The sequence below is a fragment of the Cyprinus carpio genome, chromosome B12 (genome assembly GCF_018340385.1).
Source record: "Cyprinus carpio isolate SPL01 chromosome B12, ASM1834038v1, whole genome shotgun sequence".
Lineage (NCBI taxonomy): Eukaryota > Metazoa > Chordata > Actinopteri > Cypriniformes > Cyprinidae > Cyprinus > Cyprinus carpio.
Window position 1 is genome coordinate 14,094,828 of NC_056608.1, and position 144,179 is coordinate 14,239,006.

Genomic DNA, 144,179 nt, shown 5'->3' on the forward strand with positions numbered 1-144,179 from the left:
AGAGGAGAGAATGCAACCCGACCCTTGTCCTCCCCGTTTCTGCGAAAGAGACGGAGAGCCTTAATGATGAACTGACAACATATTATAGTATCACAGAGACGAGGAGAAGGCAATCTCAAAACTGGGTACAGCAATAAGAGGTGAGTGACCTGGGACCTTTTCTACAAACTTACAAAACAGTCAATACAGAAAGGTATTTTGAGCCACAAGGGCTAGAGCTGAGCATTACAGAGGCTCTGAAGGTAAATGAATAGGATGGATTTTTCTTTTTTTCTAAATGTCAAAAGTCACTAGCAGAAGACAGAAGAAGATTTTTTTTTTTTAAATTGCAGTGTTTATGTGCCTTGACTGCAATAAAGAAACAAGGTAAGTTATTTCTTTTCTTACCTTGTTTGAGCTGGATGACAAGACCAGATGAACCAGATGTCACTTGAACACTGTTATTCCATTGTGGCTAACACAAGACCACAAGAACCTTACTGTGAACTTCTAAATGTTGGCAAGGCGCAGATGTCTGGGTATATTTATAGCACAGTACAGTGTCTTTAAGGCAGACTCCAACCGCACTGAACTCCTGCAGGTCCCTACACATTTACCCACTGACCTGAAGAGACCAGAATAGGGGACTGAAAAGACATGGAACGCAGGTTGATACAGAATTGGTAAGAAGTGCATTACATAATACTGGTTCGATATAGCTAGTGCATTAGATTGAGAGGTTACATCATTTTTTCACCTACCTCCCATCTTTCATCTCCTCCTCAATCGATGCAGCCTTTTAGTTATTAAAAAGATCTGCTGCGGATAAACTGAACCCAATAATAATTTTACCTGATTTCAACAGAACTCACTGCATGACAACCTGACTCTTCCTTCAGTCTTAGAGTCATGCAAGATCCCTTTCCTCAATGCCTAATCAAAAATGTAGCACAATATCATCTTAACTGCTCTAGCAATTTTTTTTTTTTTTTTTTTTTAAACATGTTAGCACAATGCTTAGCAGTGTAATGCTAATACACTGCCAGGCAAGGGCTAACTAAAAACAAAAAAGATGTATTTTGGGGGTTTCCAATACCACAAATGAGATATATTTTATTTATAAATCCTGGTAGAAGCAACCTGGGGCCTGTTCCATAATACAAATTGACCAAATAAGCCAGGCTTATTTCAGTTAGTCTGTCTTATTTTGAACCAAATCAACTGACAATCAGTCAAACTAACTGAAAAAAAACTGGCTTATTTGGTAAACTTGTTTTATGAAACTGGCCCAAGGTGTCAATAAAAAGGGAATAAAAAAGGAAATCAAGGAAAACAGATTACACATACAACACTTTTATTTTTGAATATTAAGACAATGAAGCATAAGCCAAGAGCACCAAGAGTGACAGGTACTGGTGAAAGAGGGGCATGCTGAGCTGCAACCCTCTGCCCCCCAAAAACAGCAAACTGTAACCCAAAGTCAAACCAAATAGTACAACAGAGCAACTTAGTAACAGCCTGGGAGTAGGGACCATTAACTGTACATTAGAGAAAATGAAGGAAAGATAAGAGAAAGGGCATCAAGTGCAAGTAATTACATCGTACAGTAAAAACCTTGGGCAGTGTATAAAAAAAAATAATAATAGAAACATGAAAGATGGTGAGAGACAGTGATAAGCACATCACTCCAGATAATCCATGGTGCATGTTTCAGCAAGTGTTTTGAGGGGCTAGTCCAAAGGGTCCAATCAGAAATACAGAGGCAGGTCATGGGTGGCGCAAAATTCATCCCAGTCCTAAACTTCACCTTCAGCCCCTTTCTCTAAAACAAATATGCATATAAAGCTTTACAGTAACATAGTTACCATAATGATGCTTGTGATGTAGTGAATCTGAAACAGATTCAACAGAATTTAATACAAGTCAGACAGCCAGTCTTTTATTTCTGTCTAAACATTGTCAAACACAACCTCCCTATAGTTTGTGAACATCAAATAACATTGAACAGAAAACCTTTCCTGTTGGTAATGTACAAGGCTCTGCACACAAAATAATTTTCTCTCTAATATTTTAACATAGTCTTGTTATTTTCTAAAATATATTCCAGCTACACCAGCTTACTGATAGGCATATATCGTGAAGCCACACGCTGCCAATCTAAGCCTTAGTATCACATCTGAGAATCACGACTTTTCAACAGTCTCCATCCATGCTGACTGATCACTTGAGTCAATCATACACCTGATGGTCTAGAAATATTTAATAATCATCTTTAACTACATTGTTCTGATAGCAAATCCAGACCTGAAACTGGGCACTAAAATATTGGAGATTAAAAGCTTTGTGCAGGCTAATTCTTTGAGAGATTTTCAACTTTCTTGTGGAACCCAACTACACGCTTGTATAAAAACAAATAAAACTAATGCATATGTTTTTGTTGTAGATTCTACAACAGGGAATTTTGATTTGCTGCAACATGCAAATTATCCAGACTAGTGACTTAAGAAAAGGGTAAGAAAATTTTTAAATAGGCACTTCTGAAAGTTAATAAATCTATATAGTTAGCCAATTAGCACCTTTGGGGTCTTAAACAAGGCCCTTTTAACTTTGAAAATGTTTATCTTGGAACATATTTGTAATCATTTTGTGAGGATGGTATCTAAAAGCTATCGCATTGACAATTTTTCACCAAACTTAAACCTTTGGTCACATTAATCTATAGTATCTCTCTCATACCTTTATAACACATTGCACCATGTCCGTTTTTCCCATGATGTGAACATGATCCTAACCTGAAGGCAATTTCAAAGGAGATCGACTTCCCAGACAATTCACATCAGTTTTCACAAGGGTCACCATTAGAGCTAAGCCCAAGAACATTATTGCATTTCTTTACAGTTACTAATATTAAAAATATTTCATTTCAAAATCTCTATATATAGATAGATAGATATCTATTTTAATCCATTACGTCTTTAATAAAACTAGGGAAAAATGGGGGAGAGAGAAGAGGCACCAGGACCCCATCTCTGGCCCCATCTGACTGAGCAAATGTTCCACCCCTGATGAAAATTGGTACACACAGGTATAGGTAGGTACACGTCAAGTTTCATGAGTTAGTGCAGTGAGGAGTGTCTGGAGCGAAGCCAGTCATGACACTTTCACAGGTGAGTGGTTAGCAGGACAGCTGGCCCCTTCAGATGCCATGTCAACCTGAAACCTGCTTCACAACCTCCATCTAGGCCAAAGCTCTGTCTAAATTGCACTAATTTGTACCACACCTTACAGAAAGAGAGGAGGTGATGGAGAACAAACCACACAGTGGTGAGTCAGCGTCGCCCCAGAGTTCTCTCCTCAGGTCTTTGAAATCTTCCCGGGATGACCCTGACATCCTTTCTTGTGCAAGGAAAAAGACTCAGCGGGATAACGTGCAGGAAGACGACTTCAAATGCATCAGGATAGACTGTGGATTAGTGTTGCCTGGGAGGAATGGATAACAAAACTTTTCATGTCAGCAGAAGTCTCTTGCGGTTGACAGGGAGGTCAGGGGCAGTGCAACACACTCACACAAGCACACAAAGCTGGTTATAGTTGCACGGTACCACACTGCTGTTCAGGTGTTGTGAGCCTGAGCTGAGCATTTGACAGTTCTACCTGATCTCATCAATTGAAAATAAGTCAGAAAGATGCGGGAATCAATAGTCATATCCCTAGCAGTACTCAAAATACATCACACATCAGCACCAGGCCCATGAAGAGGATGTCTCACAGCGCCATTGGCACTCAGTGTAGAAACAGTCATTGGAAAACATGTTTTTTCCAATTGGACCACTGTTAGTAACATCCACTGAATGCACCATATGATGAACTAAAAGCTTTAGATGTATGAAGGCACACTGCTAAAGTGATCCAAGTCTTTTTTGAGACTAACCAGATGGGGCAAACGGCACGAAAGTTAGTAATCTGTCTTTTCCTTTTTCAAGCATTCATCAAAAACACCTTGTGGCATTTGAAATCTCTCATTTTAGTCAAAGAAATTCAAGAGCGGATATGGCTGATTCTAAAGTGATAAAGAAGCTGGTCTTGGCATAGGGGCCAATAATGTGATTATACTCTTGCTTTCAAAAAAAAGAATCTGATAAATGTATTACAGATCATTACAGGGATAGTTCAACCAAAAAATGAAAATTCTGTCATTAATTACCCTCATGTCGTTTCAAACCTGTAAGACCTTTGTTCATCTTCGGAACACAAATTAAGATATTTTTGATGAAATCTGAGAGCTTTCTGACCCTGCATAGACAGCAACACAAGACCCAGAAAGGTAGTAGGGACAATGTTGCCAAATGGACCATTTTAATGTCGTTACTACCTTTCTGGGCCTTGAAAGTGGTAGTTTTGTTGCGGTCTATGCTGGGTCAGAAGTCTCTCAGATTTCATAAAAAAACCTTAATCTGTGTTCTGAAGATGAACAGAGGCCTTACGGGTTTGGAAGGACATGAGGGTGAGTAATCAATGACAGAATTTTCATTTTTGGGTGAACTATCCCTTTAATCAATTATTAAATCATCCCAAACTCAAGCTAAACAAGCCAGCTTGACCCAAATCCAATGGCACTGACGGGGTCACCTTTCTAGAACAATATGGGCTAGACAAAGTGAACGTAGAGTGTTTATTCCTATATAGGAGGGTGTTTATGCCTAAAAACAATGGTCCCAGTATAGCAGGTTTATGTATTGCCTCTGCTTCACCCACTAACATAAGCACAGTTAAGTTAAAGTGCTCTCAACCAGCGCCCAACTTCCAGGGCACTGATAGACCATTCAAAACAATAAAAAAAAAGACGATACAGAATTAGTCACCCCCCTGTGCAATTAGTGGTAGGAATTAATGATTACAAAACATTTTGACAGCAACAGAACGGAGAGTGTGGGTAACTATGTTTTTTGAAAACCAAGCGCTCTCACATCACACCGTGTCACGTTGTGCACATCATCCTTATCGCTTCCCAGAAGCAGAACGCCTGAGAACCCTTCTCTCCACTGCAACGCATTCCCAAAAGCTGTCTGGACACAAAGTTTAAGGTCAATCCATCTTTCATGGATTTCTCCATCTCGTTCTCAATGAGCAGGGTGAAAACCTTTCTGTGTCCTGCTCTAGAACGCCTCCTCCTTTAACAACGGAATGAGCGCAGAATGTTACCATAGGAACCACTGGCAGAGCACCATGAAAGCTAAGGATGATGAAAGAAGCTGGGAAAGCAAAATTTGAACATCCCCCTTCATTTCCCCTCCCCTCAAAATTCGTCCGCAATGTTACTTTGAATAAACATTAACAATGCATATTTAATGCAAGGGAATTAAGAACAGATGAATGGTACAACACAAAAAAAGTGAAATGGCTATAAACAACATAGTCAAGCAGTGAAAGAGTGGAGGGGCATGAAAATATCTGTATCTGCAGTTTCCCCCACAACCATGGGAACTGAGTGAGAAGGAAAAAGGAGACTAAGACCTCTGCTGCTTCTTCCTAGTCCAGAAGCTGTAGTGAAATGTGCACACTGGAGAGCCACTATATATGTAATTTCTTTGTTTGTTAGAGTGATAACAAAAAATGATAGAAGCTTATATAGTGTTCAGTTTCAGGTCCCTCCTTTCAACCCCAAACATCCAAATCCCCCTGCCTCACTTGGCCTTGACTGGCTCCCTCTCAAGCCAGCGTACGCGCACCCTCTGCTTATAGTGATACTCCCTGAGGTGTTCCTGCAGAGCAGGGGGCAGTGGCAGTGCCCCGATGCCATCGTAGGTGATCCCATTGCAAATGGCTGATCGAGCCAGGCTTTGCAGGCCAAATGGGAAAGTCCGGTGCAGAGGCACAGTGAGCAACGGTTCAAAGAACATGCAAGCGCTAGGGTCCTTGTAGTGTTCCAAGAGTGCAGTAACGGTGGCTGCATGGAACACGCAAGGGTCGTGTGCATCAAAGCTGAAGTTGTGATTCCACTGCTCAATGCGTGCATGCAGCGAACGGCCATAGCGGCGGAAGCTAACAGAAAACAGGTAGTCTTCTTGAGCCGAGTCTCGCAGGAGAAAGGTTCCCTCTGGGCGACCATCCAGCAGCGCTTCAGCCTCATAACGGTCCATCACACCCCAGTAGCAGGAAAGTGCTGTGATCTGTAGCAGATCTGGAACCAAGCAGTGGATGTAGTCAATCTGAGTGTGTACCTTCCAAGGCCCCTGTTGCTTGCTGCTCAGGTGGCCCTCCGCCGAACCGTGTCGCTGCTTGGGTCTGCGAGCTTGCAAGCAAAGAGTGGTGGTATCGTCATCCTCAGAGTCACAGTTAGCTGCTGTTGCCCCCAGACTATCACCTTGGGCTTCACCCATTCCAGGGGCCAACTTAGGTCCCAGTTTATAAAGGGAAGCCAGAGGGGCTGTGATAGCCTCCACTGTGTGGATTTGGGCATCTGGAGGTGGGTCAACACCCTCCTCGATGCTGAGTCGTCTTCTCTCTCTCAAGCGCTCCTCCTCATCTTCTGGCGATGCACAGGTAGCACCGGAAGCATCTGAGGATGAATCTACTGGTGTCACTGTGACTGGTGCTGTGTGCTGTTTAATGAGGTGCCATTTTCGGGCAAGGTCTGATCCTGGTGCGAAGGGGCACGTCTCCAGCATCAGCTCTGTGATTTGTATCTTACGTTTGGGTGGTGGAAGGTGACTGTTCCGAGAGGATGAGCGCAGTGGGAGGCACAGGCCCACTGTATCATGAATCTGCTGTCGTAGGGAGCGTGTTCCCCCTGACTCCAGCTCCTCACGGCTGCTACCAGTCCCATGTCTGCGACGAGACCGGCCTGATCGCCGATCTGTGGTCTCCAGAGAACTCTGAGCCTTAGTGGAACAAGAGTGTCTCTTCTTTCCACTCCAAGGTGCATGACGTGAGTAAGAGTCTCTGCGGGCTCCCAAGGGAGCACGAGCATCTTCGGTATCCTGCTCGACTGTGATCTCTAGTATCTGGGGTGCATCCACTACACAGTTATGTCGTGTCACACTCCCACCGGTCCTCCATGCCACTAGAGGGAGTGTCGCCACACTGCTAGAAGGACTAGAAGCCTCCAGTGTGTTGTCTCCCTGGGCCTTGTTCACACTCTGGCATACTGTGTCTGTTTGCGGTTGAAGCTGTGGTGGCGTTTCAATTCGAGAACCCCCATCTGTGTGGAGCAGAGATTGACATCCCTTCTTAAGGTTGCTCCACACCTTGCCAACCTTCTCCATGAGGCGGGGGCACCTGGATCTGGAACAAAAGTCAGACTTCTATTAGTACATGATGACAAATCCCAATGAGATGAAAACCATCTAGTTATAAGTACAAAACAAAGAGGAAGCACAGACATAAGTGTGTGCTCTGACTTCATTCAGAGGAAGTCAGAATCAAATGTGACCACTTTGCCTGTGTAGTAACTTGTTAAGCTATCCATATGTAACCGGAACAATTAATTCATTAAACCAATTTACACATATTTATACTTCATATATATATTTATATTATGTCAACAAAATAATTTTTTTTAAAGAAACATTTATTCATTTAAATGAGCCCAAAATATAAAAGACTTAACCACCTTAAAACATAACGTAAAAAAGGTCCTAAAATAATTGCATAATGGCTATGATAGTGAATTAATGTAAACTCTCACACAGTTACAGATCAAGCATAATTGAACATCAATTAACAGAAATAAAACATTAACATACTCAAGAAAAAAAAGAAAAAAAAAGAAAAGAAAACAATAAGCATTACAACTGCAAAGTGATTATATTTTTATGATTTATCAACAGGGAGTGACAATCACTCAATACATGATGCAATCATAAGTGGCCACAGGAGACTCATGTTAATTCCAGGTGTATACGGCAATCTTTCTCGACTGACCACTTAGGATTGGATCACCCAAGACGGAAGTTAATACCAGGTGTAAACAGGGCCTTGGTGATTAAATGGTTGCCAGGCAGACTCACTGAGACTCAAGGCCAGTGCTAAAAATGAACTCATGGAACTGCTCCCAGTCAACATGCTGCTGTGGGCTGCATTACAATGCCGGTCTGGGCCTGTCTTTTTCTGACCAGCCATAGCAGAGCACTCAGCAGCTAATGAACTGAGAGATTTTGCACAATCTCTGTAAATCCTATCTCCCTTAATCACAGTGTAAAATTGTATAAAATGTCATTGCATTAATTTGCTATCAAAAACTAGGACTTTAAATTATTTAATGTAAAATGTGTCACAACAAGAGAAGCCTGAACAAGAGAGAAAAACTATCTATAAATGATTAATGATAGTTCATCAAGTCTCCTGATAAAAAGAACAACAGAATGTAGGTCATGTAGGAGAAAGAGCTACAGTGCATTATTCACCTTCTCTCAGATAGTGAAGAGGAAAAGGATGGGTATCATGTTTTTAGAGGCTGCTAGGTATCATGTTCTACAAATTTCAGTTGGACAAACTTATGACTTGTGATGCTGACAGAAAATCAGCAACTGGTATCAGAATGGATTCTGAGATTGATTAGGGGTGGGAGGTGCAGACAATTCTGTAAAATTGCCTAGTTAAAATTACAGAATTTTTCAACATACAAAGGCTTGTTTGCAGTGTTACAATAATTGAGTCCATCTCAAGGATGAGTACAAGTCTGTATTTTCTCTGACTAGTCGAGACCAGCTCATTTGAGTAAGGGTCCAGTTCAAACGCTCCTGAAAATATGGTCTCAGACTCTGGCTTGAGACGGACTTCAGCTCAAGCCCAACCTTGTCCAAACTCGTCCAAACCAAACTTCCAAATTCCAACTCCTGAACTGAGAGAGAGAGATATTTCATTAATCCTGAATTTTGCATAACCCTAAATTGTTATAGACCTGTTGCTTTAATATCATGGTGGATTCATCTTTGTGCTAGTGGTCATCAGGTTAGCAGCCTGTAAATGCAGTTAATGTAATAAATGTACTTACAGTAGCTAAATGGCATGGGATCTCAACTTTAATTGAGAATTTAAATTTTCTTTCAACTGGATGAGTTACAAGCTATATTTAAAAAGAAAAGCAAGTCATAATACCCTTGTACTTTTAAACCCTCACCTTCATTCATGTTTCTTAATATTGGACATGGTGACATTTTGGCAGAACCTGCTGCTCAATGTCAGTACGGTACACTAGTGGACATACAGCAAAATCCTATGAACTCTCATAATCTTCCTTCTGTCTTTTCTGCCCATCTTTCCTCTGGTTACCCTGTCAAAGCTAGTATGAGAGCATAAAGGATGACCATAAATCAAAGTTCAGATCTGGCAGTGCAGCTATGGCAACAATGTGCACAGAGGCCAACAAGCCTAACCTTTCCCCCAAACTCAGAAACTTTGCTTCACTTCCAGAATGAGCTTGCACTACATATGTAAAATTGTGGTGCAGGGTGGTCAGAAGGGTTCATGAAAAGGGGTCAAAAAGTTCATTAAGATGTATTCTGTGAAACATTGTGCTAAATATGAAGCCAAGGGTCATTTGTTTTTTGTTTTTCTAGATTCTTGCATACATATTGAAACAAGACTGTTGCGCAAAAAGTATTGCATGACCAACGTTAGCACTACTGAAATGACTAGAACTGTGGTAAATTGATATTATATAACCTAGCCTTGGCAAACGTGGTTGGGAGGCACACCAGAGTGAATGTACATTAACTTCCTAGTGCACTCTGGTCTCAAAGGCCAAGTCTATCACCTGAAGTCAACCACTTCCCAACACAGACCAACTGTGGAGATCTTCAATATACTGTCTTTTGAAACCCCATGGGCAAAAGACCAGAACTAGAGTACACCCTTCAACCATGCAATGTTCATAGCTAAGGGGTTTTCATGTAAAGGAATTGTAAATATGTCTTAGAAGGATGTGTATATATTCTATCCAATAGTAATCTTGGCAATAACCTACAACACATACATGATGTAATGAATCCAGCTGTTTTGTTGAATGTTTCCAATCCATATTGTTTTCTTATACTGTGCAAGTGACAGAGGGGAGGCTCATGTTTGGCTGTGGGGCTCCCTTGTGTGGCTAAGTGACAGAACCGCATCTCAAGAACAAACAAACAAAACTAATGTAAAATATTTGGCTCAAAAATGGGTTGAGACAGCATATTGGCTAAGGCCAGAATTTGCCCCAGAATACCCCAGAATTTGCCATTCAGGATTGAGCAGCTGATATAGTTGAACCAATATACCTATATACTTATGTTTATAAGTATATGACAATACTTATATAGTTTTATCACAATATATTATAGTCCTTATATTATAATATCAGGTATGAAAAAAAGACCTAGTCTACAGAGGGTCTATGGGCAACATAAAGTGAAAATGCTTCTCATTTAAATACAAATGTTTCCATACCTTACAGGATTATCTGCTTAACAGAATTTTTTGAAATCTCTCAGTACTTGGTTTGTACACCTATTACTTCAATGACAGCAGCACTTAAGCTGCATGAACTCCATAAGTCTGTGTCAAACCTGATGATCATGTTCCTCAGCATGATTTGAGATTGTTCCAAAGAGCATCTTGTGCTTCAGTGGAAGAACATCTGACTGTCTGTACAAAGGAGTTCACATGATCAGTGTAACAAATTTAATTACTTCTTTAGCAACCTGGAAATCCAAAATCTTAAATATCTCACTTAATATGAAAACATCTGCTTTCAGTTCTGAAACTCACTATAAAAAGGAATTTTCTTAGATCTTCATAACCATTAATTTCTATCTTTATTTGTAATATAATATTTAAAATATTTTAAGTAATGTAGTACATTTTCATTCAAGCTTTTTTAGCAAATGCATACTGGAGAAATGCAGTGCAATGAGATGAGTTTAAAAACTAAGAACGGCTTTTTCAAATCCTACATTTACCCCATCAATTCTAATTTTTCAATGGCAGTTTGAGAAGAGACACACACACACACACACACATACATATATATTAAATAACAGAAATTCTTGATACTTCTGTACTTACCAATTTAAACCCTCATAACTCTGCACTCCATGACTTAGGTTTTTGCTTTAACCAGTTCGAATATATTAATGGATTAGTAGATCTGTTCTTGTGTTCCCCTTGTTCTACAATTGACAAGATGCAACAGAACTGTCTGTGGATGAATCCTGGCACCAGATCACAAAACACTAGCCCGTTAAATACTATGCTATTCTCTGCTCAGCTTGGGTTTCTGCTACCAAGAACGCTAACAAGCCTTGCCCAGAGCTTCGGCTTCCTGGTAGTGTGGGCCCAGCCCCCTCTGTTCCCCAGGTCTCGCCCCCTTCACCTGATACTGCAGCCAAATTCTACACCAGACATCTCTAGCACCTAAGCGCCAGAAGAGGAAGCGGTGCGGAGCAGTCCGCCTCGTTCTCATGCTGGACAGACTCTCACAATCTACACAGTCATTTAAAACAAACATTCACACCAAAATTCAACTTGTGTTCACAGACAGATCTCGCCTGCTGTTTGTGCCTGAGCTCTTTTGATAAAAGTCTGAGCACCACATGAGATTGAGAGAGAGCCCCTATCTACCGCATACACCTTCAGTAACTGCGGAAACTACTGGATGTAAAATATGCCCTTCTCTGATGATAAGAAATTATATTAAATGAAAAACATCTGTATTATATGAAGTAAAATATGAGTAGACTAAGTGGTAGAGTCGTACATATAGTTGACGATAACATCCAGACAGACAGGGTGGGTTGTACTTCCTTGCAGGAAGAGCCTCAGCAATGGTGTTTTACTTTAGATGCTCTAAGAAAAAGTGTCATCTGTGTTCAACTCCACACTAGTCCTTTTAAACGCTATTGTAGCAAGCTTAGAACCATAATTAATACATGATCACATAATTATGATCCATTTACTACTATGGATTTTTTTTTGTTTTAATATAAAACTTAAAAGCATTATGTACACTACCGTTTAAAGGTTTGGGGTGCTTTTCATTAATACTTTTGATCAATGGAATGCATCTCTGCAGAGACATTCATAATGTCACAAAACATTTCTATTTCAAATACACGCTGTTATTGTGAGCCAAAGCAGCACGTTAGAATGATTTCTGAAGACTAGAATAATGGCTGCTGAAAATTCAACTTTACCTTCAAATATGTACATTTGATTTTATAATTATAGAATTGTATGATTATATAATAAGTACAACAGAAAAACTAAATTATTTTAAATTATATTATTTCATAGTATTTACTGTATTTTTGATCAAATAAATTCAGTCTTGGTGAGCATAATAAACAACAAATAATAATAATTAAAAAAAAAACTTACAGAACCCAAACCTTTGAACAGAAGATGCTTAAAAATAATGGTTCTTCTATGGCATCACTGCAAACATCTCCTTTCGTAACCTTTATTTTTAAGAGTGCAGTGGAATATACATTTAAGCCATGCAACCTAAATTTCTTTAATAAAATAAATCTATAAAATAACAATAAATAACCAATAAACAAATCTATTAGCATTGATATTTGAGACTAATTTGAATCATACAACCTGGCCACTAAGAAGTTACCACTTTACAATAAGGTTTCATTTGTTAACATTAATTAACTACGTTAGTTCAGCATTTATTAATCATATGTTAATGTCAACATTTACCAAACATTTATTAAAAAAAATATCTGTTAGCTATAGATAATTCACTAAACATTTTTTATTAACTAACACTAACAATAATTAATAAGTGCTGTAAAAAAACAAACAAAAAAAACATACTGCTCATTGTTAGTTCATGTTAGCTAATGAGGCCTTACTGTACAGTATTACCGATGTACTTAGTGTAATGAAGCAGCTTTCTAGGAAACGTCTGTTGCAATGTCTAAGCCCTGATCAAGACAACTAAAATATCTGGACAGGCCTTAACCTCTGCACATAGAAATACGCCAGCAGGAGTTTAGAGCCTCTCACTCTCTGCTAATTGTCTTGTGTGTCAAAAGAATGTATCTGTGATACCCTAAACTAGCAGGTAATATTTCAAAAGCTAATTTGTTTTCTGATAAAACCCACAATCTTTAGCACTGTGGCAGGTCTGCAGAAATAGAAAATATTCCTAGGCATCCTCAAACTCCACAAACCACACTTTTTGGGAAAAAGACCATTAAAGCTGTAGTGTTAAGGAGGTTTTATGGGCCTACTGACATTACACCACTGTATACCTTATGCAACAATGGGCCACAACCCCGGACATATAGACAGGCATTCAGCTTATATTGAGTAACATTTCCCACCTGGCACCACTTAGATCAATGCACTTTTGCAAATTTAAACATACGCGAGTCAGAAACTAAACAAGGTTCTAGGCAAATTGCCTCTCGCAAGTTACAAAAACATCCCAGATATTTAAAACGTGAACAGTGAATTTCTCTGTTATCTAATATTTGACATATTTCATAACATATATTCTAAGAGTTTCTATTAACAGATTCAGTATGGGTTTTGTTTCCCCGCAGACATTGTAGTGTCCTGCAGCTGTCACATATCTGTCTCAAAAACTAATTCTAGTGGTGATTGTCTTATGATATCTTGGGATTATTTATGGCATCTTTAATATTTAATTTCATGAATTTATTTCACACGTATTGGTCAAAATTGTTCAGATTCAGAATGATCAGATTTAATTATAGTATCTAACATAAAAGTTTTTTTACATGATAAAAATATATACCATATATATATATATATATATATGACCCTGGACCACAAAACCAGTCATGAGGGTCTGCTTTTCATTGATGTATGGTTTGTTAGGATAGGACAATATTTGGCTGAGATAACTATTTGAAAATCTGTAATCTGAGGGTGCAAAAAATAAATAAATAAATAAAAATTATTGTAGAAAATTGCCTTTAAAGTTGTCCAAATGAAGTTCTTAGCTATGCATATTACTGATCAAAAATTAAGTTTTGATATATTTATTATAGGAAATTTACTAAATATCTTCATGGAACATGATCTTTACTTAATACCCTAATGATTTTTGGCATAAAAGAACAATTTATAACTTTGACCCATACAATGTATTGTTGGCTATTGCTACAAATATACCTGTGCTACTTATGACTGGTTTTGTGTTTCAGGGTCACATATGTATAAAAAAAAAAATTAAAGTTGCCCCCATAATGGCAAATAAATTGCCATTAAACAATGTTAAATTGTGACACTGATTATATAAAAATGTATGCTCTTAGCTTAAAATTCATATTTTTTTTAATAATCTATTCTGGTGTGCAATTTTTAATTTAAGAAATATATATATATATAACATTTATATTGTTTGACATGTTATTTCATAAGCAGTCGTGTATACGCCTAATAAACCTCAGATAAAGAAATTACCTTTTTTTGCCATGTGCCTTAATTTGTCAATAATAATAATAATAATAATAATAATAATAATAATTATAATAATAAAAGAATGCTATTATTTATTTATTGACATGACTTAAATTTAGTTAAATAGACTAGTGTAGGCCTTCGCATTAACAGTGAGGCAGGTCAATCCAGGCATGGAAATAGCGGTATTTTTCTGGATATCTTCATGACTGTCACCACACATTAATTGCTATTAGAACCACTGAATTACATATATTATATGTGGATCATCAATCAAAGTCTGTGCTGAATAACTCAAATGTACGTAATTTGAAGTTTCTCTATTCATTTCTATTGGTTGCTTTAGTTGAACCGGCTTCGGACAATCAGAAAGGGGGCCGACTGAAAAAACTAGTTAAAAGACATCGAACCTTCGCCATAACATGAAATAATCGATGCGCACTCACAACACACGGAGAGATAAACTCACCGATCCTTCTGTCGTGCTCTTTTATTGTTTTTTCGGGTGTCTTCTTTTGTTTGCGAAAAAAATGCTATCAAGAATAGTCGGGTACATTTTCCCGAGGCTAGAGACGGTGCTGGATAAAACACACGGACGGGATTCGATTGGAACCATAACTGCGACAATCGAAAAGCGAACTGCACTTCAATGTGTCGATGAACTCGTAAACATTTTACATTTTGTATTTACATGGCCTACGATCCCCTCATCCCGTTGGCATTTCTTTCCCTGACGGCCGATATGGTCGCCAAGTGCAGCAGAGAAGAGAATCAGGAGAGGTGGTGGCAAAACTGCTGCTGACTGACATCAAGGGACTCCAATTGCACGAAGTTGTGTGTTCCGGCGGATACGGATGGGGAAAGACTTTGGAAGAAAGCGTCACTTCCCCGCTCGAATTCTAGCTAGTGATCGTGGGATGTCTGAATCAATTCCGTGAGTCGGTTCGCTTGAACAGTTGGTTTCAGAGAATCGGTTCAAAAAGGATTCAGACGCTTTTTACGTATTTACGACTATACGTGGTCCCTGACATCCCGGCATGAGAAATATTGGTATATTACTGAAACTTTCCGAACAATAAAGCCAAATATAGGCATGTTTTGCAGTTTAAAAGTGTTATAAATAATTCCAGAAGAAAACAATAAGTAGCCTATTTATATTTCGCTTATTGTAATATCATATCTCAGTTCAGTGTGTTCAGCCTTTATGCATAAAAGCACTTTAATCATAACTTGCATTGAAATTAGGCCTATACGTACTAAAACTATTTTACATTTCTTTGCTAAAAAGGTTTACACGTGTTACAGTGATACTTATTAAAACTAATTGCTTTCGTAAAAAACGTAAAAAAAAAAAAAAAAAGCTTTCGATAAAACAATAAAGACACAATGTTGTACAACATTCTTCAGGATCGTTTTAAATTAATTGTAGCATTTACGAAATTAAAGTAGGCTAACTTACTTTTTGCCTCATTAAATTCTCAGTTCACTTTGAAAATTTGTATCTTTTCTTTCTGATTATCTTCTCCTTTCGGTTTACTACCACGACTCGGGCATGTCTGAACAATTTTCCCCTGGACCTATTCAGTTCGACAAACGAATTGTTAACGCGAGATTTGTGAACCGGTTCAGCTCCATAAAAAGAGATCCGATTCAAAAGAACGCCTCGTTCACAATTTGGGCTTCACTAAATCCAGCCCCAGACTGGAGTAGTGGACGACAGCCTCAGGACTCAGCTGCTTGCTCAAGTGACAAGATATAAACATATTAAGACGTTAAGTGTCTATGCTGACAACATAAAAGCAAACTCGCGCGAATGGATCGTAGACTTGCATAACGTGTTTTGACATATATGTAGTGTAATGTAGGGCGATTATGTAACTAGAAAAACGAGCACCCACAGTGACACCATAGCCTACTGTATGCAATTGCATGGAGAAGTGTTGCCGATTGAAAGAATAATCTGAAAGAAATAATAATAATAATTTAAAGCTTATTAATTAAAAAAAATAATAATGTTTTTTGAGCTTGCACGTCGAGAAATGGCTGTCAAACACTTCATTTATTGGATTTTTTTTCAGTTGTGTTAGGCCTATGTGTCATAATTAATTTGTGAGTGATGAATTTTTTAATATTTACATTATATTTAGCTATAACATAATAAACAATAAGTGAAATACAGTGAAATACAAAATAGTTTCTAAGAAAAGGCGACAGTGTTGACTGTCCTGTGAGCGAGTCTTTCTTCATCCAGTGTCCCCTTCATGAAACTTAGTCAGGTGACATGGGTGCATGTCGTGTGACAAAGACTTACTGTTCTTTAAAATCCCCCTGTAAGCCACAGTGTTAACTACTGACCTTTACAATCAGTGAAGCTCATGTGTGCTTGGCAACATATGCTTTTCCTTTCCTTACAGCGCTCAGATACTTGGATATTCATATAGGGCTCTCTGTGGATTACTTAATCATGCGACTTTAGAAAGTCTAAGTCAGCAAAATTCACATGAGCAAGATTAGGCAAAAGGATTACTTAATCATGCGACTTTAGACGTAGTGTCCGTGGACGTCACCCATAGACTCCTCAATAGCGGTTTTGAAGCTCAAAGTGTGCCGAGCGGGCTGTCGCCATCTTGGCAGCGCGTCACCGCGCGACTCTCCTGGATAATTGAAAATGGACAAAAAGGCGGGAGATGGTTGCTGAAGCCAAGCCCACCTAGCGCGACGGCATTGTCAGCAGCGGCAATGTCAAGTGGCCACGCCCTTAATTATGCAGAGACTTTAAGGCTTAATATAATTTAAACGGATGAGTTATAAAAAATTCATTCCCCCCTCACAGTTGTCACAAAGGGCAAAATTAGCAATATAGACCAAAATCAGTGTAAACATGTTGTTTCTTGTAAAGTTCGGCATTTAACATGGGGAGTCTATGGGACTGATTTGCAGCCAGCCTCAAGCGGACAGTCGATGAATTGCAGTTTTAGTCACTTCCTTATTGGCTTCACGAGAGAGAGCGGGAGGTTGCCGCTCGGTCCAACCTTAATAATTGCTGGAAGGATACTGCAGTGTTTGTTTCTTGATATTTGGAGACATTTGGATGGAACTGACAAAATATCATTTAACATTCGCACTTGTTATTGTTAAATGGAGGTATATAAAAATGCTTTTAAATTTCATGCAGTGGTTTTAATTTTAGGTCGTTTGCTATGACAACCCCCACCTCCCATTTCATGTGAAAGTTGTTTCAATTAATCTTTATGGAATAATTAAAAGTGATATACTGCCCTCTACTGATTTAATCTGCTTTACACATAAAAAAAAATCCATTTTCAATCACAACACACATTTGATTGTACACTGCATTTGTTATTTTAGTTTTAGTGTGAGATTAATGATTGGTGTTCTTTTTATACGTTTTTATCTGATTTGTTGCACTTTAAACTGTTCATTTTTATTGATTACACTAGTCTTTCAAAGCTAAGTCTTAAAACTTACAGAAATTGAGTGGTTTTAAAAGGATTTTCTAAGGATATTTAGATCATTGATTAGTCTCTGTGCTTTGAGAATTCATGTGAATGAACTAAGAAATCACAAGATCTTTGGCTGAATACAAATTCCATGGAATTAATGTGTGATACTAGAATGGAAGGCAGCATTAAATTAAGTATATATAGTAATAGTATTTCATAATAATATAACATTGAATGAAGCCTGGAGCTTACAAGCATAAAAAACATCCCAAATATAGATCAAGCAAGTTGCGAGCTGTATTCACAGTTATCTCAAACCATATGCAAAAGGTTCAAGAAGTGACAAATCTGACATCAAAGTTATTCACTAATCTTATGTCGCTTTGGATAAAAGTGTCGGATAATGAATAAATTTAAATATCAAATCATTGAGTCTTTTTTGTCAATGGTTTGTGAACTTCATCTACCAATTCAAAAAACTAAAAAGACTCAAAATAAATACAAAACAATACTCATAGAAATCTATGTATGTATGAATAAATGTATGTCTATATTTCAGGGTATATATACATATAAATATATATATGCCTCCAAAAAAATGCTGAAATACAGTGGATGAGTCGTGTATACTGTGAGATATATATATATATATATATATGTGTGTGTGTGTGTGTGTGTGTGTGTGTGTGTGTGTGTGTGTGTGTGTGTGTGTGTGTGTGTGTGTATGTATAAAACAGCAGAACCGATGCGTCTCCGAACAACAGTGTTTACACAGCCCAGCAAATGATTCAATCAGGCTATAAGTACAGTCGTTTGCAAAGTTAAATGAATCAGCTTTTTTAACAAATCAGTTGATTCAACTCACTCATTAAGACAGTCACTTTCTGCCACCTACTGGCGGTTGTAGTTTCATATTTAAAAAAGTAACTTACAATACTAATAAGCCGACTTTTTTTATTTCAGGGTTATTTCAGGGTTTTGATCTCTCAACTGATAGAACACGTATTATAATGAATATTTAATATTACATTTAGACTTTGACTATAGCCTAGACATTTTGCATATTAATTGTACTATTTTTGAACCTCAAAGCAGATGTTTGTGTATTTTGTGTTACTCTATAATGATGTTCTATTTGAGGGCATTTGTACTGTAGGTATATGGCCCAAACATAACCTCAAGCACAGGGGCCCCCACCCCCCTAAATCCTGCCCTGGTCATGCACTATGGTCTTGATGCTTCATGCTACCAAGCATTAGTCTGCCTGGCTGATAATATTTCTTTCAGCTCCACTGCTACTTTGAGCTGGAACAAATGAGTGGGCGAGCTCACATATCTAGAGTGATTCCTATGGCAAGCTGTTTAACACCTAATGCCATAGTGACTCAGGCTGCAGAGTGAACAGGGGTTTTTCCTGTCTCTCTCTACTTCTGCACTGCATTAATAAGGCACGAACATTGATTTGGCACTTACGCTTCCAACTCTTGTTCACGTGACTGCTTTTAGGCGCGGACTCTGAGTTCTGCAGCTGACATTGTCGTGCACTATGGTTTTTGGCGCTTCATGCTACCAAATACTGGTCTGACAGATTAATAATTATTATTATTCTTTCAGCTCCGCTGCTGCTTTGAGCTGGAACTAATAGTGGACTCTGTTCTATCGAACTGTGTGAATGAGTTCATGTGTAAGAGTATTTTCTTATGGCAGGGTTATTAATGCTCACCATGGTCAGCCTACTTCATGTGATTGATGCGGCGCTTATGCTACCAACACTTGCTTCACATGATTGGCTGCACTACGTGACTGCATGCTTCATGCTACCAAGCAGTGATTTGCATGACTAATTATTCTGTTCTTTTCAGCTCTGCTGTTGCATTGAGCTGGAACTTTTGCATGAATGTGGGCAACTTGTAAGTGTGTTTGCCTCTCTGTCAGCTGTTCCGCCGCTTGTTGCATTTCAGACTGATTTTTACTGTTCTCCGCACCTTAGCTTCGGAGATCGAGAGGATAGCCCTAAGGCCATTGGTGAAGGGTCAATGTTGACATCCAAGCTCCCACTTCTGTGGTTGGCGCTGGCTTGACTGATTTTAGGATCTATTTCCTGTTTCAGAGGTTTTTCCCGCAACTCGTGTGTTTCGGGGCCTCATGAAGGAGAATCATTTTTTCGTATGGTTACACCATCCAGCTTTTATGGTACTACCCATTTTGGAAGTAACGCTGTCACTTCTAATGTGACTGACTGTGTTGATTTGGATTTATGTCAACTAATCTTGTGCTTGAGTAGAAATTTCATGATGCTGACGCATAGGTTCATCCTGTCTCTATCTGAACCGGAGATTGGTTTGTGACCATCGATCTAAGGATGTGTACTTTTGCATCCAGATCGTCAAGAGACACTAGAAGTTCCTTGGGCTTGCTTTTGGAATAAAGCTTGCCAATACTGTATTCTTCCGTTTAAACTGGCCTCAAACACAAGGTGAATGGACATGTCTCTGGCCCCGTTGTGGCTCCAGGGTGTCTGAGTTTTGAGTCACCTTAACGTGGCTGGCATTAGCTCAATCACAAAAGCCGTTTGGAGACACTGGCAGTGTTCTGGCACTCAAACAGTTCTTACCCCAGTTGAGTGGTTGTCACATTTAGGTCAGGATGACAACACGGCTGTGGTCTTGTACCTGATTCGTCAGGGAGGCTCCACTCTAGCCCCCTGTGCAGGTTGGCGAGACACGTAATTCTTTAGGCCCAGACCAAGTTCCTGTCAGTCAGAGCAGTCCATGTCCCAGGTCACCTGAACTCAGGAGCGGACTGGTTCTCGAGACAGAGTTTGGAGGCTGGAATATGTAGATTGCACCCTCAGGTGGTGAGTCTCATTTGGCAGCGGTCCGGCTGAGTAGAAGTGAACTTGTTTGCTTCAAGCATGACTACACATTGCCCGCTCTGGTTTTCCCTGTCTCATCCGTCCCTGCTGACTCAAGCTCGGGGCATGATTGGCACCCCCATTCGGATTATGTGTGTGGCCCCTGAGTGGACTGCAGTGATGTGTTCCGGTTTCTCGGCAGAGATTACCAACAATATTCTTAATTCTAGGCCTTCCTCCATGATACGCTTGTATGCCCTTAAGGGTTTGCCTCCTGGTGTAGGCAACGCAATCTGGACCCAGCCCATTGCCTTGTAGGTCGATACTGAGTTTCTTCAGAGTAATTTTTCTAAAGGGGTGGCCCCTGCCACTCTTAAAGGGGTCATATGATGTTGCTAAAAAGAACATTATTTTGTGTATTTGGTGTGATGCAATGTGCTTATGCGGCTTAAGGTTCAAAAAACACATTATTTCCCACTTACTGTACATTACTGTTTCTCTTCTATGGCCCGCCTTTCTGAAACATCGATTTTAACAAAGTTCATCCTTCTGAAAAGCGAGGTGTGCTCTGATTGGCCAGCTATCCAGTGCATTGTGATTGGCTGAATGCCTCAAGCAAGTGACAGAAATGTTACGCCCCTTACCATACTGTCATGCCATGTCCGGGTCAGAACACTGGTGCGACAAGACAAAAACATTAAAAACCCATTATAAACGAGGCATTTGTTGCATCCAGTGGGGACATAATTACTGATTATAATGACTTATACTGTCTTTTTACACGTTTCGTAGCATCGCGCCGCGTAAACATAAAACCATGTCTGCATTTGTGATCGGAGAAAGGACAAACAACAATTGCTACTCTACACTGCTTAAATCTCACATTTGAATCATCAGTGGCAAATCCTTTAAATATGTAAAGGTACTTACAGACTGTGAGTCTAAAACTGCCTAAAACATTTAACAAGACTGTAGTCTTCTCTCCCAGGATCAGCAAACAGTCCTCCATAAAATGCACCGCACACATCTGAATATTTGGATTGAACTGTTCTGGAACAGTGCAGTAAACACAACTTAATTTTTAGTCGTGTCCTCTTTTGGAAGACCAAACAAAGTAGTTTTGCTTTCGCAATGAAACACACAGCATCTTCACAAAATGGCAGCGGTGCTGGCAGCAACAATAAAGTAACGGCTTCTTTCTTTGCGTGAACATTTGGGCGGCATTATGCAAATCTTCCCACACCGTGACGTAGACTTTTATAATGAATATCTCTTGGGGTTTGAGACTTTAGTCTCTGCAACTTTAGGGATCTTATCTATTCATGAACAGCTTGTAACACTCCAAAGAGAAAGGAAAACTTTAAATCGCATCATCTTCTTCTAGCTCTCAGCGGAGGCGGTCGCATTTCTTCCTCTCCTTCCTGCCTTCCCTGCTTTGCTCCCTGCCTTCCCTGCTTTGCTTGGTTTCTCTTGTCTTGTCTACTTTGAGAGACTCTTTCTGCACTGCTCTCCTAAACTCGAACATGGATTTGATTAATTGGTCTCTCAACGCAATTGACACCATCTTCTCGATGAGGAGCTTGGGTTCGGGGGAACCTGACTGCCCTGCCGGAACGTTCGCAGCTGGCTACACGATTGACGCGTGGGCGAATTGGCGGGTCGTGTGTCTGGCGGCTCTTTCCGTGGAGGACATTGAAGACATCTACCTATTCGGAACCATGATAACAGGTATTCTGCTGATTGGATTAGGCTTTGCCCTGGGTTATCGGAAAATTCAGAAGACGGGAACAGCTGTCCAAAGCCTCACAAGGCTGCTCGTCATGATTGAAGCAGTGGGCAGAGTGGTCAGCACTGAGACTGAGACTATTAACCGCAATATGGATAACATCATGAAGAAGCTCACGGCTTTGGAAAGGAAATTGGAGAATTTGGAGACCAAAATGGACAATGAACAATCATAGTGACCGTAAAATGGAATGCGGCTACTAGACCAAACAACTGGTATCATATCTTCTTTCGGCTTTCTCTACCAGCCTTGGCCTTGGCTGGATAACAAATATCTCCCGGGGTGAGCACGGCAGCGAGACGCTCTCGCATTCCTCCCCCCTCCCACAGACACCTGATGATTGTTGACTCTGTCTAGGACCTGGCCAAGGCTGTCTCCATGGCAACTTGCTGTGACGCTCTATAATCTGCGGACTGAGGCATCTAGAGAGAATCGCAACTCTCCAGGCCTACACATACACTAACTCTTACACATATACAGATTTGCATTCACCCCCCCAACCCCCATCCCTCGCCTTCGCCGCTTTGTTCCACCAGTCTGGCGAGCGGGTCTGTGACCAGCGCTGTAATGGCTGCAGGGACCGGATGCTGATTGCCTGGGCTGGATCACCTCGATCCCCAACTTCCGTCCCCAGTTGCAAAGTCGTGTTTTTATGGTGTATTGATTATGTGCTTTTGTGCTGAGGTGTTTTTCCTGTCCTCAAACGGTGCTCCCAAAGGAGCACAGTCTGGGTGTTGGTTTTTTTCCTCCTCTCTTTCCTAATGTTTTTTTGCTGTTATCTCTTCCCCTGTCTACTGTATTTCGTTGCCTTGTGCCCACATGTGCAATGACAATAAAGTTGAATCTAATCTAATCTAATCTAATATGACCCCTTTAAGGTCATGTAGCAGCCATATCTGCTGAGTATGTACACATGAGGTGTTTCAGTTGGACGTCACCCTCTGGTTTCCCGTTTCATGCAGGGGACTTATCTATCATTTTGGAAGGACTGGCAGGCCATCCATTTAAACCGTTTAAGTCTGTGTCAGATAACTTTGACCCCTAAGATGGTTCTTTTGGTGGCCCTACCCTGTCTTAAGAGAATTGGGGATCTGCAGGCTCTTTCTATCAGCCCTTCTTGAATGGACTTAGCCCCGGGGCTGGTTACAGTCTTACTGTGACCTAGGCCTGAGTACTTTCCTAGGCTGCTTTGACTCAGTTTTGCTTTCAAAAAGTGGGTGGAGGATATCTCCCCTGCTGATGCGGGGTCAGATAGTGATGTGCAACTTCTGAGTCTTGCCTGGTGACGGCGTTGAAGATCTATGTCGACCATACATCCCAGTGGTGTGTATCTAACCAGTTGTTTGTATGTTTGGTGATAGAAACAAAAGAGCTGCCGTCACTAAACAGAGAATGTCTCATTGGATAGGAGGCTATCTTTTGGCTTATGAGGCGCGTGGTTTGAACTTCACCTGTGTGTGTTCATTCACAAGAGCATTGGTTTCTTCTCAGGCTCTCTTTAAAAGGACTTTGTTGGAAAATATCTGTGCTTCGGCAGGATGGTCCTCTCCCAGCACTTTGTCAAGTTATGCAGTACTGGCTCCTAGGTCTTGTCCACTTGACCAGATGCTTTCCTTGGTCCTCCAGCTATCTTCAGGTACATGAAGGCATTATGGTATGGCATTATAGTATAGCATTTTCATAGCGACCGCTGTCACAGCATTGAAGTGAACCTATGAAAGGGAACGTCTCGGTTAAGTATGTAACTTTGGTTCCCTGAAGAGGGAATGAGATACTGTGATGTGGGCCATTCTGTACCTTCGATAGGACTTCCTTTGTCAAGTAAAATCTGATGAAATAGCATGCATCACACTGATATAGCATACGTGTCATATGCACGGGGCGGTGCTAAAGTGCTATTGGCCAATGAATTGGCATGATGGTTAAAGGGCTTCAGACATTCGTCACACCGAAGGTGTTCCCCTAACAACCGCTATCGCAGCATCTTGTTCCCTATTCAGGGAACCAAGGTTAAATACATAACAGAGGTATTTCATGACTGAACTATATATTAATCCAGTGAGATTTTTGTTTGCACAAGGAGTCTGACAACAGCCAGTGCTCCACACAGAGATCTGATCTCATTATCATCCAGTCCGTCTGGAATGACATGAAGAAACAGAACAAACTGAGACAGACTAAATCCAGAAGAACTGTGGCAACGCCTCCAAGATGCTTCAAGAGACCTACCTGCAAAGCTACCTGAAAAACAATGCACAAGTGCACCTAGGGAAAAAGCTGCTTTAAACGCAAAGCATGGTCACACCAAATGTTGATTTAATTTAGTTAATAGAAGTTAATTGATAAAAAAAAAAAAAAATATCTATTTATGACATTATTTTTGACTTTATTTTTATTTTACAGCATTTTTACACAAGTGCCTAAAACATTTAACAAGACTGTATAGCTTTGCAGGTAGGTTTCTTGAAGCATCTTGGAGACGTTGCCACAGTTCTTCTGGATTTAGTGTGTCTAAGTTTTTGTTTCTTCATGTCATTCCTGACAGACTGGATGATGAGATCAGATCTCTGTGTGGAGATTGTGTGGCTGTTGTCAGACTCCTTGTGCAAACAAAAATCTCACTGGATTATTACAATTAATGGCATATGGCAAACATATGAATGTTTGGACATGTAAACTGATATTTCTTATTGACACACTGCAGCAAAAGATAGCAATAACTAACATAAAATATTTTTTAGCTGGTGAAAATACTAGTGTTCTAATAATTTTGGCCATCACTTTATTTAAAAATGGAATTTATTCCTGTGAGGGCAAAACTGAATTTTAAGCATCATTACTCCAGACTTCAGTGTCATATGACCCTTAAGAAATCATTCCAGTATGATGATTTTATTATGTAAAATGAAACAATGTAAAAGTCTTTACTGTCACTTTTGATTAAATGTATGCATCCTTGCTGAATAAAAGAAAATAAGTTCTTACTGGCTTAAATCTAACCTTAAACTTTTCTAGTGACCATGATATTCTTTAAAAAAAAAAGCCCTTTAAATTCAACAGAAGAAATAGTCATACAGGATTGGACATAAATAACATGATTTAATTTTCTGATGAACTTATTGATAAATCTGATATGTCTCTGATATGACTTGTATCGCCATGTGCTGAATGTGGGTGCCAATGTATACAATACATGTACTTGTGAAGGGAAGCTTCTGTTTCAGAACACGTGGTTTCTCATATGGCCTGTATCTCAAGCGTGATCGACACAGCTTTCGTTCCTCACGTCATCAGCAAATACAAAAGTCCTGTGTGTGAAGACCTTCTCCGCACTGATTTGCACAGATATCTTTTCCTATTTTAACATCTCCTTTGTGGCCCTACATGTGTCTGTAAATTGCAATTAATCTGTAAATCACAGACATGTTTCATAGAACCATTCTTCTCAATAAAAATTTAATATATGGCCATCCGTCCAGGGTGTTCTTTTCTTGTGAAGACATTTTCAACCTTTACGTTTAAAATTGTTCCTTATTATAGCTGACCCTTGCCTTTATCTAGTGTTCAGTGTTGTTATTGTTAACTAAAACTAAAGTCTTAATTTTTTTGTAAACTGAAATACAGCTGAAATAAAATATAAATATTATTTAAAAAACTAAAATCAATCAATAAATGTTGTACTAAATTACTAAAACTGAGAACTAAAGCTAAAAAACTAATAAAACTGACAAAAGCACTTAAAAATGACAAAAACTTACCCTATAACCTAAAATTTGACCCCTTTCCAACAAAGACTGTATGATTTTGAGATCCATCTTTTCACACAAAGTGTTCAAATACACAAAAATGCTGGAAAACCAAAGACTTTTGGGACCTGAAGGATTGTTGTGAAGAACAGCAGGAAGTTTAACTGCTCAGGACAAACAAGGGACTCATGAACAACTAAATAATAATAATAACAACGGTCATCCAAGTAACAGCACAGTGTTAAGAATCAGGGGGATGTAAACTTTTGAAAGGGGTCATTTTTATAAATTCAACTATTTTTTTCTCTTGTGTACTGTGTAAACATCTTTTATGTGAAATATCTTATTCAGGTCAGTACTAGATAAACAATAACATGCATTTTGTATGATCCCTCTTATTTTGGTAAAATAATTAACATTTTGCAGATTCTGAAAGGGGGGTGTTAACTTTTGACCTCAACTGTAACCCTTTAAATAATAAATTTGGCAAAATCTTGCAATAAAAGAACAGCTTTTCTACATCATATAATATCTAAAAACACATGCTTGTTCCCTTCAGGTTGTTTCAACAGTGAGTTAGAAACTCTTTCTATGTTCATGCACATGGGTCATGAACAGTCCACAAAGCCTGAGGGGCAAGCATTTTGTTCGCCTGGTCTCCAAGGTAACATGGCTTATTTGATCTGCTTGCATGGATTCTGTGATTCATGCCATGCTCCGATATCCTGATCTTGTCATACACTGGTGACGTCTGGCCTGTTAGCAGCAGAACAGCATCACCCTTGTACAATGTCAAAGCAGGTCTATATTAAGCAGAGCATGCAGCAGGTCTTACGACTTGTGATGGGAATTCTGGCTTTTTAGTGAGCCAGATCCTTCGGTTCAGCTCAGCTATATATTTTGGTTCCCTAATGGTTCTTCACGTCTGGCTTTTATAACTCAAACAATTTAGAAATGGTTTGACCTATGATTGGTGTATGTTTAAATATATAACTTAAAGTGTATAATTTCCAGCATAACATAACTTTACATTATGTTTGGGTTAAAAACCTTAATGTAAAACTATCAAACATACACATTACCATTGAACATTTTATTTGTACTGAACTATCCAAAAAAAAAAAAAAAAAAAAAAACACCCCAATGCAAACACTCACTCACACACTCACAGCAGCATCCAAAAGTTCTGAAACTGATATAGCTCATCTCTTGAATTCCATTGTGATGTTTTTCCAAGGAACAAATAATAATAATTTAGGTCAGTCAGCTAGCTTTCCTTTTTACCTCTCAAAGGCCAGCTGTACCAGAACCTTCACCATCATCACGAAAGGAAAAAAAAAGGAAAAAGCCAGGTGACGCAATATACTGATGCAATGGAGTTGCTGAGTTATTTTAGTACATTGCATAAAGGAGTAATCTCCTTTTGGTTATAATCTTGGAATCTGTGTTCTTTTGTGCTTTCTGAGCAAATACATTTGAGTATTCTGGAGCATTGTAAGTAATTGCATAATTCCAAAACATTCATGTTAATCTATACATACAGTTCATTCATTCTTAATACATTCAATCACTCATTCATTACTTTTTGTATGAAATAAAGTCTAGCTGCATACAATCATAACAAAACCCACCGTAAGCTATCTCACAGTCCACGCCTGACGTTCACATGATTGAATTTCAAGCAAAAATCCCAAGAAAACTGACCTTTTTTGGGGAAAACGAGCTTTGTCACAGAAATCAGTCTTGGATATGCTGCTATGTGGAATGTTAATATTTTCAGTCACATGATTTCCATAAATAAGAACTTTTTAAAAAATCCCTCAATAAATTATCTTTTGACTTTGATCAGGTTTTGCTAACATCATGTGAACTAAATGTGCCCGCAAGGACAGATATTAGGAAAATATGACTTAATAAACATACAAAATAATAATTTAATATTATGCAAATACGTTTTTGTGATGGTTAGGTTTTGAATAAGGGGATATAAAATATCCTAAACTCAGTATACACAGTTAACATCAATGGAAAGTCACATGCAATGGGCATTTGTGTACACCTTTCAAATGAATAGAACTCTTTGCCAATGCATTTATATCTCATAACAACAAAACAACACTATCAACAACATTAAGTCTAGTTATTAGGCTATTTTTATTATTAGGCTATTATTTAAAACTTTCTAAGAATTTGACGTGTCTAATACAGTTTATGGGGGTCTAGCTTATATGTGAGCACGTGAGGTCATATGTCTGACGCTCATTTGTGCCTTTACATTCAGACTAGCAAATCACGAATCAGTTTCCGCTGTTTGCATGACTGTAACGCGTTATTAAATTACACCCCATAAAAAGGGTGTGACGTGTAAAACACAATAGAGCGCGTGCTCACAATACCGACGTGTTCAATTGGACACAGTGATAGTGGAGGGCTGCTATAAATGCCACGCCGAGTGGGAGAGACTTACACTGCAACTGAATCTCAACTAAGAAGCACTACAGCGATCAACAGCCTTCCTGCGAACCGGTTGCAGTTCTGAAATAATATAGGCTACATCTGTTGCTTAACTTTTGAAATAAACAATAATAACCTATTAATAATTTATTCTTTTTTAATTAGTCATTTAAAGGACATCCAATGGAATACCAAAAGGCGGCAGAACTGAACGGTTTGTGCAAAGGCAAAATTGTCACAGAGTATCTCTGCCGAAACGGCTTTAGCGAGCTGACAGTCGATTCGAAAAAAGTCTCTGTCCAGCACAAAACCGAGGCGTCCCGGAAAGAGGCGGAGGATGAGTCGCGGTTACCTGCTCTGGAGGCGGCGTACACAACCATCCTGCGAGGTCTGGGAGAAAACACGGACCGACAGGGGCTCCTCAAAACCCCGCTCCGTGCTGCGAAGGCCATGCAGTTCCTGACCAAAGGCTACCACGAGACCATCTACGGTAAGTATTAGGCTATTATTATTATGCAGAAAATAATTACATTATACAATTTCACCTGACTTCTGATATTCCGTTTTAAATATAAGGTTTTCAAACAACGTGTTAATAGGAAATTACAAGTTAGTGAGCAGAAATCACTTTCACCGGAGGAGGTTACTATAGCAACAGCAGCAGCTACGCTGCTCGAACACTTCCAGCTAGGATAGGCTTCTTTTTATTTCTCTCGTATTACTCGTTATACTCTACTGTTTACTTCTTTATTATGGTTTTACACAACACGAATATACCACAGAATATGAAATATAACGTGCTTTGTTTAAAAAGTCTTTAAGACAGCTGAGTGTGTATAAAGTTTGCTGCGCAAGAGCACTCGATTGTGCTCCCGAAAAGGACTGACAGATAAAGTAGACCCTCTAAAAGTCATTGTTTTATTGGAACGTTGAGTAACGTTATCTCTAACGTAAATATGTTAGAATTATGTTATTATTTTCTAGTTTTTAATATATAGTTACACTGTTTATTTTATTAACCCCTTCAAACCGTTTTTTTTTCTTTTCACTGAGCATTTTTAGTCCTCAATAGTTCTTAGCTCGTCATCATCAAACTGGGTTTTTTATAAGTTACATTTATGGGTGTGATTGTAGCCAAGATTATGAACACATCATTCTAATCCAAGTGTTTTTAGTGGGCTAAGTCACATAACACTAAAAATATTTAGCCATGGTGTGTTTGGCAATTCCACTATGTTGGTGAGGTATTGTATAAAATACTTATACGTCATTCTGGAATTGCTCAGTTGGTTTACAACAGATGCTGAAAGCACCAGCTTCAATAGTCTGATTGGTGTGAACAACTACTTAAACTAATCACACTTTCTACTGAACTGACCTGATTTATGAGAGGGTTTTTTAATGCATATTGTTTGTTTTTATAAACCCTTTCATATTTTCATTTTGTGTAAATCCTATCAAAATTATTTGTTAAGTAATTAACTTTTGTATATATGTTTTTCTTATCCCACAGATGTCCTTAATGATGCCATCTTTGATGAAAACCACGAGGAGCTAGTTATTGTGAAAGATATTGACATGTTTTCACTTTGTGAACATCATCTAGTACCATTTTTTGGCAAGGTATGTCTCAATATCTGCTAAAAAAGGCAATGAAAGATGCTTTTAGTCACTCAGTTTATGTTATGCTTGATGCTGCACTGCTAGGCAAGGCGGTCTCATTGGTTGTAAGGGAATCATTGATGCATACATTTGTCTGGGCCTGGGAGAGTGTTGCTTGCTGGGAGGTCAATGGGTTCTTTTCAATGAGCTGTAGTGCATAAGAAATAAATGATTTTATGTTAATTAATCTGTAGGTTCACATAGGATATCTGCCAAGTAAAAAGGTTGTTGGCCTCAGTAAGCTTGCGAGGTGAGTATACAACTTGCAAACACACACACACACACACACACAGACAAAATTTAGTGTGCCAGTCTCAGACGGATGGTAAAGGGCCTTGTTATCACATCAGAGTGGGTCTGAAAAAGAGAATGTATTAGTTACAAGTGGCTGAGTTCTTCTGTTATCACAGCCCATTCACTTGAGGCTTAGATCCAAAGCCTGGCACAGTATCCTGTCCCATCTGAAAAACGCCAGACTAGCTGACTTCTGGCGCTGAGGAAATCCCCCTCAACTCCCACCTCCACTGTGGGGTGGTTGTGGGAACCATTAACATTGCAATCCTCACAAAATATCATGTGCAGCCTGGTGCTTCCTTTGCCTGAATAAAATAAACCAGACTTCATGAGACACCATTCATCAGTCCCATTGATATCTATTACTAATCTTATTACAAAATTGTCTAAAATGTTTACCATTTACATTTGTAGTTCTATACAATATTTATTGTCGTTCTTTGGGAAGGAAATAGCTGCGTATTGAATATGTTTTTTTTTTGTTTGTTTTTTTTTACTTACATGCTGTGAATTTTTGTCCCTCTCAGGATTGTTGAAATCTACAGTCGCAGACTTCAAGGTAACTATCACAACTGTTTTATTATTTAGATATCTAAAAAAGGATATAAACCTATATTAATGTTCAAAAAACAGGGTAGAATTATTTATATATTTTTAAAGAAATTAATACTTTAATTCAGCAAGGATGCATTAAATTGATCAAAAGTTACATTTGTAATGTTACAAAAGATTTCTTTCAAATACAGTAAATGCAAATACATTTAATCTACATTCATCAAAGAATCATGAAAAAGAATCATCATGTTTTCCACAAAAATATTAAGCAGCCCAACTGTTTTCAACATTAATAAAACATATTTATTTATCACCAAATCAGCATTTTAAGGATTATTTCTGAAGGATCTCTGCAAAATTATACCTCGCAAACATAGGAATAAATTACATTCTGCAATTTATTAAAATAGAAAACAGTTATTTTGAATGTAATATTGAATATTATATTGATGTAATATTTGACAAAAAATGGTTTAAAATTAAAATAGGTTAAGAGTTTTTACATACCCATAACTTTTTGAACTGTAGAATTGCTAGTCTTACTTATATAGTAACATTACACATAGTCCTTTATAACATTTATTTTTTGCATTATCATCTCTCAATCTCAGCCTCAGAATTGACTGTTGAATCCATGCTGCACCTCACATTTGTTTACATTTCTTCAGTGTTTTACTGTTAATTTTGTTTATTACAGTCCAAGAACGCCTGACAAAACAAATAGCAATGGCTATCTCTGAGGCCTTGCAGCCTGTCGGTGTGGCAGTTGTCATCGAGGCAGCGTAAGTATTTGAAAGGCTTCAAATACCTCAAATACCAAATAGCCTTCTTTCTCATAAACCCTCGTTTCTTAATACAGATCAATGCGATTAGAACTTTAAAGCTCAGAATACAGTACAGTCATTCAGCTGCTTCTTACAGTGGCTGTCATGGTTGATGAATTATTTCTACAATAATACGCATGGCAATTTGTATTTCAAATGTTATTTGTGGTCTGAATGGATGTTTGTTGTTGCAGTCACATGTGTATGGTCATGCGTGGAGTGCAGAAGATGAACAGTCGTACTGTGACCAGCGCCATGCTGGGTGTGTTCAGAGAGGATCCAAAAGCTCGAGAAGAGTTCCTGGCCCTGACCAAAGGTGCACAGTGATCACACTACCTTCCCTGCTCCAACTCCATCAGTGTGTTTACAGCCAAACAGGTCAATGAATATTCTCGACATTTGAACCCACCATGGTGCTAAGAGAATCTTACTGAGCCAGAGTTGTAGATCTTTCCACCAGCTACTGAGACTCAGGGGTCTTCACTGTTTGCATATAGAAAATGTGAATTGAAATATCAGTATTACATGAACTACTAGTTTTGAGAAACTAACACCGAATGGCCAAACATTCACACAGCTGCCTTAAAACTGATATTTCTATTATCTTACTTCTGATATTAACAACTACTAAATTGAAAACATATTGCCTCAGATATTTGTCTAACCTTATGACTTTTTACAAAATGAAGATACTAGAACTAATTTGTATATACCTTTAAAAGAAATACATTTTTCTTGTCACCGTTATACACCGATTAGATAATGTTTAAGAGGTCATAAGCAAACATGATCAATAATTTATAGTTATATAAGTCAATGAAAGGTTTCTTGTGACATTACTGTGTGGCATAATTTATAAATGGTTAGAAATAAACAACAATGCCATTATGATATTGTCACTTTTTTACATAATATATAGAACTGAATTGTATAAGAAGTCAAAACAAATGGCAAATGCCACAATAAAGCACCATTATGAGATGCATTTGTCTGTGTTTTTTTAATGCAAATAACTGATTTCTGCAAAATGTTGTCTCAATTTTATTTGTCAAGAAATATTTACAGATGTAAAAACAGTTTCACGTTGTAATAGGTGTCCCGGACAATTCTTAATTGAATTGATATTAAGGAAATTATATTATACAGAATCTAAGTATTGCTATGTTGTGACTTCTCAAACTTAAAATATGGCAAAAAAATACATACATACTGTAATAAGAGCATCCATAACAGTTACTCTCTACAAACTCTATTATACAATTATGTGGATCCAAGAGAAATTAAATTCCAAATGAACACCAAAAGAAAACTTCTGGAACAGTGTTGACAAAAAGAACCAGTGGCAGAAGAATATGAAATGGAAACAGACTATAAACATAACTGTACACTGAACTTGTAGCTGTCTTATATTGGTATGTCATGGTCTATTTGTTTCATATTTACATTAGATTTTATAATAGTGACAATGCCTTGAAAATAGTAGAGGAAATTTCACATCAAACGAGATAGATATATTCATATTTTTTTAACTGTGGGAAGAGGTAACATTTAAAAGTCAAAGTCTAGACTTTGGTAAAAGCCAATGGCTAAATAAGTAAAAAAGGGCAATAAATTGCCATGAAGAGAACTTATTTTATTTTAATTAAATGGCCTAATCATTGTCATGTTCAGTAGTATTAAAAAATGATAAATTATTTACTTAAAAAAAAAAAAAAGAGGTTGCGAATAAATAAGAACATTTTCAAAACATGTTCCCCAGCAAATGTACTCAAAGGCATCTACATTGTCCAAACAGTACAAGCCAATATATTGCTCTAAGGTTGTTTAGTGAGAGAAAAATACCACTGACATTTTATATAAATACAGTCATAAACTAGTGCACTCCTTTTGCACCACAAAACACAGCAGACTAAACTCGTTTGTGAACAAGTTAGGGCTGGACAATATATCGTTCGATATATTGTCCAGCCCTAACTCAAGTGATCATTCTCAACACGTGGAAGAGTCAACACAGATATCCACAAACATCCACTTCTCAGATAAAGACAGATCTCTATAATCCAATAATAAATCAAACCGAGGTCTGTTTGTAGTTCTTGGTGTCAATAACCTTCTTTCCACACATGGCACAAATTCCTGTAAAAGTAGAAACAGAGGGGTGGTGAGAACATATAGATGTGTGACAGAAAGTAAAGAGCACCTAAGCATTCCCTTGCTATCCAGCTCACCTTTTTTGTAAGCACATCCCTGACAGTAATGTGAACCAGACTGATGGACAGAGCTTTTGCATATTCTGCATATGGCAAATCCAGATTTCCCATAAGGATCAAACCTGTCAAAATAGCACACACATTGCTCTTACATTATTATAACTTCCAAATCTAAATGTATTACAAGACTGTGATGATGAAGCATAACATTCCATGCAACAAACCTGGCTTTTTTTGATGTCAGCATTTTATTTTCATTAAGCTTTCGACCACCGCTCTCTGTAATATAACGGTTTGCAGGTTAGTACTCAGTGTTGACGAAGCATAAATACACATATTTAAAAGAGTAATAGACATAAAACGTTATTTCATCTTTAAACCATTACCTGTTGTGTTTCTAGCCCCATCTTTCCAGGTATCGGGAGTGATGACTCGCCCCAGCTTCTTCTCGCCTGCGGAGGCCATCCAAACATACGTAATTCACAAAAGTCCGACAGCACACAAATTTCATGTTTGATTTATCAAGTTTCACGTCCGAATACACAGCATATTAATGTTTAACATCGTCGAGATTAAAACAACAACAACAACTACAAGCGACGTTTATATTTATAGCACACTGTTCTGTTGTTTCTCTCGCTGATCTTGCTAGCGAGCCAAAGCTATTGAATTATTGCATACTAACTATAATATTAACGACGTGGACATATTTGTGTAAAACGAATAACCCTTTTGATATACAATATGATTTATAATGTAACTACTTACACTTCTCGCAAACCATCTTCAAATGTGTCCGAAAATCTTAGCTAACACGTCTAGCTAGTTCTCACAGTTGTTGTAAAAACGAAGCTAGAAGCAGCAGACCTATGACGTATACAGTCTATGCGTATGATACGTTGACAAAATAAAAGTTCTAAGCATACTTTAATACAGTTGTATAGTCTTTGGTTGTATTTAGCGAGAAACTAAAAATTGTGTGCAGTAGCAGTGGATGCTACTACTACAAATAATAATAATAATAATAATGTTTAAATTATTTTATTATTACAATCTTTTATTATGTTTTGTTTAGTTGAGAGTGATTGTTGGTGACTTCATTCTACCGGAAGTACACGGCAGTCATGTCTTGTACATAAACTGTTCGACTTTTACATTTATTTGTAGTCTTATAGCATTCGGTTTAGAAAGAGTACGATTGTAATTTGTACGTATTTAAAAGCTCGATGAATCTGGTAAAGCATTAATTTAAAAGTTTTTTTTTTGTAGATATAAACATTAACTAGTTAGCCACACCACTCAATTGGTAAGTCTTTAGTTCAAAGTAAATTGAATTAATCGTTAAATTAATCACTTATTTTAGCTGTGTGCAATATTGTGCTTTGCTTTATTTTCATAACCGAAGATTGCCAGTCTCAGTATTACGTTGGTTTCTTTTATTTGTGTCCTTTCTTTGACCTTATATGAAATTATTTGTGAGACACGCAACTGTTCTTTTGGAATTGTTTATTAAACTGTTGATTTACTCTCATTGTTCTTTATCAGGAACCGCCGTTTAACCTCCATAATGTGGGATGTTGAGATCAGGGGCATGGCATCGGCTCATGCCATTATTGCCTCCTCCATCTTCATGGCAACTGTGATGCCTTCTGTGTTTGTGGAGAACTTCTCTGTTTATGGGACCCACATGGTTTGGCTGTATTGTGTGGCTGGATCTGTTGCTGTGGTCAACATCGCAGTGTTTTGGCTTCTTGGCATCAGCCCACCAACAAAGAAGAACACACTGAGCTACAAGGTAGAGACGGGCAGCACATTCTCCAGTGAATGCAAACATAATTAATGACTTTCAGAATTCATTGAGTTTCATTTGTTATTTCTTTGGCAGATCAACCGATTGTTCAAATCCTGTCTGTACTTTGTACTGTCATGCCTCTTCTTTCATACCGTGGTGGTACTATACGGAGCACATTTGCTTGAGTAAGTACGTGTTTGGTTGGTTTTTGACCCAAAATGTAAAATAGCAATGTATAAGTCATACCTCACATTGTAGGTCAGCTCTGGAGACGTTTTCTCTGGCCGTGCTGCTGTCCACACTCACTACACTGAGATGTCTCTGTATCCTGGGTCCTAATGTACAGGCTTGGATCCGGGTTTTCAGCAGAGATGGGTAAGTGCAGGATAAACGCTTTACATTTTAACCACCTGAATTATTCCTTTCTCTCTTTATGGTGTGGAAGAGCTTTGGTGAGGAGTTTGTGTGGAATATTTTCACAGATCCAGTCCTCAGTGGCTGTAATCCACTAGATGGAGACCTTGTCCAACTCTGACGAATGGGAGCACCAGTTCTCATAGAATTTTACACACAAAGGATTATTGTAGGATGAACACCTTATATCCAGAATAGATGAAGCAAATCCATTTTGAAATGACAATTGCAATGCTCAGATCCCCATATATGAGTAACTGGAGTCAAGTGTGGCTTAAAGCTCTCAGATCAAATCCTGTTTTTCTTTCTTTTTCTTTTTCATCGCTGTAGGGTGGGGCCTGAGCTGGGTCTTGTTTTCTGATTGTATATATCCCCATTTAAATAATATAATCACTAAAGCATCTCTGTATGTATCATTTTAGGTTAACTTCAAACTAACTGAAGTGTTTTGAAACAAGAGCACAGAATGTTTGGACCATCATTTAGTGATGTTCCAGTGGTATGATAGTCAGAGATTCTGTGTGTTGTTTATACAGCTGCAGTATCTCTGCTTAAGCACTGCGGGAAATTGGTCTCACAAATGTAAATACGAAGCTGTTTTCATCGAACATTCATAGTCCTCTCGTATACTACATCACTGCACTCTATACCAGCCTCATGTTTAATACCCTACATGCAGTGTTGTTTTCAATAATATAATGTTTAGATACACTACCATTCAAAACTCTTACTGACCCCAACATTTGAATGGTAGTGTACGTTTATATGAACACTGCTTCGTTTGATATGGTTAATTTTCTGTATTCAAGAGCAATGTTTGTATTTTGTTTTGTTATTAGTAATGTTATGATGTTGAGCATGTGTGATTTTCAGGGCCATGTCAGTGTGGGACACCTCTCTTCAGATTACCACTGGCTGTAGTGTGATTGGGGCCTGGTTGGGAGCTTTCCCTATTCCTCTCGATTGGGACAGACCCTGGCAGGTTAGTGTCATTACACTATTGCAATATTGGGTTACACTTTATTTTAAGGTGTCCTTGTTAGTGTAATTGTACATTTAAATACTTTGTAATATTAATTAACTACATGTACTTACTATATGGTTAGGGTTTGGTTTAGGGTTACTTGCATGTAATTATGCATAAATTATTATTGCAATAGCAAGTACATGTAACGTGTAACAAGGACACCTTAAAGTGTTACCCGATATTGCAATGCAAACTGCTCTCAGAAATTCCAGTCGTTTCAATAGGAATATTAAAAAGCAGTTAACACTCATGCTTCTGGCTCATTCTCACTCAGTTGGGTGATTCAGGAACGAGTCTGGCCTGTAGCACATTCCAATGCATTTCTTCTGTGAATTCCTGTGACTCTCCATTATATCGGTTTAGTAAAGCAAAAGAAGCCCCTCAAAAATGTGTGCTTAATGAGAGCATTGGTTAGTTCCATAGTTATGGTCAGTGAAGAGCAGATTTCTGCCGTGGCAGCAGATTTTCAGTAGAAGGTTCCTTGTTTCAGAGCTCTTGCTCTCATTCTGCATTAAACCTCAGAAAGGAGGAACATGCCTGAGAAATTGCTTTGTATAAATATTTTGGTTTTGTTTAACCTTTAGTTTTATGTGTGTGCCTTCTGTTTATAACATTTTGTACATATTTATTCAAATTCATTCCTCTCTGTTTGCAAAAAAAAAAAAAAAAAACATTATTTTTGGCCATCACGCCTAGTTATTACGTTTCTTAAAAAGGGATAGTTTACCAAAAATTAAAATGAATTTACTCATTCTCATTGAAAAACCTGTAATTTTTCTAATGCACAAAACAAATGGAGATTTTGATGCTTTGTTTATGGCCATATAATGAAAGCCAGTGGGGTCCAATGTTACTTTAGACCCCACTGACTTATATTGTATGAAAAAAATAATAATAATATAGATTTTAAAAAAAACAAATATCAATATATATATATATATATATATATATATATATATATATATATATATATATATATATTATATATATATATATATATCATTTTATTTTTTTTTTCTCAGACAAAAAGTTTCTTTTTTTTATGTCACAATCACATCTACACTACCACCTAATAGTTTGGAATAATTAAAATTTTTGAAAAGTATTTTTGAAAGACATCTCTTATGCTCATCAAGGCTGCATTTATTTGATCAAATTACAGTAAAATTGTGAAATATTATTACAATTTAAAATAACTTTTTTTCGAATATAATAATTTTGAAATGTTATTTATTCCCGTGATGGCAAAGCTGAATTTTCAGGAGTTATTGCTCTAGACAGTGTCACATGATCACTCAGAAATCATACTAAACATTAGATTTCCATTAGAGTTCTTTCTGTTCATCAGAATTCTGATTACAAAGGTATCATTGTTTCCACAAAATTATTAAGCAGAAAAATTAGTTTTCAACATAGACAATAATCAGATAATAATTGAGCACCAATAATAATTGAGCTTATATCAAATCAACATATCAAAATGATTTCTGCAAGGATCATGTGACACTGAAGATTGGTATAATGGCTGGTGGAAATTCAACTTGGCCATTGCAGGAATAAATTATATTTTAAAATATATAAAATAATTATTTTAAATTAGAATAATATTTCACAAGATTACTGTTTTGTGATCAAATAAATGCAGGCTTGATCAGCATAAGAGACTTGTTTTCTATATATATATATATATATATATAAGAAAGAAGTTATTTTTGTAGTGGTAAATGTAATGTTGTGTAGTTAATGATGTGTTGTTATATATATCTCATCCTCTGAACCAATAAATCGTGCAGGATAGTCACAGACAGGTCAGACAGGTTTTGTTGGGAATGAACCAATCTTCATGAAAAATGTAATGTTCTCAAAGCATAGAACGACCGCACTGGTACTTCAATTATTCATGTGTTGTACAGAGACATTGATCAGAGGTTAGTGTTTGCCCTCGTTTTGCCCTCAAAATGTCACACTGAAGTCTCCCATGTGTGCTTTTTGACACGCTGTCTACACACAGATGTCTAGACGAGAGCAGAGAGATGATGGGAGTGAGGCTGCCGTACAGTGACTCCTCAACACATGATGATGGGATGAGTGTGAACTAACGAGAAACTCTGGGGTGCTTCAATCCAGATGTCTAGCTTTAGAGAATGGAAGAGTGGTGTGACTCATACAGACTCTCTCCTTCTCATCGCCAGGACACTCTTGCAATATTGCAGCCCATATTATGGTTTTGAGATAACTGAATAATCAATCTTGCTGACATTTTTTTTTTAAATTCTGAGACACAAATCTTTAGTCATTTTGTGATTAAGTATGAAGGGAAAAAATCTCATTCTCTGTATAAAACGGGCAGAAGTTAGTGATGATTTCTCTCTCTCTCTCTCTCTCTCTCTCTCTCTCTCTCTATATATTTTTTTTTTTCTTCAAAAGTTGAGGGTCTTTTTTTTTTTTTTATCAATTAAATTAAAGGGATACTCCACCCCAAAATGAACATTTTTGTCATTAATCACTTACTCCAATGTCGTTCCAAACCCGTCTTCGGAACACAATTTAAGATATTTTAGATGAAAACTGGGAGGCCTGTGACTGTCCCATAGACTGCCAAGTAAATAACAGTGTCAAGGTCCATAAAAGGTATGAAAGTCGTTGTCAGAATACTCCATCTGCCATCAGACGTGCAATCTGGTTATATGAAGTGACGGGAACACTTTTTGTAAGCAAAGAAAACAAAAATAATGACTTTATTCAATAATTCCTTTGTCAACGGTCTCCTCTGTGTCTGTCCATATCACTGTATGCCGTGTATGTTCTTCTTTGTCATTCGTGCCACAAGGATGCGCTGTTTCTACGTGTATTTAGCTTTGATTTGAAATAAAACAGCGCATCCTTGTGGCACAGATGACACAGAAGAGCATACACAGCATACAGTGATATGGACAGACACAGAGGAGAACTTTGACAGGAATTATTGAATAAAGTCGTTATTTTTTTTGTTATATTTTTGTTTCCTTCGCTTACAAAAAGTGTTCCCGTCGCTTCATATAACCCAGATTGCATGTCTGATGGCAGATGGAGTATTCTGACGACGACTTTCATACCTTTTATGGACCTTGACACTGTTATTTATTTGGCAGTCTATGGGACAGTCTCAAGCCACCAGGTTTTCATCCAAAATATCTTAAATTGTGTTCCGAAGACAAACTTAGCTCTTACGGGTTTGGAACGACATGGGGGTAAGTGATTAATGACAAAATTTTCATTTTGGGGTGGAGTATCCCTTTAATATTTTCAGAAAGGATGCATGGCATTGATTAAATCTGACAAGTACATTATATTTTAAACATATTCTATTATTTTGAACTTTCTTTACATCAAAGAATCACAAAAAGTGTTTGTTTTCAACAAAAAATGGAAAACTGTTGCACCAAATCAGCATATTAGAATGATTTCAGAAGTATCATGTGACATTGAAGACTGGAGTGATGATGCTGAAAATTCAGCTTTGCCACAACAGGAATAAATTTGAAAATAGAATCAGAGTTTAAAATAAAATCAGAATTATTGCAATAATATTACATAATATAAGTGTTTTTACCATATTTTTGATCAAATAAAAATTTCTCTTTCTTTTTACTGACCCCAAACTTTTGAATGGTAGCATTAATTTAACTGGCATAATATATTATTCTTTCTTAATATAACAGAAAAATAATTGCATATTTAATTTTTTTTATGTGCAAGGCTGAAATAAGGCATTCAAATCTATATTAAGAAGCAACACGACTAAAAAAAACCTTTTATACTCAGTAAAGATTTTGAGGCAAGTCATTAAATTTACATTTTGTTTATCCACTGTGCATTGGACATCAACAGCAAGTTTTCATATTAATTATGTTCTCCCATAAAACCATTGTGCCTTTTAATTTTTAGATTTGCATTCCATTTATCTACTATTTATAAAGGCTTTTTAGTTGTTGTTGTTGTTGCTCACAATGTGCTGGAAGCTTTAAAGACCACTCCACATATTTGCATGGACTGCATGAAATTCATAAAAAATTAAATAAATAAAAAATGAAACAACATTTGAAATCACCTTGATCATATGAAGCAAAAATTCTAAATGCAAAGCAGTCGGCACACACCTGAGAGGCAAGGCCACCAATATGTAACACTCAAAACTCTAAGTTAAAAAAAGAAAGAGGAATAAAGCAGTCTCAAATAGAAAATTTGGTTGGTAAAACACCACAGTGATTCTGTAGAATTTCCAGTCAAGTCACTTGTGCTCCTGCAAAATGACAGTTTTGATCTTCATTTTCTGGCTCTTATATCCAGGTTTGGCCCAACTCCTGTACCCTTGGGGCAACTACTGGATTTCTGACTGGCCTCCTCGCTGCTCCTATCTGGATCCACTGGCATCGCAAACAACTCACCTACAAGCTCAAGTGAGGAAAAGAAAGACACAATCACAGGCCACCAGGAACTGAGAGAGGAAGAGATCCAGGCTGGAGTCAAAAAACGACTGTCCGTCCCAGTACGTGCTCTAAGAAATGCTGCCTGACTCTGAGGTCCCATTTACAACAATAAAAAAATCAGTTGTTTCTGTATTTGTTTTTTGTAGAATAGATATTTAATTTGTTGTTCGCTCCTAATGGCAGTAGATTTATTCAATAATTCCAATCGTTCTTCCTGTAAATAAAGCCAGTACTGACTTGAGCCATTTTGTAAAAAGCAAGTATTTTGCAACCCAAATTGAGATGCTGAATTCCCCTTTCTGAAGAAAGTCTTACTTCTGTAAATGACCGATGGGTTTGGTTGTGCTGTTTAGGCTTGTCTGGGTTTCATCTCTCAAATGAACTAATGCTTGATGAGCCAGACACGGAGCTAGCTACAGTTCGATTGTTTTTAGTCATTAGAAAGGGTGTCTGTTCTCTGTGCTTGTATGTTCAATAAATCATTTTGTCCATTTTCTTGGTATTCCATTCTCAATGATTAGTGTTCTTGTGTCATTTCTCCCTGAACAATGTGTCTTTTTGTTAGTTCATCTTGTCATTCGCCCATAACTTGGACTTGTAGGTGACTGGGCCCATTGCTTCACTTTGCTTTAGTTCAGAAGTCAGATTGAAATCTGGTTGGTTGTCAGTTGGTCACTGTCAGTTCACTGGATGCCCTTGAGCTGGTGTATCATGTGATGAGGCAGCAGTTGATGCAGCGTGGGCCCAGTCTTCGCTTGAGCGCACCTTTCTTAGGAGCCAGAATGGCTATAATGGCCTCATCAAACACAGTCTTCAGGCCTTTCTGTGTCAGTGCTGAGCATTCAACATAACAGCAGGCACCAATCTGGAAAGGCATAGAAAATGAGACACTTCTTTTTTTTTTTTTTTTTTTTTTTTTTTTAGGTCTAACCAGTAAGTCACGACAATCATTTTGGTTTTTCTGCTTGAGTTTTTCTTAGTACAAAGTTTCAGTTTTATTTTGTTCTTGAGAAACAGGAACTATCCAGTTCTCACCTCCTTTGCTAGCTTTTGGCCTTGTTCTGTCACAATGGGCTTCTCCTTCACGTCGTTCAGCTTGGCAATAGTCTTAGGGTCATCCCGCAGGTCAATCTACAGCCAAAAATGGAGACAAATTCACAGTTAAGCAAGCTCACGAGGGGTTAACTGTACAAGCACATGTGCTCTCTGCATTTCTTTTGAGGACGGCGGATGAGATTCCATATGATGGGGTTTGTTTTTAGAGCAGAAGCCTCCAGGAAATTCAACCCAAGACCAGATGGCGGCATGCGTCTGCAGACTCCCCTTTCACCTAAAAAGTACCACCGCAGTTGTCTAGGAGGGTCTCCGTCTTCACTGTTTCAAAAAACTGTTTGAGTTTTTGCCAGCTCCTCTCCACAAAAAGCCGGTCTCCATACATCCACTGACGTATTACCAAAACCACTACACAGAGCAGTGCTTCCTTTCATCTTTCATCTTTTTAGGCATGTGGAGCACAAATTAAAAAGGTTTCCTTTAAATGTCACCAACAGAAGTGAAGCTTTGTAGGGTTGCGTGTAGGGCTTGATCAATTAAACTCAAGTTTTTGATTAAAATCATAACTGCGAAAAGTCTGCTGCATGGTGGGCAAATAATTGTGGTTATATATCATTATGCCTAAAAAAAATATTCCTATAGAATGATAATTATTATTTTGTGGAATAATTATTACTAAATAATTAAAAAATTACTAAAAAACTAAATAAGAAATAATACTCTGATATAAATACTAATATTTCACTGAGGTCAATTTTACATGAAATAAACTCTTCCAAACTCAATACTTGGAATTAATTTACTGCATATCCAAAAAAGGATTACATTTCATTGCATCTGTAAAATTACAAGACTAATTTTTATGGATGCCTTCAGTTCTAAACGTTAAATCATCAAATTTTATTTTGAGGGAAAACCACAGGGAGCCCTTAAAGCATCTTTTTTGTTGATAAGCAATCCTCATTACAAGTATGGAAAGCATGTTGCATTCCTAAATGCACATTAAAGTGGCCCAAACTCACAAATACATATGCACAGAAGAGCTTGCATGGAGCAGCTTTGATAATAATCGCAAGTCATATCATGATTTTGGTTTTATCCCGGTTTATCAGGCAGCTCTTCTTCAGGGTCCTTGGTCCTATGACTTTCTCTGGCCCCCTTTCTTATTGATTGCACTGCATCTGTATTCATCTCACTCTGTGGTCTGATTAAGACAGGAAGCGTGCACACAGCAATAAACTGGATGGTGACAAACCCTCATTCTTAACACACAGGTTACAGTAATTGCCAAACCATAATCATAAGCCATTTGTACAATTTCATTGACGATATCATGCTGTGAACACTGCATGACTGAACCTTTCATGATGGCACATAAATCAATACCTTCAATCAATAATATTACCACAGTTTAACCACACATCAGTTACAACCACATTAGATTCTCCCAGAACATAAATATATGTAGCCACAGTAATTCTGACAGTCACCACAGAACGAACAAAAACAGAAAATAAATGTGCTTGGGCTACATATGCAATAGGCGGCTTATCATAGAGATGTACATTATGTAGAACCATACCGGTTATTGGCTGATATTAGATATATTATTACTTATCAGTATTGGTTGATATTGGATATATATACTATATGTTGAACAATATTGGAAAAAATCAAAACAACAACAAAATACATAATTTAATAGCACTTTTAAATGACATTTATCTTAAAATGCTTATCCATATTAAATTGTACATTATAATACTGTAACGCCTAAATTCACTTTTCAGATTTTTTTAGTGTGTGTGTGTGTAAACATGGGTCATTCCACAAAACTGGTGCCTTTTGTGTCCCTAAGAAATAATCAAACATAGAATTAATATAACAGCAAATAAATTTGCGATTTAAAAACATAACAATACTATGTATTCTTTCATCAATATTACTTTAAAAAAGTTAACAATATATTATTTTAAATAATTTAAATAGCATTTTTGCTGATGAGGGTATGGTTTTAGGCCTGTCCCTCCTCACTATGATTTTTCTTTTTCAGCAGGACATTTATTTTGCAAAATGAAGGCAAAATTATATAAAAATCACATTTGCATTTTGTTCTAAATACAGTCTTGTTTTTAAGCAATGTTTTTGGCATAAGTGTACATTTTTCTATAAAATATAAATAATTTTATTGGTGTCCCCTAATTTCATGTGCATAAGTGTACATTTTTCTCTAAAATTTAAATAATTTTATTGGTGTTCCCTAATTTCATGTCAGCCCCGTTACCCTCATCAAAAAACATGAGGTAGAAAAATAGTCATAAAATAATAAATTACATAGCCTGAGATGGCACAATACAGTTTCAATACAGTGTGCATGTTCTTTATATTTATGATTTAAACAGACTGCAAAAAGTAACAATGAGTAGAAATATTTCCAAGAAAGTAAAAAGACACCAATAAAGCCACAGTAGCGACAATAGTATACTGTAGCATGTAGTGTTTTAAACATTTTGGACTAATTTCTGCACTGTTTCACATACAATTACAAAAAGTATACAGTATATGGAATATTATATTGCTGTCGTATGTAGCAGCAGGTGTGTGTACCTGAGTGCCGATGAGCAGGTAAGGGACGTTGGGTGCGTACTCCTGCAGCTCAGGGACCCACTCCTCTCTCACGTTCTGGAAGCTGGCCGGATTCACCACGGAGAAGCAAATGAGGAAGACATCTGTCATGGGGTAAGACAGGGGTCGCAGGCGATCATAGTCCTCCTGTCAGAGCAGAGGACACTGGGTAAAAACAAAGTACTGAGCCTTTTTATTTACTGTTCATCAGGTCAACAACAGTCAAAAACCCATCCGGAATGCACTCAAAAGTTGTTATCAGAAACATTTAGTCAATTACCCTAATATGATTGTCAATGAATGTCAAAAATGGTCATTTTCTTCTCTACAAATCATAACTAATAGCATCCACTGCTGTATTGAATCACTGTCCATGAATGCTCTGCAACCAAACATTATCAACAATCACTTAAGCAGCACCCAGAAATTACGCTGACCCCATTGAACGAGCAGAGATTAATATGATTTAGATTACGGCTCAAGACCCATAAATCCATATTTCATTCAATAGCGTTTCCTCCATCTCCCCATTCGTCCTCTAAAGCAGCACAGAGGCAGAGACATGTCCTCTGGAAACCAGAAACCCCAGACGCTACAACAGATAAGCCTGGATTTACAGAGGACATGTGACTGATATTTTTGGGAACTTGTTTTTTCCCCAACGTGTGTGTGTGTGTGTTTGTGTCTCTCCACAGGCAGCATGTGTGTTGGTATGCAATCATCCATGGTTATTCTTTCTAATGAGAGTGTGTCTAAACTATAACAGTGTGTGCCTCTGGCCATGCGTTGAAGTATAAACATTTCATTTGTGACAGGGAACCATCTTGGGCTTCCAGAAATGAAACCTCAGAAATGTGGAGCCAGAGTTTCTAAGCTTCAGAGTTTAATTTACCGTGACGTCTCTCATCTTGGAGCACCTCTGCATCTGAACCGCGAGGGACGTTACTAACAACTGCAGACTGAAGATTGAGAGTGAAAAAGTACTGCTGCCAGTTTCCAGAATTTGTAGCCCTTCAGGATTTCTGAGTCCTTAAGGTGCAGTCAGATTAAAACATAAAAAAAACCTCCACTGTCTATAGCGCAGAGATGTAGTCATTTTCAAACCAAGCAGCTTTCTGTTGATCAACATGTTGAATTTGTGTGACACGAGCAGAAATCTGTGCAGCAACTGGAATGACTTCCGCTTGTGAAACTTCACAGAGTTATGTTAAATGTGATCTCACCTTTAAAGGGATAGTTCACCCCAAAATGAAAATTCTGTCTTTAAATACTCACCCTCATGTCATTCCAAACCCGTAAGACCTTTGTTCATCTTCGGAACACAAATTAAGATATTTATGATGAAATCCGAGAGCTTTCTGATCCTGTATAGACAGCAAATGAACTAACAAGTTCAAGGCCCAGAAACGTAGTAAGGACATTGTTAAAATAGTTCATGTGGCATCAGTGGTTCAACCGTAATTTTATGTAGCTATGAAACCAATTTTTGTGCACAAAGAAAACATAACGACTTTATCCAACAATTCTTCTCGAATTATCTTGCAGTATATCGGGGCCTCTAGGGATGGTCATAGGACAGTTTAGGAAAGCTCATTTTGAGCAACGTCAAGTACGCACACGCTCACTACACACAACACACACAAACAGTCGCTCATCCATCAAGAAAATTGACGAGTGATATAATCCTTCTGTTTTTAATTGCAACTGTCAATGTTTCAAGGCCAAATGTGGCGTTCTGTGGCTCAGATATGAACCTGCGATATATAACCTTAAGAATTACAGCCCAAAACGGTTTGCTTCTGCTGTTGGGAAACCGTCCTGTTCCTGCCACATGATAAATCAAGATTTGTTGCAACATAACCTGACAAAACAAAGTTGAGCAGGTGCATCTGTGGTGTAAGTGAGAGTGTTGTGTGAGTTTGTGTTGGCCCTGCGGAGCAGCTGTGTTATAAATACACTCGCTGCCCATCCTCTGGTCTGTTCAAACATTCTACAGGGGCAGGGTGGGAGGGATGGTATTATTTACAGCTGCCCTTTGCCAAAACTGAATGTAGTATAAGCCAACACATCATCCACCCACGTCTCCTGCTACCTCCAGTGAACACATATTTAACACAAGTTAAGTCCGTGTTGGGAACTCGCTAATGAAATGTAGCGATGCTGCTAACTTAAAGGTGAAATGTGTAATTGTCAAGCCATTAGCAGCACCTAACAGAATCATTTTGTGGAAATCAGAACATTTTGACACAAGTGACACTGGATACGCTACACACTTCCCATAATTTTAAGTAGTTTCCACAACATTGGTTCCTATTGGAGCATAAAAAGTCAGCTGAGCTGAAACAGGCTGCTTTAGTGGCTTATAATGAAGTTAACTTAATATAAAACATAAAAAAAACATAAAACTTGAAGTTAATGAAGTTGATTGTTGCTTGTGAAAACCAGTTGATTAAATAGGTTTTTATATTAGTGCTTCATTCCCTTGAAAACGCCCTGTGACGACTTATCACGATCCAGAGCTTGTTAATAATGAAAAATGTGACATTTCTGTGGAAACTCTACGTGTGTGTGTGTTTGTGTGTGTGTGTGTGTGTGCCCTGCTCTTTTGAGAGCTGAGGGAAATGGATTGAAAAAAGCGAGACAGCAGTCTAATGCAGTGAACCTGGAAACACCCTTTTCTGCTGCCTGCTGCCGTCATTACCATACAGCTCTCCCTCCAGCTGATACCACTGACAACAGACAGCCTCTGAATAGACACATTTCTCCTGGAGTATGAACACAGTGACAATACAGTCAACTGTACACCGTTTCTGCTTCACATATAGTACTGTATAACAACTCCTGCCTCTGTCCTTCTCCTTTTTGTTTCTTACTAAAGCAAATATCTGATATGGAATAGAGGAGGACTATCAGGCATTTGTTATCTGTACTGACATACCTGTACTCACTGTCCTTTACTTGCTATAGACATCTGACCTATACATTCCTTCATTCTCCCTAACACACACTCAACACACAGTTTAAAATATGTTTGTGTGTTGGACTCACAGCTCAGCGGTTAGCACAGATGACATGAGTTTGAATTCATTTCAAGATCCCGTATCTCTCTTCCCCATCACTTCCTCTTCTCAATTCTGTCCTTCAGTTGAATATAAAAGATTATATAAAATAAAAATACTATTTCGTACTAAAATATATATGGCCATTGTGTAAATGTTGTTTATATTGTTTAATCTCTTATTCTCACCGAGGCTGCATTTAAAAGCACAGTAAAAACAATAATACTGTGAAATATTATTACAATTTAAAATAAGCATTTTCTATTTTTGTACATTTTAAAATGTAATTTACTCCTGTGCTGGCAAAGCTGAATTTTCAGCAACCATTTCTCCAGTCTTCATTGTCACACAATCCTTCAGAAATCATTCTAATATGCTGATTCTGTGATCAAGAAACACTTCTTATTTTTATCAATATTGAAAACAGTTGTGCTGCTTAATATTTTTTGTGTAAACAGTGATACATTTTTTGTTAAGAATTATTTGATTAATAGACATGAAAAACATGCATTTATTTGAAATGGAATTCTTTTGTACCATTACAAAATGTCAAAGGTGACTTAATTAATTTAGTTCATCCTTGTTGAATAAAAGTATTAACTTTTGATTGGTAGGGTGTTTGTGTAAATATATGAATGTATGTATGTATGTATGTATATGTATGTTTGTATGTATTTTATATATTGTATAATATATATTTCATATCTGCATCAGTCAGCATCTATTGAAATTTATGCTAAACTGTTCTGTGTTTCGATCGTACAGTGTTGACTCTGTCTGGCTTGTATTGCAGCACAATTTACAGCACTATAAAGCAGGCATCTATCCATCCATCACTCAGAGAGCAATTGCTTTGCCCTTTTCTCTTCCCTCACCCCTTGTCTTTTAGATCAGATTCCAGTCTGTACAGTCCTCCTGTAAGATTCCCACAGTCACAGAGTTAAAAGAGTGAGAGAGACCAATATGGTAGAGAGAGAAAGAAAGAGTGTTTTTATACTGCTGTTCCTATGAAACATTTATCTCCAGAGCCCCCCTGCTCTCAATTTACTGCAAGTATGCATGTCTTCCTACACTCTTAATTCAATCAGATTTAAACTCAGTTTGTCTGTGTGTGTGTGTGCGTGTGCATGTGCATGTGCGTGTGTGTGTGTGTGTGTAACTATACATTTCTTTTATACATCTTCTGTATGAAAATAATATGTGAATGTGTGTTAGGTTATCTGTATGGATTTGCTGTAGTGAAATAAGTGGGTCAATCTGCAGTTGATAGTCTCTTTGCTGTTAGCACCTCATTCCTTACATAAGACAACAGGAATCAGAGGGAGATACTGAAATACAGCAAACTAAAATTACCACAAAGCCCAGTTATGCAAGTTGAAAAAAAAAGAAATGGTTGGGTGATTTTCTGCAGAAAGTTTTATATTCAGAATGTATTCAGCAAGAAGGGGACTTGAGGAAGGGAAGGAGAAGAAGAAAGAAAGAGGCTCCTGTGCCTTTATCCAAAGATAATAATTCATGGCTGTGTTTACTCAGACGATGCAGATTAATTGAAGCTTGCTGTGCGGTACACTGTATAAACAAACATATAGGTGGATTACTTAGCCCAGATGAAGCTCAGTCAGGTCTTTCTCTCACTCTTCCTCCAAGAGCTCAATCAGACTGGGACTACATGTTCTTAACCAACCAAGACAAACAACAACACCTGAGGTGGGAGCAAATGTGAATCCACAAATCCATTTCAGTCACATTATTGGTCTCAGTCTGCTGCTAAGGTCCAGAATGCGATGGCATGTTTGCTCTCACTCCATTAGCTCCCTGTAACTGCCAGCATCAAATTCAATGCTCTGACCTGGCATTCGTGACTGACTCTGGAACAGAATCCTCCTGCTTTATCACACTCCTATAGGTCTGTGCTCTCTCCCATCCTGAGGTCAGTGTGATGGTAGCACCAGGCACAGCTCATTCAATGACACATTAATTTACAAGAACCTTCACTCTCTCTGTTCCACTGTGGTGGAACTTGCTTCATACCCCAACTGATCTGCTGAGATCATAACAACCTTTAAGAAATGGCCAGTTCTGCAAGTAAATAATTCATAACAATGAGAAAGTAAGGCCCAATCCCATTTCTACCTCTAGGGTTGTCTCGATTCTCTTTTGGTTGGAGGGGTAGGGGTAAGGGGAAGGGCCAGATACCTCTTCAAACAAAGATTTTTCGGGACCACACTTCAAACAAAGGCGTATGAATTATCTCGGCATAAACCATCTACAGTGGCAACATGGCTGCCCAAGCGAACAAAAAGATACATAAATGTAAGCATTATTGGCATTAATAAAGATTTTAAAGGGGTCATATGATGTTGCTAAAAAGAACATTATTTTGTGTATTTGTTTTAATGAAATGTGTTTATGTGGTTTAAGGTTAAAAAAAACACATTATTTTCCACATACTGTACATTACTGTTTCTCCTCTATGCCCCGCCTTTCTGAAACGTGTCATTTTTTACAAAGCTCATCGGTCTGAAAAGCAAGGTGTGCTCTGATTGGCCAGCTATCCAGTGCATTGTGATTGGCCGAATGCCTCAAGCGCTTGATGGAAATGTTACGCCCCTCACCATACTGTGATGTGTGTCCCAGCGTGACAAGACAAAAACAATAAAACCCATTACAAATGAGTCATTTGTTGCATCCACTGACGACATAATTACAGATTATAACGACTAATATTGTGTTTTTACGCATTGTATCGCGCGGTCTAAACATAAAACCATGTCTGCATATGTGATCAGAGAAACGATAAACAACAAGCGATACTCTACACTGCTCAAAACTCGTGTTTGAATCGTCAGTGGCAAATACTTTAAATATGTAAACGTACTTACAGACTATGAGTCAGAACACTGTAGTCTTCTCTCCCAGGATCAGGAAACAGTATGTATGTATATATATATATATATATATATATATATATATATATATATATATATATATATATATATATATATATACACACACATATATATAAGGGGTGTCACAGTTCGGTTCGGTACGTTCGGTGCAGGGGTATATTGGTTATGTTGCAATGTTGGAAATATTTCTGTTCTGAAACATGATGGCGAGCCAATGGATATATCATACACAAGCAACATGCAAATTTTTCGCAAGAGTTATGCTGATGAACGTCTTAAAGGGATCACCCAAAAATGAAAATTTTATGTTTATCTGCTTACCCCCAGGGCATCCAAGATGTAGGTGACTTTGTTACTTCAGCAGAACATGAACAAAGATTTTTAACTCACTGTTGCAGTCTGTCAGTCATATAATCTTCTTCATATAGTCTTCTTCTTCTTCTTGCTTTACGGCGGATCGCAGACTTATAAGCGGATTTATAATTGTATTTGCATTATGACTATGTGTATCTGAATATAATTGAAATTGAATATCGTGAAAAAGTTATTTTTTTTTATAACATTTCAAAAAGTGAAACTTTCATATATTCTAGATTTATTACATGTACAGTAACATGTTTGTTTATTTTTTTGATGATTAGTGCTTACAGCTCACAAAAGTAAAAAATCCAGTATCTCAAAGTATTTGAATATTTCCTAAGATCAATCAGAAAAAAGGATTTGCAAAACAGAAAAGTTCAAGTTCATTAAGTTATGTTCATTTATGCACTCAATACTTGGTCGGGGCTCTTTAGCACAAATGACAGCATCAGTGAGGAGTGACATGGAAGCGATCAGCCTGTGGACTGCTGAGGCACTATTGAGCCTTCAGCTCGTCTGTATTGTTGGATGCACTGTTTCTCATCTTTCTCTTGAAAATATACCATAGATTCCATATGGGGTTCAGGTCAGACATGTTGGCTAACCAATCAAGCACACATGGTCAGCAAACCACTTGGAAGTGGATTTGAAGTGGTTTTGGCACTGTAGGCAGTTGCCAAGTCCTGCTTGAAAATGGTAGACAGTTGCATTGACTTTGGACTCAATAAAACACAATATACCAACACCAACAGACGTCACTGCACCCCAAATCATCACTGACTTCGGAAACTTTACGCTGGACTTCAAGCAGCTTTGATTCTGTGCCTCTTCCTCCAGACTCCAGACTTTGATTTCCAATTGAAACGCAAAATGTATTTTTATCTGAAAAGAGGACTTTGGACCACTGAGCAACAGTCCAGTTCTTTTTCTCCTTACCCCAGGTAAGATGCTTCCATCATTGTTTCTGTTTCAGAAGTGGCTTGGTAGCCCGTTTCCCGAAAACGTCTGAGCGTGGTGACTCTTGATGCACTGATTCCAGCTTCAGTCCACTCCTTGTGAAGCACACCCAAGTGTTTCAATCGGTATTGCTGGACAGTATTCTCAAGCTTGCGCTCATCCTTGTTGCTTGTGCACCTTTTCCTACCCGATTTCTTCCTTCCAGTTAACTTTAAATTTAATATGCTTTGATACAGCACTCTGTGAACAGCCACCCCTTTCAGTAATGACCTTCTGTGACAATTAGTGGTCGACCGATATTGTTTTTTTGACAGCTGATGCCGATAACTTGGAAAGCAAGGGGGCCAATGGCCTATATAAAGCCGATTACATTTTTTTTAATTTATTTTTTTATTAATATTTAAGAAATTTGAAATCATTTGACAATGGATTAAAAAATAAATGTGCAAAATACACATACTTAGGATGGCAAAGTATTTTTCACAAATAAATAAATATTTAATAAAATTAGAATTAAAAAGGAAGTTAACACTGTAACCAACAGGGCACTTAGTATTCTAGGAAGTTTGTGTGCACTGGGAATCATATTTTTCAAATAAAGCCAGAGTAACAATCATTTTACATATGGCAAAATAACATAAGAAAATGACATGAATATGACAGTGGTCAAATGCAAAAAGCACAGCATAATTTGAAATCACGAGTTTAAAGCATTCAATTCACACGGACTGACCGTCACACAGAGAACACGCAATCATGCTGGATAAAAATTCACACTTCACAAGATCTCACAGCTGGATTCGACTAAGTTTGCAAGGTTTGTGAAATTAGTCTTTCATAGATTTGTTTAAATGATATAAATGCATATTTGCTAAATGCTGACGGCAAACGAGAAAGTATTATAATGTTTGCCTTTCTATTACTAATATTATTGAAGCAATTGTTATAATACTTTTTGTATACATGAATTCCTTTGTTTAACAGTTCTATCTGATTATTAGACAGACTTCTATCCATATTAGACAGAACTGTTAATAACAACAGTGAACAAGAGGGAGAGTGTGAGCACTGTGTGGCTTTCTCAGCGCAGTCAAAATAAAAGTCCCACATCAAACACATTGTCCAAGCAGAAAAATTTATCGTCCGATGCCGATATTTGAAAAATGGCAAATATCGGCCGATATATCAGCCTTGCCGATATATCGGTCAACCACTAGTTTCAATGATTGCCTTCTGGACCATTGCCAAGTCAGCAGTCTTCCCCATTATTGTGGTTTCAAAGAACAAGAGATACCCGGAATTTATAGTATAGGGATTGTCATTTAACGAAACTCAAATGTAAATATTCTAATATTTTGAGATACTGGATTTTTGACTTTTGAAGCTCTAATCATCAAAATTCAAACAAAAAACTTTTGAAATGTTTTACTTTACATGTAATGAATATAGAATATATGAAAGTTTCACTTTTTGAAATAAGTTAAAAAAAAGAACTTTTTCACAATATAAATTTTTTTTTTAGATGCACCTATATATATTTGAATGAATAAAAAATAGTTTTCGTTAACAATAACAACACTGGGTATTGAATTCATTAATTAATTATACATATAAAAAAAAATATAAATAAAATAAAATATTATTTTGGATTAAACCTAAACTTAAAAATAAATGTCGAAAAAAGAAATGTTTCCTTGACAAATAAGTTAAATACTAAAAATAAGAAAACTAAAATGACTAAAATACAATAGCTAAAATACAGTGGCTGTCATCGTATCATACAGGTGGATGTTGCACACTGGAGAGATCCCCCACATGATTATAAAGTGCTTTGGGTGTACATCAATACACATTAAAGTGCTATATAAATGCCTCATTCATTCATTTATTCATGCAATGTGCCCTAGATTGTTTAAAAAATGTTTTATTCTTTATTGTTCGGTCACACTTTACATTAAGGCTCCAATAGTCAATATTAGTTAATTAGTTAACATAAACTGTCAATAAAAAAATTATTCTAAAGCATTTATTTATCTTAGTTAATTTCAACATTTAATCACACACTATTAAAACCAAAAATATTAACTGTATTAGTTGATGGACCCATGCTAACGTGAACTAACAGCTGTAATTTTTAACAAAGAATAACAACTTCTGTAACAAATGTAGCTATTACTCAATGTTAATATTAATGGATTAACTAACACTGTGTCTACACTGGACATGAGTGACATGGCGCAGTGTGACAAATAGAACCCGTTATAATCAGTGATGCTGTCTACACTGGCTTTTTGTGTATTGCATTTTGAATTTAAATGTTCAGTTCTTTTTGTTATAAGAAAAGTTATTAAACCTGTTATACTGTATTTATGACAAAAATTTTGCAACATTTCAATACCGTGATAATACCGTATACCGTGATAATAGCTTTTGCCATTATCACAACATGAAAAGTTGATACCATCACATGCTTACTAACAGCAGTACTGCTAATATCTATATTATAAATTGCTTGTACTTTTCTTTGCTTGTAAGTTACATGAGATAAAAGCGTATGCTAAATGATAACGTTAATTATCATAATACAAAATTTAATTCAGTCTATAAATTGTGAGCTTTTTAGTCCGGTCTTCACTCATAAAAGACATAATGTGTGTGTGTTTGTGTGCGGCTCAAACTCAATGTCCTTTTTTCATTCCAGAAATAGACTCCAGTAAGAATTCAAAGCAGTTAGGAATAAAAGGAACATATTATGTGAGCACTTTCAAAACACGAACATTCTTATGGTTCAAAATCCCTTCTATTTATCTGCCTGGTCACGAGGTATAGCCTGAGCCCCAGAAGGGGCAAAAGCAGTAGGGTACTCCAGGGTGGGAGGGCTTCCTGGTTTGAAAAAGAAATTCAAACTGCAGCTGTACTTCACATCTGGGGCCCAGTTCCCCCTCTGAGGCTCATTAAGAGCCTGTCAACTCAAAGCCATGATAAAACATCACCTCAGTGAAGAAAGAAAAAGTTGAAGGACTGAGAGTAGAGGATGAAAGGTCAGGATTAGATGGTTTCGATGGAGCTGTGAAACAGATGCCAACATCTGAGAGGTTGCCCCTTTACTGACACTAGCCTGCTTACTCTCTGACTCCTCCCGAGGCAATTAGCATGTCAGGACCAATCAGACGAAAAGCCAGTGAAGGAATCCAACAGACATGCATCTGCTTATGAGCCAAGTGATGCCCTCCTTCTTAGCAACCACAGGCTTGAAACTATTTTTAACATACTAAAATAGAACGAACACCTGCCTATTTTTCCAATATTGATACTCTTTTTTTCACTGCACAAAGTGTGCCAGAAAACTGTCGCTCCTTTCTCTTCTTCCAGTGAGGTTTGAAATCACATGGCTATGGAGCACACACTCATTAGCACACGTCTGAGAAGGGCAAGTCACCCTTTGTCATACAAAGGGAATTCTGATGAGGTCCTTTATCTAGTCAGCACAGAAAGGAAATATACATGGAATATATAAATTGGAATATTGCAGTCAAACCCACAATAGTACAGCTGAAAAAAATGTAATTATAGATGTGAGATGTCTAAAAGTGCAAATAGCTGATTAGTTTGGTCTTCAAAATTATCTGGTCTTTCAAACACTGGTCTGAAGGCATTTTATTTTTATCAAACACTTCTGGTTCAAAGAACTAAAATGTTTGACAACTGAAACACAAACTTAGAAACTATTTTCAAGGGGTCCCACTGCCTTTAAATTACAGTTTTATTCCCCTGGTAAAAACATTTAATTGCTGCTGAACACCATGAACAAAAATCAGCAGGCTACATAAAAACTTGACTCAATTAAGAGCTGTGTGCAAAATAGAGCTGCACGATTCTAAATAAATTGGGACTTTAATTTGTAAATGGAGGCTGTAGTTCTCTCACAATTCCAAAGAAAAAATATAAGACAACTAAAAATCTCATGGAATTTATGAATGGAATGATTCAATGACTCACTCAAGATTTACTTGTTTCATTACTGGATGAATCAGTGTTTCTGAATGAATCTCTTGAATGAATGATTCAAAGACAAATACATTTTTAACAACCCCTTTTTGCCACTTAAATAAAAAAATAATAATTTTACAAGTATCCAATTCCTGACCTTAAAGCTGCAGTCTGTAACTTTTTTGTGTACAAAATTAATACAATAAGAGAGTACATCATGAATCCATTTTCCAAACCATGTTTTTGGCTTATCCTGAATCACTACAGTACACCTATAATTAGTTTTTATATTTGGATTGGTACTGGTGGAACCGCTGCAGAGTAGCCCAGTACCTGTGTGATTCATCATAGACATAAACACAGAGAAGTAGCTCTGGCTAAAATGTTCTTCTGCAAGATGCACGCAGTTCTGTTTATTAACCGCTAGAGCACCAAAAGTTATGGACTGCAGCTTTAAGTATTCTATTCTGCTAAACACAATGTAATGTGGAGGTGATTCTTATCTTACTTCATGTATCTTGCTTTTGTGTGTACTTTAATTGACCCGGAGTATGTACAGAAGAAAAAAAAATAAAAAATTCCTTATACTGTTTCCAGATTCTTCCAGAAGCTGCTAACCAGCATTTGGGGGTTATTTCCAGCCCAAGACATGCTTTTCCTATCTGGGTTCTTCCAACAATCTCTTGATGCTTAAACCTTGAAACTACATGGTCTCCTTGGCTTTCCAAGTGTCTTAAATAGGAATAGTTCACCAAAAAAATTAAACTTCTGTCATAATTTCTTCAGCATCAGAATGAATAGGGACCAGAGGCTGCTCAAGCTCCAAAAATGTCCATAACAGTGCTATAAAGCATCATAAAAGTGGTCCATATAACTCATATCACTACATTCAGACTGTCCATTTGATAGCTTTGTGTGAGTGACTGACTAATATAAAAGTTTTTATTCACTAAAAATCCTGCTTAACAGCGATGGTCACCATTCACTTTCATTGGACAGAGAAAATCTGCTTGGCCAGGCCATTTCACTATAAACAATAACTAATAAACTTTTCTGTTTCACAGAAGAAAGTCAGTCATCCAGGTTTCTAAAACATTTATTTATTTATTTAATTTTTGGGTGAACTGCTTTAACTCTGTCCTAGACCACACTGAACATCAGCTTTGAATTTAACCCTCTTTCCAGTTCTTCGGCTAAATGAATCCTCTTGATCAAGTGATCGGTCACGGTTTCTGTACGGTACTAACTGGTTCCAGCTGTACAGAAAGGGTGAACGTGGGGAGTGCTTTGTGTGTTTGAACTGCCTCGAAACTTAATCCCACTGCTTGGCCCTCAGTGACACTTCCACACATCTGGCCCTGGCACTACTCACATTCTTTGTCTTTTTAAAGGTTGACGCTCAATGGAAAAAAGCCAACCGTGCCAGATGCACTACTATATTTAAGAACTAAGAACTTCAAAGTGGATTTCATGGATTTGATGACAATCTGGCAATCATTTTTTGTGATCATTGTTTCATGATTATCCTTCAAACAGCATTTAAAATATAAGGATACAGTTTTCTATATCATATCTTAATTAAACTTACGCTCGTCTTTATTGGAACTGTGTGGAATCTTAATTGAACTCAGCCATCTTCAACTGTTCAAACAAAAGGGCAAAGAAAGTTTCACTAGACATTAAATCCATAGAACAAATATATCATCAGAGATCAAAGACTATGAGTGCTGACAGATATTCAGCTTTCAGATTTTTTTGAATAGTTCCACCCAATTCCAATTTTTAATTATTGGCCTTGGGTGAGAAGGCATCAAGCTCAGAGTTCAGCCTACATTTACAGCTACTCGTTTGTTAGATTCATACATGTACCAACGCATAGTTTGGTGTTGTGAAAACAACCTTAAGAGACAGCCTGACATACAACTCATATACTCAGTTAGTCTAGACACTGGCTTCATCCGAATATGCATACTTCCCTACTGGGCGAAAAACAGTATGTGAAAAAAGTAGTGTTCAAACTCAAATTATTCATAAAAGGTGACCTAATACTTCTGGAAATATTCTGAAACACACATCTAATGGACTTTACTCTTGTTGCAACTAACGGTTATTTTGCTAATCGATTAATCGGTCGATTCTTTTTACGATTAATCGATGAATCGGTTTATGTACTTATATTTTAGTTTTGCCCATTTTTTTCCCCAAGTAAATTATTAACAAAGGGTCTTTATCATTCAACATAGACTTTTTTAGAGATTTTAACCATTTTGCATTGTCATATCCTCATCAAAAAACATACCTGGAGTTGTGTTTTATTATGTGTTGGTTATCCTTTGTCAAACTCTTCTGCAATCAAAACACTGACCCATACATACTCTAGCAAATTTCACAAGGAGGTTTCAAGTAATGTTTTCACCATGGCAGTCCTTAGGGCTCCTAAAGTAGTTTAACATCCCGAACAAAGCTTAATAAGGAATCTTTCAGAACATATTTTCACGAAGAATAAGAATAAAACAATAATATTGCAGTAAATTGCATTTTATTTTTTTTTCCTGTAAACACACAGCTTATACCTGGGAAACAGCTTTATAGCTTATGCTGTGAAATTGTAAACAATCCTTCGAACAAAGTGCCAATGGCATGAAACCTGAATGGAACTCACATTTTAAAGTAAAATTTAAAGTAAAATCCATCAGAAGGTTGTCCAGAAAAAAAATTTAAACATTAACCACTCTCATTCAGTCATAATTAGGCTGCAAGACTGAATTATGAACTGGTAAACGACAAAGCTTTAAATGTTAATTGTTAAAAAGCAATGTTATCAGCTTTTACGACTAAACATTTGCAAACAACATTGTACTGCAGAATCTGTATAAATAAAAGTCTTTGCACACTGTGATTTTCATCGGATTTAAATATGTAGTGGTCCTTTTAACAGTGCAAAATTCAAAAATGTAATAAAGCGATAAAATGTTAAACAAAACAGCTTATGCCTGAATTGACAGGAATTCGACTACCTGTGGGAAATGAGGCAGAACACTATTCACTCATTATTTGAGAAAAACTTTGCATTGCAGTGCAAAAAGGTCAACATGTCCAAATGTTCAGGGCTTAACAGTTAGGCTTGCTCTCTTTTTAGAGGATATGTTTCCTGCCGCAGAAAAAAGCCGCAGTTTACAGGTTACTCTTCTTTTTTGAAGGCTCAAAGTAAAGTGCTCCCACACTTTGGATGACTTCGTCCGATTAGTTTTATCTTCCGCTTTTTTTCTTTTTCTTACTCGAGCTTACTCCACTGCCGCCTGCCTCACCCATCACGCTGAATGCTGCAGAGACGCTGTGCGGGAAGCACGTGACATAAAACGAGGCCAGCTATTGGCTATTCGCTACTTCTCCTGCTGTACTGGCTGAGTAAAACCTCCGGTGGCTCATTACTGCCACACTTTGGTCACCGCAGATTTAAAATATGCACGAAATGAGCCGCTTACGGCAAATAAAATTTATTTAGCAACGAATCGATTACTAAATTAGTTGACAACTATTTTAATAATCGATTTTAATCGATTAAATCGATTAGTTGTTTCAGCTATGGACTTTACTATCCAATAATGCCACGGGAGAGGATTTGTGAATAGCAGTGAAGCAACACAACTGACACAGTAGGTCACAAGACATGACAAATCTAGTACATTCAGATTAGTACATTCAGATACATCAAACAAGTACCAATTCAGAGATTATGAAATTCCAGACACAGCTTTTGCCTTTCAGGTCACAAGTTTTAAACTTCCCATTTATAATGCTAAACCTCCAGATACTTATTCTTCAAGATTAGACTACCTCTGGGAAGAAGTGCTCAAGGGATGTAAGGCAACTTAAGATCTTCATTCATGATCAATTTCAACAACATGGTTAAAACGGAGGAAGGAAAATTTTCAGATTGCTGTTGCATTCCAGATGCTTCACGTGTTTAGCTTTCCTCTGAGAGATGCTAGTGTGTACTCACCTGTTGAGTTTGGCAGTGGCTAAAGTGATTAACGAGGAAAATCTGTAATCTAACACTCACACTCACGCTGACTTACAAGACGTTATGACTCATATGACTTTCTTTATTCTGTGGAACGTTAAAGAAGGGGTTAAACAGAATTTGGGGACAGACAGCTTTTCATTGCATCTTTTTTTTTTTTTTATACAAATCATACTATCACCCTGCCAACTTCAGATTTTGCATTCCACAGAAGAAAGTCATACAGGTTTGGAATGACATGAGGTGAAGTAAATGATGACAAATTACATTTCTGGATGAACTCACTCTTTAAATCACATGCACATAATGCCAAAAAGACATCTGAACAGGCCACCGTGTACTTTGCCTGAATTGATCGAGTTACTATTGCTAATGAAAAAGCCTCAAGCCAATGAGAGAGGAATGGTTTAACCCTACCTGACCCGCAGTGTCATACAGCCCCAGCAGGTACTGTTTTCCCCCAACCGTCACACTCACTGAAAACAAAATCACAAATTATTTGCTTAAATACAGGACTGAAATTATCCTACATGATTAAATGTGTTTGCTTTTAGATTAAGAAAGGCTGTTGGCCACGTTTTATTCATTTCTGAAAAGGTGAAATAAAAATGCAAATTAGTATGTAATTCTGATCAAGTGAAAGAGGGATGCAGTCTATAAGTGAAATAGGTGGGCTACTCAATTAATTTTATTTAACGTTACTTCTGTGAAAGAGGGATGCAAAATTGTTTATTTCTGACCAATGTTCTCAATCAGATTTGATTTACTTCTGATCAAGCGAAAGAGGAAAGCAAATTAGTATTATTTCTGATTAAGTGAAAGGGAGATGAATCGTGCCACAAGGATGCTGATGTGCACCAGTTGCATCCTCAGCCCACAGGTGGTTTCCATTATAGAAACACAAGCGCAATACAATGCAAGTCACTCTGAGGTCTTGTAAAAACCGCTAAATGAATGTTAAATACATTTATCCATCAAACGGACACTAAAATATTGATTCATATTCATTATGTCGCAGTATTATAATGGCATATTTACCTGCATAATGATCAAAGACAGTGGGCACATATTCCTCTGGAAAGGCGTCGTTGGCATAGCTCATCAGCAGACAAGTTTTTCCAACGGCGCCGTCGCCGACGACCACGCATTTCAACATGATGCTGCCGGTTCCGTTTGCCATGACGATAATAAAACACTTGAATTCACCATCTTCAGCTGCTAGAGATATATCCCGCGTTATTAAAGCTCCCTTCAGGCGTCACCACCAGCAGCAGTGCCGCGCTCGGGCTGCAAAATCAGCTGAAATGCCATTTCCTCCACCCCGGTTCCCAAATTCGGCATTGACTGTGGCTTTCCCCTCTCAATACTGGAACACGCCGAGCGCGTGCCGCTTCTGATGAGATGGAAGGAAGGAAGCAAGCGACAAACTTCGCGTTGTCAAGACGACATCAACCTTAAAGCCGCGTGCTCAACACCACACCTCACCTCACCGCTGTCCCACTTTCCCTACTTTCCAACCCCAGTATCACGTCCTCTGACTCTTGAGCCCAGCACGCATTGACTTGCGACATAGGCGGGGTAATAACTCTGGACCAAGGGATCAAGTATAAAGATTGTTTATCGATGTTTAGTATCTGAATCAACCAACCATTACGCAAATACCAGTCAGTATCTTGTGGATCTGAGGGAGTCAGACAAAGACCAATTAACCATTAAAGAGCGGGAACATAAAAGCACTTAAGAAAATACTTCAGAAAATTATGCTTAATTGCTATTTTCCAAACATATATGGGCTTAAATAATACATTTGCAGTAATAAAGTGTTTGTAGAGATTTACTTCTTAATACTGATTATCAGAAATTAGGCCCAATCACTCACTGCTATCCACTATCTTCAAATGTCTGGGTCCTTTATGATACAAAATAATTTAAATTTTGGGGTTTTAGATTAAACATTACTTAACATTACAGTTGTTTTGCTGCATTATGTTTTGACAACGGATTCATATGACAGCAATTATTTGATAAAACCTGGACTTGACTATAATTTTCCTATCTTAGTAGCCTAATCTTCTACATATGTTCATAATTTGTTGGTATCACGAGTAAGAGTCATATTTTTCGTTTCTGCATTTTGTAGATGATCCCTAACACCTGATCGCAGTCCAATCAGCTGGAAGCGGGCAGGCTGGTCAAGGATGCGCTGCTGTATCACTTTTGACAGCTACTGCAGGAGTCACGTGACCAAACAATTACCTCATACCTTGTGAGCGCGTGTGTGCGTCTGTGCTCTGTGTATATGGATTTGTGTGGGCGCGCACCAATAAAACGGTGTAGTGCAGACACATCACTGTGTCTGTGCAGATTCTCGTCAGATTACTTAGTTACATTTATATTTTTTTTGTGTTGAAAATGTATTGAGGAAAATACGTGAAAGAAAAATAGGCTACCAGGGAAAAAAACACTATATTTGCCATTTATTTAGCAATTAATGACCAAGATTTTTACAATTGCTTTTACAATGTCACTCAGCTGGTAATAAAGGAATAGTTAACCAGAAAAATAAAATTACTTCATAATTTACTCACCCTCAAGCAAGCCATCCTATATGTATATGAATTTCTTCTTTCAGACAAATACATTTGGAGATATATATAAAAAATGTCCTAGCTCTTCCAAGCATTATAATGGTGGTAAATGGTGATAAAGATTTTAAAGTAAAATAATAAATAAAGGCTAATAAAGGGTGAATAAAGGCCTTCAGAAGTGAATCAATGTATTTAGATGACATGATGAAAAATCCTTCCTATTGTAAATATGGCAAGATGCAAATAATAATAATAACTAGTGATCAATCAAATGATTAATCACAATTAATCGCATCCAAATTAAAAGTTTTTGTTTACATAATATATGTGTGTGTACTGTTTATTTATTATGTATAAATAAATACACAAATGTACACACATACAGCATATATATTTTAAATATTTACATGTATTTACGTGTATATATTTTTATTCATATAAATTATATAATATATAAATATATTTAATATATAAACATAAAAAAATCTTAATATATACATGCATGTGTGTGTTTATATATACATTATAAATATACACAGTACACACACATATATTGTGTAAACAAAAACTTTTATTTTGGATGTGATTAATCGTGATTATTCGTTTGACTGCACTAGGAATAACCTAATGTGTTTTCAGATAGAAAAGTAAAACTTTTCTGAACCACTACAATGTAGTGTTGTAGTATTATCATGATTATATTCTGACTGACTGGGTCGCTGTGTCATCCCTTTAAAGCTCCAATGAGGCTTTTTTTTTGTAGAGTTTAGCTTCAGCTAGTTCCAACACACTTGCCTGGAGGTCTCTAGTGAGTCTGAAGACCTTGATTAATGGATTCAGTTGTGTTTAGTAAGGGTTGGAGCTAAACTCTGCAGGACAGTGGCCACATAGAACAGGTTTGGACTATAGATATGTTTATGTAGATGCCACATTCAACTGTTCCAGACATGTCTGACATCTCGGAACAGTCAACTTGTTGTCACTTTAATTAAAAACATTAAAAAATGATTGCACAGCCTCTGGTTGTAAAAACCTCTGAGATTTAAATTACCAAAGAAATGAGATAACCTTTCACAGTTGAGAATGTGTTGGTTTGAGGTTTTCATATGTGTAAACTCAGTATTACAGGTTTTTAAACTACGGTTTAATTTTTGATGTCATGTTAGCCAAAGCCTTCGTCTTGATGTATTGTGTTAGCTAAACAAAATCATCTACTGCATATTATTGCATATCTGAATATCTATACATGTGCATAATAACTATGGTTGCAGATGTACAGTCAACTTGCATCAACTTGTGAGTGTTCTCGGAGTCAGACAACCTTTGACTGTTCCAATATGGCGGATGGCTTACTGTATGTATAGCTGCCCATAGAAACAGCCACTAATGAAGCATCTTTGACTCCTTCTCAAAAAATTAGCATATTGTGAAAAAGTTCATTATTTTCCATAATGTAACGATAAAAATTAAACTTTCATATATTTTAGACTCATTGCACACCAACTGAAATATTTCAGGTCTTTTATTGTTTTAATACTGATGATTTTGGCATACAGCTCATGAAAACCCAAAATTCCTATCTCAAAAAAAATAGCATATTTCATCCGACCAATAAAAAGAAAAAGTGTTTTTAATACAAAAAATGTCAACCTTCAAATAAATTATGTTCAGTTATGCACTCAATACTTGGTCGGGAATCCTTTTGCAGAAATGACTGCTTCAATGCGGCGTGGCATGGAGGCAATCAGCCTGTGGCACTGCTGAGGTGTTATGGAGGCCCAGGATGCTTCGATAGCGGCCTTAAGCTTATCCAGAGTGTTGGGTCTTGCGTCTCTCAACTTTCTCTTCACAATATCCCACAGATTCTCTATGGGGTTCAGGTCAGGAGAGTTGGCAGGCCAATTTGAGCACAGTAATACCATGGTCAGTAAAACCATTTTTTCCAGTGGTTTTGGCACTGTGAGCAGGTGCCAGGTTGGTGCTGAAAAACGAAATCTTCATCTCCATAAAGCTTTTCAGCAGATGGAAGCATGAAGTGCTCCAAAATCTCCTGATAGCTAGCTGCATTGACCCTGACCTTGATAAAACACAGTGGACCAACACCAGCAGCTGACATGGCACCCCAGACCATCACTGACTGTGGGTACTTGACACTGGACTTCAGGCATTTTGGCATTTCCTTCTCCCCAGTCTTCCTCCAGACTCTGGCACCTTGATTTCCGAATGACATGCAAAATTTGCTTTCATCCGAAAAAAGTACTTTGGACCACTTGACACTGGACTTCAGGCATTTTGTCCTCTGTAGCCCATTTCCTGCACACGCCTGTGCACGGTGGCTCTGGATGTTTCTACTCCAGACTCAGTCCACTGCTTCCGCAGGTCCCCCAAGGTCTGGAATCGGTCCTTCTCCACAATCTTCCTCAGGGTCCGGTCACCTCTTCTCGTTGTGCAGCGTTTTTTGCCACACTTTTTTCCTTCCCACAGACTTCCCACTGAGGTGCCTTGATACAGCACTCTGGGAACAGCCTATTCGTTCAGAAATTTCTTTCTGTGTCCTTACCCTCTCGCTTGAGGGTGTCAATGATGGCTTTCTGGACAGCAGTCAGGTCGGCAGTCTTACCCAGGATTGCGGTTTTGAGTAATGAACCAGGCTGGGAGTTTTTAAAAGCCTCAGGAATCTTTTGCAGGTGTTTAGAGTTAATTAGTTGATTCAGATGATTAGGTTAATAGCTCGTTTAGAGAACCTTTTCATGATATGCTAATTTGTTGAGATAGGAATTTTGGGTTTTCATGAGCTGTATGCAAATCATCAGTATTAAAACAATAAAAGACCTGAAATATTTCAGTTGGTGTGCAATGAATCTAAAATATATGAAAGTTTAATTTTTTATCATTACATTATGGAAAATAATGAACTTTTTCACAATATGCTAATGTTTTGAGAAGGACCTGGTATGTATAGCTGCCCATAGAAACAGCCACTAATGAAGCATCATTAGATATTTTACACATAAAAAAAATAGAAGTATTAAAACTATGTTTACAATTATGTATATAATTCCAATGATAGCTGCTCGCATCTCAGTTTGTCTAACAGACATTTCTTGCTGGATGAAGGACCATCACCTTCAACTCAACCTTGCCAAGACAGAACTGCTCGTGGTTCCAGCAAACCCATCGTTTCATCACAATTTCACAATCCACCACTGGCTCTGCACCCCTTTACCTAAATTCATTACTTCAGACTTATGTGCCCTTTAGAAGCTTGCGTTCTGCAATTGAACGTCGCTTAATTGTGCCATCCCAAAGAAGCAAAGTCTCTTATACGGACTTTTAAATGAAATGTTTCTTCCTGGTGGAATGACCTGCCCAACTCAATCTAAGCAGCTGAGTCCTTAGCCATCTTCAAGAATCGGCTTCAAACACATTCCTTCCATCTTTATGCATCTCTGTGGATTTTGATTGAATTATTGCCACTGTTTCTTTAATATTGCTATGGCCACACTATGACAGCAGTTTCTCACGAGTTTTTGAGTGTGCAATAAGGCAGTGGGTTTCTTCAGGCCTGCTGCCAGTTTTTTGGATATCCCAAAATAGTTCAGAAATGATATAGAATTACGGATATGTGCAGAGAAATCATAACTATTTTACTCTTGCTTTTTATTAACAGGTTTTGTATATTTACCGGATCACATTTTAACTGGACAGTAAAAAGAAAGACAGTACTAAAAATTGTGTTCTATCTCCCTCTAGTGGAGATTCCAAGTTTTTCAGTGCAAATGACAGGTTCTAGCTAGCATTTAACATTAATTAATGGCAAATTAGTTTGCCTGTAATTATGCGCTGCTTTACAAATATTAGTATATACGTGGTCTATATGCTTCCCAATCACTGTTCCTTCAGCTTGCAAACCACTAGACATTTAATCCCGTGTCAGCCTTGTTCTTGTGCAAATTATGATTCACAGTTCTGCACAGCTGGTAGCCTTTACAAGACCTAAAAATAAGACAATGTCGGTGCAGAAGCTGCAAAAGTACAGTAATTATTACTAAGCAAAATTGGCACTGAATAATTTATTACAACCTAAACTGACCATGAAAAGTGCATAAAGGCAAACTACACTGACAATAATAAAGATGTACAAGGTTAAGGATTAACGCTGAATGTTAAAAGATTGTTACGAGTCTCAGAATAATGTTTACTTGTGCTTAAAACGTATTGTAATTTTTGCTGCTAAATATTTTTAAGACCTAGTCCTGATCTCAAATGAACGCACAAACACTACCACGTTCCAACGGCAACCAATAGATGGCGCACATGGTTTATTCACTGCGAATCAACAGTTTAATATCCGAATATCATAAGTTACGAATCACAGCACGATATTAAACTAATCAATGACAGCAATTTTGAGAACTTTATAGCATATATGCTGTTGTAAAATGAGAGAATTCCTGAGTGACTCAACTGCAGGGAAAGTAAGAGAAAGAAAGAAATGCAGTGCTGTGGCTCACACAAAAAGGTGCAGTGAGTATTAGGGCTAATAAATAATGTATGGCTCCGTGAAACATTGCCTTTCCAGCAGTGTTGAGTGTAATTGGTCGCCTGCGGCCTAGTTGTTCGATGTCAGTCCAAACTAATCTCAAATTCACGAATCTTTACCTCTCAACCCTCTCAACCCTCTTCACACGTCTGTCATTGACTCTCTCTTCAATTTTTTATTTTTTTTTATTCTGCACGAGGCATGAGTTTGTTTATTTTCCTCCATCCTCTTCAGTTTTATGTGGCATCTTTTATTCTGTCACTTGTTGAGATCTCAGAGTACAAAGAAGTCTGTCGAGAATGGGAAGGTGGGAGGGAGAATTTTGCATTAATGCTTTTGCAATGCCTGTCTAAGTGCCACTTACCCTTTAAACAAGAGCTGAAGCCGCCCTATCTGTTTATCAATTCATTTCTTCCAGGCCAGTCATGAGTGCAGAGCTATAATTTCCCCTCTCTTGGATATTGATGAAAATGAGACGTATAGTAAGAGAAAGACAAACAGTAAGAATGAGACTAGAGAGGAGGTATTGTCTGACTGTAGGCTATAATATATCTCTTTTTGTGTTATATGAAGCTCAATCGAGCGATTTGTGTGAGCGCTATGATATACTACTAGTTATGCAGGAACAAATCCACAGAGTCTGCGATATCAGCTTGACTGATGAGCATTTTGGGGAGCCACGTTTGAGAAGTTCCCCTACAGCTGCGAGAATGTGAAGGAAACAAGCCATTTTAATATTAGAGCAGCTCGACACACTTGACAGATCTTCTGAAGGAATGGACATGAATTTTTAATTTCATTCTGAAATATGAAGTTATATTTTATTGAGGGCATTAAGTTTAGCCTGAGAACATTGTTCACATCCAGGGAGAAGAAAGAAATACTTGATGTTTCTAACAGCTAAGGGAAGGAAATGACAGTATGTTGTGTGACCGGCCAGGTTGCTACAGAATCTATTAGAAGAGTGTAAATATTTGCATTGCCTTTCATTTCTTTTAAATAGAAGAGTTGTAAATAGTTTATAACAACTAATAATTTCCTCTTTAGAGATCAGGTTGCATTTTTCGAGCGATAAAAACTCTGACCTCTGACTATTTGAGCCTTCATCAATATCCACAATCCATTGCTTAAGTGATTTTTCTCTGTTGTGTGTTGCGTGTTGAAAGCTCTACTGGTATAGAGTTCATTTTGTAACATTTTGTTAGAGCGGCTGGCCCCTTGAGATGGGTTTGTGGGTTCATGGTCCATTACTGGACCATTTAGTCTTTCCAATGCTCTGGTTTCTATAGTAATCTTGCTTGATTGAACACACTTTCTATTACATTGTAATCATCTTCTGCTGGGACTGTTTCAAAAAGTAAGGGGAAATGACTCTCATGTTGCCTTGTGTCAATATAAATAACGCTTCATTTTATCAGGATGTCTGATGCTTGGAGAACATGATTTTTCAGGGTCAGCTAAAAGAGAAAGTGATATTTAATGTAAGAAATTCAAGTTGAACTGGAGCATGCAATGGGTTATTGATTTTTGCCAAGTGGGCATTTTATTAGTGATTAGTAGCCTCAGATTGCTTCATTGAGCAAATGTATTAAATCAGTTTTGTAAGAAATATAAATCCGCTCAAGGCAGACATTGCAGCATTTCACCAGTATGTCTATTTTTTGCTCAAGATCTGAAGAATTCCAAGACGTTCCACCTGACAACTTCAATATAAAACATAATATTACAATAAACTGAATCCATTCCTTTTGCCTGGAGACACGTGTACACCACACTGAGCATCTATCAAAGGTCTGGCACTAGCGTTGTAAGACATGGACTTTAACATCAAGGGATTCAGCACCATGGGTGTCCCGAGTCAAATTTGGAAATAAATGAGATCAGATCCAACTCTTGCTTTTAGTGGTGAGGCATAACTCTTTCTGCAAGTCGTTTAAAAATAAAGACAAATCACTTTCTTTATGAATGAGTCATGGAATCATTTATTCAACCGACACTGATTCATTATGGAAGTGAGTGAGTCATTGAATCATTCATTTCAGTTTGTTCAAAACACTAAGAATCCATCCACACAGCCTTAAACGGCCTTTTAAAGCCCTAAACCGAGTCATAAATGTCTGTTGTGATGCTTAATATTAAAATAAATATCATATGGTTTAATTTGTGTCTTCTTATGTAACCTGTTATCATAATATTTTTTTTATAGCCAAGCTATTTTAAATTTTAAATTTAACCAAATAATCTCATTGTCATTCCAAACTTTTACACGTTTTGGCAAATTAGTGGCTAATTTGTTCAAATGCATTCTAATTCAAATATATTTGTACGATTTGCTTACGCCCAAGTGACGGTTATGTTTAGGGGTGAACTTTCATGCTTGCTTTTTTTTTAAACATCATACATTCATAAAATTCACATCATACTAATGCATACAAAATTGTGTGAACCTTATTTTAACCAGTGTGAAGACAAATAAACAGTCAAATTTTCTGTTATCAAATAGAACAGTCCAGGTTACTGGCATTGGTCTTCAGTACTACAGGACTTGATTGAGTCCAGCTGCATGCTATTTTCTCAGAGCGTGTACTGCATTTCACACTGTGGAGCTCGACTATGACCAGGTCATGTAGGAAACATGAAGCAGCAGAGCTAATCAGAGCTGTGATCACGGCCCTCCTGCCTCTCTCTCAGCTCTAATGACCATATTCACTCCCTTTGGCAAAACCTGTTACAAAAGCCCTCGCTCCATCTCCAAGACTGCTTTTCTTCTTCAGGATAACCAAGTGCTTTGTTAAAACCCCCTTATTAGTAGCTGTCTGAATGAATCCTATGAGAAATCCTCTGATAAGTGGGTCACAGGTACACTGGAATAGTTGGAAAGATAATTTGCGTAATTGAATTGATTCCCTCAGGGTTCCGGAGTGGAAAATACAAACAAAGAGAAAACATGAAGAGGTGTCTTTCATACTCAGGGTAATTTCAGAGAGGCAGACCACATCTCCATTATCCCTGTGATAAAAGGCTACAAGAATTCTCTCTCAATGTATGTTTTTCTGAGGGTTTTGAAAACTTTGTTGTGGTTCATTTTTGCTTTAGAACAACCAAAGCATTTTTTATTTTTTTGGCAGCAGCTACCCACCCTGATAAACACAAACAGCAGCATTCAAACATGAGAGGAATACTAATGAAATGAGTACAAGCATATCACGAAATCATTTCACTGTAATCTGAAAATTGCTCTCTTCATTCTTCATTTCACTTCCATAACCTCTCGAGCTCGCATTGATTACACATCCTTCACTTGAGAGGAATTTCGCCTAGGCTGTGGCTATAATACTTCATCAAGCTGTAAAGAAAAGGCAGCACAGGGAATAGCATATAGTGACCCTTCCCCCATGGCCAAGGTGATTAACAGTAAGGCTATTTGTGTGTGTGTGTGTGTGTGTGTGTGTGTGTGTGTTTGTGTGTGTGTGTTTAGTTGACATATGGTGGTGGAGTCCCATAACAGAACCCACTACTGAAAGCAGGAGAGCTACAAGTATAGTCTAAGCACCCTGAAGAGCCTGCAGACTCGGGGACAATCAGAGAATACTGCACTTTATATGGCTCTTCAGAGAAAACATGGTATACATGCTTTCACCGAAGATCACAGTGAAGGAAGATGGCTGTGGCCAACATGAAGGGAGTGATATTAGGACGAAATGATTACCTGGAGGGAACATCATGGAGATCACAAACATAATTTTAAGTTAAGATCAGACCATTCTCAAGCACTGGCTCATGGGCTGATCATGGAGATCACAAACATAATTTTAAGTTAGGATCAGACCATTCTCAAGCACTGGCTCATGGGCTGCAGTGCTGCAGTATTGGATATAAGATACAAGACACAGTGGTATGATTATGTTATTTGATTGACATGATTGTTCACTTGATCCCTTAAGACCCTGCATCCATCCAAATGGACATCAAATGTTTTTGGTTTAAACCAATAAAATTGTATGTTTTTATAATATGAGTACATGGTCACTGATTTCATTGTTACATAAAACAATTTGTTGTTTCATTCTTAATTAAGATCAGACAATTCTCAAGCACTGGCTCATGGGCTGCAGTGCTGCAGTGAAGCATATGATCTTGTAATTATGATATGGACTTCAATCATGCACTTGAGCGTAATAAGCAAGGTAACATGTAATACAATCTGTATCTTTTGTTCCATACAATTACGAATTTCATTCTGCATTTTTAAAAATTAAAGTAAATATTTTTAAAATTACTTTATTTGTCTTCAAAGTTACTATAAACTCAGTTATTAAATTTTTTATTGGTTTTAGTGAGAAAGAAACACACAGAATGTAAAATGAATGAATACACAAACAACACAAACACACATACACACACACACACACACACACACACACACACACACTGGTATTTTTATCATTATGGGTTCATTTCATACGTGTGATGGCTTTTCTACTGTACAAACTGTATTTTCTATCCCTTAACCTACCTACCACAATCATGTTGGGTTTTTATTCCCCTAATGTACTGTATATGTTTAGTTCATAAGTATGTTTAAAATATGAGGATGTATTGTATCAAATATGAGCATCCATAGTGGACATTTCTACACTGGAGAAGAGCAATTATCAAATAGATCAAATTATTTTGCTAAGAAAAAAAAGTTGTTTTTTTTAGCAAAATGTGAAATGTTAACCCCAGAGCCATTTTGATAGCTCAAAAGTATACTTAACATTTAAGTGTCAGGTTGATTCTTCATGACTTTTTCTTATCTTATGAAAACTGATTATAAACAAAATGTCAGCTTGATAACAAAATGCTACTTTGCTAATGTTTGGTTCTCAGAGACCCCATAAAACATAAATAAATGCAATAAATATTGAAAATGTTGTAAAAGTATTTATTTGAAAAAATAATTACATGTAAATGATTTAAAAATTAATTACTTTTTTCTATATTCAAATTGAGAATCTATTGTATAAACATCACATTTCTGCATAGGGCATGCTTAATTTGAGTTTCAGCCTACTGCTGCTCAGATATTAGTCACAGTCAAAGGAAAACTCAAGTTGTTGTTAATAGTATTATTATTTTAACATACAGCATTGTGTGCCTTGGGAGACCAAAACAAGACATAAGGTTTAAAAAGTATGTTTAAAAAAAGACCATTTCTTTCCTATCAGTAAAAACTGTGAACCTGCATTCATTGCAAATGTCAGATCGCTGATTACCCTGAGGAGAATAAGAAAAGACTGTTATCTTTTTTTTCATCATTGTTTATGATTACTCACGATCTGCCAAAGCCAGACACAAATCATTCTGATATGTCATTGAAATATTTGTTGTTTTAATTCAGAGTGAGATGGAAAGTGATTCGTTTTGTGAATTGCATTGTGAATCATAAAAGGGGCTGTTTAATTTTTTCTCTGGGAATAAAGGAGAGGCTTATTTCAGTAGCTATTATTTGCTGTTCTTACAAATGCACATTGCTGACAGAGATGTAAAAAAATGATAGTATTGTCCTCTAGTTCACGTTCAGTGTGTTTCCTGACAGATTCACATAGAGCAGCAACACAGTGCACTGTAGAGAAAATAGAAAAACTTTTTTGTCTATATGGCTGATTCTTGTTATGTCCTAATATTGAAAGAAGCAGCCTTTGTTTTGAACTTTTGTCCTGAGCATTTCTAGTTTATTGTATCATAATGCCATGATGGCAACATCACCTTTAAATTTGCTGCTCTCTTTTATTAATATAAATTCTCTTTTATTAATTGTTTTGTAAGGTAGTTGCTAAAAAAATGCAGAACTAAAGAAGGCATCAATCTATATGTGCTCTGGAACTGGTGGGATTTAAAACGTGGTGTGCATTGTTTTGTTAAATCTATTAAAAATATCAAAAACAACCACAACATACTTTCAAAATGTTGTCTAACAACTTTATCATATTGGAATATGATGAAAAAAATTCAAATCATTTTTTTAAAGATTTTGTTTTATTTATTGCACCTGTAAGCACTCCAAAGCTTTGGCAATATTTCAGGCCTTTACAGTCGTTCCAATAAATCTGTATTGACTTTAGGAGAATTAGAGAGATAGCGCAAAAGCATAATCAGAGTCAAAAATGTAAGCAGACAAGGAAAGGTCAGAGCGGCAGCTGAATAGAACATCACAAATATGTTTCATCACAGTGTAATTGTTCTGCACTTCTCCACTCTGTTTTTTTCCAGAAATTCTCATTCACAGTTATCTCTTCAAACCAGTTGCTATCTTGTGCAGAGACCACAGGATATATAGAGATGTTCTAGATGACAGTGTGCAAACCAAAAGGAAGGCTTTGGAAATGAGGCAGTGGGTTTAAGGTTGCTAGAATGTTTTAGTATTTTTTAAAGTGCCCCTATTATGGATTTTTGAAAACTACGTTTCATGCAGTGTGTAACACAGCTCTAAGTGAATGAAAACATCCTGCAAAGTTTTAAATCTGAAAGGGAACCGTGTATAAAGTTATTGTCTCAAAAGAAAGAGTCGACTCTGAATCATTGAAACGCGTCGTTTTTTTCAAACGAATCTCAAGCAGTTTCAACGTCAGCATGAAACGTCAGCATAAAGCCCGCCCACTTGTCGGTCTTTTCGCGCTGGTCTGAATGAAAATGCAAATTCATTCTTTGCCACTAGATGCCGTTTTTGGAGCGGTAAAAATAGCGGTTTCCCCGGTAACGGCTGTACCCCAAAGCAGCGCTGCTTTATCAGGGATGTCATTGAGCAAGTAAGGTAAAAATAAATACATATTATAAGACAATGAAAGTGTTTTTTGACCTTGCATGCATGTCAACCTGTTGTTGGGGGCTCCCAAAACCAAAATATGAACCTTTCATTACCCATAATAGGGGTTATTTAAAAGAAGGCACTTATCCTCTCCAAGGGTGCATTTATTTGAGGAAAACACACACACACACACACACACACACACACACACACACACACACACACACACACACACACACACACACACACACACACACACACACACACACACAGTAAAAACAGTGGTTGTGTGAAATATTACAACTGAAGATAATTTAAACATTTTTAATCATTTTTACATTTTGAACCTCTAGTTCTTCTAACAGACCATCTAACAGTTTTTCCCTAGCAAAAAGTTACCAATGACCCTTGACCTTTATCCATGGTATAGTTTGCACTCAGTTCAAAGTCCCATTGATTTCTCTCGATATGAGAGCAAGCAGCTCAGAAATGGGCAGCCGTCTGATATTTTAGAGGATTATGGCATGAGATTACTGATCCTATACAGGTTTATTTTGCCACTGTTGTCTTATGCCTGACGTGGACTGTACAATTTTGATTGTACAATTGTCTCTTGAGCAGACTCTTCAGGCTTTGGCTTGTTGTATGGTTGTGGGTGTCTGTCTTATGAACAGTTGGTGTGGCTCAAAGCCAGCACAAATGCTGTAGACTGCAGCCCCATCCTCCCCTTCCTCTGAGAACACTGTCAGGATGAGTTAATGGATTCTAGTAATCAAGGGTTTTAAATTGTTCTCCACATTTTCAGGAACTGTGATTGTGTGAATGAAAATAACCAATATCCAGACCATAAAGACTTTCTCTAATAGTCTCAATATGGTTCTTGGGTTTAGTAAGATTTTTTTTTTTCCTGAAAGACCTCATAAATCTAAATATTCATACATTATTCATTTATTCATCCTTTTTGACATTTTTTGCCACAACAGTAACACAATAAAACAAGACGTAATGTAACAAAACAACATAATTTGTAAATTTGGTGTACAGCACAAGATCTAAAAGTCTAAAAGCAAATGTTCAAACACAAACTTATGCTATTGTTTATTGCAACTGACTGTTATTTTGACTTTATACTATATTTTCAAAAAGACAAATATGTTAGAGGAAACAATCTCCCACCAAAGCATGCAGCATTTCTTTAATCAAACATACAGTAAAAATAACAGTTTTCTATTTTATGAATTCAAAGTTTTATTAAACCTTATAAGGTTTAATAGTTTATAAGGTTTTTATTAATTTAAAAATATTTCTTATTATTATCAGTGTTGAAAACAGCTTAATATTTTTGTGAAAACCTTGTTGCGTTGTTTCAGGATTCTTTGATTAATAGAAAGTTCGAAAGAACAGAATTTGTCTTAAGTAGAAGAGACATAATATATATATTTAATAATAATAATAATAATTATTATTATTATTATTATTAGTGCTGTCAAATGATTAATCGCAATAAATCGCATCCAAAATAAAAGTTTTTGTTTACATAATATATTTGTGTGTGTTGTGTATATTTATTATGTATATTTATTATGTATATATAAATACACACGTACAGTATTAAATTTGTAATCCCACTAAATTTGTAATCCCACAATATTTATTTCATGGAATTTAATTGATATAAAAATATATTTAATATATAAACAACATATTTTTCTTAAATTTATACATGCATGTGTGTCTATATATATATAAATAGACACACATGCATATATATGTAATAAATTAGGTATTGGGTTAGGGATGTATTATGTAAACAATTTTTGGGGGGATTTTTTTGCAATCATTTGACAGCACTAATATTATGTAAACAATTTTTGGGGGGATTTTTTTATATATATGTTTTATATAGAAATATATATATGGGTTTTTTTTTTTTTTTTTTTCATCCCCTATTCCCAGAGAAGAGCGGGAGGTTTGCCTATAGCCAAGTGAGCAGCAGGGCTACAGATGGAGATTAGCAACTGCTCGCTAGCTCTCTCTTACTGTCGGTTCCACAGAGTGAGGTCTTACACCAGTCACACACTGTTCCCACCACTGCACACCCCATGATGTCTGCTTTACCCTTGTTCATTTTTCCCCGTGGATTTTGTTTGTTCATAAAGGAGTCATAAAGAATGACTTCCTTGTTAATAAAAATGCTCTAAGAACATATTGCTAACATTCACATTAAAGGGACAATATACCCCAAAATTTAAACACTGTCATTAATTACTCGCCCTCATGTTGTTCCAAACCCGCAAGACCTTTGTTCATCTTCAGAACACAAATTAAGATATTTTGATGAAATCCGGGAGCTTTCTGACCCTGCATAGACAGCAATGGAACTGCCACATTAAAGGATCAGAAAGGTAGTAAGGACATTGTTAAAACAGTCCATGTGACATCAACGATTCAACCATAATTTTATGAAGCTATGAGATTACCTTTTGTGTGCAAAGAAAACAAAATTACTTTATTTAACAATCTCTTTCGTGTCAGTCTTCAATCAAAAATACCTTAATTTGTGTTCGAAGATGAACGAATGTCTTACAGGTTTGGAACGAGAGTGAGTAATTATATTGACAATTTTTGGGTGAACTATCCCTTTAAGTTACGAAAGCATTCTCTGAACGTTCAGTTTTAATCTATAAATAACATTTTTGTGCTAAGGTTTTGAGAACATTATTAAAGACCAGATAACTCTATTAGCCAACTGGAAAGGCATTTGTTTATGACTTTGAGGGAACCTTGCCAGACGTTAGCCAGAGTTCTAAGAACCTTCCCTGTTAGCTGGGTTCACTTCATCTTCGACTGGTTAAATCCAGCAGTGTTTGTTTGAAACAAACAGGTCAAGAGTTTGTAAAATTCAAGAGTATTTGGACCTTTATACTATCATTGACTGGTTTACAATAAAACTAGCTAAACTATCAGCTAACTTACTACTGAATCCAATGCAGCAGTCGAATCAACCTGGCCAGCCTGAATGTAAAATCTAAATATTAATAACATGTGACCACCTGGAACACTGTTTTAAATTCCTGGCTCGCTTTACATAATTTAACAGGGGAAAAAATCAGAATTTTAAAATTCAGAACAGAGATACAAAACAAATACTGTGGAGGATCAAATCCATTCTTCATTCATCCATTCAGGCCTAATTAGGCAAACAAGAGAGATCAAGAGAAAGGGATACAAGTGAATTAAAGAAGAGCAGTGTGTTACAGGTAACGGACACAAATCAATCACTACTCTCAACATTTGCTAGCGGTCATGTTTATGTACAAACAAAAGCAGGTTGTGTATTCATTTAGATATGAAATGCATGTTATGGAGAGATGAATAATCTAAACAGAATTAACCACATCCAAGGAAATCTGTGCACCCCTGGAAAGAGTCTTGAGGTTGCCATGACTATGTGTGTTTGCACGTCACAGGTCCAGAGAACAAAAGATTAATATTGATTGTCTTGGAAAAAGTCTTAACCACGAGGCTATTACTAGTATTGCCGTACTTGGCAAGGTGATTACTGACTTCTTTAAAATGCTCTGTGTGGCCAATCATTTTAGTTGCTAGAGTCTTCAGTAGTAAGCAGAGTGGCTCAGAGATGATGCCGGTTGAATAACAGCCTCTCATTGTCATAGATGGTTTCACTTTGCTTTGTGCTCTGACAGCTTATCAAGCACCAGTGTGCAGTTAGACAGTCTGTCAGCCTCATGTTGTGTTATTACCTCTGACTAGAAAGAAATGTGGAAAAATAGCATCTAGGAACAATAGAAATCCTTTCTTTGCCATTCTGCAGTGCTTTGACCATAAAAGAGAGAGATTCAAAGGGATTTTCTGGAAGTCCTTTTGTGTACAGTGTCTCCTATAGCCTGGTTACCATGTGAACAGCCTGAGCAGGAAATTCAGAGAGCTTTTCAAGAGGGGTCTTACATACTGTACACACTATTCAGACTGATGATACAATATTAAGTATAAATTATCATATAATCAATTAAACCTTAAATGAATGGTTCACCCAAATTTGACAATTTGCTGAAAGTTTCCTCACCCTCAGATTATTCAAGATGTAAATGAGTTTGTTTCTTTATCAGAACAGATTTGGATGAATTTAGCATTACATCACTTTCTCACCAGGATCCTCTGCAGTGAATGGGTGCCATCAGAATGAGAGGTCTAACAGCTTGCAGCCACACAACTGTGTTCAAACACCTTATAAAAGTGATTTGTGCATAATAGGTCCCCTTTAAGAAGCACAGATGTCAAAAGGTCATCATCTTTTAATTTTGTTCTTTTAAATTAAATATGTACATCTCAGAGGGCCAAAACATGAATGAAATTAATGTCTATTTCACAAACAAACAGTTTTTGTTTCACTTTATGTACACATACGCATTGCTTGTGAAAGTGGTGCATGAGAAATGACCTTAAAGTATGGTAATATTGCATTCAGTGGCAGAAGTGTGCATACTGCACAGCATCCATGATTCTCTTCGATACGTTTCCACATTTCCAGAATATTCTGCACAACCTCTACAAGTGTTAAACCCCTTCCTATAGATTTCTCGTAGTCGGGCTTCCCAGAGGCATACTTAACATGCCCAAGTGTGTAACGAACACTCCAATCAACACTCCTGAATAGTGAGAGATCTCACACTATTTTCCTTTCTTATCCTCTTCTCTGCATCACAAAATTTGTCAATCATTACCAAAACATGATTATCACTATCTCTCAGCCATCACACATCTGGTTTAAACCATTCTGTGCTGATGAGGTATAAATGGGGCTGAGAGTGAAGGGTTTACAGTTTGTTAGGACTACAGTGGTTCTCAACCAGGGGTTCTCAGTAAACTCCTAAATGTGTCATCATATTTAAAATAGTTTAATTTAACTATTTAAATGTATTATTTAGCAAAATTATTAATATACATATATAATTATATTTTGCATCATATTTATTACACTCTTAGAAAATAAAGGTTCTTTAGTGGCATCAGTGGTTCTGTGAAGAAACTAACATTCATGGAAACTTTACATTGCACTTAAGGTTTTTAAAGTGAAACAATGTTCTTCACACAAAGAAAAACGTTATTTTAAGAACTGTTCACTTAAATGTTATTTGTTTTACCAAAAATGGCTTTTCTATGGTATTGTTGTGAAAAACCTCCTGTAGGAACCTAATTTTTAAGAGTGTTCTAGATGAAAAAACTGGAAATAACTGGAAATATTGACTTTTGGGGCCTTGGAAGTACAAAAACTGAGAACCACTGTTCTAATAAATGCAACTAACAACATCCCAGATCTGATAAAGGACACACAAGTAAAATGGCATCGCTCCGTAAAAGCTTTGTCAGGACAGAGTGTCTGTTCATGGTGATTGATGCTGGGAGGCATAATGCTAATGTTCATAATAAATACAACAAAGTTACACATCGCAAACGTTATTTCAATGCTGATGATGTGAGTTGATGAAAATAGGCTGGGTACAGTTCATTTGTTTTTGGGCTGTGCTGCTATATAAAGAGCTACGAGACAATAGAGAGCTCCCCCGACTGTCAGTGCCATGGTGGTCCTGTACAAGAGTCTGTCTGAAACACCTCGTTTCAGATGAACTGGAATCTCTTCGGAGGCCTGGATGGAAAATAAAAGGGGGTAAAAAAAAAAAAGTTAAGGAGAAAAGAGAGTGAAGAATTATAATGTATGCTATTATTCATTGTTTATTAAAATTCATTAGTTCACCCACAATTGAAAATTCCCTCATTATTTACTCACCCTCATGACATTCCAAACTTGCATGACTTATTTTCTTCTGCACAACACAAAATTATATTCTGAAGAATGTCGGTAACCAAAACCAAAAATGCTCTGTGTGGCTTTTTGTTTACCAAAAGTAAATGGAAACTGAAACTGTTTGGTTACTAACATTCTTCAAAGTTTCTTCTTTTATGTACAATAGAAGAAAATAAGGCATATAGGTTTGGAATGATCATGTACGGATGAGTAAATGATGACAATTTTCATTTATATCCCTTTAACTCAGCTACATAGCTTAATACATCATATACACACCTGAAATAACCTCTGGAGATCTGGAACCTTGTTGGCACCCATATACTCCACTGCAGCATTTGACTCAGACACCAGTTTAGTTGGGGTGGCAAAGAAGGTGGTAGGGGGTTCAGATGGTATATTTGACCTCAAGCCCTGAAGAAAGTTTACAAGCAAATTAACCTGATATTTATTTTTGTTCACTATGACTAGTACATAACGTTTTTACTCAAAGCACCATCTATCACAGTGGTGTTCAACCTTTTTGACCCCATGGTCCCTTACTGACCACAAAAATATTAAATATCAATATTTGTGTAAAATATTTTTATCCACAATTTCTACCAGACATATTAGAGCTAGAAAATAAATAATCATGATACATGTAGTTTTAATATTTTATACATTTACATGACTCTTCCAGGTTTAGAAATCACACTTTTTTTTAATTAACTAAAAATTAACAATTAAATTAAAACCATTTTAAGTCACCTTGAGGCCCTGTTGAAGTTTGCTGAGGTCCCCATAGGGCTCTCTGGCCCCCTTGTTAACAACCACTGATTGATCGGCTATGGTCCCTAACAATTACCTTTTGCTGTGAAATCGGTTTAGTACTGTACAACCAATGCTGAATTTAGAAGTACTAAAACTTAGTGATGAACTGTTTAAACAACGGTTCTATGAACACTCATGCACATCTATATGATTAAATGTTGCTCAACTAAGTAACTGTATCCACTAAGTACAGATTTTGGTGTGGACAGTCAGCTCTTCGCTTTTGATTATTTATGGCCCAATAATTAGCCTGCTTAATCATATCGGTTAGAATAGTGCTAGAGAAACGTATTTTATATATACATGACGACTGTTTAAAACCCCCGTGTCTCACATGAATCAGGCGGCAGATCAAGGTCACCGAATGAATTATCGTTTTAGAAACGGAATCGCGCGCACATACCTGCGGGTTGTAGGCGGAGGATGAAACGACTCCTGTCAGTCTTTGTGTAAATCCACTAAATTTGTAATACATTTTGTTAACAAACGGTAACCGACGAGATGAGACTATGACCGTCGGGAAGTAGGAACTCAACCGGCTTTTTTCCTTGTGCAAGAATTTGTCGCTGGAATATGACGTCACAAGAAACAAAACTGACGTTGTGCAAATAGTGCAATATGTAAAATTTATTTTTGAGTAAACATTTTTTTTGTTATAAAAAGCTGTGTGTGTGTGTGTGTATATATATATATATATATATATATATTATTTATATGTGTATATTAATATTTTTGAGCTTGTGCAGAAATGTTATTTAAATATTTCAAATATTTAAATTTTCATTTGTTTATTGCCATTGTCATTCAAATATTTCTAGCTTTCTTTAAGAGAGAGAGAGAGAGAGAGACCCCAGCTATAATTGCCATACCTTTTTCTTCAGTAAATATTTCTTATGGTGTGTTTTGTTCAGTTATGAAATACAAAACTAGTCGTGAAACATTAAAATATGAAATACAAAACTAGTCGTGAATTGTTGTTTAGACCAGCGTGAAACATTAAAAATGTTTTTCAGAAATTCAAATTAACAAACTGTATACAATTATGAGAGATAAAACAAATATTAACTTGCCCCCAAATGTATATTCTTGAGCTGAGAAAGAATATCCTAAGAACAGAGAGAGTTCATTGGCAGATTCCCATTGTCTACTGATATCATGCCCCGCTATTGTCACAAAAGGTCATTGTGTGTTTAGTGAACTGTATCTTTTCTCCTGGGCAATAATGGTGGAAATGTGTAATCATTTTTGAGTTTCAAAAATAAAGACACCCTGAAAAGTGTTCACGGGAGTAAAAGCTGACACCTAGTACCAGTCATTTTAAAACATTCAGAAGGTCTTTGCTTTATATATTTCAGATTATATTTGTGCCACATTCCTTTCTGTATTATAATTAGAGAAAGAATAAGGCTTGAATCCATAAACATTCCTTTATTTTCTTCATACACATAAACAACCTTAATCAATTAGAATAATTCTCAGTTATAGAATAGAGCTACATGAGATTTCAGTTGCATCATGACCCTTCCAAAAATAGCCACACATACATAGCTACAAAAAATAAAAATAATAATGATACAGTTATAAAGGCATACATCTCCTTAAAGATGCAAAAATAAACATTGTGTGGTGTGACATCAACCAAGCACTGATTTTGCAATTATTCAAATAAGATCCCTACACTGACATGACAATTTATACTAAAGACAAATTATGTAATTAAAGGATAACCGGAATAAAACAATGCACTCTGTCTTGATTTTGACATTGTCATCAATTTAGTTCAAATAAGATCCCTACACTGACTTGACATCAATTTATTTTTAAATGTGTTTTTTTTGATGGTTTTATTTATTGTGATTCTGTTATAATGTGTTTATGTTAAATAATTAATCATATCATTATGCAACATATCTCACTAAATACACTCCAAAATCCATTTTAAGAGACGCATAAACTCAGAAAGTCCCTTGAATGAGAAAAAGAGGTTTGATTTTGTGCTTGTATTCAAAGAGGAAGAAGGAAGCGAGTGACAGCCCTCCTACTGGTGAGCGTGTGGGTGAGGTGTTTGCGAATCAATTTAGTTAACGCCTCTTGATTCACACAGTCGTGTATGGACAGGTTGCAGATTTGTTGCTGTCTGGACGAACAGCTGATGTTTGTTTTTTGTGACTTAGTAATGTAATATTAATCTATGAGTAAGACCTTTAACTTTATTTGAAATTGCACATTCGACAGTGACTGTAATGTCAAAACAATAAGTGTTAAGGCCTGTTCAAACCAAGAACTGTAACTATAAAGATAACTATAATGATATTAGATATTATAACAATGCAGAACAGCGCTGCAGCTCTGTCATCTGCCGCTTTAAATGCTCAAGCTCTTTAAAGCAGGTTGAAATCTGACTGGCTGTCAAAGTTTTAGTTGTTCATCAGCTGGAAAAAAACTGTATTGTTCCTCTGTGCCATTATTAGTATAGTTGTGGTGTGGCCTCTGCTATTCTTTTACATTTAGAATGATTTTTAAAGATCCCATGTGGTGAAAATCAAGATGCTTAAAAAATTGTATGCTTAAAGTCAAAGCATGTGCTATTTCATCAGTCAACACCCTCGCTGAGTATTTTGTCCTAAAAACTGTGGTGTACCAAAGATCAAATGTGGTTTGAAACAGCCCCTTTCCTACTGTCACTAACATGTAACCGAGCCCGATTCATATTTGAGCTATCTGAGATAGTGAACAGAAACATGGATGTGTAACATTGATAATGTATTCAGACCAAACGCTACTAATATCAATTACAGTGATACATAAAATGCATTGATTCTGATACATCATCAAACCTGAATAATTTGCTTTTCCTCCAGTTTCTGATTCAAACATATATTGTTAAATTAATCCAGTGTTGCCACTTGGCATTGTATAGCGTTTAGTACTTCAGTTAACCGATTAGAAGTGAAGCAGGTAGTCTGATTCAATGTGATTAAATGGGTGCTGGGGCTTATTTGCATATCGTATATGTGAACCTGGACCACAAAACCAGTCATAAGTAGTAGTATATTTGTAGCAATAGCCAAAAATACATTGTATGGGTCAAAATTATATATAAATATTTCTTTTATGCCAAAAATCATTAAAATATTAAGTAAAGATCATGTTCCATGAAGATATTTTGTAAGTTTCCTACCATAAATATGTAAAAACTTCATTTTTGATTTGTAATATGCATTGCTAAGGATTTAGTTTGGACAGCTTTTAAAGGCAAATATTTTTGCAACCTTAGATTCCTGATTTTCAAATAGTTGTATCTTGGCCAAATATTGTCCTATCCTAACAAACCATACATCAATTGAAAGCTTTTTTATTCAACTTTCAGATTATGTATAAACCTCAATTTCAAAAAACTGACCCTTATGAATGGTTTTGTGGTCCAGGGTCAAATACACTATATGAGTTAAGTGTTTAGAGTTATATTCAAGCCATTTTAAGATAAAATATATTTTCTTGGGGGGAAATTATCATTTTGCTATTAAAAATTAGTTTTAATTGATAAAATTTGAAAAGACTGCAGGGGGACTTATCTTTATTGTTATAATTACAGTTACCGTCCTCAGTGTCAGCAGGCCTTTTCACAGTATTAGCGCTATTTGGCCACTCTAAAACCTTTCACTTTAGTTCCCCTTGCTTTCTGCTTTATTGGGAGCTGAATTAATGATTTAACAAGTCGGAGGGACCTCTCCATGGAAACATGAGAATTTGTGTAAACTCCTTCTAGGCTGGAGCACAGTCAGGACACAAGGTCCCGCCAGATGCCCGCTCCAAGCAGCCTGGCCATCTGTAGTCGTCAAATGCCACAGTTGTCCAAGGGAAATGCTGTTGGTTCGGTTTTGTTCGTTCACACAGGAAGGGGTTTGCAACACAAACATTGGCTAATGTATTTCCTTTGGATTGTTATGCTTTATTGTGCACTTTCCAGCTTTGAGCTGGGGATTTGTCTCTTTTGTCTTATTCTGTAAGTCAGAAATTGCCCCAGATGCCTGTACTGTCCAAAATCAATGAATTCCAGAATGTGTCCTGGAGTACAGAGGTATGTTATTATTTGGATATAATAGGTCCGCAAAGAGACTCTAAATGCTGATTTCTCCACATCAGAAGCAGCGCATTCCTTCGCTATATTTCAGATCTTGTTTCAGTATAAAGGCACAGAAGAGCAGGCGATGTTACTACGCTGAAGACCAGCAGGTTCTCGGGACGATCTATGCTACAGTTAGTTGAGAAACTCAGAAGAGAGACTTCGCACGCAGCGTGCTGAGCGGAATTTGAGTTCGTGGTAGCACTGCACAAAGCTGTGGTAGATAAAGGTAATGGGCAGAGCCAGCAGCACAATGCCACTCACAACGCACACGCCACCCAGCACGCGTCCCGGGATGGTGATGGGGTACATGTCTCCATAGCCGACAGTCGTCATGGAGATAATAACCCACCAGCAGGCTGCCGGGATGCTGGCGTAGTCCTCATTGCTAGTCTCCAGGTCAAGGCCGTGCTCCAATAGCTGCGCCAGGGCGCTGAATATCGCCATCGCGACAAAGACAAACACCAGCAGCATGACCATCTCGCGGTAACACCTGCGCAGCGTCAGCCCGAGCGTCTGCAGCCCGAGGAAGTGACGCGCCAGCTTGATTAGCCAAAAGATGCGCATCATTCGTAGTACACGCAGGGTGACTCCTGCACGCTGTAATTGAGGGTTATCTCCTGTCAGTGCTGTCACAGCGACAGACACGTAGTAAGGAGTGATCGCCAGGAGGTCAATAATGTTAAGGGGGCAGCGGACAAACTCACATTTGTCCCGTGAGACAATAAAGCGCACTATGCATTCAGCAGTGAACCAGCCAATGCATACTGCCTCGATGATCCTGTGAGAGATGGGGAGAACAGAGAGAAAGAGACATGGAAAGAAAATTAAAACGAGAGAGTTAGAGGGTATAAGAGAGATATGATCACAATTATAATTTCTGGGTGCATGTACGAGTTAAGCTTAACTGACAGTATTTGTGGCATTATGTTGATCCTCACATTTTAAAATATAATGAAATAGAAAACAGTTTTTTTTATTGCAATAATATCTCACAATATTAATGTTTTTACTGTATTTTGATAAAAATAATGCAGTCTTAATGAGATCAAAGACTTCTTTCAAAATCATTTAAAATCTTAAGTATTCCAAACTTTTGTAGTCTTTCATTTTGTATTTTTTGTTTTAGTTTTCTGTTTAGTCTCCATCTAAAGCTCACCTTAAAGATGCCATGTAAAAAAATGACATTATTATTTTTTTTAAATGAGCGAATGAGATTAAATCCATTAATATCAAAATACTTGCAGTTTCAAAAACATAAACAATATGCATTTTTCTTATTAACCTTTTAAAAGTGTGAAGTTATATCCAATTTTACAGCTTACAACTCACTGAAAACAATGTGTTTTTTTTGTGATAATCAACATTGTCACAAGTGCTTTCAATTCAGCTTAACTTCTATTAAACCCAGAATATTCCTGTACCAAACATGTCCATGAATATTACCAGTGAATATGAATATAATAATAATAAGCACTAAAAATGGTGCTAAATAGCCTTCCGTTTTATGGAAAAATTCTGTTTAAGTTTTGTTATTGTAAGTAAACAAGTCATGCAAAATATTTAGATCAGATTCCATGCAGCCATGCAGTAAATGTGCTTTATATGGAAAATGTCCTCTCATTCAGATTGTGTAAACAGCTCCAGTGTGTTGTTGACAGTGCCGTGTCAGCGTCTATTGAAGCTAAAAGGCAGGAAGATACACTTGCTCAGTAGTCCTTGAACTTCTGGTGCAAAAGAAATCCCATTATATTTGATTTTTTATTCATATAATCGAGTGCATATTCAATACAATATTTGAACTAAGAAATCATTGTTTTGGAAGGCTGCATCTACAAAAGATTTTCATCTGAAATGTGCTCTTTCATTCTGAATGGTTTTACTGTACTGTTCAAATCAAATTTATAAAGAGCCGTGACAGACTTAGAATTACAGTGAGGACAGCTGTTTCGGCAGGATGGCATGCAAATAGGGCCAAGAATTACTGTTAAGTGAAGATGTGATAATATATGTACATGTGCCCACGAATGCTGGGTTAACAACGAATGCATATATGCTATAATCATCCTCAGAAGGCATGATGAACATAAAAACTATACATTTAAACATCTGGACCATTACAGGCAACGAATGAACAGACATTTAAAGATGAATACAAAACAAGGGAATGAGATCCATTTGTGGAATATAAGACTGCATGCATGAAAAACCTTACTGGGTTTATTTCCATCTCTTACCAGCTCGTCATACACAAATGAAAACACATACCTGAACCCTGTGACAAATTGTGGCCACTGTGGGAAATGGAATCAAGACTGCACTGGATACATAAAGAAAAACCTACTCACAAATACTTCCAGACAGAGAGAGATGGGGACAAGGGAATACCCAAAATGACAATGTGACTCATAACAGAGAACATGAAAACATGACTGGAATTTTTAATCTTTTATGGAGAGTACTAGGAAGATGTCACGATTGCTTTGGATGTCGATAAAATGCCTGCATTGAATAGGGAAATCTTATTGTAATAATTTCTTAACAGGTCTAAATGCAGGGAGACTGGTGAGAGTTCGAAAAGAGTGTCGTAACAGCATAACTTTAACTAATTAGGCTACAAGGGTGAAGTCATCAACCTCCTGCAGAAGAAGTTTTGAGTATGTTTGTAAAAATATAACAATTTTGAGGTAATTAATTTATTTTCATCTGGATTATAATTTGATTTGCGATGATGTTAATGAATGTGAAATGTCACAAGTGTATGCTCGGTAGTTTGTTGTTTAATTTGATATATAGCCACATAAGCTTTTCATAATATATATAGGCCTATATATATATATATATATATATATTGTATAGGCCTTTATATATATATATATATGTGTATGCAAATGACTCGCACACGTTCAGTCTGTTTTTATAGATGTTTCACATAATTATTTTAAACAAGTTAGTATGTGCATGGCCAAATATAAAATCTCCATTTCAGATAGTGTTAAAAACATTTCTGCAGTGAGGAAGATTGTAACGTCAACACTCTCTACGTTACAATATTAATTTGCGCAGCTGAGGGTATGTATTAGACTTCTGTATCTATTTTAATTTGTAGCAGACAAATAATAGAATATTACATCAAAGTTTAAGGCACACTGCGCAAAAACCTCTTACAGTTACAGACGTTGAAACGAGATGTGTTACAACACTCCCGGGTCTCCCCTACTCTTGCTGACGTTAAATTATTTGAGCGACCTCTACTGGCCAGACGAATTACGTCAGCTAGAAAACAAAAATCACCATCGTTAATGTTTGCAGGCTTCAGCTTGCATTATCTTATTGACATTGCTGAAATGTAAGTTTTCCCCAAGGATAATATTGTTTTTACTGTAATACATTTTAAAAAGCAAAAAAAAAAAAAATAATAATAATAAAAAAAAAAACGACAGACGGCTGTATTATAATGTCATTGCAGATATAAATTATGTTATTCTATTCTACTCCATTATTACTGTTCACAGTCTAAATGTTTTGTTTTGGGAGTCCAATTCATTTATAAGCATTTCTCTAATTTTCTCTAAAAAGAGCAAATGTGTCAATGCAGTGTAATACACTTATTAAGACCTCAGTTGAACTTCAACTTCAGTTTTGCTTTCAGGTTTCTTTGAGAAAAGATAGTTTGAACAGAGCTCGCAAAGCAATGAATTATACAGACAGATAAGTTCAGGGGGACAAACCTGCACCCATCAGAACATTCTCATTCTGAGATATGGAGTAGAGCGTGATTCCTTCTATTATATATGGAGCTATGGAGGGTAGGCATGCTCATAAAGCTGAGCTGTCCTGTGAGAGATGCGACTCATTTTGCATTTACACCACAGAAGTTGAATTCGTGCATGTACCTGTGTTCTTCCACTGTGTTGTTTTTTGCTGTATCCCAGTCCGGTAGAGTACTTGCGCAGAGGATGACCATAGACATAATGACAAAAACCACTGACACTGATGCCAGGATCTGCGCAGCGACAGAGGAAGCTGGCTCCTCAAAAGTCCTCCGCATCCTCTCCAGCCACCGCGCGTTCCCTCTCTCGGAGGCGAACCTGGTGACCTGATCCTCCTCTCCTCTGGACTCCACCTCAGCCTTGATGTCCTCCTCTGAAAAGTACGTGTAAGTGTCGGACATCCTATCCTCCAATCGTCGCTGGCAGCAAAACTCCAAATGTGAGCTCTCCAAACCCCAGTAGATCATCTCGTTGTAAAAAGAAAGCTCGCACATCTGCGGGACAAACCTGAGCTTTCCAGATCGCACATAAAGCATAATAAAGACAAAAGCCTCGGAGTGCCTGTCGAAGAAAAACTCGTTCCTCTCTCGGTCATAATCATCACATACCTCCAAGACCTCTTTTTCGGAGGAACAGCTGTGGAGTCTGCTCACTCTTCGGAGGGGAAAATCCTTTATAACTTCTCTAGTGAAAGCATACTTGGTGCCACCAACGTTTAGGATGCATATATTCTTCCCAAACTTCATTTTGGATCAGATTCGCATCACCGATCCGAACGAAAAAGAGAGAAACGTCGCACAATATGGCTTAATGATAGTCATAGTTCAAATCCAGTATGTTTCTGTAAGCGCGAGAAAAAAAACAAACAGCTCCAAACCCGCGAGTCCAACTCAGTATGTCAGATTTTAAAGGGATTTTTTTTTCTAGATTGAGCGCGTGTCACTAAGGAGAACTGTGGAAAAGTGACTTCTTGCTTTGTGCATCATCTAAACTCCAGCCTTCAGTGGGCTGTTTCTTACAGTGATGTCACAGATCGACAAGCCTATTGCGCTCCAGAAGAACGGGCGTTCCCGAACGCAAAACGAGTTTTTCACGACGCATGCCTGGGATTAACAAGTGTACTCGCTGGATTTCACGTCTCTCTTGTTGGCAGTGGAGTAGAGCAAGAGGACGTCACGTTGGACTGAATTAAATGTTCAATATTGAAATCAATATTGCACGCTTTTTCCTACTGGTTGTCTACCCACACCCTCAACTAAAATTAGACATTGATCCAGGCTAGCAGTGTTGTTCTAGCGATTAGTTTACATTTCTTGGATGTAGCGTTTTTGTAAAACATGTAGGCTAGCAGTAGCTAAACTATTTTATTGCCTTTTATGGTTTTATCTGTGTAATGTTCAGCAATAAAGTCGTGAGTCTTGTGTTTTCAATCAGCTGGCGGGAATTAAAAACTATTTTGATCTGAATCTTTCCAACTGGTTTCCAGGTCTGAATCGGTTCGTGATTCAGTCTGAATGATTCGAAGAGTTCATTCTGATTCGAATAATTACTCATCTTTTTATCCTATTTTTTGTATTTTGTCTTATTTTTTATATATATATATATATATATATATATATATATATATATATATATATATATATATATATATATATATATATATAAAGGTGTTTAACTCTAGGAGATTCATAGATATTCCTGATACAACATATATATATATATATATATATATATATATATATATATATATATATATATATATATATATATGTTGTATCAGGAATATCTATGAATTTCCTAGAGTTAAACACCTTTAATGGCATTTTTATTTATTGTCATGGTAAAAATATTTACATCGACAAATAACCTTGTTAGGTTATTTTAATAGGATGTTTTTAAAGAAATGCACATTAACCAAATTTAATTTATATTTATAATTTTCAATGAATGAATCAGAATGCAAAAAGAGTGAAGTAATCGGTCTTTTGATCCAAATCATTTCAACAGGTTACCATGTCTGAATCGGTTCATGAATTGATTCAGTCTTAATGATTCGAACAACTCACTCACTCACTGATTCGTTACTAAAATGAATTTAGATTAGTCTTTTATCTTATTATCTTAAATATTTTTAAATGTTGTATCATGAACATACCCATAGTAAAACTCTTTTAAACATTTCTTATCATAGTAAAAAAGATTAACATCGGTAAATATTACAGTCTAAACTAGGTTTATTTTAAATATCAGGCCTACTTAAGTATTAAAATACATACATTAATCAAGTTTAATTTGAAGCTCTGTGTAAAATGGGCATGAGTGTCAAGTTGAGGGTGCAGTCTGTAGACTTTGATTCACCCTCCTCCTTCCCTCCCTCTTTTCTCTCCTCCTCTCTCATCATCAGGAAGCCGCTGCGCTCGAGCCTTTTCTAGCGCGTGAGTGAGTTACTGTATTGTACTGTGAATCTCGGGAGGGGGGCTGCAAAAAAATCTTCTATTCTTACAGCAGTCCATCCCCCATATTTAAAACATCTTAAGCCAGATTGCTTTTTAACAGGTCACAGGACGTAGATGTCGTTTTGATTCACATATTTATTTTGTTTTTATTTTAGTTTATGGTTTGGTTTTTTTAACACTCCGGGAGGGCAGAAATGGCGGCCAACATGTACCGGGTCGGAGGTATGTCCGTCTATATTCTGAATTAACGCAAGTCAAAACACGGGCACCACCGCAAGACCCGTCTGGGAGGCAGGGGCTCGTTTCAACGGAATCGCCGCAACCGGCCGCTCACTTTTAAACTCTTAACACGTGCAGTGTCCTTGCAAAAGAAAGCGAGAACGTGGATGGAGAATATTTTGGTTCTGATGTGGGTCAGGCCTCTTAAACTATCATAGCCGCACTAGCATTTTAGCAAGCAGGCTATGTTGCTAGCTAGCCACATCATAAACAAATAATCATCACTATATGTAAAACACGCATATGGAGCACGCTTGGTTTGGCTTTGATCTTATAGGAGAAAAGCGAGTTGTGCTTGCGACCTAGCCATGCCGATTTTTGACGCCGATGCTTTTGTTTGTGATCATTTGTCTAATTTTTGGCACGTATCCATTAGTTACGGGTCCTCAATCGGCATGCAAGGTAGCAAAGCGAGCTAGCATTTAACAGCAACCCCCACTCGGTTTTCCACAGAGAAACCACAGTGAACTAACGCCTACCTACTCGCTGAAACATTGTGAACGTGCACCATTCTGAAGTGTTTTTGTTGTCATGCGTCTAATCGTTAACACGTTTTAATATAAAACCGTCGTGTCGTTTGTTTGTGCATTTAGCCGGCTACACGCCGCGGAATTTTACATTGTTTCATGGCGCCGTTAATGCAGTGCCATTTAAAATGATTTTACTGCTTGAGCAGACTTATAGTGAACTCACTGAGGTTTGAATGGAGCGTCTATGTGTCAAATTATAACATTGCACGGTTTTAATGTGACCCTTTCCTTGTTTGTGCTCAGTTATGCCGTAGATACATGTATCGGAATGTGACTCATGGACAAAAACAGAATACGCTTGTTTGCATGAATTAAGTTTTTGTTTGCAAGCATGCATTTGCATATTCTTTATCTTCATTTAGCCTTTAAGAGAAAGTGTTTTCTACATGTACACCATACATAAACAATTCATTATTTAGACCCAGTCCAAGGCCAATTTTGAAGTTAGACTCATAGTTTCTGTATGTTGTAGGGTATTTTTTTATAAACCAGAACCAGTAGTGTGTTATAAAATGCTCTATGAATTTCTTTCATTATCTAAACATAAGCATTTGAGGTGTTACTTGATTCAAAAGGTAGCTCTGTCTTTAATACCTTGCACTTTATGAATACTTTATTCATTACCCATTATTTCAGTCTGTGAGGGAGAGACCATTTACCCAAAATACTTTTTGGTGAGGGTTTTCTTATCTTAAATACCCAGCGGTTATTATGAAAATGTTAGTTTCCCCTCTGTAGTAAATGAATGAACTATGGTAACCAGTTAAATCTTGCCCCTGTAGACTGTATTGTTTTGAACTGTATCTACACCCAATTTCACATCATAAACAGTTCTGTATTTGGCAGAATTTCCACATATAGAAAATGTGTTGTGGTGATAGATTGCATTGCATATGTAATAGAACATTTTTAATATACAAAGGATAATGAGATGCACTATTTTTATGCAGTGTGAATCTATAAAGACTTTTAACTGTCAGTCAAGCCCTAAAATGTGGTTTTTATATCAATGACAAAATAATCCAGTGCTCTTTATCTTCTTCTGCAGATTATGTCTTCTTTGAGAATTCTTCAAGCAACCCTTATCTGATCAGGCGAATAGAGGAACTGAATAAGGTACATTTCCCTCAGGGCTGGGAAGGAGAAGTCTGGGTTGGTGGACACTGGGTGAACTGGTAGGGTGTTGTCGAAAAATTGTTGTGATGGCAGCAAAAGAAGATGATCAGCCATCTCGCAAAGAGACAAATTACTTACATTTCTGTGCGTTTCTCCCTTCGGTCTGTCATACCTCCAACACTTGTTTGCTGAGAAACTGTTTCTGTGTGAGATCACAAAGCAGCAGACTGCATCCCCGGGTCCCTTAGAGAAGTAGGCTGTGGTGTGAAGCTGTCTGTATAATGATAAAACAAGATTCAGCTCTTTAAATATTAAATGCTAACGGATTTTAAGCACCCCAGGTTTAGCATAATTCATAATGCACAATGCGAAATAATTTTTGTCAGCATGCTTCACTGCAAAATATTCTCATCTGTTAGTCATCACTTCTTCTGACGATTTGATGTATCTTTTGACATGTTTGTCAGAAGAGAAGATTCAGTTGTCCGGCAAATTCAGTTCGCTTACAGGTTTTTATTCTACTTTGCATCCGAACAATCAACATGTGGCCATTGAGATGCATTCAGTCTACATTATCCTTCTCCCACAATAACTCCTAGAAATTGATTGTCCTTTACAATAGTAGAAAGTAGCCTTTTGGGATACTGAATTATTGCATACTTAAAGGAAATAAGTAGAATCAAATGTACATAAAAGAAAGCAAGTAAATTTAAGCCTTTTTATGGGAAATTTGTGTAAATGCACGTCTAAATGTACATGCTGGCTATTAAGTATGTCTGGTGAATTTTATTATACTTGGTTCAGAGCTGTCAGTTGAACATTTTAATGTAGTAAAATTATCAAATTATCTTCATATGGGGTTTTTCTTAGCAAATATTGATTTATGTGATTAATTGAAAGTAGATTTAATTAATTTAACATGCATGTCTTGTTGGGGTGGGTGATATGACCAACATCTTATTTCACTATATGAGTTATTTGATTATTTTATTTAATTTTGATTGATGATAATGGTATGTGTAATATATATTCCTTTATTATTATAAATGAGATCTAAGATGGACATGACAAACGATAATACAAATACAATAATAAAAAAATTCAGGTACGTTAGGTATATTTTACAGTAGCATTCAAGTACGAAATCAAATAATGAAACCTAAAACTAAAACATCTGTCTTCACTACACAAATTAAATATACATTTATTCTTATAAAAACTACAGAAGTTATTCAGTCAAGAGCAGTTGAGTTTTTTTCAGTTTATTGTGCTTAACTCTTTAACTTCAAGCACATCCTGCACTGTATTTTCTCTTTCATACATATTTCTTTATTGCTGTAATGTGTCAATAACTTAAAACAGTCCTTCGCTATGTCAATATATTTATATACCACAATATACAGTTGCAGCAAAGTTTACATACACCTTGCAGAATCTGCAAAATGTCAGTTATTTTACCAAAATAAGAGGGTACAAAATCGTACAAGATCATACAAAATGCATATTATAGTTTATTTAGTTTTGACTGAATAAGATATTTCACATTAAAGATGTTTACATATAGTCCACAAGAGAAAATAACAGTTGAATTTATAAAAATGAACCAGTTCAAAAGATTACATACACTTTTTTTTATTATTATTATTATTTTTTTTGTGTGTGTGTGTGTTTAGTGATAGTTGTTTGTGAGTTCCTTGTTTGTCCTGAACAGGAAAAATCCTTCAGGTCCCACAAATTCTTTGGTTTTCCAGCATTTTTGTGTATTTGAACCCTTTCCAACAATGACTGTATGATTTTGATATCCATCTTTTCACACTGAGTACAACTGAGAGACTCTACTATTACAGAAGGTTCAAACACTCACTTATGCACCAGAAGGAAAAACGATGCCCCCCTTAAAAAGGGACTCATGAACAACTATCACTAAACAAAAAAACACAGCTGTGGCTCATTCAGGTAACAACACAGTATTAAGAATCAAGTGTATGTAAACTTTTGAATGGGCTCATTTTTATCAATTCAGCTGTTATTTTCTCCTGTGGACTATATGAAAACATCTTTTATGTGAAATATTTTATTCAGGTCAGTACTAAATAAACAATAACATGCATTTTGTATGATCTCCCTTATTTTGGTAAAATAATTAACATTTTGCAGATTCTGCAAGGTGTATGTAATCTTTTAACTTCAATTGTATGGCCAAAAATTTTGGCAGTGACAAATTTTGTGTTATGCAAAGTTTCCTTAAGCTGTTGTGGTGTTTAATTACATTGTTGCTAGATTGTGTAGAGTGATCAGATGCATTTTAAATATTTGCTAAAAGCTTCATTGACCAAAAAAAAAAGAACTTTTCACAAAAAAACAAACAAAACAAAACCATTTTTATGTTTTTTGATCCTGACACAAAATGACCAGCTAACATTAATTGACTAATCATGTGAAAGTGTGAATAAGTACTAGTCAGGTAAAATCACTATCATATTAATTAGACTGTAAAAGCAAAATGATGGAGGGAAGAAGCGCTTCCAATCTTTGTGTTCTTGTTAGCAATGTTACCTCCAAAGAAACATGTGCAGCCATCGTCGATTTGCATCAAAGTGGCATCACATGCAAGGAGATGAATACCAAGAATATTGCACTTGAAAGAGCCATTTACCACATCATCAAGAACTTCAAGGAGAGAGGTTTGACTGCAGTGAAGAAGTCTTCAGGACGTCCCAGAGTGTCCAGCAAGCGCCAGGACCATCTCCTCCTGAGCAGTCAGCTACAGAATCGTGTCACCAGCAGTGCAGAGCTTGCTCAGGAATGGCAGCAGGTTGGTGTGAGAGCATCTGCACTCACAGTGAGGCCAAGACTTTTGGACAACAGCCTGGTGTCAAGAAGGGCAGCAAAGAAGCCATTTTTCTCCAAGAAAAACATCAAGGACAGATGAGATTCCGCAGGAAGTACAAGCATTGGACAGCAGAAGTTTGGTGCCAAGGTATTTTCTCTGATAAAGCTCCCTTCCGACTGTTTGGGACATCTGGAAAATCAATTGTTCAGAGAAGAAAAGGTGAACTCTACCATGAGTCCTGTGACGTGCCAACAGTGAAGCATCCTGAGACCATCCATGTGTGGGGTTGCTTTTCAACCAAGGGAGTGGGCTCTCTCATAATTTTGCCCAAAAACACTGCCATGAATAAAGAATGGTATCAAAACGTCCTGCAAGTGCGACTTCTTCCAGCAATCAATGAGCAGTTTGGTGATGATCCGTGCATTTTCCAGCATGATGGCGCACCATGTCACAAAGCAAGAGTGATAAAGAAGTGGCTCGAAGATCATTACTTTGAAATTTTGGAACCGTGGCCAGGCAACTCCACGGATCTCAATCCTATAGAGAACCTGTGGTCAGTCCGTAAAAGGTGAGTGGACAAGCAGAAGCCCACAAATTGTGATCAACTCCAAGAACTAATAAGGCAAGAATGGATCGCTATCAGTCAGGATTTGGCCCAGAAGCTAATATCCAGCATGCCAGAGCGAATTGCAAAGGTTATGAAGAACAAGGGTCAACATTGTAAATATTGACTCATTATTTTTTTTTCTGCCAATAAAAGCCTTTATAACTTATGATATGCTTATCATTGTTTTTCAGTAAACCATAGAAACGTGGAAAAAAAATCTACAAACACTGAAGCAGTAAACTTTGCAAAACACAAAATTTGTCACAGCCAAAATTTGGCCATGACTGTATACAACACAATCTCTATTAATTTCATAGTGTTGCCATGATACATATTGTCATACTGCCCAGTCCTAATATCATGTGTCTAATTGTTTTAGAATATTTTATTAATTAACAGCCATAAATATTTAGTTTGTCTTGTTGAATAACTCTGTACCAATTTGAATCTTGTATTTATGCATTAGGTGTATATTGTCACATGCTCCTTTTAACCTTGTCTGCTGTTGTTTTTGTTTTTTTTACGATTACTCCTCAGAGGAGTGCAGACACAGCAGGTTTTGATAAATTCAACACTGTACTGCTCATTAAACATAATAGGCTGCAATACCTCAGGTTCAAGCTTTTTCAGTATTGATTAACAGAGGTGTTAGGTTCACTGTCCCCAGATACTGTATGAAGTCCCCTCAAGGTGACCCTGTTTGTCTCTCCTTTCAGACTGCAAGCGGTAATGTGGAGGCAAAGGTGGTCTGTTTCTATAGGAGAAGGGACATCTCACAGAGCCTCATCCAGCTGGCTGACAAACACGCAAGTGAGTGAACTTGAGTGTTTTCCAGGGCAATGTGAATGTATTGTCAAGGAAACCAAGAGCGGCTTGTGACGTGGCATGCATGAGTGGTCATTAGCATGATAATGATAAGTCATTTGAAATTGCTCATGTATATGCGTATGCGTCTATATTCTGGTAAGTTAGCAGGGGAGCTGTAATCACTGGAGTACCAGAACCAGATGCCTGTAATTGGGCAGCAGGGCTTCCTGATTGCCTAATGTTTCAGTGGCCCTCAACAAATTTGTCTTGATGTATTATTTTTTTTTGGATTCGATGTGTTTCAATGTTGACTAAATGAAAGACCGTAGGAGAAGGATAAGTGAGATGAATCTGTGGGTTTGATTTCTAAGACCACCACTAGGTTTGATAAGTAGTAGCTCAGAATGTGGTAGTCTTCACATGCTTGCATATTACTGAATTGTACCATTTCCAGTAAAGTAAACACAGTCGACCTGAACAATTTTTGTTTGCAGTTTCATTTAAGGACTGTCGGTTAGACGTATTTTTAAGCTAAAGCAATCAACTAGTCATTACAGGCTAGCTCTGACTGTTTTCAGACAACTGCCAAAATCAATTGTGTTCTAATCAAAATCAATTATTGTTGTAAAACTGATAGTTCTAGCTCTAAAATCTGATTTGGTGGAGCCACGTTCAAAGCTGTTTAAAAAAAAAGGTGATATATGCAATACTGTGTCATTTCTTGGCAACAATAAACAGCCATACAGTTAAACTATGTTAATTAATTGACATAGAATGTAGTTTTTATTAAGCAATGTATACTACCATTCAAAAGTCTGGGGTCAATAAATTAAAAATTTAACATTTTTTTTTTAATTTATTCCTGTGATGCAAAGCTGAATTTTCAGCGGCCATTACTTCAGTCTTCACTCTTCAGTGTCACACGATCCTTCAGAAATAATTCTAAGATGATGATTTGCAGCTCAAGAACCATTTTTTACTATTGTCAATGTTGAAAACTGTTGTACTACCTAATATTGTTTAGGGGTGTCCTCGACTTAGGATTTTCGTAGTCGAATTGGAATTTTCGAATCTTGCCGATATTCGACTGGTAGTCGAATCATATGTTTTGGGGGCCGGGCAAAATACATTACCAACAGTCAAGTCAGACATTCGGCAGTCATAATTACTGACGTTAATACACAGTGAAATTGTGTAACGGATGCTCACAGATACAAACAGGGTAAATAATGCTTTGATTAAAAGATAATTAACATTAAACATCAGTGAAACCCTAAGAATTCACAACATTTTTTTACAAAAGTGCTCTCATTATTACGTTATGTATATGACGGTAGTTATTAAAGTCCTGCATTTCTGTTTTGAGCTGCGCGTGCTGAAGATGACCTGTAGAATGAAGCAGCAGGTTTTTAATCAATGGGATTGAACTCATCATTTCTTATATAGAATACGCTTCATTATTTAAACAACATAAAGTTAGTAATACGACTTCTAGGCTATCTGCACAAAATGCCCCGAATGCACAAACGTGTCTGCGCAGCTCTGAATGAACTCCTTTTGTTCTTGCAACAACGTGCAGAAAGTAACAGCAACTAAACTCTAAAAATTCACAGCGTTTTATTATAATTGTGTTTTCATTATAATTGTTATGTATATAAGAGTCCCAGTCATAGTCATTAATATTCTGCATTGTTGTTTGTCCTGCTCGCGCTGTGCGCTGAAGAGATAATAACCGTACAATGAAGCGCTTTACTGCAGCGCAACTCAACCAAATGCATCTTTTATGAGATAAATTATATATACACGATATATAAACCGGCTGAAATGTTTCGAAATCACTTGTACCCTACCTGATCGAAAAAATCCAATCTTTCACTCTGCCTGTGTCAATGTCTTGTTAAAGTTTTAAATCCCTGCCGCCAAGATGCTCCTCTGTCGGTCACGGATTATGGAAATTGAAACTTAAATCTATAGGGGTGGTTGGAATTATTCACGCACGTTCAAATATTTATTTGAAGCTTCTTTCTTTTCAGAGTTTTACTGACAGCATTATTTTAATAGGCTGTATATTAACTTATTGGGAGAAAACCAGTAGTTCTATGCGAAATCAGACATTTGAGCACCCCCATATTGCCAAAATGGCATGATCATAACATCCCGCAAATATTCGCCTGTGAGATTGGTAGTCGAATCAGGCTCTTCCTATCGAAGCATTGAATCAGCGACTATTCGAGGGTCACCCCTAATAGTGTTTAAAGTTATTAGGTGCTACTGTTTTTATTACTTAAGTAGGTTATATAATTTGAATATTTTCCACAGTATTTTATTATTATCAGATTAATCATTATTGATTTTATTGTTATTTTTCTCAGGTTTTATTTATATAACAGCTTTCCAGAAAGTTTGCTTCAAATGTGTGTCCAATCATCTAACCAAATACAAATTCTGAAAATAAAATAATAATAATAATTGTCATGGTACTAGTCTACAATTTGCAGTAAATTACACCATAATCATTTATGTTGGTTACAACACAGCACATCAAACACCAAATGACAATACGAAGGCTGTCATCTTTAACATCTGCTTTGTGTATGCAAAAAGTATTTGCATTCGGCTGATTTGGTTGGTCTCTTTTAATGTGACCACTAATGCAAACTGTCTGTAAAGTAAATATGTGTTTTTCTAATTTATATACTGTATGTGTGGCCATGCCTTTGACAAATGATTAATTCGCTGTGTACAGAGGACCTGGAAGAAGAGAAGGAAAGCCCCTCAGAGCCCGAACTCAGTGAAAAACAGAAACATCAACTCCGCCACAGAGAGCTTTTCCTTTCCCGCCAGTACGAATCCCTCCCCGCCACACACATCAGGTAAACCCACCCACACATCCATATGTTTCTAAGTATCTGATAGACCAGAACGTGCCATTAACCCTCAGTTCACATTTTCAGAGGGCAGTTAAGGTAAGATAACAGCACCCATATAGCCACCTATTTAGTTTCAGAGGGCAGTTAAGGTAAGATAACAGCACCCATATAGCCACCCCCATACTCAGAATTAGTGCTCTGCATTTAACCCATCCGAAGTGCACACACACAGAGCAGTGAACACACACACACACTGTGAACACACACCCGGAGCAGTGGGCAGCCATTTTATGCTGCGGCGCCCGGGGGAGCAGTTGGGGGTTCGATGCCTTGCTCAAGGGCACCTAAGTCGTGGTATTGAAGGTGGAGAGAGAACTGTACATGCACTCCCCCCACCCACAATTCCTGCCGGCCCGAGACTCGAACTCACAACCCTTCGATTGGGAGTCCGACTCTCTAACCATTAGGCCACGACTTCCCACCGACTTCCCACCGACTTCCACCTATATAGCATCCATTCTTTAGCTGGCTGGTGGCACCCCAGGGCTTTTGTAGCACCCGTTGTGATTCAGGTGATAAATGCATTAGCAGTCTGGAGCCGGGTGGCAGTGGTTCTAATAAAAGGGAAGCCCCCTATGAGAAACATTAGTGGTGGTACCTAGGTTTGGAGATGCCTGCTGTGCTCACTGAAATTGATATTGGCCTCCAAATAAAGGAAATGTCACTCTCTTTCTACTTTCTTTGTTTCTTTTTTTTTCTTTTGGCTTCTGTGATCCATAAATATTGAGCAGTCATTGTAGGAGGCTAGCTGGCCTTTACAGGGGATAATGTATTTTGTGTGGAACTGGACACGTCAAGATGGAGTTCAGTTTTATTCATTTTTAAGCTCTGTCCCCTAATAAAAAAGGAAAAATCATGTGCCATCTTAAATTCTGCATACAAATGAGTCAGTCTTTTTGTGATTTATGCACCAGCTGAATTTGAGTAACTGATATTATATAAATTTTTTAATGTTAAAATATTGTCTCCTAGGCTGGACTCTACTCACCCTTATGTTTTTGCAAACCTGTATGACTTGCTTTCTTTTGTGGAACACACAACCACTGAATACCGTTGACTTGTATGGATTTTAATCATGATCACATTTTTTTGCTTCTCTCAATTTACAAAACATAATCATTTCCAAAATTTGTCCCCTGACTATTTATCTGAAAATGTTGAATTTACATTTGGCGTTTGCGTTATCTTGCATTGGTAACAAACCTCCACTTGCTTCCATGGTTGTGATTGCCAGATTTCAACAGTTTAAATCCCCTAATCAAAACCCTCAATTTTTCATAAATTCAATGCATTTTCAACCTAGTGGTTTACTAAAGCTTCTCAACCCAGCAACCATATGCACACTCTATCTACATTATGGAAAAAGTGCTTATGAGCTGAAACCATCAGTAAACATGCAAGTTCTACTGAGATATTCTGCTCAAATAAAAGTGTAATAAAGCTAGTCTGTTTACTTTCACACAGCTGTTTGTGCTGTTTGCTGGCACTGCCCTTTTAAATTAGTATCTTGGCAAGCTCCAGTTTCAAAGTCGCTTCCCGAACAGCACAGGTTGGATGTAGACGTGCCAGTGTTCGTGGTTAAATGCTCATTCGGAGGAGCACGGAGTGATTAGCATCAGTTTTACACTCTTCAATAGCTCTGTTTTTGTTCAGCGCTTTCTCATTGTCTGTGTCTGTCGTCTTATCTGTTTCCTGTCTGTGCCCTTTCTTCTTTAATTTCCTGAATTTTATTATAGTCCTCTCACCCATCTGCTCTTTTCTCACCTTTTCATCTTTGCTCATGTCACCATCACACACTCACACGTTCTTCTGTAATCTTGCACCTAGTGTCTCCCCCGGTTTACTGTGCTGTGGATTAGAGGATCTGTGGAGACAGCTGGATGCAGACCGTAACACATGGGGCTGCTTGTTTAATCATTTATTATCTTTTTTTGTGAAAATAGGGGGAAGTGCAGTGTGGCCCTCCTGAACGAGACAGAAGCTGTGCTCTCCTACCTGGAGAAAGAGGTACACAAGTTTTTACTTTAAATGCTGTTTTGACTAATTTACTAATTTAAGTAAATTTTTTGTTTGCTGTATTCGCTCTCTCTTTATCTCTCAGGACACATTTTTTTATTCATTGGTGTACGACCCCACACAGAAGACGCTATTGGCTGACAAGGGGGAGATTCGTGTTGGTCCACGCTTTCAGGCTGATGTCCCTGAAATGCTACAGGAAGGTTAGTGTATTTTATTTATTATTGGTGTCACTTTAGTTTAAATATTATGAATATTTAGCTCTACTGGTTTTGTCTCCGTGACAAAGCACAAACTAGAGTGTTCGGTGCGAGTACAAGTCAGAGTTGGGTTTGCTTGGCTGGTGGCACAAATTTGAAAATTCCTATGCAGTCCATTTAACATTGTTTGGTTCGGATACTTGTTTTTTTTACTTTTGCTTTTTTGTTGTGAATTTGTTTTTGTTGGTATGTTTAGATTAGTCAGTGGTAATGAAGAAATCTGCTGAAAACGCAGGGTTTTTTTTAAGCACACGATCAGTGACTGATTTGTGCAATCTCAATGATACTCTCCTCATAAACAACAAAATGCAGATACAATGTAAACAAGAGATTCATTTCCCACCAGTGGTAGATGAAGTAACCGAAAGCCACACTTGAAAAGTACAGATATCTCACCGGTCAAATGACTTTGGTAGAAGTTTTGGTGTCTGTGAGTGTGAATGTGTTGTGTGTATTTTGTGTGTAAAGCGTTTTGTGTTTTTTTTTGAATCTCCATCACGTGCTTTCAGATGGAGCAGTGTTTACTACACACGTGAAAACACCACATTTAATAATGTGTTTTTACTCCAAACTCACTTCATAATGTCAGTCGAGTGTATGAAATAAATCCTTCTGTGAGATGATGTGGCTTCTTACATAGAATAAGGCACGCAACATATTTGATAGTATTCTAAGCAGTGATAAAGGCTATGTCGATTAGCATTGCATTATTATATACTTTATTATCATGAAAAGTATAATAAGACAAACTCAGATAAACCATATATTGTCATAGTCGTGTGTTTATAAGTCACGTTGAATCAATGAAAGCAGTTCAATCTTCTGTTTATTCAGCAATAGCTATAGGGATTTCCTGGACTTCTTCTGTGAGGTGTATTCGGAGATTCAGCGCGAGAGCGCCCTCTGGCCTTCAGATGGAGATTTACTGCTGATCACAAAACTGTGCTTCACTTAAAGATACGCATCACAATCACAGCTTCTGCCTAATCGCGATTTATCGCCTTTGCGATTTAATTTTGATTAATCGTGCAGCCCTACAGTTTAGAATACACGATAATATACAAGTGCACTCTGTGTGTATTTTTTGTGATATACTCAATGTCAAATTTTCATTACAACAACAGTTACTGTATTATCGCAGCAGATTATATTGTGCCACGATTTGAGTGGAAAATTAATTCATCCTCGACTGTGCAAGCACTTGTTTTTTTAGGAGTCTAACTTGCAAGCGCCAGACCACTGATTCGTCAAACATTGAAAGTTGGCAGAAATAAAAAAAACTCTCAGTACAGATTCTCCCAAAAAACATACTTAAGCACTGTAACAAAGTATTATTACTTTGTTACATTACATCTAGTGGTTGACCACTATAATACCAAGGCCGATATTTGACATTTTTCAAATATTGGCATCGGCTGATGTGTTCGAGGTTGTTGTTTGATTAACACTAGTGACATATTCAGCAGCATGTATTTATAGGCTGCTGTCCCTTTAAAACCGGCTGCACGGATCCAGTATAATGATACACATCCGATTTCTTTCTCAGCTGTTCACATTCATTTAAAACATAACTGACTGCGTTTATGAGAATGATCATCGAGACGGGTACTATTGACATAATTCTGTGTGTATGTGTCTGTTCAAACATGAGATGCGCAAGACGAATTAACTCTGTGTTCTCGTGCCATCTGAAACTCGTTTGTGTGTGTGTGCGCGTGCAGAACTGAAGAGACTCTCTGCAAGATGCGGCTTGTGCATGCGCTTCAGGTATGAGTCAGACAGCAAGAAAGTTTCTTTCTGCTATTTATTGCACTTAATAACTCTATTTAACATCAAGCAATCTCGGCTATATGTGTCGAAATAAAACTTTGACCATTTGCAACGTTTTAATTTAAGTAGCCTATTATTAAAATGATTCAAATATCACACGCCCTTGCGATATGCATATTGCGATAATTTGATAATTAATAATTTTGATATATCGTGCAACCGTACTATATATTTTTAAATATTTTTTTATTTGTGAAAAATACTGTAATAAGATTACAGAATCAAGTAGTTGTCATCTAAAGTATAAGTATGTTTATTTAAAACATTTATCATTTTCAAATGATTTCAAATTTCTTAAATATTATTTAGAATAAATAAAAGTTATATCGGCGGTTTCCCGGTGTAGACATCTTCAGTGATTATAATCACTTTTTTTTGTACATAACACCGTGAACTTGTGCTAGACTGTGGTCATTGACCGCTTCAGTGATGGGGATGTTCTTTTTCTCGCTCTCTATATTCCCATTTTTAATAATAGTTTCGTTCTTCATGGTGGTAAATCTTGTGACAAGATGTTTCCCCACACATAATATTTTTTGTACTCTTTTAATCAGCATCTTTTAACGTTTGTTACTCTAGTTTTTGTGGTTTGATCTGCACTGTAGGAACTAGTCAGATCCCCATTGGTGGTTCTTTGGCTGATTTAGCATGTGGGCCAGTGACAGTCTGTGAGGGAAGCATTTTTCAGTTCTAGATTTAGACATGTCCTGCTTTTAGAAGATATGAAACTTTTCCATCTACATTGAAAAGATGGATACAAAGTACTAACTTTTTAAATGATAGCTATACTGTAAGGAAGGAGATTTGATCTGAACCTACGCATTCTGACCTTCTCATTTAGCATACTTTTTCATCCAAAAGTGACTGATAGTTTAGCGTTTACACAATGCAGGATTGAATGCTCTGCTCTTCATTCGAATGACAGGCTGGTGGGCTGATGATGATAATACCTATACTATAATGCATAATTCTTCATGATCTTGCTAAGCAGGCTGTCTTCCATCATTACCTAACACCAGGTTTGATTTACGTGTTAATTCCCATCGTTGCCACGGGAACAAGTTGCCTAGGTTGTCTTGACAGAATTGTCGATGGTAGATTTTACCTCTGGTTTTACACAGCCAGCACTGATGAAATACATTTTCTCTGTAGGAGAACCTGATGACAGAGACCAGTCCAAACTGGAGATGAAGACGTGGGACCCAGAGTGTCCGCTGACCAACAAACAGATTGACCAGTTTCTTGTGGTTGCTCGGTATGTTTTTGATGCTTTCAAGATTTTAGCTATGCCTTATTAAATCAAACATGCATTTTAGTATACTTTAAAACTGTGATTTTTAACTGTTATGCTTCAGGGAGAAGATTATACATTGGACAGAATTCTGGAGAAGTAAATGCAAGTGTCAAACACTGAAATTTGATTAATATTATCATGAACTATATATGGATTTTGTTGTGTTTTCTTTATAAAAAACAAAACAAACCAAAAAAAAAACCAGTTGAGTTGTCTCTACAGTTTGTTTGGTTTTTGAATATCTTTTTAGTTTCAATGGGTTCATGCTTTTGCCAGCCCAATACAACACATTATGGTCCAAATATGGATTGTTTATAGCAAAAGGAACATTATATTTGAAATATACCCAATTTAATTGACTTGAGAGCTTATGAATTGGAATCAGATCAAATCAGGAAATCTGTATTGATACCTAGCTGTTACAGATAAATATGCACCAAACAATTGTATATTTTTTCCCCCCTGCTCTCCATGACCCCAACAGAACAAACCTGTGATCTGTTTTTGGGTTGTGACCTGCCAGTTGAGAACCACTGCTGTAGAAGACACTGGAAACTGTGTCAACGAGGAAACTGACGGCATAATTAAATTTGCATGATGAATCTGGTGATCTGTGTGCAGAGCGGTTGGTACTTTTGCTCGAGCATTGGACTGCAGCAGCTCCGTCAGACAGCCCAGCTTACACATGAGCGCCGCGGCAGCCTCACGAGACATCACACTGGTACCCATCCCATCAGCACCATATGTCCCGCTCCATATATCCACTGGAGATGTAAAAAAAAAAAACCCTGATTAGTTCTCTCCTTGTCTGTCTATCTCGCTCTCTTAATTCCATGCCATGGACACCCTGCACCGGCACGGCTATGACCTCTCCAGTGCTTTGAGTGTGCTCGTTCCTCAGGGAGGGCCCGTGCTGTGCCGAGATGAGATGGAGGAGTGGAGCTCATCAGAGGCAAACCTGTTTGAAGAGGCGCTGGAGAAGTACGGCAAAGACTTCAATGATATCCGGCAAGACTTTGTGAGTATGCACAGAAAGCAGGGGTGGGGGGGTAATTGATTTGATGTGTTATGATCCTTTTTCAAATTATTCTAACACTATAATTTAAAAGTTGGGGGTCAGAAATAATTTTTTCTTATGCTTACCAGGGCTGCATTTATTTGGCAAAAATACAATTAATATTGTGAAATATTATTATATTTTCAAATAAATTGTAGATTTAAATGTATTCCTGTGATGTAGGGCTGAAACGATTAGTCGACATGATCGACAACGTTGACAATAAAAAAAATCGTCGGCAGATATTTTTGTTGTCGAGTATTCGTTTGATCTCATATGACCTAATTTAAGAGCCTGCAATAATGCGGTTTGACCAGTGTGGTGCTGTAGTGCAAGTCTGTAATTCAGCCTTTCCAGATGCAATTCAAGAGAAGACAGCGCTTCAGAGCAAACGCAGCCAAACCTGAAGCTGCTGAGCCGCGTTTGGATGAATATGTTAATATATGCTGCACGCTTTCCTTTCAATAACAAAATAAGCACAACAAAAACAGACAGTGGTGTGAAAGCAGGGTTCGTACAAGGTGCTTAAAGTGCTTGAATTTGACTTTTTGAAATTTAAGTCCTGAAGACCCTTGAAAACAGCCATATTTTTGAGAAGGTACTTGAAAAGTGCTTGCATTATATTGTTTGGTCTTTTATTGCATGTGCTGTTCGTTTGGGTTTCATTTGGGAACGCATATAAAGTCTATATAAAATCAGTTTGAATAAGGAAATTGATAACTTTGCCATAATATCCTTTCAAATGTTAATGTTGCAACAGTCATTGCATGCTTTATTTGTGCCATTTAGTTTCATTAGTTTATTAGAATTTGAAAGATAATATGGCGGCATTTCAATGGCATTAATAACTGAGCGTACAACTGATGCTTGCGTGTGCGGTAATTCACTTCCATGAGATGAAAACAAAATTGCATGTGAGGAAACGGGAGCCCGCGAGCTCTTTTCAAACTCTTGCACACGCGTGACATGTCCTCTGCGCGCAATACAAGCCCTCGCGCGCGCATGATCATTCCCCACATCCTCGCGCTCGATCTTCTCACCTGCTCGCTCAAACACTTTTATTTTTGTCAGTTGTGGGGCGGGGCTTGCTCTTTTAATTGTTATCTCAAATGTCATTGGTTGAAGCAATGTTTACACTGAAGCTCACAGGCGGCTATGGTAAGGGGCATGACATTTTCTGACCAGGTGCCGAGTGGTGCCAATCACAACACAAACTGGGCCAGCTAATAAATCACAGCACATTTCGTATTTCAGAAGGCGGGCCTTCATTTGATACAGGAACTATTCGAGCTGTTCTTGCCAGACTGGGGAGAGAGGTGTTGTAATAATGTAAAATATGTGAAAAATAATGTGTTTTTGAACAACCTAATATAGAGAGCCTGTTCTAGTACACCCCCAAATCAAAACTTTGTAAAAGAGCATAATAGGACCCCTTTAAATAAAATACATTAAAAATCAGTATTGGATTCTGCCATGAAAAGTTAAGATCAGTGCATCCCTAAATTTATGAATGTCCGTAAATATTAGTATTGTAGCTGCCTTTGGACGATAAAGTTCTCTAATTTAAAAAGCTAGTTGAGTTAATGTCAGTTTATTTATTTATTTTTTGTGCAACCGTCTTATTTATATGTAATTTGTTGTATGTCATAAAGCTATGCAGTTTCTGTTTGAATGATTGGTGGTGGAATTGGCTGCGATGCAAGGGGCACCAGCTAAAATCTTGCATAGGGCACCAAATTGGTCTGATGGGTGGCTAGCCATGGCTTGATTTCCACCATGGGTTAAAGGTTTGAAATGTTGCATAAATTATTTGACTGAAATGCTTATATTGAAACATTTTGCTTTATGTTGATTTTTGTGATGTGAGGGATGTTGTAGGAAGGTTTTTAGCTGTGTTTATGATCAATATGCATAACAGTGACTGTAAAATATGTATATTAGGTATGGAATTGACATTGATATTTGAGATTGCTCTACTTTGGGCACTTTCAGCATTACTTTAACCATTACCAACCACACCCAGCCCGCACTCACTGTACTCTTTTTGGAAAACTAAAATATGGTCACCCTAGTTAACGAATATAATGCCTACATAAGGCAGGACATCCAAACACTCGCCTATCATTCATTGACCTCCAATATGGTTTATCATCTGAAATATGTAAGTATTAGCAATTTTACATGGCTGCTCAATCTGTTAACAGAGAAATTTGCGCTGTTCAAGTGTCTGTGGCATGTGGAAGCTGAACAGTAGCGCTCACTGCAGGACAGTTGGAGGCACCGTGGCACTCACTTGATGTTGATGAAGAGAGTGAGAGTGAAATATAATAGATAATATATAAAAGTGAGTGAAATCTGTATGAAACATGCAGACTGGTGCATCCACTGCTGCAGAGATGACAAGTCAGTGTCTCTGACTTCATCTCTTAAACCGAAACAAAGAAAGCGCACTTTATCAAATTATTAAAATGTTAATGCAGTCTCCTTAATGTTTTTCACTGACACATTCATAATCATTTCTTCTGCCGGTGTGCCGTGGCAAGCTTTATGCGTGTGCTTGAGCTCTTATTAGGCTATGTAGGCAATTAAAGGCTCATTATAATGATTTAAATGGTTTATTAATAAACGTGCGATTAGTTGTCTAATGCTTAAAAGGGACGACTACTAGCCTACCAGAAAAAATTCTTAGTTGAGGGCAGCCCTAGTGAAAATACTTTTTTTTTAAAAAATATTTTCTTTTTTTTTATTCAGTCACTTTGTCAGTCACAGGACAAAATATATTATTTTTTGAAAATGATTAGTTACTCAATATATAATTTTCATGCACTGCAACCATAAATGCACACTGATTGACAGCAAATTTTATGGTCGATATGAATGTATATGTGTAATGTCAAAGCAGACATATTTAAGCACTTTCATTTACCATATTTACACACAATTTTGCCATGAGTGATTTGCTTACTAAAGATTTGGTAAAAGACTGAAGTGCATCAAGAATAATTTTGGAATTCAATCATGAAATGCCTAAAGATTCTCACCCCTAGCAGAAAGATGTCTTGAAAGGTGCTATAGGGGAAAAGAAGAACAGTTTAAACTGTATTGTTATATGTGGTGCTGTTAAAAAAACAAAACTGAAATGATGCAGTTTAGAGGAGCGAAGCAAAAAACAACACTTCAAATGAAGGGATGGAAGAGTAGCAGCAGAGATGAGGTGATGTGAGGCTGAGCGATGGATAGATTGGACCAGCAGAGGGTTGAATTTGGAGGGTGTTGCTTCTTGAACTAACTTGAGCACATTTGATCCGTTCATTCAGAGACAAGGGTACTTATTTGTATGGAGTGAGAGCTTTGGTGTTAGGGTGTGAACACAAGTAAAAGCTGTTTTCTATTGCTCTGAGAAATTAGATTTCTTTACTCTGGGGCTCTACTTCTCAAAATGGAATGAAAAACAACTGCACTTCTACTGAGCAACTTTGTAGCACACAATAAGTGTCACTTGTTCGAGATCGACTTGGTGGGGTGGTTTAGATGGTGCACTGGTTTTCTCTTACTCTTTGTTTCCCTTTCTGTCTTTAAGCAGTCATCGATAGTGATTGATTTGTGCTGTGATTAATAGATGGATAGAGGAGGATTCAAAACGTTTAAAACATCATCGATCATTGCAAGGTTTGAATATCTAATTCAGCTTGTCTGGCTTATTCTGCATTCATTCTGTACAGGTAGTTTTAAAGATTTACAAAGTATTGAAATGTCAAGTGGTCTAGGTGTTGTATAATTATTCATAAAATTGTGGAAATGATTTTTAACACCTTTCCAAATGTCCAAAGTGCATGTTGCCAGATACCCATTTACAGAATGAGGAAAATTACTACAGATATAGATCAGGAATTGCAGATAATGAAAAAGGGCTACATTTATCTCTTTCTGATTAAACAAGGTATTTCTCATTGTTTTATTATACTTTATTTTGTTCAGTTAAAACAATTCAGTTTAACTTTTTTTAAAACACAAGCATAGAAGTTAAAGTGACCCTATTATGGGTAATGAAAGGTTCATATTTTGGTTTTGGGAGTCCCCAACAACAGGTTGACATGCATGTAAGGTTAAAAAACACTTTCACTGTCTTACATTATGCATTTATTTTTACCTTGCTTAACGATTAATTTTTTCCAAACCCCTCCTTTGCGTGATGATAATCTGTGGTGATTGGTCCGATTGGTCTTATTTTTGTTTCATCATGCTGGTAATGACTGATAAAGCAGTGTTTTTGAGTGCAGTGCTGCTTTGTGTACAGTCGTTACTGGGAAAACCGATATTTTTACCGCCGCACCTAGTGGCAAAGAATGAATTTGCATTTTCATTCAGACCAACGCGAAAAGAAGAGCAAGTGGGCGGGCAGTATGCTAATGTTTCATGTTGACGTCAATTCGTTTTAGAAACAACTCGTTTCAACGATTCAGAGTTGACTCTTTCTTTGAGAGACAATAACTTAATACATGGTACACTTTAAGATTAAAAACTTTGCAGGATGTTTTTATTCTCTTAGAGCTGTGTTACACACTGCATGAAAGGTAATTTTCAAAAATCCATAATAGGGGAACTTTAAGAAGATGGATTCATAGAGAAGAACTGTAATCTAATGCTTTCCCATCTTTAGTTTCCTCGTCAGGTTTAAAAACCAAAAGAAAGGCAGAGAAACCAGCCACTAAAAATATAAAGCAGCTCCTCAGGATGTTAATGTAAATGGTCTTCATAACACCAGCTGTCAGCCTAGAACACCTCTGTTCATTTTTATACTCTGCTCACCCTCGCATAGATGCTGGCCAAAAGTGGAGGTTTGGCCAGCTTTATATTAAGATTTCTTAAATTCTTTGCACCCATTTCATGCACGTTTCCTTGTGCACAGCAGGTGCTCATGAATAATCATGTGCGTCTGCATGCGATTCTAGACATATCACGCTCAAAATAAATATTCCATAAATTCTGACCACTTAAAGAATTAAGACAAGAGCTGTATCTTCAGTACGACGCCTCCTTATGGTTTTTGACATCTTAAATAACCTGTGTTTTATTTCAGCTTCCTTGGAAGTCACTGACCAGCATCATTGAGTATTATTACATGTGGAAAACCACAGACAGATATGTTCAGCAGGTGAGCAGCATTTTTAGTTTAAAGCTGTACTTTGATAGATTATCTTTAATTAGTTTGCTCTGACTGTCTTTGATCTCGCTTTAAGCTTAATATTCATAATTTTGTACAGAAACGACTGAAGGCAGCTGAAGCAGAGAGCAAACTGAAGCAAGTCTACATCCCTACATAGTGAGTTTTTTTTTTTTTAAATACTCATTTCACTTACTGAAATGCAAATCAATCTCTAACCTTTATATAATGTTTTTTTCTGGATTTTTTTGGTTGGTATTCTGTCTCTATCCATGAAAATAAATCTACCATAAAAATTACAGACACTTCATTTTTTTTGTAAGTGGGCAAACTTACAAAATCAGCAGGGGATCAAATAAATATTTCCCCACTGTGTTAAGATCAGTCTCAACAGCTTCTCCAGTGAATGCTTGTGATCGGATTTCGATTTTGAATGTTTATAAACCTATTGTAAAAGATTATAGTGCGAAATCTAATTTGCTTTTTGCCTCACAGCAACAAACCCAATCCCAACCAGATCTCCGTCAGTAACGGCAAAATGGCTACTGTGAATGGTGCAGCAGGCACAGGCAGTTTCCACACAGCCGGAGGCGGCCGCGCATGTGAGAGCTGTTTTGGTGAGTAAAGACCCTCTTCGCCTAATTACAGTCAACACAGCCATCCAATCAATTTGCTGCTTCTCCCAGAGGGCATGTCACACCTCCTGTAATCAATGGGGCTGGATACTGCATTTTCACCCTTTTATCTTCCAATCAGATCAGTCAAAGCTGCCGATTCACAATCTATAGCCGCGTTTCCACTGTCGGGCCAAAAGCGGGCATGCTAGTGCGTGCCAGGGCTAGTTGCGTTTCCACTGTCACTTCCGGGGCTTGATCGTGCCTTGTCGGTGCTTCCTGCCAATGGCCATGGTTTTTTGGCTGGCTGAAAACATTGAGCCAAAGCGGGCCAGCTGGGGCTAGAGGAGTGGTCATGAACAAAGGTGGAGTTTCTCCACGTCTGGAGAGCGTCAGCGCCGCAAATCATTTCATAAAGTTAACAGCTAACACCAGCATATGATTATTAAAATAATTTAAGCTCAAAACTCACTTTGGCAGCAGCGATTGTTTGAAATGTTCAGAAAAGATTTCAGCTTCTCATTCAGGCTACCACAATCGTGTATTTATTTATTAACATTTTGTCTGTCATAAGTCTCATCTCAAGACTTTAGCTCCACGTCATAAAAATAACGTTATTTTTTTTGTTCTGGAGCTCATTCTGCTACTTGGGTTGAATTTTTGATGGAAAAAATATAGAAATGATCATTGTTTCTAAATGTGATGTATACTGTGACTTCAAATAAACATACCCGACGGAAAGTAGACTAACGTTATGTGTCCTCTTTCTTTTGTGAAATAACGGATCATACCGCTTTATTTCTGTGTGACTAATTTTCAATCCTGATTAATTCATTATGATCAGTGTATCACTTATTATTGTAAAACATCAATGCTTTTGGATTTAAATCTTTAACAAAACATGCAAACAAACGGCTGCTTTTATTGTGATCACGTTAGTTCTGGTGATATATATCTTACTAGTTTTCTGATAACTTCTCTGTTGGTGAATAATGGGGTTGCATGACGTTGTTCCTGAGAGGCATGTAAAGGGCGGGCTTTACTGAAGCGCTGCAGAGCTTCTTGTCCGACGGTGGAAACGCATCATGATTTGAAAGTGGCTTATGTGATCAGCAGTGATTAGTCTGGATTAGGGCTGTGAATTTTTGGGTAGACAGCCATTTGATTCAAGTCAAGATTCATATGTCTTCGATTCGGTTCAAGAATGATTTTTGCAAATTCAGAACGTTTCGATTCGCAATTAAATTCGGTTCGATTTGATTAATGATTTGATTCTGCATTCTTTAAGTGCATTCACAGGATTATTTAAATGCTTCCCCTAAATTCTTTAATCGTTAGGCAGGAGGCAAATTACACAGCAGCCTTTATGGTTGGAGAACTATAGGTTAGAGAAAAAAAACTAAACACTTTTGTCCATTGTTAGATGCTATTTTAATGATGCTACGGCATGGCATGGCATATGTAGAAATGTATGTAAGCCAAGATTTTAAAAAAGAGCTTTAAAAGTATTATGTATAGGCTCACATTTTGTCACACCATGGGCATAGGCATCATTGCAGAAGTGACAGAAATGTCAAATACAATAATTTTATGTATGTAGCATATGTATTATTACTATTTTTATTTTTTACAATTAATTATTTTCTTATCTTTTACTTTGAATTTGCTATAAGAAATCAAATACACTGCTGGACAATAATCAATCATTTTAAATCTCTAAATTTTTCCTAATGGCAATTTTATGATTGTTTTATATACTTTAAACAATTATTCAAATTTTCTGCACAGAATAAGTTAGAAAATATACTATAGTTTCTGTACTGTAATAAATGATATGTCCATTAGCCCTGCATCATTCATAAATTAAATTTATTGATTGTGTGTATTGTCTTAACGTTTCATCAGTTTATTCTGCTTTTTATTCAGTTTAGCTGCAGATAAAGCCTGGCACGTCTATGAGCAAGAGATCACTTCTCTTTCAGTGAGAAAACTTCTCTATCTCATTTTCATAAAATAAAATGCTATAGTATTTAACTTTTCCTCTCCATCAGCGAATGATGATTCAGAAAAAAACAAAAAAAGCCCGATGTCTGTTTGCTGTAGCAACAAACGATACTTTCATGCATCTGATTATCAAATAAACCTTGCGCTCTTATTTCAAGGTTGTTGTTAATGCTGTGGTTATTTTAACAGTTTCCTTTGTACATTTGGTTTAAGGACATTGTTAAAACGCATTTATCATTCAAGGGAACTGTGCGTATGCTTTAGACACTTACATTTCTGCTCCGTCCATGCAATAAATACGCAGCCTTCGACTGCTCAGGTAATGTTGGTATGACCAAGAGCCATTGAAAAACTACAGAAAAGTAATACTACTACAATTTAGCATTACTGGGCACGAGTACTAAGGAGAGATCACACATCAGCTGCTCAAAAAATGTGTCAGTGAGATGAACAGCGCGCGAACGCAATCCTGTGACAGTCACAAGCGGTAAATAGTGGAGCGTGTGAAGGAGAGATGCGATGCACGAACACTGTTCAAGGTCTCCATTAATTTGTGCTTGTAGTAATTTAATGTGTATATATTTTGAAAGCATTGAATCGCTATAGAAATCGCGATTCATTAGATTCTTAGCGTTTTAAATCGATTACTGTCCGAAATCGATGATTCATGATTCAAAAATCTGTTCAAGATTGATGCATATGCATCGTCAGGGTTTGTAATCGATGTATCAAGAGAATGAGTTAATCGTTACACCCTTAGTCTGGATCAATATTGCCTTTTAGTAATTAACTCACAGTGGGGAGCATAAAGTGAATTTAAATTGAACCTAATCCTTTCATTTAATTCTTTTCCAAATTCTGTTTTTTCCCTTTTAATTTTTATTTTTTTGGTTAAAGTAGTTTTTTCGTTTTAATGCTTATATTAAGTTTAATTCATCAAAAAGCATATCTAATTAAATCATGAAACTTACCATATTAAACACCAATTTATAAAAAGTTTAACTAAAATTACATTTTTAAGTTCCTATGAAATGTTTTATTTTTTTGCTAAATAAATTATGGTAAATATTTTTTTTTCTGGTAAATAAAAAATAATGTTTTAATAATTTTATTATTAGTAGTAGTACTATCCATACATTAAGTTATAGCTCTATCACGGTTTCTTTATGTTAAACCAAACTTTTCTTTTGACAAGTTGCTGTGAAGACCTTTTGGTTTCTATTTGTATATAAGATGATAGTTTTACTCAAAAGAAACAGTCAAATGCTCATGACTCTCAGAGCAGTTCTAGAGATGTTCATGTACTCGTATATTGAGGCGGCAGAGGCTGAAAACACCGTAAGGGTCTCGTGTGCATCTGCATTCACACAGACACACACAACATGCAGGATTCATATTTAAAAGGTTTTTTTTTTTTGTGGCTTAATATTTCACAGACATTAGTCCATATCGCATTTAGTTTAAGTGTGCTGACCTACTTTTGACGTATCCATCCAAAATTTTGCAAATTCCATAACGTTCCACGTTATGCAGTAAATTCCATCTTTATGACTGGATTCCACAATTCCGTCCTCGTTTTCGCTGAAATCATAGGGCCCTAATCATGTTGTAGGACATTGCTTTACATTTTTCTTTAGTTTGCAATTGTTTTCATGAAGGCTGCATATTCTTTCAGACAAACTTAGGTATACAGAATTAACTGAATAGGAATGAGATTTTCCTGAACAACCATGACACATCAGGCATAATTACACCTATTAGTGCATTTCATATTAGTGGGTTTTTCTTTTTTCTTCTCTGTTTACAGCTGTACAGTCTGCTCAGTGGTACTCGTGGGGTCCTCCTAACATGCAGTGTCGCCTTTGTGTGTCCTGTTGGATGTACTGGAAAAAGTATGGTGGCCTGAAGATGCCAAGCAGAGCTGAGGGGGAAGAGGAAAAAACGCCTCCAAGCCCTGCACCCAATGTAAGTACTGTTCTGACGGTATAGATCTGCATTGAGCTATTGGATTAGATAATATATAGAACTACATTGAAAAAGTCCTACCATGGTACCAATATGACTTGTAAATAAGCGTAAATAATTACATTTTGACTTTGGGAGGCAAAATTTCAGAGCAAAAACAAATTGTTATTGGCACAAACCATTTATCCTGGTTGCAAATGAACAGAGGTCAGGGAGGCATCAAGAGTCGTCTCAAAACTTTAAGAAAGCCATGATATTCCCTTTCACTTTTTGCTGTTTTCCATTTTTTTTCCTGTATCAATCCCTAACTTCCTTCATTGTCTGTCTCTCCGTAGGAGTTGCGTTCTCGTGGCCATGGCACCCGTCAGTCTTCCCACATGGTTCCGATAAGGAACAGCGGCAGCCCCAAATCCTCCATGAAGACAAAGCAGGCGTTCCTCCTGCAGGCCACGCGCCTCACCAAGCTGGCGCGTCACATGTGCCGTGATCTCATCAGGCTGCGCCGGGCCGCGCGCCGCCCCTTTGTGCCCATTAACTGTGGTGCCATAAAGGCGGAGTGTAAGAGCTCTTTAAATTCCTAACTTCAGCCTTGTGTGCAAACACACACACACCCCCCCACCACCCACACTGTCCCGCCCGCTCTGTTCCCCTACCACACCTGTCCACATCTCGCTGTCATTCCTCCCCTCCATCTTCTGTCTCGTACTGTTTTTATTATTATTATAATTCTAATTATTGTTATTATATTTTATTTTGGTTTTTGTATTCTCCCCACCCCATTTCCAATAAAGACTGCCTGTCCTCCATATTTTGCGTTTCAATCATCTTTTCAGTTTAAATTCACTTTTCCCCCCACACTTGTTGATTTGGTTTAAGGGTTTAATGATGTTGTTTAAATTGAACATAAGCACATTTTTTAGCACTTCTCTCAGTTTGTTGAAGAGAGTTTTGTATGCACACATCACAAAGACAAAGATGCCCTACTATGCCTGCTTCATCGTACATTGTAATTTTACTTGAAATGCGTATCATAATCTGAGCCTTATATTTATTAAAAGCTCAATGAGAGACTTGAAAGGCTTTGCCTAAAGAAAGCTAGATTTTGCACATTGATGTACTAAAATAACTAGGGGTACTGTGGGTACTGTTTGGTTTAAAGTAAGGTTTTCTCTCCAGATTTGCTCTTAAGAAGGATAAGCTATTTTGGCTTTGCATTTTTTTCCTTAACACTTTTAAAGTGTTTTAATGCATTTGGCACTACGATATAAGGGGGTGGGATATATTTTTGTGTATTCTAGGATTATTGTGGGAGGATTTTAGAGCTATAGGAGTTGGATTTGCAGGATTTTAGTGAGTAAATTCAAAACATGCATACTTTACTTGTAAATATTGTACATTTGTGAATAGTCATTCTTAGACTTGTCAAAAAGCCTTTATGGATATTAAGTTCAAGAGTGAATGACACTAGGTTGTGATGTTTAGATGTTTTCAGTACAGTTGGTTCAGGCAGAAGAATCTCATTGATTTTGCACAGAACAAACACCACTTATGTCGATCTGGGATCTTTTTTGAAATATTTAGTTAATTTTCTGAAGATTATACCCACAGCTGCTTTATCAAATCTAAACATGGAACAATAAGTACTAGGAAGTACATACATTCAACATATGTGTTTTTACTTTTTGCCTTATAAATCTTTTTTTATTTTTTTATTTACCCATTATAATATGCATTAGGATTTTATTTTTTGACTGAGATCAAATTAATTATTGGGATAACTTGTTACATCAACAGAAAAAGTACAAAAATTCATAATGGTGTGTGCCAAGATTTACAGTTGAAATACTGTCCCTGTCAGGAAAATGTATGGAAATATGTACCTCCGGAGTGTGGATTGTCAGTTAGTGTATGTACGTTAATGCCTCAGCTTTATTTTTTGTCACTTCCACTGAACTGCCTCTGAATACAGACAGTTTCATCACTGATTGTACCCAAGTGAACGTTAATGTCTCTAAGGGAAGAATCTGTCTTATTTTCTTGTAGCAGACCACTATACAAAACAATATTTTATGTGGAATAGCTAATTGAATTGCTATTACCTGTGCAACCAATCAATCATTCGGTAGCTAACATTGACAGGCTGTTCAGAGTCATGCATGTATGTAACAAGATGATGAAGTGTTGGTTAAAAAGAAACTCTTCTATCGTGCTTTTCAGTAATGCAAGAATGATGGACTATCAGTCTAATTTTTGGTGCAGTTTATGATCTAATTAATTAGATGTTCAGTAAGTTGGAAAGAGTTATTTACAAAACATTGAGTCATGCAGTTGGAAAAATTCCCTAATGTGTTTGTTATTCTGATATTTAAAACTGAAGTTTGTTCCCCTAAAGAGTTTGCACACCAGTCTGCAATTTGTCAAAAGACCAATTTAAAATGCTGAGGAAGTTGGTCAATGGCGGTAATTGATCAGGAGGACTTTGTGTCTTGGGAAGTGTTACGTTGGCACAGAAAAGAGAAATGGCCCTAGACCAAAACTTTTAAAGGGATGGTTTTGCGACATTGGCAATCATTTACGTTTTTTGGGGTTCTTAAATGGTTACTGATTTATTATTTGTCATAAAGCGCATTTGAGTTGATGTTAATTAATGAAACACAAAGTTGAGATGAAAGAGAAAAACCCTCAAATATGCAACACACTTTTAAACAAGCCCAAAGATGAGGTTACAGATCATGGTAGCCAGGCTTTGCTCTAAAGGCAGCTGTTTCCTCTTGACAGGCACTTGTAAATAGGTCTCTTTTACAGGGAGTGCTCATATCAACAGGGAAAGAGAGCCAATTACCTGCTCTGCGTCTGTCCAATCAGAAATTTTTCCATTCAGTTTTGCATTGCCCCCCTCCCATCATGCGAAACCTTCATTCTATGCTTCCATTCCACCTCTGTCTCCAACCCAAACACGTCTGTATGTATCCCCAGCCATAAAAAGTTGTTCTGACATCTGTGTCCTGAAGCACGAGGGACCCGGGTGGGGGCAGCATGCTCTTTGGTTTCTCTCTCTCTCTCTCTCTTTTATTTTTCTTTGTGTGAATGTCTTGTGGGCAACCAAAACAGAAATAAAACCATGGCTGAAACCATCCTATCTGAGTCCTTGTAGTTTCATGTGTCTCGTGTACCTGTCCATCACTCTGTTGCACGCACACCGACAGGCCGAGCAGAGCGGCAATCGTGAAATCTCCCGACAGCATGAGCTCCATCGGCTCCTGCCTTGCCTTCATGACTTGTTTACATGCACACACTCATAAGAAGCTGCTGTGAATGCAACATCGCATTTGTTTTCCTCTTTCCAACCTCATTCAACATGCTGGCTAACTAGGTTATTTTCAACATCTTGCCTGCCCATCGGAGATTGTGCATGAAAATCATGGAATAATCAGGTTTAGTGCATTGAAATGTGACACACAAATGACGCAATGAATCATGGGAGTTTAATAAAACACATTTGCAACCATGAGGATTCAAAGTTGAAGAAAACAGTTTGTTACACACATAAAAGTCAGAGAACCGCTATTTCAGCACTTCCCTGAAGGCACAGGTTCATTCAATTAAAAAAAAAATGGATTTTGTGTCGCTAGATAATGCATCACCCAGTTCAGCAATGTTTTTTTTTTTCCTCCACGTTCGATATATTTTTGAAAGGGAAATGAATTGAAGTTATATTGGTACATCTTCAAGACGGCTTCTCTCCAGGTTTGCCAAGTCAAGAAGAACTGCCTGAAGAGAACGGCTTTAAACAACTTCCACTCCTCTGGAATTTTAATGAATTTTAAAACTAACCAAAGAAAGTTGAAGTGATTTTAATGGGTTCGCTGTGGTTAGATCAATGTTCCGGAGTTCACCGGAAAGAAATACGTTCACTAGGGCCTAAAAAACGAACCGAGCAGCAAATGAGATTTGGCTCCCATAAAAATCGTTGTCCGGTCAGAAAGATTAGTCACCACAGGGTTGGTCTAAGTGTGAATGTCTCTTTCTCGCTCTTTGACTTGCTTCTATCTCCATTTGTCTGTTCTGTACTGCCGGTCGATGAATAGATATGATCCGGGTGTCAGAGGGCATGACAGGGCGACCTATGAAGCCCAAATCTTCCCCGAGGAGCACCCTGACCAGCGTCTTGCAGTATCTCGGTGAGCCACACAACATTACAAATGCTTCCTTTGAGCTGTAACTAACAGATGACGGTGAATATTCTGTCATTTCAGAGACTCGTCCAGCAATGCACGTTCAACGGCCTCATCGCACCCCTGGCCTACAGGTGCAGCCCCCACGACGCCTACTTTCCTCTCTTCCCAGCCATGGCCCACATGGCATGTTGGGAAAACGGAGCTACCATCACCACAGCAGGGTTGAATCTGCTGAGAGGAGAGCCAGTGCTGCAGGACAAGGTGGGTTTACAGTAAAAATACATACCACTCTTAAAAATAAAGGTTCCAAAAGGGGGTAGGGGTTGCAGTGATGCCATAGAAGAACCATTTTGGGTTCTCTAAAGAACCTACTAGCTTATTTGAAACAATATATATTTTAAATAAAGGTTCCAAAAGGTATTTTTTATTTTATTTTATTTTTTTGCAGTGATGTCATAGAACATAATTTTTGCTTCCTCAAAAGACCTTTCAGTGAACAGTTCTTAAAAGAACCATTGTTTTTCTTAGTGTGAAATACATGTTAATAATATAAAGAACCTTTTAATTTCATGGAAGTTGTTCTTATTATTAGTATTTATTTTTATAAAGAACATTTACTAAGAGTGTAAACATTATAAAAATAAAGGTTACCTGATTTCTTTTTTCTTATTTTATTGAATGTATGTTATTCTTCATAGAAGCATCAATGTCTTAAGGGTATTTTGAGTTTTTTATTGTTTTAGTGGGTTTTTAAAGGTTCTTCATGGAATCAAAGATGTCCATAAACAACCTTTTAGGAGTACACTCTTAAATATAAAGGTGATTTAAAAGGTAGAAGAACCATTTTTGGTTCCACAAAGAACCATTCAGTCAAAAGTTCTTTAAAGAACCATCTCTTTCTTACCTTTTTATAATCTGAAGAACCTTCTTTCGCCACAAAGAACCTTTTGTGGAACAGAAAGGTTCTTAAACTGTTAAAGGTTCTTTATGGAACCATTTAGACAAAAAGGTTCTTCTATGGCATTGTGAAGAACCTTTATTTTTAAGCATAGTGTATAGATGTCAAAGATGGATGTGTAATGGTATTATATGCTTATTTCAAACTACACACCTCTTTTTTTTTGTCATAGAAAATCCAGCCCATATTGTGGGACCCATTCTGGTAAGTAACAATGACTTGATTCACTCGTATCACTGGTTTATACTAAAGCAGGAAGGTCTCATATATTATCAGTATGGTTTCATCAGACTGGAAGACAATAACTTACTAGCATTTGTATTACTGAGAGAGCGAGATTCCATCTTATGACATATTCGGATGCAGATACTGTTGACGCTTTGAATTGGTTCAGGTGACAGCTTCAATCTCCAGCCTCTGAGGTTTCCCACAGGTTATTGCGGCCGGGCGAAATGGAAATGAGAGACAGCAAAACAAACACAAAGACACTCATTGTTCATCCATGAGATGAATAATGTAAATATAGTGGATGGACCTTCACCTTATTTTTGCCCTGTCATTTCTAAAACTGAAGAAGATTAAAAGTTGCTTTATTGATTCAATTGTTTATGGATGTTATTTGCATCTTGTGGAACCAAACAAATTTATAGATCCCAGGTTGAGTTTCAACCTAGGAAAACAATTGAAGAAAATTGCTTTGTTAATAAGACTTTTTTTGTGTGCATCTTGTGATTGAAAATTTATTACAAGCCTGTGTTTTGGGGAATAACTAAGTTAGTGAGAGACACCAACAAGGTTATAATAATAACGAGCCATCGGTAAATTATTTTTATTACATGACTACTTAAAATGCAAGCACATTAAATATTAATTACATTTTTACTATAATTATCTTTAATTTTGTAGATTATTTTATCTTTCATTAAGAAGAAGAATCAATTTCAAAGCAAAAAACAGTCAACCTATAACAACACACTAATTTTATATATGTGATAAAAAAAAAAAATTGACAATCATTTTTTATTTATTGCTTTTGGGACTGTTGAGCTTCTAGGCATCTACCAAATGTTTATGTTCACTATAAGAATGAATACTGAAGTCCTCTAAGTGCATATAGTCAGTAATTCTTTTGCAAGAAGGAAATATTTCAAGATGCCATCTCCTTCCCTATTTCAGCAGCATAATGGAAGCAGCACCGGTGGCTCCAGTGTTCGTGGCAGTGGCCTGATGCTCCGCAAGAGACGACCCAACTGGATCGATGCTCCCGATGACAGCTTCTTTCTGGTTTCCCGAGAGACGAGGTGTGCAAACCAACCACGCTGTCCATTTTAGCAGTATTTCCAATGGCATCGCACTCATCTAAAACCTAAACTTGTCGTGCCTTGTTCACTAAGGGACACCGAAATCCACTTCTGTGAGCTTTCATTTGGTTAGCTTTACTCAGGCCTGTACATAGAGCCTAGAGACCAATTTCACAGAAAACAGCAGGGCAGACACACTCCATGTCAAAAAACAGCCCTTACCTTGTTCTTCGATGATTGGCACCTGCAGAGATTATCCCCTGAGATGGCATGACACATCTGATTAAGTTTCCATCATTTTGATTCAACCTTCACCTAAGAGTGACTGATCTTGGTGACAGGATTGGCACATGTGTAATTATTGCATTGGTCATACCTAGTGACAGAGGCGGGTAAGAGGGTCTAAGCCGGAGTTGTCAGTGTAGGAAATGGGCGAGTCAATATCAGATGTCAGGCACAATTTTTTCAATAACAAAGATCCTATAATTAACAATACCCATGATCCCATTAATCTGTGGTGGCATGGAGAGACAACTGAAAAATAATGATTTCTGATGCAGATTGAGGTTAGGTTTAATCCAGAGAAATGAGACTCCACAGGTAACTTAATGCTTCACAAACACACATGCACTCCCAGTCAAAAGTTTGAACACACAACTTAAAAAAAAAAAAAGATCCTAAAACCTGATGTGCTTTGTAAATAAATTGTAATTTTTATAAATTCTGAAAAGATTGCATTTGAACATATTTACATTATATAAAATATAGGAATTATTTTTATTTCATAAATCCCATACTTTCATTAGTTATTTCAGTTTTGCTAACTGATTTAGATTTATTTTTTCTTGTTTTATTGTATTTTATTTACTTATTTTATTTTTGTTTGGTTTGATTTAAGTTTTTTTGTTTTGTTTATTTGTTTTTATTTATTCATTTATTTTGTTTAGTTCTGCTTTGTACGGAAGAGGATTAGGGCCAAGCAATAATAAAAAAATAAAACCATCTCGAGATTAAAGTCATTATATTGTGAGATTAAACTCGTTAAATTTCGAGAAAAAAAAGTCGAAATACAATCTTGAGAATAAACTCATTAAATTTTGAGAATTAAGTCGTTGTGTTTCGAGAAAAAAAAACTCGTTAAATTTCGAGAAAAAAAGTCGAAAGACAATCTTGAGAATAAACTCATTAAATTTCGAGAATAAAGTCGTTGTGTTTCGAGAAAAAAAGTCTAAATGAAATGTGGAGAATAACGCATTAGATCAGTGTTTATTGCATAGGACATGGCAGAGTTGGATCACTTAGTCAAGCTATACTTTCTTTCAGTAACAAAGAAATACTAGCAACTTTAGCTAATTATGACACAATAATAATTAGCACACGAACTTTAAAGAGAATTTTGCAAGCGGCTAGGTCTTTTTAGAAGAAAAACTCGCTTTTGTCCAACATGCAAGGTTATTGCTGGCTTCACCCAAATGCACTCTGGCACTTGGACAGCTATGATAAATTAAAACCGTACGGCATTGCCAATTATGGCGTGTAATGTAATGAGTTTATTCTCAAGATTGTATTTCGACTTTTTTTCTCGAAATTTAATGAGTTTTTTTCTCGAAACACGACTTTATTCTCGATATTTAATGAGTTTATTCTCAAGATTGTATTTCGACTTTTTTTCTCGAAATTTAACGAGTTTAATCTCGAAACACAACAACTTGATTCTCGATATTTAATGAGTTTATTCTCAAGATTGTATTTCGACTTTTTTTTTTCTCGAAATTTAATGAGTTTAATCTCGCAATATAATGACTTTAATCTCGAGATGGTTTTAATTTTTTATTATTGCTTGGCCCTAATCCTCTTCCGTAGCTTTGAGTATAGTTTTTTATTTAGTTTTTTTTTTGTTTAGTTTTGTTTATAAAATAATCAAAAATGAGTAGTTGTGTCCAAACTTTTGATTGCCAGTGTACTTGTCTCACTACTTTTGTGAATGTGCTTTTTTATTTCCTTATAACAATGTAGAGTCATAGCAACATTTCTCAGTAGAATTGTTTGGCAGTTTTATTTAGACTGGAGATGGTCTCCACAGCCATCCTCCATCATTTTGCAGTAATATGATGAAAAGATTAACTTATTTGATGTTAATTCTCAGTCAACTGAAATGAAATATGAAAGGATTAAGAGCTGCAGAAATTACTGGCGTACTTTTAACCAACTCTCCATGAATTGAACACATCCACAATGCTAATGACATCCCTGTTTGCACTGAGTTTAAAGTACAGACTGGATGTGAAATGTTTTCTAGTTGAAAGTTCTAGTTGGATTCAAATTAAACAAACGAAGGTGTTATTTTGAGCAGGGGGAATTGGACACATGATTTGCCCTGTTGTTTCATGACTACTTTTTGACTACTTTTTAGTGACTGTTTGCTTGTCTCGTTTTGTTGCTGCAGCTGTTAGACACCTGAACATGGTAAGATCGCATGCACCATACACAAAACCTAAACCACATTACCTGTGGAGTCTTGCAAAATGTATGAAATGTATGACCAAAAGAGAAACTCGATTAACCTATACATTCAAAATGAACTGCCTTTCTGGTGGCTTTTGACACCTCAACCTGCAAAATGTGTTTTTATGCTTAATGTAGATCAGACAGACAGAAGTCAGATAGTCATAATAGTTCACCCACAGCAGCAAGGGGTTTGGTTTTAATATCTTTGGCTTTGACACGTAGATGTGAGCTGGAGCTTGAAGAATAATGCCTCTCCATTACAGCCACATCCATATGAGCCATGACTTGCACAGCTCCCTATGGCCTCCAGCGCTGGAGCGGATGCTAGGCTAAATTTAGCGCCCCTGCTCTAAAAGATTAGCCTTTAACTAGGCAAGAGACCCAGAGACAAATGGGATCTGGTCTGGGACTCAGCCTGGTTCTCTAACAGGTTTTCACCAGACTGTCACGACACTCTCTTGCTGAAATTGCACTCTGATGTTTGAGTTGATGTTAAAATAGATAGTAAATATATGCTTCTCATTTTATAATATTTGTAGTGTTAAAGGTTTGCTTTTGCTTTGCAAGAGAACTAATCAAATCCATCAGTGCATAAGCATGCAACCTAATCATAGTTATATTACGGCTCTGTGCTGGTAATGAATGAATATGTGTATTTGTGTTAACGTAGTGTGATTTATAAAGTAAACACACATGCTATAAATGCAAGCGCACGTACACAGCACATTCTAGAATATCATCATGCATTTGTTGCTCGAGACCCAGTTAACAGTTCTTTCATTATGGCCAATCTAATCTAAGGGCTGTCCCCTGTGGATGCCTGTCGGCCTCATTCATTTTGCATGAACGTTAGACCCAGGCGATTCATTCATTTCTCTCTTTGCCATACGGACCTGATCATGAATAGAACATTGTTGATTTATGCCATTTCACTTAATAATTTAATAATTGCTACCTCTTATATCTGCAATGTGCCGAGGTAAACACAATTGTACTCTGTGATGCACACAGGAAAACTGAATCTGTACAGTTTAGTTTAGTTTACTTGATATTTTATAAACTAGTAAGCAAAGCTCACATTGCAAAGCTTGCAAAATATGACAACGCATGTTAGTTCTTCTTTTGTATTTCCTGTCACAATATTTTAGAAATATACTGTTGCACACAAATTATTGCACAACACAGGATTCCATGATACTTGTTTTCTAAATTATTGCAATGACTCAGTATAGTCAAAGTTTTACTTTCATAAATATTTAAAAAAATATATTTTCAATACCACATATTTAAAATAATTAATACACTACCGATCATAATTTTGCCTTGGTAAGATTAAGAGTTTTTAAAAGAAGTCGCTTAGGCTCACTAAGGCTGCATTTGATCAAAAATACAGTAATATTTTTAAAATATTATTACAATTTTAAGACCACTGTTTTCTTTCTTTTTTCCTATAAAATATAATTTATTCCCGTCATGGCAAAGCTGAATTTTCAGCATCATTACACCAGTTTTCATTGTCACACGATCCTTCAGAAATCATTCTAAAATGCTGTTTTGCTGCTCAAGAACCATTTTTAGTATGTTTTGATGAATATAAAGTTCAAAAGAACAGCATTTATTTTAAATAGTCTGTCACTACTTTTTAGCAATTAAATGCATACCTAAAAAAAGACCTATTATGTATTTTTAAATGTAAGCTATGACATTCTTAAAGACAATATGTTGTGTTTTTATCTTCCTGTTCCCTCAGGAAGGCCAGAAGGCTGCTCTCCCGTTCACAGTTAAGAAGAGCGTGCAGACAACCATGTGAGCAGATCAGCCTGCGCAGGGTCCCCCAGGGGCCAGCGCAGGTACCTGTCCTGGCACCCCCTCACCCCAGTTTACGGATGCGAGGCCCAATCGTCATCCACGACTGACCCTCGCCTGCATTGTTCCCTCAGCCTCTTCTGTCACTTTCTCATTTGCTGCCTAACTCTGCACAGAACAGGCCACAAGCCACTAAAACACTTCTTGTTCCTCTTTAGTCTACTACTTCTAAAACTTTCGCTTCCTATTCAGAAAAAAAGGCTTACAGTAATAAAGCATTTAGCTAATAATCCCCAATAAAATGATACTTGTATATTCAGAACCTTCTTGGACGCACGGCAGCCTGAAGCTCTTGTTTCAATATCTTTCTAAGTACTGAATGCTCATTAAGTTTCAATACAAACACTTTTACCTTGCAGCAACTTGTAACATTAGCTCTAAGCACTTGTTTGATGAGAATCTATGGCTGTGGGAAGTAAACTTACAGGGTTCCACGAGTGATCATGCCACAAATGTGTATCATGTACAGATCAATGCTGACTCTTTTGAGAAATGTTAGTGTACTCTTTGTAAATTCAGTTAGCTCTGCATTGAATGGTTTCCTTTATTTCTCTGTATCTTCTGTGCGTACCATGACAAGTACAAGTTTGTGAGCTGTTTTTATATTGTATTCGAGCGAGGACTGGATTTTATGTTGAGTTGCTGGCGATTAGATGGTCTTAACTGAGAGCATGTTCAATAGATTCTTTTAACTGGAGATGTTGTAATGATTCGTGGAAGTCAAAGAAGTCTTTGCAACTCTTAAATATTCATTCAGGACATTATGGTTCTGTTCCCCTGGACATTAAAGACTCTTTCAGATGCCCTTTGGATGTTTTCAAGGAAGAAAATCATTGGCTTTTTAACTTCAAAGGGCAATGTGACTGCATGTGAGTGTGAAACAATAAGCTATTTTGTTTTCTATGCCTCATGCATTTCTGTTGTATTTCATTGTGTGTCAAACATTTACTGAAAAATGCTAAATAAAAAAGCGCAGTACAGATTGTACGTCTGTGTAATAATACGAAAAGCAATTGATGATGCATGTTACAGGCAGAAAACATGACAACAAACTATAGAAAGATGTACAGTATAGCATATAGAAAGTATTGTGCAAAATAATTCATTTTCACAGCCTCATGTTGTTCCAAACCTGTATGACTGTTGCAGAACCCAAAAAAGATATTAAGAAAACATTCCTCAAAGTATTATCTTAAGTGTTAGAAAGAACATCATACAGGTCACAACATGTGAAGGTGAGTAATAAATGAATTTTCATTTTTATGCAAACTATACCTTTAAGACACATTTTAATTCCCCCCAATGCACAGTTTCTCAGGTAGATTAACGTTTTCTGTTCGTTTTCGCACTCATCTTGAACTTTGTCAGCCCTAATGAGTTGGTTTTGCCCTTTAGGGTGTCACGAAACCAAGCGTTAACGTGGCAATAGATGACTGGATCCAGTGCACTGTTCATGTAGGTTAAAGCTAAAGAAGCATGAAAACACACCATGAGGAATTCTGAACAGGAAAACACTTGAAGGAAGATGCCAGAAGTGACTGTAGGCAGGAAACACAGAACAAATACGATCACAAGAAACAGAAGCAATCTCACTGCCCGCTTCACCCTGCGGTGTGCCCCCTTAGACTGGCGACTGTGGACTTGAAAGGAAACCCGCACAAAGCAGAAGACCACCAGTCCAAATGCTAACAGGACCTCTATCAGCTGGACTGAATTATATATTTTCATCTGAACCGACGGCGATGTCCATGAGAGAAAAGTGTGGCATGTGAGCTTTGAAGAGTTTTTCTGTGATGCGAGAACCAGGTTCAGGGCGGTTGGAAGGCGAAGGAGTAGAACAACCATCCAAACCGTGCTAGCCAACATTATAGCTTGTCTCACACTCATTCGACAAATGCGATGGTGTGGATGAAGGATCCTGAAGAAGCGGTCCACAGCTAAAATTGCCATGAAAGCCATGCTTGCTGAGTAGTTTACTGATATGATATATAAAATGAGGCGGCAACAGGATTCGCCAAATATCCAGTCTTCACCACGAAAGAGATAGTCTATGTGGAAAGGCAGCCCAGTGAGGAGTAGGAGGTCAGATATTACCAGGCAGAAGAGATACACATTGCAGGCTTTCCATGGAGACTTGAAGAACAAAATCCACAGAGCAAACACATTTCCAGGCAACCCAAAAATTAACTCCAAAATGATGACAGGCTTTAAAATGGAAGAAACAAGGGTCTCAGGTTCTGTGCAGGAGGTGATGTTACTCATGATGAAAAGTAACCTAAAAGTAAAGTAATATTATGTTAACACAATGTAAATACAAAGATGGTCTCCATTTCTGCTCAGTTAATGATGAATTGTGGTGGAATAAACCCCCTAAATTATTTTGAATCCATAAACTTAATCCTTCGTCTGTTTTTGGCAAAATAATAAAGAAAATATAATCAACGTAAATTAAATGCCTTTTTAGACTTACCAAATGTTCAAGGCAGGAGTTGTTGTCGTTCTTTATCGTGACGGTTAGAGAACGATTTTGGAAGTTGAACTAAGTTGTTGGGAAACGATACCACTGTGGGCGGAGTAAAGGAAGATCAAATGATCTGTATGTTTGATATCTGTTATTATTTTATTTAGATCGCAAATCGGTAACGTTAATCATATCAAATCATCAACTGTGGGCTATGCGGTGAAGAAGAAAATTCAAGAGGAATTCTTGAAATGTAATGTCACTTCAGGGCAGTGATGTACTCTAGTATTGGGAAATTCTCAGGGTGTGTTCACTGTGTATGGCAAGCCGTTTTTACATTTACTCTATAAACCGCACTAGTATCTAATTTAACGTTACTAGTACTTATTTTTTTAGATATTATTATATTTTCCATTAAGTACTAGTACTTATTCATTAACTACTAGTGCTTATTCTTTAGGTACTGCTGCTTATTCTTTAGGTACTAGTGTCTTTTGTAAAGTTACTAGTACTTATTCATTAGATTCTAGTACTTAATCATTAGATACTAGTATTTTTTTCATTAGCTACTAGTGCTTATTCATTAGGTACTAGTACTTATTCATTAGATACTAGTACTTATTCATTAGGTACTAGTATTTATTCATTAGATACTAGTACTTATTGTTTAAGTACTAGTACTTATTAGATACTAGTACTTATTAGTAACTTTTATATTGTTACTAGTAACAAATTTTACATTTGTGCTATTGACTTCTATAGGGATCATTGAGATATCAACTATTACATTTTGACTAGTATGTATTTTACTAGTGACTAGAACTTAATTTTTATGTACTAGTATTCATTAGATACTAGTATGTGTTTTTTTAGATACTAGTACCCATTCATTAGATTCTAGTACCTATTAAATAGACACTAGTACTTATTCATTAGATACTAGTTGATGCAAAATTTAATCCAATTCAGACGGTCAAGGTGTAATAATATGTAAATTTATTAAAAAGAATATAGAGTAATGATAGTAATAATCATAACTTGGAAATAAAGTTCTGGATAATAATAACAACCTTCAAATATAGAAAATGTAAATCCAATGTTAGTACATTTTTAATAACAATCCATTTATGATGGATTGAACCCGTATTAATCAAAACATTAATACAATTGTAATTAAAACATAAACAATTATTCTGTTCGAATCAAAAGTACCAAAATATTAAGTATTAAAATATTAAAATATTAAAGTATCAGAGTATCAAAGTATCTGAATTTCAAGGTATCTGAATTTGAATAAAAACCTGTAAGAGTTCTAAGTCTGAGTCTAATAGTTGTCGAGTGAAGCCAAAGAAGAGGAAGTGATCTGAAAAGATTGAGAGACCAGAGTCTCAGAAAGTCAAACCCTTCTATTTTGCAGAGTCTATCTTATATACTGTTGTTCTAGACATAAGTCGTCATCTGGCTATCACTAATAACACCTGACCTTTAAAAATAGTCTAGTCAATGTCTCGATTTTGGACTTCTTCCTCATTTAGATTCAAAGTATCATATTGATAATTCTAAGAAATATTGATACAAAAAAAAAAACAATACATGCAGTTCAACTTCATATGCAAAACAGACTCAGCTGACTACGCAGTTAGAAATACTGTGAAATTACATATGAAATATACCATAAAGTTTACCAAAAACATTTTTGAATATAAAAATGAAACCTATTAATATATATATATGAGACATGAAATATTATGCTTACCATGAAATATTAATTCTTTAACTTTTGAAATGAAACTTATCATTATGAATAGAAAACTTTTTGAGTACGTGACTTCTCAGAATCTCTCAACAACACTTGGGTTTAATTTAAATATGTGGACTTCTTCTCAGAATCTCTATCACCATGTGGATTTCTTAGAATCTCCACACACCACTAGTACTTATTATTAGATACTAGTACTTAATTTTTAGATACTAGTACTTACTCATTAGGTACTAGTGCTTATTTATTAGAAATTAGTACTCATTCATTAGATACTAGTACCTATTTATTAGATACTAGTACACATTTAATAAAAAAAGCAGTTCTGACTAGTAAGATAAAAATAGTTACTAGTAGTAATTACAAAAGATATTAGTGTCTAATAAATAAGTACTAGTACCTAATGAATAACTACTAGTATCTATTAAATAAGCACTAGTATCTAATGAATAAGTACCAGTGTCTAAAAAAATTAGTAGTATCTTATGAATGCTTACTAGTATATTTAAATAGATACTAGTCACTCTTGCAATAATTACTAGTCAGAAATTAAAAGATGATGTCAAAAACAGAATAACTACGACTCCCTTTTCATTTGGAGATATCTTCAGCCTCATAAAGAACTAGTGAGAATGTATTTGGAGATATCTTCATTTAAACAGATCCGTACATAAACATGAGTACCTCTCCACCGTCCAATCAGAGTCCACATAGTAATACAATAAATTAATATGCTGAATTAATTTGATTGTTAAGTAAGGCTAACTGGCTTTATATGTTAGCCTATCTTGCTAATTGGTTACCATGAAAACACAAGGAAAGATTACAAACCTGCTGTCCAACAAAACTATAATGATATGTTTTAGTCCAAATTCACTTTCGTTGAAATAACTTTTTTTTATATTAACATAAAACATTCAGTGTCTGTAGCACGAGTGTGCCCTGTACATCATATTAATGTAAAAACATTCAGTGTCTGTAGCACCAGTGTGCCCTGTACAGAACAGTACTGTGTCTGTAGCACCAGTATGGCCTGTACAGAATATTAATGTAAAAACATTCAGTGTCTGTAGCACCAGTGTGCCCTGTACAGAACACTAATGTGTCTGTAGCACCAGTGTGCCATGTACAGAGCATTAATGTGTCTGTAGCACCAGTGTGCCCTGTACAGAATATTAATGTCTGTAGCACCAGTGTGCCCTGTACAATGTAAAAACATTCAGTGTCTGGGTGTCCAGTTTGCCCTGTACAGAACATTAATGTGTCTGTAGTACCAATGTGCCCTGTAAAAAAAAAAAAAAAAAAAAAAAAATTAGTTATTGTAATGTCTGTAGCACCAGTGTGCCCTGTACAATGTAAAAACATTCAGTGTCTGTGGCACCAGTGTGCCCTGTACATAACATTAATGTGTCTGTAGCACCAGTGTGCCCTGTACAGAATATTAATATCTGTAGCACCAGTGTGCCCTGTACAGAATATTAATATAAAAACATTAATTGTCTGTAGCACCAGTGCTATATGCAAAAAAAAAAAAAAAAAAAAAAAAAAACTTATTGTTTTTATTGGTGGAAAAATAGGGAAAATAACAGATAATCCCTATGGGGCATGTTGTCACATTTCACTTCCATTTTGTGAGAGTAAATAAAGAAAAACATATACACTGTAATTATGAAACAAAGCAACATATTTATACAAGACAAGTGTAAAATTACTGTGGATAAAAATATATATTGAACCCCATGTGGATGTACCCAAACTGAGAAAGTCAAAAAATGTTACTTTGTGCCCCGCTCTCCCCTACGGTTTATAGATTAAATGTTAAAACGGTTTTCCATACACGGTGTGGGTGTGTGCACTTTTGATTGGATAAATGCAGAGCACTAATTCCGAGTATGGGTCACCATACTTGGCCACAAAAAAATAAAATAAAATAAAATTGCATACCATACTGGGAGACAGTTGGGATATGTGATAAGAATATGTTCTATTTTATTTCATTTTTTTTATGTTTTTGTAAAAATCGCAATAAATGCCAAGCAGGATGTGTGCTTCTAAAAATGGCTGTATATTTGATTGTTATGGACTTTGGGAAAGACAAAACACATATTACTTAAAAATACGTAGTCGCTGTAACGCTCTTGAGCTCTATTATTGCACTTTTGCGCCGAAGCTCCAGTGGCGCAATCGGTTAGCGCGCGGTACTTATACAGCAGTACAAAGCAGAGCAATGCCGAGGTTGTGAGTTCGAGCCTCACCTGGAGCAGAGTTTTGCACGATTAAAATATAGGTGTGCCTCTGCAAAATCGCACAAGAATGGTGGTTGGTAGACAGTCTCAACTAAGTATACGCTGAAAATAGTTACAGGACTTCGTAACTCACATTGCTGCTTAAGGCGATTACTCTGTTATTGAGCAGTAAATGTGTGGACAAACAGAGGAAGTATGTGAACGAACAACACGGTTGCGTGGTCACAATGTGTAGCGTCTGCGTCTATGGCGGCCAGGAGCCTGTAGGAGGCAGCATTGCATAAGGTTCAGTAAAACACCACACTCTTGAGGCATTCGCCACGTGTTAAAACCTCAACGCTCTGGAACTTTATTTACTCTGAGGTGTGTGATTTGTGGGATCAAATGTATCCAGAAAGGATACATTCTAGATATACAGCTCAGAAATGTAGTTTATTTTTGTTTTGTTATTTTTATTTTTGTCTCTTGTTCCTTTTTCCTTCCAGTGAAGATGATTCATGCGTTTGATGCTTCATGATTATTTGATGTAAAAGTCACTGTTGTCTGTTTTTCTTTACACAGTTTAGATGTCTGTGTTGGATGTAGAGTTATAGCCTATTAGTCATCCAGAAACATCTCATCACAGCAATGATTTCATATGTTTCTTTTTAAATTTATGTTTTTGGCGAACATTTACATGTAAACATCACATTTACTTATAAACAGCACAGCCTTGTCAAATCTTTTGGTCTGATCAGATTTCATCTAAGCTCTACCACTGCCAAAAGTGTCATGTATAATCCCACAAAACAACCACTTTTGATTTTTGATTGGGAAACAGAGCAGAACTCTGGAATAAATAAGTCCATGTGTTTTTTATGATTACGGTCTCTTTAAATCTATCTGTCTATCGAATTATGTTTTAAATACACAATAAACAGGTTTATGTATTTATCATAAACCAATCCAATTTGTTTCCATCTAATACAATAGCAAACAACTGAATAACGTTTGTTCCACAGCTAACTATATTTTAAAGATGCTCATACTTTTTAAGTGAATAAATGTAGGCCAGAAAGTAGTACAGAAATCTAACATATTTAATTTATGACTCACAGATATACATAACATTACGTTTATTGATCAAAATTTCATGCAAATCAAATACAAACAAATTTAGGCCTAAATCTAAGGTTTAAGCCTAAGAAGATTTAATCTTAAATCTTAAAATGTTCATCATTTGTAAAAGCCCCGAACTTCTCCGAAATTCTCCCTCCTCTGCCTTTTTGTGCGGAATGAATGATCATCTTTAACTTCTCAAGTTTTATTTTATTGCCTTGTCACGGCTCATGGATTACCATTAAAATGCAATCAGCGTGAGTGCTTGTGTATTAGTGGGAACCTGTGCTTGTAAAGTGTGTGTGAGTGTGTGTTTGAGTGAACACATTGAGTAATCAGTGGTTAAAGAAAGGAGAACTTTGTGGGAACCAAATTTGAAAAATAGGTTTAGGCACATTTAGAGAAGAAGGAGAGAAAGAGAGAAAGAAAGTAGATAGATAAAGAAAGATAATAGAGAGAAGAACACACACACAAACACACACACACACACACAATGAAGGAGGCTGAGTGGATTGTCTGGATCAGATTTCTGTGGTAATGGTTGGGTGGGTCAGTGGTTAAACTGCTCTCACAAACACATTCCAGAGCTGAGGCAGAGCGCATCTGGTGTGCAAGTGCAGACAAGCAGAGCCAAGAGCTTCCTCACAGTACCTCTCTCCTATTTCTCTCTCTCCCTCTTGGGCTCCCTTTCCACATCTTTCTTTTTTCTTGAATTCTTTAACACCACGGTTAACCCTCATGCTCTGTTTGAGGTCTCAAAAACCCCAGGGCCATTTTAATAGCTAAAAAAACCTACATAACATAAAGTATCAGGTTGATGTTCCCTAATATTATTGGAATTTGCTTTAAATGGCCTCCATTAAAAATTGCTGCATTTAAGCACAAGCATAATCAGCTTCACAAGAACCGATACCAGACTGAAAAGTGTGCTCAGTGTGTTGCAGTAAAACAACAACAACAAAAATAATAATACAAACATTAAAAATATAAATAATAAAAACAAAATATTTTTACACAATATTATACATTTTTAATTAAAAAGTTGTTTGTTAAAGCACAATGTTAAAGCAGCTGTATGTAGTTTTGTGTATTTTTACGACATTGGAGCCCCTTACAGTTAAGTGAATATAATCGTCATAAGTATAATTGCCGTGAATTGCTACCATAAAGCAATCCGCTCTTTTTTGTAAAATTTCACGCCCGCTCACCGAACTTACCGAAGTGACAACCGCATTCTACAACCGAACTTACAGTAACCTGTAAATTTTCTGAACTCACAACAGCATTCGCAGAAAACCTGTGCGATGTGAACAGAACTGGATTGGATACCATGTGTTGCAAGTTTTCAAGTGTAGTTTCGGTAACTTACAGAGATGGCTTTGAGCTGTATGTCATCCCGAAGGTTTTAGATTCAATCACTATTCTCCACCGGAGCTGCTCCCTTCAGTTTTGTGATCAACGCACAACTCAAATGTTGGCATTTCACCCAAAAATAAAATCTGCTGTCAAATTAATGTGTAATGAAGATTTGACAGATGAACTAATGGTTCGATTTGAATTTTCAGTTTTATGGACGTCACCATCTTGCATATTACTGTTGCTGTGGTTACTTGTAAGGAATACAGACTCTCATTGCACGTTCATACAGACAGTATTCAAGATGCTACTGTAAATTGCTGTGTGAAAGGGACATTCTGAGACTCACACCTATAAAGTAAATGTGGTTGTCAATCCCAAAACTGACAGTGTGAATGTAGCCCTAGAACAGACATTTCTGGGGGAGCACTAGAGAGAAACATAGACATTTGTGTTATTCAGGGTACCATCAAAATTATTTTGAAACTGATATTTCAAGGTAAAAACATAGTTACTTTAAAAGTTTTACAAATAATGCGAAATTATTATTTTAAAATTAATTAAAATCAAGTAATAATAATAATACAAAAAAGCTGCTTGGAGCTATGTTCTGGTTGCCCATCTGTGATTCATAAAAACAGTCATCATAAATCTTCACTTGGGATTTAGTGCTAGTTAACCAGTTTAGTACATCTGTTACTCATATGTGTCCTTCAGCAGTTTGTCTATAAAATATGAGCCATTTACACAATGGATAACATCAGCTTTAGCTCCTTTACACAAACACACATGTAACTTTACCCATCATGCCCTGTGAACAGGCTGCTGGAGTTCTTCTCTGGGGAAATAATGGCTTAGATCAGGGAATTGATGCTTTGGCCTGAATGTCAATTACCAGCCATACTTTAGCTTAAAACATCACTTTGAACTACTCATTTGAACACTAATGTATAGTGCAGTTACGTTACTCAATCTTACTCATCTCAGTCCATGCGGCAGCCTTCTGCACATTTAACTGATCTTTCGATATGACTTGTGTCAAGATGTTTTTGTCAGGTACAGCACTTTCATTTGACCAAAGGAGATCATCGGTACATTCTCCACTTACTTGTTTACATTGCTTATGTTGTGTTTTCACTCAGTAATAAGACCCTTGGAACATTTCGGTTCTGTTTTTTCCTCACTTTGGCCGAGCCTCTAACAGCTGCTTGGGTGATTTGCACACACAACATTCTGTTCCTCTCCTTCTCCGCTGAGACATCATTTGGGGCTTCTTAAAGTGTCATAGCTGCATAGAGTTCAATTTCTTCACTTTCACAAATTAAACATTTGTGTCTTTTCCCATCAACAATGAACGTAAAAAAAAAGGACTGTTTTCGTGAGTGCAGATCATGATTTCCTATACTAAGTAATTTAACATATTGACGCACCAAAATAAAAAGATTAAGTGACGGAAGAGCACTGTGCAACAGGCGTCGTAGTTCACTTTCATAAATGAAATCTCTATTCAGCTAATAGGGGGCATCTGCTTTTCATTTTAGGTATGACTCAGAGATAAATTGGAGAAGTATGCAGTGAAAATCCTGATTAAAACCCTGGCAGCATTTTTAATTCTCTCAGAGTCATGAATCTTGGGAAAAAACCTACAATTTTCACCTTTAACCCTCAAAGTTGAGTGTTTCAACCACTGATTCATATTTTCTAGGCTTTCAAAAAATTCAAAATTCTTGGCCAAAATACAACAATAATGAAAGAAAAGAAAAAAAAAAACTTGACTTGCATTGTATTTGTTTTATATCAAGATTTTTGGGAAGCTCATAATGTTTCGACATTGTCCATTAAAACAGGCTTGAATGTTAATGAAAGAATGTTTTTCTACAAAGTGAAAACCGACACGCCAAGCTGGCTGGATTAAACTTGGAGATGTACCTAATGCTGCTTTCTGCATGATGGAACTGACATGTTATCATAATCACTCACTTCTTATCAGTTTTTTTTTTTTTCAGTGACTAAACCTCGCCCTTATTCGAGCCAAGATAACCTGGGTCAAACATATCACTGAGGAATGCTTCACAGAGGCCTTTTAATCACAAAAGCTGCACATTTTTCTTCTGTAAGCGCATGACTGAAAGTAATAAGACTTCTAACTGAATGGAAGTTTTGGATATCTATCTCTTAAAAAAAATCAAGACTTTTGCTTCCTATATGCTTAGTCAAGACAACCTCTTCATGGAGCTGACAGCACCTGGGAAACATCTTGAGCACTATTCATTGTTCCCCTGACATGACTGTTGTCATAATGGTCATGTCATGTCTCCTTGTCTGACAGGCTTCTGCATGTGCTACTCTGCTAAATGCTTTGTAGAGATGAAATAATACATGCCTGTAAGGTTTCCATACAGTTATTCTTGCCATTCTTGTCAATTCCTGTGGACGATAGAGTGTGTGAATGGGGATGATGTTTCTGGAGAATGTGGCTTCTGTGGCCAGTGAATAAGGGTCTGCACTAGCAGTCCCTGAGCCATGATGTTTCCAAAGGAGGACATGCTGTTCCTGTCCCTCTAAATACTTTGGAATAAGAAGCCACCAAGCTGTGGCTCCAAAAAACCATATATTCTGCCTTTTTCACCCTTCAGGCTGCAATTATGACTAATTTTAGATCCGCTGAGTAACAGACAGAGAGGTCAAATGTCCATGGTTCATATTTTGAGCTCTGAATAAATGTTGGTCATATGAGAAACCACAGTTGCCCGAATCTCCCTCTCTCTCACTATGCTGCCATCTCTTCTCCTAGCACAGGGAATATGAATGGACCATTTTGTAGGTCACACATTTCATACAGTGCACGCCAAAGGTAAATGAGGCTATATAAATTCATGTTAACACAATTAGCGACAATGAAACGGCTTAATATGCCTGTCCTTCTTCTATTTGAAAACAAAAACTATGATCTCAGCCCAGATGCTCAGTTGTGCCCAACTGCACATGTCTTGGATGAACAAAGATTCCCATGGTTGTGGTTTATTTTGATAGGAAGTGGAATTATTTCCACAAAAATGGAGCTGTAAAAAAAATGTATAATGCAGACCACTTGGACAATGCTGTGCCAGGATATTATTTTCTGTCATTTTGGGATGTTTTTCATTTGCTGGCGTGCATTGTGTCAGATCAGTCTGGTGCAAATAGGACACAGTGGGGGATGGTGAATATGAATATATCTATATCTATATATATAAATATATATATATATATATATATATATATATATATATATACTGTGATGGTGAATATGAATATATATATAATCCAAATTCATATTCACCATCACATTTATACCATTTAAGTCATTTATTGTTTTTATATGTTTATATTTATTTATTTTTATACAGGTCCTTCTAGGATTATTAGAGTTTTGTGTATAATTTTATTATTTTCCATAATGTAATGATAAAAATTAAACTTTCATATATTTTAGAGTCATTGCACACCAACTGAAATATTTCAGGTCTTTTATTGTTTTAATACTGATGATTTTGGCATACAGCTCATGAAAACCCAAAAATTCCTATCTCAAAAAATTAGCATATCATGAAAAGGTTATCTAAACGAGCTATTAACCTAATCATCTGAATCAACTAATTAACTCTAAACACCTGCAAAAGATTCCTGAGGCTTTTAAAAAGTCCCAGCCTGGTTCATAACTCAAAACCGCAATCATGGGTAAGACTGACGACCTGACTGCTGTCCAGAAGGCCATCGTTGACACCCTCAAGCGAGAGGGTAAGACACAGAAAGAAATTTCTGAACGAATAGGCGGTTCCCAGAGTGCTGTATCAAGGCACCTCAGTGGGAAGTCTGTGGGAAGGAAAAAGTGTGGCAAAAAACGCTGCACAATGAGAAGAGGTGACCGGACCCTGAGGAAGATTGTGGAGAAGGACCGATTCCAGACCTTGGGGGACCTGCGGAAGCAGTGGACTGAGTCTGGAGTAGAAACATCCAGAGCCACCGTGCACAGGCGTGTGCAGGAAATGGGCTACAGAGAAGCAGCAATGGATTGTTGCTCAGTGGTCCAAAGTACTTTTTTCGGATGAAAGCAAATTTTGCATGTCATTCGGAAATCAAGGTGCCAGAGTCTGGAGGAAGACTGGGGAGAAGGAAATGCCAAAATGCCTGAAGTCCAGTGTCAAGTACCCACAGTCAGTGATGGTCTGGGGTGCCATGTCAGCTGCTGGTGTTGGTCCACTGTGTTTTATCAAGGGCAGGGTCAATGCAGCTAGCTATCAGGAGATTTTGGAGCACTTCATGCTTCCATCTGCTGAAAAGCTTTATGGAGATGAAGATTTTGTTTTTCAGCACGACCTGGCACCTGCTCACAGTGCCAAAACCACTGGTAAATGGTTCACTGACCATGGTATTACTGTGCTCAATTGGCCTGCCAACTCTCCTGACCTGAACCCCATAGAGAATCTGTGGGATATTGTGAAGAGAAAGTTGAGAGACGCAAGACCCAACACTCTGGATGAGCTTAAGGCCGCTATCGAAGCATCCTGGGCCTCCATAACACCTCAGCAGTGCCACAGGCTGATTGCCTCCATGCCACGCCGCATTGAAGCAGTCATTTCTGCAAAAGGATTCCAGACCAAGTATTGAGTGCATAACTGAACATAATTATTTGAAGGTTGACTTTTTTTGTATTAAAAACACTTTTCTTTTATTGGTCGGATTAAATATGCTAATTTTTTGAGATAGGAATTTGGGGTTTTCATGAGCTGTATGCCAAAATCATCAGTATTAAAAACAATAAAAGACCTGAAATATTTCAGTTGGTGTGCAATGAATCTAAAATATATGAAAGTTTATTTTTTATCATTACATTATGGAAAATAATGAACTTTTTCACAATATGCTAATTTTTTGAGAAGGACCTGTATATATATGTCCTCTATGAGGTGATTAGAATATCACCATTTTCTTGTTATTTTATTTCCATAAATATTGACTTAATCCAAAGAAAACTACAAAGACAAAATTCAGACAAGCTAGGCATCATAATGTCATGATCTAGAATAATGTTCAAGATTTTTTTTCTTTGATGCCACAGATCACCTTGCAAGTGTCTTTCTTTTTGAAATATGTATAATTAATATTATTTTCAGTATATATTGACAATTATCATTAAGAGTATACTCAAAACATAAAACCAGGTCTGTCAATAGGATAAAATAATTGCATGTTGTGAAAAAATATTGATAATCATTATTATTGTAATGATTTTTTTTTAAATTTACAATGCCATGATATATAACAAATTTAACTGAACTTTAACTTTTTAACCAAGTCGATATTTAGTGTCTAAAAGGCCTATGCTTCTTTTGAACAAAGAGGCATTTTCAGGTTTCAGACAGAGCCCATGTGTTTTTGTATGGGATCTATATCCTCAAAGACATGATCTGTACTGTCAAAAATCCTTCAGTGAATCATGCCATAGACTTTATTTAAAGAACATCAAACAACTACATTGAAAGTGTTTTGAAACATGGACTGACTTATGGTAATGCGTTGGTGCAAACCTTTGTACATTACATTGCGTGTCAATCCTAAAAACCATGAACATGTCTTTTAAGATGAACTCATGTGAGGTTTTTTTGTACTTTCATCTGGTTCAGCTTGTAGCGCAGCCTCCCTCCTTCCCACCTCCCCCGGTCCCAAATGATACTCCCTGTGCTCGTAGGTCTACTAATGACATCACAGCAGACATTTCGATAGACGTCAAACATTTTTCACCACAAGCAGGCTCAGATGGCACAACTAATGGTCTCCATATGAAACATGTATATATATAAAAAACTTACTGGGGGAAGGGGAAAGGAATAGGGCTTTGCTGAGCAGAACCAACCCGTGAAAATCCCACTAAAACCTGTGTGACATGTAACATATTTTTTTGATGTAATCCAAGGACCGATGTGTAGCATTTCTGATTTTTAGAATTTGGTATTTGTTTAATGTACAAATAGTTTTAAATGAAAACTTAAAAGCTGATCTCATTAGATGAATAATAAAAAAAAAACAACAGTGTTACCATAACCAATAATATAATGCTAATATTAATATGACGTCACACTTTCACCCTCACTGAATCATTTTGTTGTTGGTTTCTAGGAATTCCTACTTGGCAATATCCAACTGTGTTGTGGTGAATCACTGAAGTTATTGCATTTGGAAACAAAGATGAAGTTTTCAAGGCGAATGCATACCTTGACTCTAGGGGACAAACAACTAAAAAAATCAAGTCAAGAATCTTGGTGTGATTCTGGAGACAGACCTTAGTTTCAGTAGTCAAATCAAAGCAGTAACTAAATCAGCATACTATCATCTAAAAAACATTGCAAGAATTATATGTTTTTGTTTCCAGTCAAGACTTGGAGAAACTTGTTCATGCCTTTATCACCAGCAGGGTGGACTATTGTAATGGTCTCCTCACCCGCCTTCCCAAAAAGACCATTAGACAGCTGCAGTTCATCCAGAACGCTGCTGCCAGGATTCTGACTAGAACCAGAAAATCTGAGCATATCACACCTGTCCTCAGGTCCTTACACTGGCTTCCAGTTACATTTAGGATTGATTTTAAAGTACTTTTACTCGTTTATAAAACACTCAATGACCTAGGACCAAAATATATTGCAGATATGTTCACTGAATATAAACCTAACAGACCACTCAGATCATTAGGATCAAGTCAGTTAGAAATACCAAGGGTTCACACAAAACAAGGGGAGTCCGCCTTTAGTTACTATGCCGCCTGCAGTTGGAATCAGCTTCCAGAAGAGATCAGATGTGCTAAAACATTAGTCACATTTAAATCTACACTCAAAACTCATCTGTTTAGCTGTGCATTTATTGAATGAGCACTGTGCGATGTCCGAACTGATTGCACTGTATTTTACATATTCACTGTATTTTATGTAAAATCATTTTCTATTTTTAACTGTTTTAAATTCATTTTAAATAAGTCAATTTTTAAATAATTTCCAATGTTTTAAAATTGCTTGTTTTATTTTTGTTATTATTTTTACTTTCTTTTATGTAAAGCACTTTGATTTACTATTGTGTATGAAATGTGCTATATAAATAAACTTGCCTTGCGTTGCCTTGCCTTTCAAACATGCCGTTTTTTTTTTTAACTTTTCATGACATTTTACTGTTTAAAAGTCATGTGTAAAAAGATTAAGAAATTGCATTAAAAGTTATGTACTGATGTTACGTTGTAAATTGTAAGAGTAATGCCAATACTTTTTGAAAAT

The 144,179-nt window shown here is 36.9% G+C and overlaps 9 protein-coding genes and 1 non-coding gene across 26 annotated transcripts; 4 read left to right on the forward strand and 6 right to left on the reverse strand.

Moving 5' to 3' along the window:
• Positions 1–1,316: 1,316 nt before the first annotated feature.
• LOC109099599 (suppressor of cytokine signaling 5-like) lies at positions 1,317–15,970 on the reverse strand. 5 transcript variants are annotated; one of them, XM_042735500.1, is made up of 2 exons: positions 15,857–15,970; positions 1,317–7,263 (listed from the first exon to the last, which is right to left on the reverse strand). In XM_042735500.1, the coding sequence occupies exon 2, from the start codon at positions 7,242–7,244 to the stop codon at positions 5,664–5,666; it is 1,581 nt and encodes a 526-aa protein (XP_042591434.1). In that variant the 5' UTR covers positions 7,245–7,263; positions 15,857–15,970; the 3' UTR covers positions 1,317–5,663. The 5 variants fall into 5 exon arrangements, with proteins under 5 accessions (XP_042591434.1, XP_042591433.1, XP_042591432.1 ...); XM_042735499.1 differs by lacking the exon at positions 15,857–15,970 and adding an exon at positions 15,089–15,319; XM_042735498.1 differs by lacking the exon at positions 15,857–15,970 and adding an exon at positions 15,076–15,319.
• A 12,730-nt stretch (positions 15,971–28,700) lies between these two features.
• LOC122139223 (GTP cyclohydrolase 1-like) lies at positions 28,701–33,017 on the forward strand. The gene is made up of 6 exons (XM_042735501.1): positions 28,701–29,191; positions 30,215–30,324; positions 30,558–30,613; positions 31,185–31,216; positions 31,910–31,994; positions 32,231–33,017. The coding sequence occupies exons 1-6, from the start codon at positions 28,885–28,887 to the stop codon at positions 32,361–32,363; spliced, it is 723 nt and encodes a 240-aa protein (XP_042591435.1). The 5' UTR covers positions 28,701–28,884; the 3' UTR covers positions 32,364–33,017.
• Positions 33,018–33,064: 47 nt separating this feature from the next.
• Positions 33,065–35,169, reverse strand: LOC122139224 (cysteine-rich PDZ-binding protein-like). The gene is made up of 5 exons (XM_042735506.1): positions 35,015–35,169; positions 34,633–34,698; positions 34,471–34,525; positions 34,265–34,368; positions 33,065–34,172 (listed from the first exon to the last, which is right to left on the reverse strand). Exons 1-5 carry the CDS (start codon positions 35,028–35,030, stop codon positions 34,108–34,110), a joined length of 306 nt encoding a protein of 101 aa, XP_042591440.1. The 5' UTR covers positions 35,031–35,169; the 3' UTR covers positions 33,065–34,107.
• A 159-nt stretch (positions 35,170–35,328) lies between these two features.
• On the forward strand, positions 35,329–42,442 carry LOC109067618 (phosphatidylinositol-glycan biosynthesis class F protein-like). 4 transcript variants are annotated; one of them, XM_042735504.1, is made up of 7 exons: positions 35,330–35,552; positions 35,652–35,671; positions 35,792–36,041; positions 36,132–36,223; positions 36,297–36,413; positions 37,326–37,434; positions 41,809–42,442. In XM_042735504.1, the coding sequence occupies exons 3-7, from the start codon at positions 35,814–35,816 to the stop codon at positions 41,920–41,922; spliced, it is 660 nt and encodes a 219-aa protein (XP_042591438.1). In that variant the 5' UTR covers positions 35,330–35,552; positions 35,652–35,671; positions 35,792–35,813; the 3' UTR covers positions 41,923–42,442. The 4 variants fall into 4 exon arrangements, with proteins under 4 accessions (XP_042591439.1, XP_042591438.1, XP_042591436.1 ...); XM_042735503.1 differs by lacking the exon at positions 35,652–35,671 and having other exon boundaries at positions 35,346–35,438; positions 35,516–35,552; XM_042735505.1 differs by lacking the exons at positions 35,652–35,671; positions 41,809–42,442 and adding an exon at positions 39,491–39,843 and having other exon boundaries at positions 35,329–35,552.
• Positions 41,305–62,582, reverse strand: LOC109067619 (rho-related GTP-binding protein RhoQ). The gene is made up of 5 exons (XM_019084534.2): positions 61,964–62,582; positions 61,343–61,401; positions 45,609–45,773; positions 42,984–43,079; positions 41,305–42,813 (listed from the first exon to the last, which is right to left on the reverse strand). The coding sequence occupies exons 1-5, from the start codon at positions 62,103–62,105 to the stop codon at positions 42,658–42,660; spliced, it is 618 nt and encodes a 205-aa protein (XP_018940079.1). The 5' UTR covers positions 62,106–62,582; the 3' UTR covers positions 41,305–42,657.
• A 16,573-nt stretch (positions 62,583–79,155) lies between these two features.
• Positions 79,156–82,057, reverse strand: LOC109095483 (cytochrome c oxidase subunit 7A-related protein, mitochondrial-like). The gene is made up of 3 exons (XM_019109220.2): positions 81,890–82,057; positions 80,953–81,087; positions 79,156–80,514 (listed from the first exon to the last, which is right to left on the reverse strand). The coding sequence occupies exons 1-3, from the start codon at positions 81,959–81,961 to the stop codon at positions 80,374–80,376; spliced, it is 348 nt and encodes a 115-aa protein (XP_018964765.1). The 5' UTR covers positions 81,962–82,057; the 3' UTR covers positions 79,156–80,373.
• Positions 82,058–83,362: 1,305 nt separating this feature from the next.
• On the reverse strand, positions 83,363–90,758 carry LOC122139225 (potassium voltage-gated channel subfamily G member 3-like). Its single transcript, XM_042735507.1, has 2 exons — positions 89,509–90,758; positions 83,363–86,393 (listed from the first exon to the last, which is right to left on the reverse strand). The coding sequence occupies exons 1-2, from the start codon at positions 90,129–90,131 to the stop codon at positions 85,748–85,750; spliced, it is 1,269 nt and encodes a 422-aa protein (XP_042591441.1). The 5' UTR covers positions 90,132–90,758; the 3' UTR covers positions 83,363–85,747.
• Positions 90,759–91,746: 988 nt separating this feature from the next.
• LOC109095469 (metastasis-associated protein MTA3-like) lies at positions 91,747–128,945 on the forward strand. Of its 10 annotated transcripts, none has more exons than XM_042735509.1 (21): positions 91,764–91,820; positions 91,997–92,063; positions 93,699–93,766; positions 97,923–98,016; positions 100,760–100,886; positions 100,968–100,979; positions 102,887–102,950; positions 103,045–103,162; positions 106,202–106,304; positions 106,965–107,064; positions 107,173–107,361; positions 112,481–112,555; positions 112,665–112,723; positions 113,060–113,181; positions 116,990–117,147; positions 117,483–117,705; positions 121,236–121,328; positions 121,404–121,586; positions 122,456–122,487; positions 123,460–123,584; positions 127,843–128,945. In XM_042735509.1, exons 2-21 carry the CDS (start codon positions 92,036–92,038, stop codon positions 128,006–128,008), a joined length of 2,139 nt encoding a protein of 712 aa, XP_042591443.1. In that variant the 5' UTR covers positions 91,764–91,820; positions 91,997–92,035; the 3' UTR covers positions 128,009–128,945. The 10 variants fall into 10 exon arrangements, with proteins under 10 accessions (XP_042591449.1, XP_042591450.1, XP_042591443.1 ...); XM_042735513.1 differs by lacking the exon at positions 91,764–91,820 and adding an exon at positions 126,031–126,050 and having other exon boundaries at positions 91,827–92,063; positions 127,843–127,985; XM_042735514.1 differs by lacking the exon at positions 91,764–91,820 and adding an exon at positions 126,031–126,050 and having other exon boundaries at positions 91,827–92,063; positions 123,463–123,584; positions 127,843–127,985.
• Positions 128,939–130,715, reverse strand: hcar1-4 (hydroxycarboxylic acid receptor 1-4). The gene is made up of 2 exons (XM_019115000.2): positions 130,429–130,715; positions 128,939–130,233 (listed from the first exon to the last, which is right to left on the reverse strand). Exon 2 carries the CDS (start codon positions 130,218–130,220, stop codon positions 129,282–129,284), a length of 939 nt encoding a protein of 312 aa, XP_018970545.1. The 5' UTR covers positions 130,221–130,233; positions 130,429–130,715; the 3' UTR covers positions 128,939–129,281.
• A 3,632-nt stretch (positions 130,716–134,347) lies between these two features.
• Positions 134,348–134,441, forward strand: trnai-uau. Its single transcript has 2 exons — positions 134,348–134,385; positions 134,406–134,441. It is a non-coding gene; the product is annotated as a tRNA-Ile (tRNA).
• Positions 134,442–144,179: the final 9,738 nt, after the last annotated feature.

Coding starts and splice junctions, on each gene's coding strand:
- LOC109099599 (XM_042735500.1), bottom strand. CDS start 7,244: ATGGAGAAGGTTGGCAAGGTGTGGAGCAACCTTAAGAAGGGATGTCAA.
- LOC122139223 (XM_042735501.1), top strand. CDS start 28,885: ATGGAATACCAAAAGGCGGCAGAACTGAACGGTTTGTGCAAAGGCAAA. Junction 30,325..30,557: donor TAGTACCATTTTTTGGCAAG/GTATGTCTCAAT, acceptor ATTAATCTGTAG/GTTCACATAGGATATCTGCC. Junction 30,614..31,184: donor GGCCTCAGTAAGCTTGCGAG/GTGAGTATACAA, acceptor TGTCCCTCTCAG/GATTGTTGAAATCTACAGTC.
- LOC122139224 (XM_042735506.1), bottom strand. Junction 34,526..34,632: donor TGGGGCTAGAAACACAACAG/GTAATGGTTTAA, acceptor GTTATATTACAG/AGAGCGGTGGTCGAAAGCTT. Junction 34,369..34,470: donor CTGACATCAAAAAAAGCCAG/GTTTGTTGCATG, acceptor CTATTTTGACAG/GTTTGATCCTTATGGGAAAT.
- LOC109067618 (XM_042735504.1), top strand. CDS start 35,814: ATGTGGGATGTTGAGATCAGGGGCATGGCATCGGCTCATGCCATTATT. Junction 36,224..36,296: donor TACGGAGCACATTTGCTTGA/GTAAGTACGTGT, acceptor CTCACATTGTAG/GTCAGCTCTGGAGACGTTTT. Junction 36,414..37,325: donor CGGGTTTTCAGCAGAGATGG/GTAAGTGCAGGA, acceptor TGTGATTTTCAG/GGCCATGTCAGTGTGGGACA.
- LOC109067619 (XM_019084534.2), bottom strand. CDS start 62,105: ATGGCAAACGGAACCGGCAGCATCATGTTGAAATGCGTGGTCGTCGGC. Junction 61,402..61,963: donor TGTCTTTGATCATTATGCAG/GTAAATATGCCA, acceptor TTTTGTTTTCAG/TGAGTGTGACGGTTGGGGGA. Junction 42,814..42,983: donor GCCAAAAGCTAGCAAAGGAG/GTGAGAACTGGA, acceptor ATGCCTTTCCAG/ATTGGTGCCTGCTGTTATGT.
- LOC109095483 (XM_019109220.2), bottom strand. CDS start 81,961: ATGTATTACAAATTTAGTGGATTTACACAAAGACTGACAGGAGTCGTT. Junction 81,088..81,889: donor CCTCCGCCTACAACCCGCAG/GTATGTGCGCGC, acceptor AACTTTCTTCAG/GGCTTGAGGTCAAATATACC. Junction 80,515..80,952: donor ATCTCCAGAGGTTATTTCAG/GTGTGTATATGA, acceptor TTTTCCATCCAG/GCCTCCGAAGAGATTCCAGT.
- LOC122139225 (XM_042735507.1), bottom strand. CDS start 90,131: ATGAAGTTTGGGAAGAATATATGCATCCTAAACGTTGGTGGCACCAAG. Junction 86,394..89,508: donor AACACAGTGGAAGAACACAG/GTACATGCACGA, acceptor CATCTCTCACAG/GATCATCGAGGCAGTATGCA.
- LOC109095469 (XM_042735509.1), top strand. CDS start 92,036: ATGGCGGCCAACATGTACCGGGTCGGAG. Junction 107,362..112,480: donor ATGATATCCGGCAAGACTTT/GTGAGTATGCAC, acceptor GTTTTATTTCAG/CTTCCTTGGAAGTCACTGAC. Junction 113,182..116,989: donor CGCATGTGAGAGCTGTTTTG/GTGAGTAAAGAC, acceptor CTCTGTTTACAG/CTGTACAGTCTGCTCAGTGG.
- hcar1-4 (XM_019115000.2), bottom strand. CDS start 130,220: ATGAGTAACATCACCTCCTGCACAGAACCTGAGACCCTTGTTTCTTCC.